Genomic DNA, 125,031 nt, shown 5'->3' on the forward strand with positions numbered 1-125,031 from the left:
AATGCCCGCAATACCCGCTGGTTGAGCGCCCTGTCCGGGTGGGGTAGGGCGATCATTGCTCTCCTCCTTGTGTGAGGAAGCATGCCCGCAGCATAGACCGACAACAATAGACGATTCGGATCCCTATTTCAGTCCCCCTTTCCATTAAATTGCTACCTATTTTATTACCAAAAAATATAACTACCTATTGAAAGTATTACATACAGTTACAATGATTACATATAATAACCAGTACTAACCACAACTCCCTTGTAACCCATTTACATGCAATAACTCCTAATAACTACAATCTACTACTTGCAACATATCTATTCCATAAGATTGCATCATTGAAACTTGTTCAAATTAGATCTTTTTGATTTCTATATATATCGAAGATATGCTTAAGAAGTTCATCCAACTTATTGATTTGACTTTTAGAATTGGTGTGATTACACTTTCATTAAAATAAAAAATTAAAAAAAAAAACTTATTGATTTGACACTAACCCTAGATCCTTACCCCTGAGAAATAAATCAGTACTTTCTGCTTGAACTCCATCATGTCCAATTGGCATGCAAGGCATCACGCAATAATTCCAAATGCCACATAGTCAATACTACGTGTCACCATAATTCTTATGGCCGACGATATCTACAACTTTGAGAATCGGATTTGGGAACTAAATTTGGTGATCCAAATATCTACTTTTGTTGATTTCTTCAACAACCATGTCCATTTTAGGATTCACAATTTTTGGTTTAGAATTCATTACTTTAGGTTTCATAGTTTATGATTGATTCATAGTTCGACTTATAAGGTTTCATGAAGTTTTTAATTTGGTGAACTTATCCGAGTTAATTTTCATATTTTAAGGCTCCATGGAGGGGAAAAAAGGTTGAAATGATTGATAGGAGTTAAGTTGTGTTTGGTAAGTATTCTTGGAATGCATTCTAGGTCGATTTTGCATTCTCATGTGATAAAAACAACTATTTTTATTATCCAAAAATATAAAATATACTTAGAATGCATTCCAAACGCTGCCTTAATACCCCCAAATCAAAGATATTAGTAAGATCCACAGTCCCACATAGAGATACGTTTCTAGTGTGCCATAATAAAAAAACTGCATAAATACACTGAATATATAAAAGTCATGATGGCTAGTCTCAATGTTTTAGCCTGTAAAATTCAAAGAGTGCTTCCTTCAAAAGTATATATTGAATCTTGAGAGAGGGTTAGGCATGTCCCCAGCTTTCAATAAGTTAGCGACATGCATCAATCACAGGACTTTATACAGGCGGCCAAGAGATCGAGTTTTCTCCAAAGAATAAGAGGAGATGATGACATGTGTTAGACATCCTGATCGCGTGCCCAACCTTTTTCCCTTAATTCTCACATCATTATTCAAATTTTATATTTGTTTGATTGGCTTATCTTGGACACGTCTTATCAGTTTCAACAAATCAGCTCCCAATTTCTTAATGACAATTAAGAGAGAGAGAATAAAAAAATATAAATAATTAAGAGAGTTGATAATGGAGACAAAGAAGAAGCCATATTTAATTAAAGTGTTGGACCTTACTTGATCCTTATGTCCACTTACTCCATATGCTACGTGTTCATATTTGTTCCAAGCGAGATATTAATTAATTAATTAAATAGAGTTAGTTCCCAATCCTTGCTATGATTCTTTCTATAATTCACCGAAAGATCACCCACTTGCCTATAAGGTACCACTGATTAATACTTGAAAAGGTTTTAAATGTTTCATTCCCTTTCTTTTTTCAACAATTTAGAACAACTTTATTGATAAAGAGAATGATAAAAAAGCAAACAATCCAGAAGGAAGAAACCCCCACTACAAAGAAGCCATTGTTATAAGACAGGATATTCTTCACGAATAGACACTCTTCTAGCAGCCTCCTTTGGCTACCTACTTGGCAAGTTCATGTGTGTTTCCATTCTAATGATGTCTTTGAAGCAAAGAAATTTTTTTTTTAAAATTTTTTGGAGCTCACCTAACTAGACATTCTATAACCCTTAAATTAGAGATAATACAATAAATCAACCTTATTTCAACTAAATGGGATCAGTTACATGGATTCTAGCCCTCCAATCTGTTTATTGAAGGTCATATTTGATAAAATACCTAAATTATGGACTTATGCGTACCCTTTCTCAACATTTCTTCTAAGGTTATTTTAGGTCTGCCTCTAGCTCTTTTAGTTTTTTCAATTGAATCAAATCACTCATTTGTACTCGAGCATCTAAAGGCCTCCAGTGAACATGGGTATGCCACCTCAAACGACTTTCTCGTAGCTTATCATGTATCGAAGCTACTCCCAGATCAACTTGTATATGATCATTTCTTACTTTATCCTATCATTTCTTACTTTATCCTTTCTCGCTTTACCACTCATCCATTTCAATATCGAGTCCGTCTCACCTCCTCGTATCCACTCAAATGGAATCCACTGAACCCACTTGATGACAGTGGATTCCATTTGAGTGGAGGTCAGCTCCCAAGGAGCGACCTTGTACGAGGAGCTGAGCTCAACTCTTCAACATCCTCATCTCCGTTACACTGAGTTTATTTATATGATGCTTCTTAACCACCCAACATTCCACATACTAGAAATAATATTGCCTTAAATAATATAATATCTCTATATAATTAATAAGGAAAATCCTCCCTTGATGGTACAGTCCAGATAAGCTATCTTGGCCCACCATTTGGATGGCTGGTGTTTGAGGAACAGACCATTGGGTGCCATTTTATTGTATTCCCATATGCTCAATCTTCATATTTTATCCCTGTATTACTTAAAGAGCACATTTTCAACCAATTTTCAAATCTTTATGTCTCCTACTGAGAAAACTGAATATATTAATTAGGATGAAACTCACTACACTAATGGATGATTATAATATCTTCCCCTCCCCCCCCCCCCCACCCAAAAAAAAAGAGGGAGAGCTGTATAGAAGGATTAGAAACCTAAATAGTCTTAAGATCTTAAGATTACAGGGTTTAATATGAAACTAATGAAGTCTGATGACATAGAGGACATCACCAGGTTCACCCAATCAAATTCATCCATAGCACCAAATTACTACTGCATTGGTCAGGCCTTTCACTGTTTGATATCTGGTCCAATATTGACAACTAGGGGAAGACTTGCATTGAAGGATCGAGATCTTGGTTTCGGACCTGGTTTTGGTTGTCGGATCTCGCTTTAGAGTTTCGATATTGGGCTTCGACCAGGGTCAAAATTTGGGTTTCAACCCTAGGTTTTATTTCTACAAGGCCCAACATCGAGACAACTTAAGGATTTCAGTCAATTTCAATCGAGAATTAGTTCCCTGCATGCATGCATTTAATTATGAGACTCTCTAAATGACACCTCTATATGTGTATTTAGAGCTGGACACTTTCTTTGATTGTTCCTTATCTTATTCTCCTGAGTTTTTTTTTTTTGATAAAGTTTTCAAAAATAATTTAAATTAACTTATCATTTTGACATTGTCTTACATATTTTCAATTAGACATGTGAAATGATAGGATATACTTTATTGAAAAAGAGTTTATTATTCCTAAAAGATAAAGAAAAAAAAAAAAAAAGGTTACAAATTATTTGGCACATTAGTAGGTGAGAATTAGAAAATTCCTTTAATAATCTGGGAAAAGAACTCCGTTTAAGAGCATGGTATATGCCCGTGCTCCCAAGTCCCATGTGTCTATGTCTCTCCTCTCCATGTAAAATTACATCTCTGCCCCTTGTTTGGGAGAGGACAGAGATAGACACGGGGAGTGCTAGCATAGGGTACGCTACCGGATAGAGAACCACTTCCCTTAATTATATTTCTTAGCTTGAAATTAACATGCGTAGAATACTTTAACCTTTTGGTCTGCAATCCGTAAGATGAAGAGTGGGTTTTCTTTCCTTTCCTACGCTGGAATATTATGGCAGTTGAAATAAATAATTAACAATATATACTGTTTTGTTAGTAAGTTCTTAATTAATTCTTCAAAAATTAATTAAATCTATGTTCTTATATTAAGTACGATCAAAACTATATTAATTAGTGATCACACTCACATAATTGAACCTAAAGAACCCGATCATGAACGTGCAGAAGCACTCAAAAGTACCGTATAATTTGGACGAATCTTGATTATATATTCTGTTACATGTGCATACTCCTCCTAAAACTTATTAAATTCCCTAAAAGTGATTATTGGAGGTTTCACTATGAGTATTGAAAGAATTGACAGACTTTATCAGGACCACGGATTGTACCTTTGGACTTGAATCTTTGATTCATTATCACATCATTGTAATTGTATTATGGGCAATTGTTCTCTGCCTGGGAGCGCAGGCTGCGTCCAGACAAATGGGGTGGTCATTTCGATCATTTAAGGGGGCGGAGTGGTCATTTTGACCACCCCCATGTGTCTAGGCACATCCTACACCCCCTGCACATAGAACATTCGGCGTTGTATTATTAGGTTATCTTCACATGTTGGGAGGCTTTTCACTCCATAACCCTACTTGAAGCATATGGACTAGGCTTCCCTCCACCCACTGTGAATGGGATCTCATTCACTAAGGCCATGTTTGTTTAGTAGGGTTTATGGGGTGGGTGAGTTGTGGGATTATTGACGGGTGGGTCCCATGTGCTTGGAAAAGTAAAGAGTTAATGGATTACCGTAGCATTCCATGAGAAAGTTACAAAATCCCACATATTTCGTGGGACTTTATAAAGCCAAGGGGAGGGAAAATTATGGGATTTGCAATGTCATGTCAATAGACAATGGTAAGGATTATGTTCCCTCCATTATCTCAACATTCACACCCATTTGCAAACAAATGGCCTACTGTGAGATTGTTGCAATGCCTTGTCAGGATTTTACCACAACTTTCTCACCCCTTGAAAACTATTCCGCTATACAACCGGAGCCTTATGGGTGGGGGAGGGAATGGGTATCGGGAGAGTATTTTGGAACATACTAGAACACTAGGAGGGATTTGTGAATCGTAGGCTGGTGGGTTTGTCCTATTCATAATATGCTTCCCTTAGTTTCTCAAAAAATGCCCTAAATTTGCTGGTCTTGAAACTTCATTGAGTTTGGGTCGGGAGACTTGGGAGTACATTAAGCTGTAGGATGAACCATAGACTAACCATTTTCGTGGGTATAATGGTCATTGTGATTTATACTTGGTTGGATATTTGTGTATCCATCAAACCCTAATTAAACATATTATTTGCATTATCATTTTATGTATGCCATGTCCATAATTAGGAACATTATCAGGGGATATTGTTCATGTTGTCTCATTGTATATTTCTCGGAATGTGATTCAAGAATATAACATCAACATTTATATTGTATGTGTGTTACATATGATATTATGAAAATATTAAATGGATCACCATCAATTGTTTATGCAATAAGGCTCTACGATAGTTGTTTTTATCCTCACACCTGAGAGTTCCTAACCGCTGCAAGCATAATTTGTGCGTCTTGTTGTGCCAATGGATTATGCATACACTAGGTATATGTTTTTTTTTTTGAGTAAAATACACTAGGTATATATCTTCTTTTTTTGGTAGAAAACAGGGACACTAGGTATATGTCAATAAGTAAAATTCATGACATGTATCTGTGAATGGAAGAGATATTAATCCACTTTCCGGTTAAGAAGAATATCCTGAGAGAATTAACTGATAGCGATTTGACAAAATTTCAAACTCCATGACAAATTTGTAAATTGTTTACAAATGTATTTAAATATTATTATTATTAAATAATTATATTTCCAAAATGATCTACAAATATTTTATGCTCAATCTACTTCAAAAAACCCATATGCAATGGTGTTAAATAAATGATCTAAAATGTAATATTTTCTTTTACTCAAGGATTTACATGTAATAACAAACTGTTACCGCACTTATTGTTAATTAATGTTATTTACTAAAAAAATAATACTACTTATTGTAAATGAGTTAAAGTCACCTTGTATAACTTCATTGGAAACACTCTTAAGTAGGACTGTAACCGGATCAGAATGGGCTCGGATAGTGCTATATCCGTATCCGCATCCGATTAGCTATCGGACGAATTCGGATAGTGCTAAATGAATACGAACACGAATACAAATCGGATATTTTATCCGTTTACATGTAAATATAACTTTTTTGTATCCGCATTCATTTAGCTTTCAACTGGATTCGGATAATGCTAAATGGATACGGACACGAATACAAAAACGGATTTCAACTTTCATTTACACCCCTATCTATAAGGTCACACTACTTGACCGATACACACTCAATAGGAGAGACAATTAGATTGCAATCTATAAATATGAAAATAGGGAGAAAAGAGAAACTATTGTACACATAGCCAATGATTTAGGGTTTGCAAAATCCCCAAAATAACATCTCTTTCTCTTCCTCTTCAAACACTAGAGAAGAACCCATTGTTTTAAATCTTGAAGTAATTAAACCCTAAACCCCATTTTATGTATTTGATGAAACTTGCATTACAAATCGTAGTGTGCAAGGACATTCCCCGTCACCATCAGACTCTTCATCATTGGAGAGGAAGGACATATAAGCTTTTCCGTTTCTTTTGTTTTTTCAATTTGAGATAAGTTGTTCCGTTTCTTTAAATGTATACAACTGCCCCCCAAAAGTATAGACAACACTAAACCAAAAAAAGGTGGAAGGGGGGGAGGGGGGAGGGGAGAGGGAAGTATATAGTTAGACAACACTAGAATGTCAGGATCAGAAGCTCCATCAAGGTTGGCCTTCAACCTAGCTACCCTTGGATTGGAATCATCTACCATACACACACACACACAAGTTTTTGTTTGCCTAATTGCCCCTTGATGTCCATATTACTTTTTAGTACAAATAAAAAATCAGTGAATGGGGGGTTGCCCCTTTAACCTAGAAATATTCTCACCGACCAAACTCACATGCACCAATAGTCCTTCAAGATTAAGATGAGCAACCCAATCATCTGTTTCCAGAAATAGACCAACAAACCTCCATGAAAGGTCGAGTATGAACATTCATGAAATTAAAGAAAAATTAAAAAAAAAAAATAGAGAAGGTAAGCCTTAGATAAACTATACTGCTTCCCTTGGTACAAGCATGGCCTTGCCTTGATATTAAGTAACAGAACTCTTTTACTACTTCAAACTCTAAGAATGAGGAAAAGAGTGAAGAACATACTAGAAATAGAAAACCCACGAAAAAGAAGTCAGAGAAACCCTTGTTTATTAATTAATAATCTACCTCATTCTCTTTGAGACCCAACATCAAACAGGGCTCCTGCAACTACACAAGCAATATAAAAAGTGGTAAAAAAAAAAAAAAAAAGAAGTAATATACTTACAGTGATTTGGGTTTGAGAGGGTTTGAGCTTGAGCCCCCAAAAAAGGGAAGGAGTGAAGCTGTCAAGCATGACCTAGCTAGGGTTGGATATATAGTTCAATTTTAGACCACTCATATCAACTAAAGCTAGATCATGCTGGCAGCTTCACTCGTTCCACTGAAAGGGTTTAAGAGAAAAAAGGGAGGAGGGAGGAGGGAGGAGGGAGGGGGGGGGGGAGGAAGGTAAGAGAGGGCAAGAGAACAAAAGAGTTTAGGTATATATAAAGCAAAACATGAAAAATTCTTGCAAATTATTCTGAGAATGGTAATGGAATCAAATAAGATGAGATAGAAAAGAGAGTCGGGAGTGTTTTGGACTGTAGGATGAGAGAAGAAAAAGACGAGAAGAATTGCAGATTAGTATCTGCTGCAACAGAGAGGAAACCCTACGGTCTTAAGGGAGAGAGAGAGAAGCACGTTAGAGATCTCCATATACAGCCCTTCTTGGGACAGTTGGAGTTGTATATATATAGATAAGACAGAGATGTAAACGAGAGAGAGAGAGAGAGAGAGAGAGAGAGAGAGAGAGAGAGAGATCTGGCACAGCGCCCCAGCGTCCAGTCATAGCACAATTGACTCGTGAGCGTGACTCGTGATGAGCGTGCGAAGAGAGAGAGAGAGAGAAGCATAGAGCATGTGCCCCTGTGGTTGCTTTTGAGAGAGAGATAGAGGGAGCAACAGCTACCTAAGACATAGGTAAGTAGGATGAGATGGGTTACGAAGATTTTTTTTTTTTTTTTTGTTTAAGTTATAAGAAAAAATTTGTAAGATCATACATTGGCAGTTTTTCTTTTGAGAGAAAGGATTTTGTTTGGAAGCGTGGTTCCTATACGATACGATCAAGATCATAACTGGACCAATAAGCTTATTAGATGCAAATCTGATACCCAAAATCGTTAATTAATATATGATCTGGTTTCAATTTTTAAACGGATCCAAATATTATTAAGTCCAAAACAAGGACAATGAGAGTTTCTGTAAGAAAATGGGAGTTTCATCATACATGAATATAGTCTTATAGAGACCCAAAATAAAGGTATTGATGCATATATAAATGAAGAGATTGTTTTAAAAGTTCATAATTTCAATTTCAAACTCAACTCATATACTAATGACTTGAAGAGCAATAAAAGAGTGTAAGTTAAAACTCCCAAACAATATAATACTATTAATAAGTTAAGGTTTAAAGCCTTTCAAGGTTTTAGATTTCTAATTTCTCATTCAATTATTTTACATATCATCAGGTTCTAACGGTTTCGATGTTACTGGGTCCTTAATGGACTATCAGTTCTAAAACCATTGGGAGACCCGGACTCTAACCAACTCGGACCAATAGTATATCACTAGGACCAGATCCGTTCCAATAAGCTATATATTGGGTGGTCCGGTTTCAGTTCCTATTAGTCCGAATCGATTCTATTTTTTTATTTTGGTCCTAAATTGATACCCCTATTTGAAGATGATTGATATCGATATGTGATCGATATTGTATTGATGAAACGGTATAGACAGAGTAAAATAGTCACCAAAAAAAAAAAAAAAAACTATTTTTTAAAGAAGAGTAGAGGTAAACTTGTCCAATACATTCAATTAATGTTGATACCATATCAACATCATATTGGTTTTGAAGGCAATCAATATCAAACTGATATTGTGCACTTAATGTTGGAATTTTATTCCTAATATAATTTCATGTGGATATAATTAAATCCCTAAATTAGGTTAATTAGAGTTTTGGTCTAATAAAATGGGATTATTAAATTGTATTAGAAGTCTAATGTGGACTGGCTTAGTGTGGGTCAGATAGATTCTTACTGGGACTATGATGAGAAATGTTCTTTAGGAATTACTATATAAAGAGAGTTAGGTCCTCCCTCTACCCATTACAACTTATTATTCCCAATTGTTATTGAGGAGTGCATTCTAGTCAGAAAGGAAGATATTCAGTGTTCATCGTCCCTATGCATTTGATATTCTCATCAGACCAGTTACTTAAGAAATAAAGAAAAAACTTCTAGATCTTATTCTTTATTTTTCACTACAATCATCATCATTATAAATGCAAAATAAGATTGATGATTCTATCCTAAACCATGCATGTATCATACATAACATGGGACAAAAAGATTGCCTCAACCCATGAATGGTAGAAATTATGCACTTGTTAATATCAAAACCGTATCGATTCTTCTTGGATTCAATTTTTAATATAATTTTAAACCATCAATTTCAGTTTCGATTCTACATTGATATCTTCACCTGTATTAATGTAGGGCCACACTCTCAGACAGCGAACGCATCCCATTTGGATGCAATTATTGGTTTGAAGGTCTTTGGAGGTCTTGGTGGATAACCTTATTTAGAGAGCGAGAGAGAGAGAGAGAGAGAGAGAGAGAGAGAGGGGTAGTGAAAGTTGAATGCTTGACTAATGAGACCCAAAACCGAGCCAGCTGTGTGCATGGCAACGCAGGTACTGATGGGCCTTGGCAGTCCTATCATCCCTCGTCCTTCCTTCGACAGATGGCCATCCCTCCTTCACTCACTGGACGCCAAGTCGCCAACCCACCCACCCACCGTCCACCACCACCACCACCACCACCACCGCCACCACCCCACTCTTGATTGGAAAGTATATATGGACGGCGGCTACGATTTGTAGCAAAGTGAAGAGAGAGAGAGAGACGCGGAAGGGAAATAAGGAAGCAAGAAAACAAAAAAATGGAAAAGAGTGGAGTTTAATTGCATCAGTACGAAGCCACCATGGACTACTGTTTACAATCCAATGCCTTTGGTCGCTTTGTTACGACAAAAAAATATTACGAAATTGTTAAATGAAAAGACGCATGAGACCCACTGTCTTTATTTGACAGCAATACCCTCTTTAACGCTATCCTCCATCTCCATGTCCTGTCAAGTGTCACCTGCTGTGCCCCCTCCCCACCCCCCAAAAAAAAAATAATAATAATAATAACAATATATGGGTAGAGGATCCAGTCTGCACCCTAGAGGAACCTACCAAGTGTAATGAGATATCATTTCATGTGTGAGGAAGGTTCAAAATTCAGTTATCGAACTCGGTATCGGGTCATGGACGAAATATCTTCGGATCAAGATTGGTCCAAAAAAACCCAAATTTGTTTTTTTTTTTAATGGTTCGGGTCATGTATCAGCCAGGGTTGACGGGTGTTGTGATCTTGGGATTGTATCAATCGATCGAATTGATCAGTCTAGAGAACAATCCAGTCAAATCTTGCCATATCGATCTAATCTCGAGATCAGGATCGGCCTCGATCGATACCGATCTGATCCAATCGACATCAGCCGATCCAATTTGAGATTACAAACAATGTGTGTGAAAGAAAAATAAAGAATTTTTTTGGATAGAAACAATTTTTTTAAAAAAAATTTGTTTCAGAGATGTTTTTGGAATAGAAAAAGAACCATTTGGCGTTTGGTAAAATCTTTTCCCAAACAATTTTATGAAATTATTACTAATTATTACTAAAATAACATTACCATAAAAAACAACCCAATTAAAACTATATCAATGTTTTTTTCATCCAAATTAATCTAACATAAAATTACAAACATACCTTAAAATTTCACTATCTTAAAATAATTGTAAAATATCACCACACAGGCCTAAGTGTCATTTACCCGAAATTCCACTATCTGAGTATGCCTTCAAGAACTTTTCCTGACACTGTAGGAAAACGAACTTTGTTCACATCTTATGCCCAAACACAGCATGGGGTGAAATGACCACCCCACCACCATGAAAGATGGAAATCCTATTCCTATTGATGTTTCTACGTACCTTCCCATTGACCTCAAGTTGGCGCGCACAGAGGTCACACAACGTGTTCCCAAACAATATATAGAGAAAAGGTTCTCTAAACCGTTGGTGTAGGGTACACAGGCATCCATGTGTCTATCTCTCTCCTTGTATATTTTGAAATGTGATTCTAAAATATAAATGTGAGTATTCATATTGTACAATGTATGTGTATGTATCACACTGGATCATCTTGAGAATCGTGTATGGACTTTGTGTGTATATCAGAGGTTGATGATGTCTATACTAGATATCGATGCGTTGGATTCACAATGTTCATCTGTGAATGGAAGAGACGCTCAATATGAAATCTCCTTCCTGAATAGGATGAATATCTTAAGAAAATTATTTGATTGTGATTGGACAAAATTTCGAATTTAAATTTATAAATTATTTGCAAATGTATTTAATTATTAGTGTTATTATTTAATAATTATTTGAATTTTTTTTTTTTGTCCTCTCTCTCTCTCTTCTTCTATCATTCTTCCATTGATGTGAGTTAAGGTTTTAAACCACAGAAAATTGTAGAGGGATCGTTTTGCTGGTGTTCTTCTCGTGCATTACTAGAGGAATACTCGTGTATTTTATGTGTGCATCTCAAGTTCAAGTATTGTATTCCTTTGAAAGTACTTCGCTTGTGGTTCGAAGAGGTAATAGGGGGGAGGGGGGGTCAGGTAATTAAGCTCTAGATCAAAAGAATTAAAGACATGATCTCTTAATTGAGAAATGTTTTTTTTTTTTTTTTTTGATGAGATCTTAATTGAGAAATGTTGATACTTGTCAACTGAGCTACCCTTTCAGGTTTTCTAAATGCTAACTTGTTAGAACTCAACTCCCAAATTCATAGTGTATATTTTAAATCACAACATAAGCAAGCCCAAGGCCCATGATAAGCTAATGACCGCCGAGAATGGATCCTCTGCACGTACATGTAGGTGCACGAACATGTGAGAGGTAAACCACCTATCTCTTTTGTTTGTATAAAATACCCTCTTCACCTTGTAAGCAATTACGGGACAACAGAATGGTATCATACGTTGGAAGGCACAAGGTGGCTTTGTTCCCCCCCCCCCCCCTCACCACTCGATCCCCACCTTTTGGAACACTTAAAAAACACAGTTTACACTAATTAGGAAGCATTTGGTCACTTTGATACCACCAGAAAGACAGAAAAGTATAGCAAGGGAGGGCTAGCAGAGTTGAGAACCAATTAAGATTAATTAATCGGAGTTAGGAACCAATGTATATGTTCATGTTCATGCATGACAAATAATGTATACTCACTCACTCACTGGAATGGGAGACTACGTCATGGATGACATATTTACTTTAATGAAATATTTTTATTTAACTTTTGGGGATTAATTACCTTTTAATGTGTAAGAAAGAATTAATCTATTAATAATCCATCATCAAAACTGAATCTTATTGGTGGGTTGGATCATGGATGATACACTTTTTCAGTTGAGGAAGGAACTCCAGTTGTTGTTGGATTAGTGAGTGGGATTTGGATTAATGGAAAGGGAAACAACACTCACTAACAAAGAGTTTAATGATGGTTTATCTCTAATTTCAAATTTAATTAAGAACCAACAAAGAAAGAATCTCCCCACGGCTAGCTTCTCTATCATTGTGGATATAAATATAAATTGGTGATGTTGTTTTGGAACTTGTGACTGGTTAATTAACAGATGCGGAACTTTTCAAAGTTAAAGTGCCTATTCCTTCCAACTTAAAGTTTGCAAGAGTACGACTCATCTCTATGGAGATCCCCCCCACCATCTCCTAACCCTCTTTTTCCTAAAGGTAGAAAATCCACTTTAATCATTAATTTTCAGATCACAAGTGATGAAGTCAGATTGGTTTGTTGGGTGGTTTGATGAATTAATCAAAAATGAATTGGAATCAAAAATAATTTCTGTGGATTTGGATCCTCTGTGCCCATCGTGCTGCGCTCAACTCCCAAGTCGTTATATCGGATTTCATATCGATCCATTGATTGATAAACGAGTTCAATTCAAAATTCAAAATGATTGGAGCTTATCTATCAACTATTGGATTGACATGGAATCCAATGTGACAATCTGAAAGTTGACTGCAACTCGATGGTCGTTCAAACCCAAGTCGCAAAGGATCCAAATCCTAAATTTGTTTGTAAGTATCAACCTAATTACAACACATTGATGTTACTGAATTTATTTGCCCATCTCACATTATTTGCCTTTTATGTTGGTATAATATTGATCTACCCATTTAATATAATAAAGGAACTTTTCAAATACCCAATTTTGACCAAACAAGATCAACAACTTTATTCCTAATGGACATTCCCCCCCCCCCCCCTCTTAGACATTAAAGGAGTGCCAAGATACATTGAACCATCGTCCTTTGGTGTTTTTGTTTGTCAAAGAAGTATCTTTACTAAAAAACACCCCATTCTTATCGAACTTAATTTGTTGATCTAACAAATTTTGGACAAGATTGAAGACAGCTTGAACAATCCAGGCATCATTCTTAGTGGTTCCAAAATATTAAGGTGTCATCGACAAAAAACAAATGAGAAATCTCGAGTGTCTTACCTCAACCTTTATACCCTTATAAAGATTAAGCTCACGGTAAACCTTGAGAAGTTTAGAGAGCCCCTCCATAACAAGAATGAATAAATAAGGGCTAAGAGGGCACCCTTGATGAATACCCCTTGACAGTTAAAAAAAAACTAAATTACTACCCTGTAACTTAGTAGAATGAGAACACATAGACACAAGAAAACTTATGATATCACACCAATGCTTACTATATCCTAAAAACTCAGAAGTAGCTTTAATATAAACCCATTCAAGCTTGTCATAGGTCTTAGACATGTCCAACTTAAAAGCAATCCATCCTCACTTACCTTTGTGACGCTTGAGGAAAAAAAAAAATCTCATGCTACATTGATATTATCATATATTTGTCAACCATTAACAAAAGTAGCCTGAAAAGAAGATATAATCCTATCTAAAACTTCTCAAGCTTATTGGTTAATAACTTAGAACAATTTTAGAAGCAACAATACATAAACTAATAGGCCTAAAATCAATCACATTTTCGGCATTCTCTGTCATAGGTATTAGAGAGAGAAGGTTATGGTTTGTACCAAAAGGGAGTTGAATATTAATAACAAAATTGTCCATAAAATCAATTACATCCTTTTTAACAACATCCCAACATTTTTTTTTAAAGAAAATAGCCGATTCCCCATCATGACCAGAAGCTTTAAGAGCACCAATACTAAACACAAAAGGCTTAATTTCCTATAAGGGAGAGCAATTACAAGTCTTTCATTACCACTTAGAAATGATAGGGTCAAAAAGATCCCCATAGAAGCAGGATCAAGAGGATTGAATGTAGTAGAAATAGAACCGAGATTGATGCAGGCCCAGCCCGAATCTTGAAGACCTCAATCCAACGTCACTATGTGGGTCAGCATCAATCCATTCAAGCTAATGAAGCCCAAAATAACTCTTGGTCCAACATGAATCAAAGATCAAGGCCAACAAAGTGGCCACTCAAAGTTGACCAATGAATAATCAAGAATTTTAAATTTGCACATGTCTTCACTTTAAGTGATATTTTGTATTATTTTCATTGGAAATTTAGAGAAATACAAAACATAAAAGTTGTAGATCTTTTAGTCTTCGTTCCAATGGCTTTGGAATGAGGTCAAAAAGATCTAAAATGCAGGAGTTATGCCTTTTACACTGAATATGTGCATTCTAACTCTTGAATGACCTTCATCTTCCTTTTCTCTCTTCATTTCCCCATAAAGCTCACATTCTCCCTTGAACTCTCTTGAGAAACAAAAAGAATATTATAAGATCTTCTCTGTTGGAATATCCACATCAACCTTGGAGTGTGCATCAAGGCACATTGGAACAACCCCTATGTCTTGGAATTAACTTTTAGTTATTTGTTTTTTAGAATTTTTATTTTCTTAGGAATTAAGCACGTAATCTCAACCCTTGAAAATCAATGGTTGAGTTATTGTGGGAGCTTTTAGGATTTATTTTGTTTTACCTATTAAATGCATATCTATCCTATTTTTAATAGAAACTAGAATTTGATTAATGAAAATTATTTTGTGCATTTTGTTAGAACCATGATGAGTTCTCTTTTTTAAACCTAGAAGAGTTTTACTCTTTTCTTAAAGAGTATGAGCTTTGTCACCCTCTTGCATCCTTGAAGAGATGTCAAGAAGGTGATGAGTATTACTCACATAACCTTGAAGAGTTGTACATATTCCCTCTTCTTACTACTGATTTTTGTGGTCATACTTGTTGGCATTTTTTACACTTTAAGAGTGTAATTTACTTCTCCCGGTCTCACACTTTCGCCGCTTGCATTATTTGGTATCAGAGCAACAATAGAAAAATAAAAAACCTTTTCATCATTCTCATCCAACACATACCTAATACTATATTTCCTTAAATTACTAGTAGCTTTTGCATGAAAGAATTTAGTATTCCTATCTCATTTATGTAAAAAAGAAATACGAGATTTTGTAACCAAAAAAAATCCTCAGTTTCCAAAACTCAAAAGATTTGACTAGAAATCTCAAAAAAATTGATGGATATTGGAGCCATATTTTCAAGAAAATGACATTTCTTAAACAAAAACAATTTTAGTTGAAAAATGCATTTTTTTTCTCAATATATATGATGCTAGTTTGCTCGTGGATGAGCCTATTTATAACCTTCTTTTTAATTAGCTTTTGACAAGTTTGTAAAGAATTCGTTTTAATGGACAAAATTAATAAATAAAAAAAAGGAGAGTTTTCTCTAATTTGGCAAGCTAACCCACATCACCTTACATCTTTAAAATATTAATAAAAAAAATATTTATTAGTCCATACTGTTTAGTGACACTTTTTATAAAAAAATAAAAAAATTTCAACCCTCAACAAAAAATAAAAAAGATTCGCTTGTCGTAGAAAATGTTGTCAAATGGATATATTCATTTAAGTTTATGGGAAAACTTCCCCACGCTACTAGAGTTCAATTTCCTTCTCACATAAATATTTTTATTATTTTCTCTCTCCTACTCTGAATATGTGAGTCTCATATAAAAGATATCTTTTCCTAGAGCTTCATTGGTGTCTCGTGCAGATTCCTTCTCATACTGTGTTTTACGAAACCCTTTTTCTTCTAGGAGGAGATCACCAAACTGCCAGTTTGGAATGAAATCTCTCATGCCGTTAACATGGTTTGTATGAAAGAGGGAGAACCACATGTCATGTAGGAGAGAGAATGTGCAAAAGGACCATGACACCCATGGCACGCTGTGAGTTGCCATCATTTCTCCTTTTTCTCTAAATAAACAATAAATAAATGGGGCCCATTAGCCATTGGGTGATGACCCTGCAAGAGTCCTATTCATTATCCCTGCAGGAACTTCATAGTGATTAAGCAATCAAAAGGGTTGCATCCTCCCTCCCCGGGGCTCTCCCAGTCTCTCTCCATGAATTTCCCTTCCCCATGTATGTTCCCACACATTTAATTTATTTATTTTTCCATTAAGAGTTAAAACTGAGAGATCAGAAAGAGAGAGAGAGACCTGATGGATACATTTACAATGAGAAAGATTTGACCTGACAGATGGGTTTTAATTCATTTGGATTTCCTCAGGTGGGGAAGAGTAAAGATGAAGAATCCTTAGCAATCACACAAAACCCTTTTAAGTAACTATTGAAAATCATTGAAGGAAGATTCAATACTCATCAGTGTTCATATGAACTCCTTAATGGAAAGAGAGCTATATAACTAGCATACACTGTAACAAAACAGGAAAGCTTTTCAACCTGAAAATTAATTATAGTCCTATAAGCCATGGAAGGGAAGGTCCAGTGGTCCTTGTTTTAACCATGGCTCTATAGGTTGGGGCACAAAAAGACTTTGAAATTGGAAACTCAATAAGGATAGCTATGTAGCTAGCCAGACTGTGTGTTACAGAATAGACTGTAGAGTGGTCCTATAGATCTCCCCCCACCCTCCCCCCTTCCCCATGCAAGAGCTATTAGATCACTAGAGTTGTAGAGTGGTCCTCTTCCTATTATGTTATTAAAAAGGCCTAGAAGAAGAAGAAGAAGAAGAAGAAGAACGCTCTTTCTTCTCTCTCTCTCTCTCTCTCTCTCTCTCTCTCTCTCTCTGATATGAGGTAAGGTAAGGAGAAACAAGGTAGAAAGACAAAATTAAATTTCAGAGAAGTGTACAATTTATTAGGGTATCTAGCTAATATACTTTTAAAATTGCCAACTCCTATGGAACAGTGAAAAAGAGAAGGATTTGAATAGATGGACTTAAAAAGAAAAAAAAGAAGATAATATCTTAACTGAAGAATGAAAGATTTGGTTTAATTGACTTATATGGTCGCATGCATTATGGATTGGTACACATGCACCCACCAAATCTCCCTCCCTCCCATGCGTACGCATGCTTCTGCTTTGCAAGGAATAAAATCAAATCTAATTCAAACCCTCGGACTCAGAGATAGTACTAGTGATGATATAAATTGACTAATGTACTGATGAGGAAAGCTTCAGGCACACTCTTTTTCTTCAATGATAATATTCTATGAATTAACTTTTAAAACAACATTAGATGTTTTGTTTAGGTTTTGTTGTTAATTAATTACTTAATTTCTAGTTTAAAACCATTTGATTACAAGGAAATTTCAGGTAAACTAATTACTAAAAATTAAGATTTTGCTTGAAATCTTGCCTTATGTGTGGTTTTTATATGGAACATATGGAGCCTTCATGAAATTTCGTACTTAAAAAATAATGGAGAAAGAAAGCTATATGATTGCCTAATGCCTCTCTTGCGAGGGAGAAAAAACGTTTTTAGGCTGCGTAGTGTATGCTAGTGCTTCCCTGTAATCTATCTCTCTCCTCCCTCCTATGAAATGACATAGCTGCCCTCAATTGTGTATGGTTAGAATAAATAATAAACAACTATAACCTTATAACACATTTTCATAAATTGCAATTTCTCACAACAAGTATGGAGCGAAATTCTATCCTTGTTCAAAGAGAGATGGAGTAGATTCCCTTCCATGGAGCTGTTCTTCTCATGGTGGTGCAGGAAAGCGAAAGTAGTTACACTTCCAAATATATGGAGAGTCTTTATAACAGTCACATGTCGATAAATCTGGTTAAAAAGAAATAAGAGAAGGTATGATGGCTTAATTAACTCCCCTAAGCATATTGTTACGAAATGCTTAAGAGAAGTATCAGAAGGCACCCGAATTAGTGGCATACCTGTGAAGTCGGTTCAAGACCTGGTTTTGGCACGGGCAATGCATGCTACAATTGCTATACCTCAACCCAAAAGAATTATTGAAGTGAAGTGGAAAGAGCCTCCAGCGGGTTGGTGTAAATTAAATATAGATGGATCATCCCTGGGAAACCCAGGATCTTCAGGGTCGGGAGGGATTTTTAGAAACCATCAAGGTGCAGTGATCAAATGTTTTGCCTCTTTTCAAGGAATTGGTACAAATTATTATGCTGAAATGGAGGCCTTCTTTATTGGCATCAAAGAGGGTAAGAAGCTTGAGATTAGGAACTTATGGGTGGAAAGTGATTCAGCATCTGTAGTATCAGCTATTCTCAGTTCTAAGCAGCCAGGGAAGTTCCTTCAGGCTTGGTGGGCTGCAAAAGATTATCTAAACACCATACAATGGCGAGTGACCCATTGTTTCAGAGAAGGAAATGGGCCTGCAGATGCACCAGCAACTAAAGCAGCAATCTCCAAATCATCATGGACCTGGAGCACAATGCCAAACTTCATTTCATATATGGTCACTTGGGAAGGAATGGGACGTCTACATTACAGATTCTTGTAATCCCTGTGTAGCTATTTATTTCAGTACTCTACTGTAAACATTACCATTATTTTACCTTACTATCAATCAATACATTGCTGATCTTTAACAAAAAAATTATAAGTATTAAAAAAACATATAAATAGCTATAACCTTACAATTATAATAATTCAATTCTATGCTATGTTTACATATATTTCAATATAATAAAAATTTTTTTTACCAAAATCCTAACAAAATTATATAAACCGAAACCATTTAAATAAATGAATTAGGTTTCGTTTTGAAAACTGTTAGTTTAAATGGTTTGATTTAGGTACTACCCTTAAGTATACTAAATCGAACCAAACCGTTTAATCAAAACCAAACCATTTAGAAACCTTACGTAGAAGAAAACAAAGTTGGTGATGTGGCAGTAATGCTAGTTAGGTCTAATAACTGCCACGTGGCACCTCGCCATGACATTTTAAAGTAAACTGATCGAGCTTGCTATATTGCAGAATACTATACTTTAACATCCATATACGTATACTATTTGAGCTGTACGTCCCCATGCCCTTTATAATTCTCACGGTATGGGAGGCCAAAGATGACGGGGAGGAATTAGGAAGCATGGCTCTGTGGCTCAGTGTATAAACAAACATGGTTTCCCATCTTGCCAAGTGGCCAAACCCTAAAATCATCTATCATCCATTATAAATAGGTTTAGGGGTTTCAACACTCATCTGTTGGATTCCAACTGAAGTATGTTTTCGGACATAAAGAATTTAGTCTCATGAATATGAAATTTGGTGAATATATTGTCCACATTATTTTAATAATTAATTTATTATTTTTTTCATTTATTTAAAGAAAAAAACTACTACACTGTCTCTGTATAGATTCTTTTATCTTTCCTCACATAATAAATAGTGAGTCCAACGCTGATATTTGCCTTTCCTATTTTAATCATGTGAGTCCATGAATACTATGAATGATACCATTTTCTAACCCCTCATTGATTATAGTGTGAAGATTCCTTTTTATAATGCCCTTGTAGGCATTTAATACTAACCTGCAATGCAAACTAAGGTGGAGAAAGTTGTTCATACAGAATCATATCATCCAGTTTTATATTTAAAAAAATCATTTCACAACATGAATTTTTATCCTCTCAAATGTGGTGCACTGTCCAGTTGAGAAGATAAAAAGAAGATATAAAGATGCCATTGCCCATGTTTTTAGGGTTGGATTCTCAAATGTGGTGCACTGAGCAATGCACCGCCCTTGAGAAGATAAAAATCCTTCAGAACATGGTCCTGAAAATACATCATACACAACCTGAAACCAAACTGTCTTCCTATACAAGCATGCGACTCCAGCATATGAAAAGCCAAAATTCTATTGGCTGAAGTTACATTGCAAAAAGCATATGGACTAATGCAGTCTCCTTGAACAAAATTTTCATTTCTAACTATAAAGTGGTTATTAAAAAAATATAAAAAAGAAAAGAAAGAAAAAAGGTTCCCATGATGCAAATGTGGGAAAAAATCTACACACCACACCAATGTCTGCTCCTAAAAAACACACGAAATCCAGATTTAGAGAAAGAAGGGGATAAAACGTGTTAAGGTTGGGGAAGCATACATGCGCCATGTCCCTGAGCCCACACGCCGGCCTGCTGCACCCCAATCCACAACCACCCGACCCTTCCCCCCCACCCACCCCCCCTCCTCTTCCTCTCCCTCTTCCTCTTCGTGCCACTGCACCCGTCCCTACCCCCTGCAGAGACGAACTTTCCCAACCCCTGCCTTCCCACTCCTACCCCCCTCCAGCAACGAACTTTCCCATCCGGCAAAACAGCCTGACTGTAATCAACTGCTCCTTTAGGAGTTAGCCGGATGGTTTTCCACAGACAATCACCAAGCTAGGTCATGTAAATGGCAAACCAGCGAGTGAGTGCAATCCATCAGTGAAACATACAAACACTTCCAATTGGAAAGCATTTCAAGCCACGACGGAAATGAATCATGAATAAACTGAGATCCCACGGTACGAATACTGGAATACATAGCTAGAGCCCAGATGCTTCAGTATGGTTACATAACCAATTGATACAAGACACCACAATTGTTCTGCAATTCAGAAAAAAAAAAAAAAAAAAAAAATTCACAATCGCGCTGTACAGTAAAATCATGAACATGGGAAGATTCGTAAATCAAACCCCCCCCCCAACTTAAATGATAGACTACAACAAATGACTACCTGCAATAAGTTTTTAGAAGAACATAGAACTAAAAAAAAAAACCTAAGAAATACTCCTACAGATTGCCACTATGCTGGGATGCATTAGAGCAAAGCTTGAATTGCATGAAGAACATGGCTGAAAAACAATACACTGTAGGTGTTAGGAGCTACAAAATTGTGGGCAATGACAATGTGAATAGATTACTATATAGGTCAACTCTAAAGCCAAATTCCTACTGACTTCCTAGCTTTTTGAACTCAAGAAGGAATTCGCACGGGCCTGCAGCATGTCATAGAGTTGCTCTGCTGTTGGTCGGTCGGCAGGATTCCCTTTGGTACATCGACAGAATAAATCAACCAGGAATGTCATTATTTCTGCTTCAGCCTCTGCATCCACTCCCTCTGTGCTTGATCTAGTCCTTGCAGGCTCCTCTGAAAATCTCAATATTTCTAGTTCATCCGTTAACGATGGCCGCTCACCCGTCTGTGTCAAAGAAAGATTATTAATTCCTTGTCTTCAGCTCCCAAAATTTGTTTTTTACATTAATGAATAAAAAAAATAACTATTTACGAAAAATAAAAAAATAAATAACATTTGGCTTTCTTCCTGTATCATAACGGTGCTAGCAAGCTGAACACAGAATCCAAATGTCCTATAAACAGCAAGAAGGAACCGGTCTCAAAAGCAGAGACTAGTAAGATCATGATTTGAAGGCAAAGCAAGTATTCAGGGAAATGTTTCAGGCAGATCACAATATCATTTCGTAAAGATTCAAAAATCAAAGAATGAAACCCCAGATTTTGTTTGAAAAGTGACAACTTTAATTTGTCTCTATAAACTTTCCCAGCATCACCCACCACAGCCTGTGTCAACCTTGATGGTAAAAGCATCTCTAAGTTGTTCTTTATATAAGAAGGTCTTCGAGAATCAGTGCAGGTTTACCAAACATATTACCAAAAGACCATCACAATAGCTTCTCAGCCAACATAGCTGCACTACCAAAGCAAATTGAGAGGCACACACAAAGAACCAATGCCTCCCAATGCAACTGTGCAAGACACAAGGCAAGGTGAGCACTTTCCTGAAGGAGGTCCATTTTTAACTTGGCACGAAGGAGGTAAGGTGTTTTTGCCATTGGGTTGGGTGGGGTGGGGTGGGGTGGGGGGGGGGGGGGGGCGTGGGGGGTAGGAGAGGGGGGATGGGGGAACAAATTAACAAACCTGAAGTAATCGATGAATTTCTGATTCTGGCAATCCAGCATAAGGGACTTGCAGCGTCAACAATTCCAAGAGTAGGCACCCATAAGACCAGATATCCACCTCCTGCAACCAAATAAAAAAGAGTGATAATGATTTTGAAAACCTTTTGCAACCATCTGTTTAAGGAAAAAGAATAGCTCAAAATCTCCAACAAGCCAGGGATATTTCATACTTCAGACATTAAGTACAAAACACATCATGAAACTAGCTGGAGAACACCCAAAATTTTCAGACTTTCAAAATTTCAACACCAGATTTTTTGGTTCAGCTTTGAACTGGTAGCCAAAACAGATTTGATCAAATCCCAAAATTTTAATTTCCTTAAACCCATTGACTTGCATACCACATGTTCGACCTGGGCAATTGAGCAATTAAACCGGTATGGAAGAGTTTTTAATTTGTTCTTCCAAGGATTGACCCTGATTACAAGACCACAATTTGATGACACAATGATCAGAACAGCTTTAGTTCCACTGAAAGTGATTCTATTTAGTATGTATCCAATATTTCTGTAGCTGTTGTTTCTGAAGCAAAAACCCTTCAACCGAGTGGTCTACCCATTGGGGCTGACCCAGTGACAGCCACCTGGTTTTCTCAAACCAGGTTGCAGAACAGGCAGAGTTTAAGAACATAGGTTTCCTATAACAATCAAGAACGTTTGATTACGGCCACATCAACTGTCCCAGATAAAGTAAGAAAAACTTGCCACCAAAGCAGAATTTCCTGCAACTTACAAAATTAGTTGGTAAGTGGTGATCAGATGGAACCCCTCTGACCACCAACAAAACTTCTGCAATAAACACTCGCACAAAGATTTCTGAGCTTACCTTAGCCCATCCCTATAGTGAGCAAGCCTTGGCGCAACAGCCAAGTTGTGTTATTGCAACTTGTTGGTTCCGGGTTCAAAACTTGGAAACAGCCTCTCCTGCAAAGTAGGGGGTAAGTTTTTGTACATTTGCCTCTCCTAGACTCTTCAGTAGCAGGAGCCTCGTGCACTGAGTTGCCCTTTTTTTTTACCCATAGCCCATCCCTAACCACCATATAAAGGCAGGCCTACAGCCTCTCCTGCAAAGCAGGGGGTAAGGTTTTGTATATTTGCCTCTCCCAGACCCTGTAGTAGTAGGAGCTTCGTGCACTGGGTTGCCCTTTTTTTTAACCCATCTCTCTCTCTCTCATCAGTAAGTTTATTAATAAACAGAGAAAAATAAGAGTGCACACAACAGGGGTAGTACAATAAAACAAAGTGTAATACCCATACTAAAGAAATAGTCGACTATTTCTTTAGTATGGACTGTATCTCTGAAGCATTACTGGGAGCAATTTCAAAATATGAGATCAACTTGATAAGTTACTGGGGAATAAACTTACCAACCCATACTTCTTCTGATAATGCATTGTCTGAAGTACCTCTGGAGCCATCCAGCGAGGTGTTCCCACACATATATTAGGACCAGGTATTCCAAAATGGGCAATACAGCATGTGTGTAAGAATGAACGAAGAGGAACTGCTCTGTCAAAATCGCAGAGCTTGACAGTTGGAGTGCCATCAGCTCGCTTCTTATCCAAATCAATCAAAATATTTTCACTTTTTATGTCTCGGTGAATAATGTGTTTAATATGCAACTCTGCTAATGCACAGGCAACATCTCTAGCAATAAACAATGCCAAGTCTGCAGGGACATGCTTCTGACCATCTAGGGTCAGACTTTCTAGATAACTCTGTTAAAGACACCAACAGAACAACTATTAAGATATCAAATAAACATAAAAAAAGCAATACACAAGGAAGAGGTAAGTTGAGTAACTAAATTACCTTCAAGGAACCCCCCTGTATGTACTCCATTACAATTGTCGATTGCAATAAACGACCTTCCTTATTTCCCTCCAATGGAGAAACCCACTTAGAAGAGATCTGATGTCCATAAAATTCTACAATGCAGGAGTGTTTCTTCAAAGCTCCTAACATTCTTACTTCACCTAGACAAGAGTACTCAAACTTCTTCATTTCCTCCACTGAATCAACAAACTTAAATCGCACCTGTAGCATCATTACAGAACCATAGAGGCATAGACTCAGAGACATAATTTAAACTAATGCACAGAAAAAAACAATAGTGACCTTACCAAGTTAGCAAATAACTAGACAGTGCTTACATTCAAGCACATGGAGATGCATGCAAAATTAAACAACATCCAAGGCCTGAAGAAATGATACTGATGCAAACAAATCACATAAATTGGTTTATTTTATTGGAAATAAGCCTTGGGTTGGGTTATGTATATGTTGAGCCTTTGATCCCATGTGTTTTCACTGTAATGGACAACTTTAATGGGCCTAAAATATGGGTAGAAGGTAGAAAAACGGGATTTAATTCATTAGTTTAGTTAGTCTTTTAATTTAAGTTGCTTTTAAGTTGTTTAGTAAGCTTTGAACACTCTCACCTGTGTGTGGAATGTTTCCTTTTAGAATTATGGTTCCTTTTTAAGGCCAGATTTGGTATGATTTCTATTTCAATTTCAGATTGATTTCATGAAATACTCAACAAATAGATTTACGCTCAAGAAATTGAAATTTGGTTTAGTTGCATCAATCTGAAATATTTTACGAATAAGAAATCTGTTTGGTAGTTCAAATTTTTTAGAATAAATTCTATATATTTCTTTGGGAGAGGGTGGTGGTAGCACAAGGCGGAGGTGAGGGTGAGGGCAGGGCAGGGCCGAGAAGGGGTGGTGATGCTGGCATGGTGCTGTTGATGGCGGTAGTAGCAAGGAGGTGGTGGTAGTGGTGATGGTATGGTGGTGGGGTGGTGGTGGCTGTGGTCATGGGATGGTGGTGATGGCATGGTGGCATGGTGGTCACCATGGTATAAAATCTCGCGATATATCGGCGATATATCGCCATATTTCGTAAATCTCGACATGTCCGAGATACGAAACACTTCCGAAACAAAAAAATACAATATCTCGTCGATATATCATGGATCTCACGATATATCGCGAGATCTCACGATATATTGCAAGATATTGAAAAAGTGACAAATTGTGTCACACTAAGGCCCCTTTTATACGATATTTCGCAGCTCTTGGTCGATATTTCGACCGAGAGCTGCTGAAAATCAATTTTTCTCTCTTCTTCCTCATTTTTTGCTTTTCTTCCTCCCTTCCAAGCCTCATCCAAGCATTGTTGAAGCTCTTTGTCGCCGGGAAGACGTCGGAGGGTCATCTAAGCTCATCATCCAAGCCTATTTTCATTATTTAAGGTAAATTCTATTTCTCTAAAACTATTTTTTTTTTTTAAACTTTGTACAAATGTTGTTGGATGTTGATATTAATATATGTTAGACACTGGAGGCCGATCTACAGCCTCACGGTGTCGAAATTTTTTTCCCATATGTATTTTTTTAATTTTTTTTCTGGTTTTAAAAATTCATTTTCCTACAACTAAAATAGGAAATAATTAGGGGTAATATGACTTAGATGGTAATGAATTAAATATATGTTAGACACCAATGGCCGATCTACGGCTTCACAGTGTTGGATTTATTTTTCTGCTCTTAAATAATTCTTTTAATTTTCGAAAATTAAGAAAAATATATTAAAAATTAAAAAAACAGAAATAAATAAGGAAAAATATGAGTTTTAAGTTTCAAAAATAATGAAAAAATATGAAAGTTATTTCTATATGTTTTGAGATGCATTACATGTATATTATGTTTACTAATTTTTGGTTTTGTTGTGTTAGGTCAATACTTATATTAACATTATATATAAAAAATTGATTTTAATTATGTGAAAGCCCAAAACACCAATTTGAATTCACATTTTTACAATTTTATGGTTTAAATGTGTTTATTAAGCTTAAATAAGGTTGCCCATGAAGTTTCAGGCCTAGATATGGCCAAATACCCCCCGAGATGGACCCCCGAAATATTGCAGAAAAAATGCAATATTTCGGTCATATTTCGCGATATCTCGGATATCTTGGTAAGCCCGAGATACCGATATATCGCGAGATATAGTACTATGGTGGTCACAGGGTTGTGGTGATGGCATGGTGGTGGTGAGACCATTAGGAGAAGAAGGGTGGTGTCCCTTATTTATACCAAATATCATTTAAGTAAATGTTTTTGGTATTTCATTTACTTAAGATATTATTCATAAATAAGCAAATACCCCCTATTTGAATCCAATAAAAATAGTTAAAAAATAAAATTCCAAAAGGATAAAAAATCAACCCCCAAGTTCAAGAACAAAAACTGGATTTTCGACAGTAGGTAAAATTTTCAACTTTCTAATGCTGGGGTTTTTCTCAAATCTAAAAATTCTATAAATCTTAATATGATAAAACATTTCTAAAAACCAAAAGTGCGGTAATATTCATTTGTTTTGATATCTAAAAAAATATTTTCATTCAGAGCAATTTTGACCGCACACATAACAAATAAGGTTTGACTGGAACATAACTCCTTCAATATAAATCAGATTTAAGCAATTTTGGATTTGTTGGAAAGCTGGTTTTGTGCTCTACTTAATACTAAAAGTTTCATGTAAAAATAAAATCATCTAACTAGTCAAACTTCTTAAAGAACAAGAACATTTCTCTAAATCGAGAACAATTTAATTACTTATAGATAAGATCATATTTTCTAAGAACAGTATAACCAAATATGAGACTAGTATAAACCAAATGTATGTTTGATTGTTTCAAACTTACAATAGCTTGCTTCTTCAGTTCCATTGTCTTCTAGTTCTATGTTGATTTTTGATGACTTGATGTGGCTTAATATTGATTTTTGATGACTTGATGTAACTTAATGTGGCTTAATGTTGATTTTTTATGACTTGAGGAGGCTTAATGTTGATTTTTGATGATATAAAATATATATTGTAGCACACTAAATATGTTAGGAAAGGGAGAAATAAAAAATACACTTGGGGGCGCCTTGTCGCCTAAGCGCTTAGACACCCCTCCAGCGCCTTGGGTCGCTTTGCTGCCTTGACAACTATGTTTTTATCATGAAATTACTACTTTGCCCATCACATTAACCATGTGTTCATTAAAGAGCAAAAGTGAAATCAATTTCAATTTTAAAATTGAAACCAACTCCTCAGCTATTTCTTATTCCATCTGATTTCTATTTCACTGGAATAAGGTGCAAAAATCAAACAAAACAATTTCCGAAATAGAAATCACCCCATGAAATTGAAATAGAAATCATATCAAACGATCAAATCAGGCCTAAGATGGGTTTGCTACAAAGCAATAGGATTTTGCTTTCCTAGTCAGATTAGGATTATTATTCAGTTCTCTATAAATAACTTGTAATGGCCATTGGCTAGATACGATTTGGTGCTTAATAGAATTGAGCTTTGCTTCAATGGAGTGCTGTGCGATTCAGTAGGGGGTGAGACATCCTTGTTCTTGGTGGGAAGCCATAGTTATCTATCTTCTTTTTTCTTTTCTTCTTTCTTTTGCAACTAAGGTACTGTTTAAATCCCCTATTAATTGATACTGCTGTGGCTTTGATTTATTCTCTGCTTTGAGTTAATCATCATTCATCAATCTACTGTTTTCCTTGTTTTAGAGCTATTTTCTATCTGGTTTGAATCTGCACCTGAGATAGATCTGTCCATCAAGGGGAGGTTTTTGGGGTATTCAAGGCCTTCAACCAGGGTGGTATCTCGTGGTTCTGTCTTATTAGAGTTCAGATTGTTGAATTACTTAAAATCTAACCATTGAATCTGATATTTTGGGAATTGATTAGGACAGCCTAGAAGATTGACACTCAATCAGAATCTTAGGCTCATCTGAGCCTCTGATTTCATGCAATTAAATTTCTCCTATTTACTGAATTTTTGTTTCAAGATTTGACTACTCTTTAATTAGATCACTGCTGTATTCTGGGGATCATCTATTCTAATTGTTTGTGAGTGATTGTTAAAGTTTGACCTTCATCTGAGAAGGTCGACTTTTGTTGACCTTTTGGTTTGGGTTTACTCGGGATCTTGTAAGAGGAGTGTTTAGCATGAACCTATGGTTCATCCTACCTAACCCCCATCAGATACCTATACCAGACTATTGATAAAAGTGAGCTGATGCATTAAAAAGAAAAGGAAAGAACTAACTGCCGTACGAGTGAACAAATGCTCTCAAGATTATCTGGTCAAATTTCTAGGCAGTGAAAAAGAAATTGCACCTTTGCTGCAGCCTCAACTGACCCAAATTTGCACCGGACCAGAGAACTTGATGCTGCCTTTTCAATTTCATCACATAATGAAAGCGACGGATAAGAGTAAACCGAGCTAGCCATGTTTTCAGTCTTCACGGGAACAAGAATCCGGCTCAAAGGAATATACCTGAAATAACAACCTCAATCATCAGAGAAGTACTAGCAATGAGGACTATGTTCATTGAGGCAGAGAAATATATCAGAAAAAGAAAGTGTTTCCATACATGCCAGATTAACAAGTCTTCAGAATGAAATTTCAAGCAAACATTGCAAAATGAACAATCTAAAGCATGCCCGTGTCTAAGCAGCACTAATAAACTGTCTGATCAATTGGTGGTGGATTTAATTTCAGGGAACTTTAATATCAAAGGCTTGTAGGGTTTTTCTTTTATTTCCTTACAAGAAATTCAGAAAACCTGACTTATAAATGAAGTTAAATGCTTGAAACTAAAATGCTTAAAAAGATATTGGCAATAAATATGAGGTGTAAAATGAAATTTACAACTAAGTTAAAAAAAATTAAATATATAAAAAAGAAAATAAAAAAATGCTTGTAGGGTTTTTCTTTTATTTCCTTACAAGAAATAAAGAAAACCTGACTTATAAATGAAATTAAATGCTTGAAACTAAAATGCTTAAAAAGATATTGGCAATAAATATGAGGTGTAAAATGAAATTTACAACTACGTTAAAAATTTTAAATATATAAAAAAGAAAACAAAAAAATCAACACCAAACCTTTTTTTTTCAGTCATGAGACTCGAGAACCCCCCCCTCTTTTTTAGGTAAGACAATAATGCACTTTCAACATACACAAGAACATACCACAGCTCCATCCTGAAATGTAGTAGGCTCCATTTGGTTGCAAGCGAAGTAATGTAGTCCTAGGTAGGAGTAGTCCCACTAGGAACCAGGGTAATAGGATCACCAAATAAGGCTGGCCGATTGGGACAGCTTAGGCTAATTAGGGCAGAATGCCAGAATTAGGGTTAGGGTTAGGGTTTCGAGTTAGGGTTTTATTTGGTAATGATGTGCAGGTTTTTAGGAGTCTGATTTGGATGAAATTGGAAATCTAGGGTTTCGGGTTAGAGGCCTTGTAAAAATGGTGTGTTTTCAGGATCTAGGGTTTAGGGGTGGATTTTGGGAAAGGGGTTTATAGGGTATTAATGGGCAGGTCTAGGGGATTATTTTGGTATAAAGAAATTAGGGTTTGGATGAGTTACGAAATTCTGCAATTTAAGGCAGAATTAGGTTTAGGGTTTTGATGGACAGATTGGGCTGCAACTGAGATCGAGTGGAGGGATAAGGCTGGACAGATTTTAGAGTGAGGCTAGGGTTATGGGAATCGATTAGGGTTAAGTGGAGGATTAAGAAGAGGAATGAAATTGCAGAATTATAAAACTACTTGAATTAACACTGATCTCCAACAGTAGCAGATTGAAGAAAAGCTAAGAGAGGACCTCCCGATCTACAAGATGCAAGGAGTCACTGGGGATTCCAGTCCTTCAACCTTGATATTACTCACAAGGGGGGGTCTTGATATGACACACAAGATAGTCTCTGAAGAGAGAAGCAGCAGCAGCAGCAGCAAAGACAGCAGCAAAACAATATTTTTTATTAATCAAATTCGTGTTCAAGGCTTTGCCCCCTTACAACCTTATATAAAAGACTCAAAAATAGACTTCTACTCTAAAAAGGAAAGGTCTAACCCAATCCTTAACCTATTAGGTAACTTAAACTGACTAGGAAACTAAAATACTAAAAGAAATAGACTCAAAACCTGACTGGATTTATAGAATCCTAATCCAGCCCAACTTACATCACATGATCACTTAAGTTGTCACATGACCACTTAAACAAGTCACATGATCACTTAAGTGATCACATGACCACTAATTACATAAAAATCAAAACTAAGGAATTAAAACAACTAATCCCGTATGCAACCTAATTACCCATATTTTAGGCCCATAAAAGTGGCCTATTACATAGAAAACCCATGGGATCAAAGGCCCAACATACATATAACCCAACCCTAGACTTATTTCTAAAGAAATAAGCCCATTTTGGAGATGAATCTGCATCAACTCAACCCTAGACTTATTTCTAAAGAAATAAGCCCATTTCGGTGATGAATCTGCATCACGAAGGAAAAAGAAAATTTTCAGACCTAAAAAAGAAACTTCTGTAATCATTACCCAACATGATCATATAAATTACTTAAATTTCTTACCATTAGATAATGATACTTTTCACATGAAATATTTATTTTACTTTTCTAATCCAAGCATGGTTTAAAGTAGCGGTACGTATCATATCGTATCGGCCGATAAGTATCGGTATCGGTTGATACCGATACGTCTCTTTTTTTTTAATGACCTGTCTCGGATTGTATCGAAATATATCGACCGATACGGGACGATACAATATGATACGACCGATACATATCGATACATATCGATACGTCCAGTAAAGGGTTCTGTAGGTGGTTTAATACGTATCGATATGTATCGAGCCGTATACTGATACATTCCATAAAAAAAATAAAAAAATTGGGCGAATTAAAAAAAAAAACATTTTCACTCATAGACTCAATACAACTCCTATTCTAACAAAACAAATGAAGGAAAACTCTTAATCAAGAGATTAAAATCTTACATTTAATCTTGGTTTTTCACACTTCTAGACTAAAAAATGAATCAAGGAGTGCTACAACATCATCTTTTGCATCATCCAATATTCTTCATGGTTATAGACGATTACAACATGTAAGAAATCTCATCTTTTATAACAATTTCAAAGTGCCGCACTTGTTTGGTTATACATTATTCACAATTCTTAGTGTATATCCATGATATATGATATATATTGCTTGTTTATATTGTTTTTTGTGTCCAAAAATGTATTTCCATGTGTATTTTGATAATTTTCATGCGTTTCTGCACCGATCAATACGTATCTCCGATACGTTACGATACGTCTCTTAAAATCACCCAACCAATACGATACCCGATACCGATACTTTAAACCTTGAATCCAAGGGATTTGGATGCAAAGTAAAGTGAAATTTAATAAACAAATGATTTGGAGTCGGTGACAGAATCATGTGGGGTAATGATTACAAAATTTTCTGCTTTAGGTTTGAAAATTTTCAATTCCCTTCCATTATATTTCCCTTGCAACCAAAAGAAGCCTGAGGGGAAAAAAAAAAGAGAAGCGGGAAAACAAAGGAATGAACCTGCAAGAAAATTCTTGATCTGTCTCTTCTCTTATATCAGTTGGATGACATGCATCAACAACCATCCGTACGTATGAATCACCCCTCCTAACAAGAATGATGTTCCAGGCATGTGGCATGAAATCCAGAAAGCCTCTCACAAGCTCGCAAGGAATTGGAGGTTCCATCCTATCACATAAATACTGCACATTTCACAATTGATTAGCACAGTGGTCAAAAGTTACCAATTGCATAAACTTCAAGAATACAGACCCAGTGAAAGAATCACCTTCATAAGCACTGCTCTATGTCTACAGACACCAAACCGAAGAGTGCCTATTGGGACAATATTGGAACTGCGTGCTTCCTTTATAGCCCTTAGGGATTTCTCACACAAACCAATGAAATCAGATTCACTGCCCAAAATTTCTTTAGTGGACTTCTCATCACCATCATCATGGTTCCCAGTTCTGCAGGTACATACAAAAGGCTTCTGATAATTTGATCCAGCCACCGCTTTCCGTGCCTTCTCAACTATAGCATCTCTATCACTGCCACCAAAACAACTTGAAACATATAAGGCAAGCACTGATGCAACCTGCAGATTACAGATGGCAAATTGTTCCCTTTCTTGTACTGAACCACTCAACTGCTTCAAGCCAGATACCAATGCCTGAGCAGACAATGCAATTGCATCTAACTCCTCATCTCTTTCTCTGGACAGAAAATGATCCAAGTTAACAAGAACATTATAACATGCCTGAAGTTCTAATCAAGCACACACAAGTGAATGTACACAAACCTACCTGTCCACAAGGATTACTTCACGTGAGTCACGACACAAACTCTCATAACATTGAAGTGACATGAAAGGGCGACTCCGTCCTGCATCATAAAAACCATCTGGTAGATGGTCATTAATGCTACAGAATGATTCAGTGCTATATTTGCAGGATAAATTAGAGGTATCATTGATTGGTCTCCTAGATTTGCTTGGCTTCGGATTGTCAAGGTCCCTATCTGAATGCCTTTTTGGCTTTAGGTAAGATGCTTCTGATGATGAGTCCTCTTCCTGCTCATCAATTCCATCTAGAGTAACAACTGAAGATGTGTTTTCCTCCTGATTTTCTTGGTTGCATTCCTCACAAATATCAACAGGGTCAAAGGAAATGCATGTGCAGCTTTCAATACTTTGCACTTTACTTGAGCCTTCATCAACATGATTAAGCAAAATGAGAGTGTTAGCTTGTTCAGAAAACCTATCAATGTTATCGTCATCAATCTCCTTAACAGCACTAGTCTGGACAAGAGATTCAGAGACAAGTGGTGCACATCTTGTGGACATGTTCAAAGTCATTATGTCATCATGATCCTTAGTTCCCCCCTTCCTACTGTTATTTAAACGTTCTTGACGAGCTTTTTGCTGCAAATGATCACGTCTCTTCCACCCCTTTCTCATTCTCCATGCTGTGGAACATCTAGTGACCGATGAAGCATCACCCAATACACTCAACGATGTATTAGAAGAACCTAGTATCAAAAATCATAATCATCTAATGTGAGTTCCATAGGCATAAAACCTAAAGAAATACCAGTATAAATCAGCAGAGAGTTTTCTGACTCACTGTTGGAAGGAAGATCATCGACCTTCTGAACAGAAACATCTAAAACATCCACCTCAACTGAAGAACTGATGAATTCATCATTGGATGTGTCTTTGCCATTTCCTTCCAGATTGCAGCACATCCATGATGGAATTTGACAACAGTTGAGAAGCTTATTGTACTAAAGACATAACAAAGAATGAAGTACACCAATAGATATGTTAGGTTCAGAGGATTTGCTTATGGGTGCCAAAACAGTGTAAAGAGTCAAAAATGAACAACAGAATTATCAATGTTTAGGTGAAAAATCTCTCTGCCCCCCTCCATCCTCTTAAAGAAGCAAGCACTCCCTCCTCAGGAAGAGAGAGATTTCTTCTAGATAATTCAACCTAATAATGGTCCCTTTTTTTTGTGTTTCAAAGTTGAGGTCTGAAAATAAATTGATGAGAATGATTAGATTCCACTTTTTGAGAGTTTGGTTGAAATCAGTGAGAATCAAGGGAGAAGATGCTTACCTAAATTTAACTAATGTCACCTAATAAGCGAGACATAAGTACCTACATACCATTACCCAATGTTGTTCCCGCTTATGCAGGGTCCTGGGAGGGAGAGTTCAGAGTCAGTCCTAACCTTTGGCATTTTGCGCAAAGTGGTCTTCCTCAGGAATAGAACCCGGGCATTTTCCCTAGCAGCCCTCAAGACAAAGTGAGAAGAATAAATGATGAGAAGCCTGGGACAAATATATAAAAAACCTTTGACAGAAATCTAATAGAATATTATAGATCCCTCCACAAATCGAGTTTTATCTACCCAATCTTTTTAGGGCAGTAGTGAATCCCGAACAGCATATCATTGCTGGGAATCAAATTGAAAAAATCAGTTCAGATTTCACAGTAAATACTTTATACCGATAATTTGATTATAAATTTTGGGGCTGTGGATCGGTAAGATGTAGCCTAAGGGTGGTGAATTGGAATTGCTTAGTTAGTGCCCGATAATATGGAGAGTTCAGTGCGAGCAGAAGATAAGAAAACAAACAAGAGAAAGCATTAGAAGACACCAGAGTTTAAAGAGGTTCAGCAAATGCCTATATCTACTACCCGGACAGTTCTAGATTTTCTACTAAGGTGTAGCTTTTCCCGGTACTAACCAAATTGTTAAATTCCTACTTTTTTCACCGAGTGGGGAAGCACTAGTTGTTTTTCCAAGCTCACAACTTGGGGGTGCAAATTTGGCCCTGTGAATCTGAGCCCAACCTGAGCCCAGACAGGTCCTGGGCTGTGCTTTTCAACCAGCAGGGCAGGCCTGGGTTGGGATTTTCAGGCCCAAGGCCGGGCCAGCCCGGCCCAGCCCAAACCTAACTTTATACAACATTAATTATTACATATTACATTTAACGCTTTAAGTCTTTAGGATTATTTTTAAGAATGATTGATGCTGATGATGTCTCATTTTTCCCCCCTTTTTTTTAGTGCATATAAGGATACAAATGGCAAAAAGGGCCAGCCCGGCCGTGGCAAAAATCAGGGTCAATCAGGGCCAGGCTAGGCTGGGCTGAATGGCCTGGGTTGAGATATCTCAGCCCGACCTCAGGGCCGGATTGGGCTTGGGCTGAGCTAAGAGGACTCGGGGTTGGGCTGGGGTTTTAAAAAACCCAGTCCAATCCGGCTCTGTTTCATCCCTACTCACAACAAACCCAATTGTCTTGCTAGGTAACAACCAAACCCAGGTGTTTCCAAGGATCACACATTCACACCTAACCTAGTAGTTTTGCGGCTCACCACCCAACCCAGTAGTATTACTCTGGTAACTACCAAACCTCAGTGAATCTAGGTGCACACCTAACCTTTCAACTCACGTAGGAGTCCTTGAATTTTGTAACTCAAGGAATACATGCCTCTTGCATAGGCAGATATGAAAGATAAAAGTACAGCTAAAATGCCTCTTGATAGGCAAATATACAAGATCTACCTCAACCTATGGACCTTGTTAGGTACTGAAATAAATTTTGCAATCAATGCAACCAAAGGACTTGTGAGAGGAGTAATGAGGCCCATGAGCAAATTCATAATGGTCAAAAAACTAGCCATTTCTAACAGTTGGACCTCAGACGATCGGCTGTCAACTTGGTCTAGTTGATCGTTTGACAGTCGTTACATAGCAGTTGTTTTCCAATGGCTCTATTTAGTCTAACGGCTAAATTTTCCGGTTGTCCATATGCGCAAACGGTCGACCCCCACAATTCTTGCCCAAGCCTCTTGCTCTCGGGAAGATTTTTCTAACAAAGCAAGGTGTTGCCTAGTCGTCCGTCCAGCAAGGTGAGTCCGGATGGATCGTCAGATGCAAGGGACTGTCTGGCTAGTCTTCTTCCCATTATCCTAATCCTAACCCTAACATTGACCTACAACCTCAATTCTGCCCCCCATCGAACCAGCAGCTTAATAGATCCTGGTTGTTTGGCTCCTAGTAGGTCTCCTACCTATCTAGGACTACATTAAATGGGCTCAAAATTTCCTCCATTTCACAAGTCCACTCAAATGGTCATTATTGGAGGCCAAAAACCTCAATTTTGCTCCGAAACTTCTTGTAGTACCTATTTAAGCATGTTTACACATATTTGAATCATTAGATTGAAGGGGGGGGGAACAAAGTGATAGTAATGTACACCAATCACAAGTGATGAACAGTCCACAAGAGGATCGCAAGCTTCAGGTCCAACAACAGTAAATACTTCGATCAGTTCTCAGATTTGTAGGAACTTTCAGAACAATAAAATAAAAATAAGAAATCGAAGAAGGGAAGAAGATAGGGTAGTTTGGCTTTGGACCCTAGGTTGCTAGTACTTTATCCTTTCCCTTGTATAGCTTATTCTACACCTAATTTAGTCCTATAACAAAAGAAAAGAAAAAAAAAATTGCAGTAGAAATAAAGAACCATAAAATTGGAAAGCATTTGTGCATTACACAATTTTGACTTTCAACCATTTCCGTCATTTTGCTGAAATTTCGACCAAAACCTTATAAACCTGTCAAGTAGCTGGTGGTTTAGTTTTGACCAATGTTGAAACCGAGATAAACCATCAAAATTGAAGTATTTCGCCCAAATTCAAAGTATGACATGCAACCAATCTTAAAAACTGGATCAGAACTGCTAGTTGGACCAGGTTCAGTGACCCAGACTGATTGGAGGGGAAAATTGAATCCAAGCTGGTTTTCAAGGTTCTCTAGCAGCCGTGTTGAACTTTTTCCCTAGTTTTTTATTTTTTATATTTTTTTTTTTTTTGGGGGGGGGGGGGGGAGAGGGAACGTAATTTTCTAGGCGCAGCATTAATTGCTCTTCCTTGTATCTTTCCCTTCCAAAACTCACTTCTTTCTCTATTCATTTCCTCCCTCCTATAGTCTGTCTTCTGTCTCACTACATATTTTTAAACCTTGTAAATTTCCTCTTTCTCTTTTAATTAAAATGGTAAAATATCTACTCTTTCTTATTAAACTAAATTAAGAAAGAAAAAAAGCCTTTACTAGTCCTGGTAAGATAATACCTAGTCTACATGAGAAGAATGGTTCATGCATTTCTTTTCAAGAGATTTCTTGGTGAGGGAAAGTTGGGCCAATCTTTGGTCTAGAATATACATTGGATGGGGCCCACAAATTGAATATAATGGACTAATTAGGTATACACATCTTGTATAGCATGTACTGGTATGACCAGAAGTCGCTAGAGGATTACCCAAGGTCAAGATCAGTTTTGTATGACATGTCAGACCCTGGCAATACTGATTACAATGCTATTATACTAAACAATCCTAAGTCCAAACAGTATTGAAAAATCCAGGACGAAAACGCTATCAAACACAGTGATTTGGTCACAAAGGATCAAAAAATCCAGGAACAAAACCTATTAAACATATTGGTTTGACATGCATTAGCATCACATAGACTTTTTAATCTAGCATACGTAGTGGATCAGTCCATGCTATTTATCAAAAATATATATATATATATCTCCAGTGTCATCCTACGATTAAATCTATGAAATTTTATATAATTAGAGGTTAGGTTTGATGGTGTAACAGAACATGTGAAGGTTGCTATTTTGAAATGATTCTCACACATGAAAAGTGAGTTGTAGCACAATAAGTCTCAATTCATCCCTTCCCATGCAGCATTTTGACCCTATAATCCTATGCCACAATGAAATAGTAGGCTATGTTTAAAAGCCTTGCTACAATTCAAAGGGTTCAAGAAATAATAAGTGCAATACAAGGTTGACCATGAGGTTAATGTCATCAAGAGAAACGTATGTTCACTAATCCAGGGGATACCCATCATTTGGGCAATCTTAATCAGCCATGTCTGGCCTTTATGTGGCAGAAAAAACCCTGCTAATGCAGGAATCGCATCATAACATAAAACCTTTGGTCTAAATTGAACCAAGGCACAAAGGAAAACATAGATATTAAAATAAAGGTATAGCACGTTTTAAAACAATAGAAATTCATAATGGATGGGGTTAATATGATCCGCAGAAGACATACACAGTACAAGGGGGAAAAGTCCATAGAGAAACACTTCATATAACAGTTTGACCCATGCAAATCAAAGAAGCAAAGGCATAATTTCACTTTCCAGCATAGGAAATTACCTGAAGATTTAATTTATGGAGGGTATGCATCACCGCAAGGTTGAGAGTCCCCAATGAATTGAGCCGATTATATGACAAATCCAAACTTTCTAGGCTTTGCAGAGAGGACAGAGTGGAAGATATTTCATCCAATTTATTATGGGCAACCTTCAATGACTTCAAGGAATTCAATGAAGTAATCTCATTAGGCAATTTTTTCAGCTTATTGAATGAAAGGTCTAAAAACTCTAGTTTAACAAGGCAGCCAATTTCTGGAGGAAGGTATCTGTGGAAAGGAATATACAAATGTATTAGTATTATAGATATTTCCAATAAGCACCTAAATAAAGGACGGAGTATGACACCTATAAAGGTCTCAAGAAAACTATTACATGAATTAGAATTTCTATAACCAACTGACCAGGAATACCCACAACATCAAAAGGACTGGATCAAGCATGATTACGGTTGAACTATGGGCAAGTGAGATATATGCCAAGACCAAGATAAAACTTGATCAAATCAAGAAGCATGTAGTAAATTGAACAATTGGAATCAGAGCCTCGTTATACGAGTAAAAGTAGGGAGCTCAAAGAAAAAAGAAATAACATAATTACATCTATCATGAATCAATCCATTGGATCTTTGAGAACAAAGCAACATTAAGACTTAATTAATGAAAGTTATCAGACTGCAGCCTATTGCTTGTCTCATGTAACAGAAAAAAATTTATCTGATGAATCACTTGACCATTCTGGCCATGTATTCAACTCACACACAGATAAACAGCCACAATAACAAAAATGTTATCCCCTGAGCAAGAATTCATCACAAGATCGAATCAACAGATTGCATATGATTATTCATTATAGGAGGGCCTTGGATTACGAGCTTCTTCTTCCCATAGTTTCAACTTTCAATACTCAACCAATTAAGCAACTCGGTGAGTCAACTACAAGCCTTATTCAACTACTTGGCTTGGCCACATGAATCCTAATGGTGATGCCACTGCTGCAGTCAACTCATAAACATTCACATTTTACCTTTGTCCTCACCCTTTCCCTTTGGACATTGGACACACCTCCAATTTGCATCATCTCTCTCCTCACTGGTGCCTTTGCTGGTTTACATGCATCGACAAAGCCATCTGAACCGACTTCCCATTGTGTAAACTATTGGTGCTAGGCCTAGATTCCCCCCAAAATAAATACTTCTAACTCTGTCCTGCCACTCATGTGATACGATCACACACTGAGGGGCCCAACCAACCAGCCATGTGTTGGGGTAATAGAATGTATAAAGGCCATGCGCCTGTCCCCGAGCGTGTTAATCCTTGTGCTTATAACAGAATGGGCTGGCTTTCTCAGATGGTAGCTTTAGGAAAGCCTTGTAATAGGTATGAGTATTGGTTAGGGTCTTAGTTAGTAAATTCACATATCATACGCGTAAAATACGCGTTTTTTTTTTTAAAAAAAATTACCCAAAAGATTAGAATTTAGGGAAACGATTTCACTTTCCCTTTCGTCCCTTTCGATTTGCGTTGAACATCCAACCGTAGCAGGCAACAGTAGCCGCCCTCCATCTCCGTTCAACAAAGCGGCACTTAAGTCTTGTACTCTCCTCTTGTTTCTCTGGTCTTTGAACTTTGATGGTGGTAGTGAAGCAAATGAATCTGGTGTGATATTGGCGAGAACGGCTCAATCTCTATTCTATTTTATTCTTGTTTTTCTCTCTCTTGTAGCTAATGTGTATAGTGGAGATCCATATCTGGAACTCTCCCTCTTGTCTTGTGTTGGTTAATTAGTGGGAACTCATCCCCCTTCACAAGAACACATCTGGTTAAAAATATATGGTTATCTCATTGTAGATAGAAAGAAATGTAATGTTGGAAGAATGATTTAATGATAAGGTAATCAACTAGCTCATGTCATTTTCAGACAATCTACATTCATTTCTTATAGATTATTGATATTTTGGTATGTTAAATGATAATCTTAGAGATGTTATATAGCATATTATATTATTGTGTTTATTTTAGTTAATAAAATCATGATATTATTTTGTTTATTAGGTGGTGAATGTATGTTATATAATGAATATATGTCCGTTTTTTTAAAAGTATTATTGCCGTCTATGCCGTATTAAACGCGTACCGTATTATTACCGTATGCGTTTTATGAAGCTGGATTTTTGAAAAGTATTATTACCGTCTAATCCGTTTAATTGCCGTACGTATCCGTTCCCGTTCAATTGCCGTTCCCAAACTTACTAACTAAGGTTAGGGTTGCTAGAGGATGAGAGGGTAATGCTAGTCTATAAATGTAATGGGTAAGGTACTGTAGAGGCAACAAAGAATTAATGAAACTTCTCTTCTCTATCTCCCATTTCTAGGAGGCCGCTTCCCTCGAAGAAGCAATTTCCCCATCCCCTGCAAATAGTTCGTAACATTTGGTGCTTTCATTGAACCCTCCCCCTACCATTTCATTGCCCTTCCTCTTTCATTCCCTTAATCCCAATGGGTCTGTTCTCTCATTACAACAGCTTGGTCCGTAGTTTTCATTACTGGGAACAACACGATCCGACATCTCCACTCCTCAAATGTCTTGAGGCTGCAATCGCCACCGAGCTCGAGCGGATCTACTATCTTGACACAGACACAGTGGAAGGTGCAGCCCCAGCTCCCAACATCGTGAATGATGACCACCCTCATACCGTTAGCGTCAACCACAATCAGCAGGCGATGAACCACCTGATTCCCAGGGAGCCAGCATCGCTTCCTTCTTCGATCCCTGCCTGATGGACCAGATTCCAAATCAGCAAGAATCTGGGATTGATGTCGTCGTTGATCATGGAGACCAGACCTTCAACGATGCAGCCATGGAGCAGAATCTGGTTGCTTCAACGATCGTGGCAGCAGCGCTCGTCCCTTCCTTCATCGATCAGAATCCAACCGGAACAGAGCTCTTTCCTGCCATTGTATCTTCCGGCATGCACCAAGCTGATCTGGAACTCACCGCCAACGCAGCTCTGCCTCATCGTTTCACGGCGACGGAAAGGAGGCTCCAATCTATTCATCACAACCCCCCCCTCTGTTTCCTTTGAGGATTGTCTCCTCACCATCTCAAGTCCTGGTTGTGTTTATGGCCTCGCTGGTCTATCCAGAATCTTACTCAGAAGCATTGAGAGGCCTTTGCTTGTGTGCGACAAAGGTGCCGCTGATGCGCGGGCTGCGGATGCCATGAAGATGTTCGTCGATACGAAAGGAATAGGGAGAGCTGTGGGCTAGGACCCTCTGCTACCACCGGAGCCGCCACCATATTTGCGTATCTTCTTCTTACCTCTTTCAGATTCAGAAATAAAAGACTCTGATCTAAGCTTCTTAATGCTTCAATTCAACCACCAGTTCAGCATAAAGAAGATGGGGAGAGCGGCGGAGGCTTCGGCAAGAACCACTGGCACACTTGGTTTTTCTCCAGATCTTGATCTTGTGCGTGGATCGTGGGATCCTAGCGACCGAGACCTTAAGAACCAGCAACGTCGGCCGCCATCGAAGCCACCACCACCTCTGCCCACATACACCGTTCTCTCTCTGCTCCTGTTAATCGTTATCGCAATCCGACCAGGTCGCCTACCGTTTGTTTCAGACGAAGGTCTTGAGCAGCTCCATCGTTTTCTATTTGTTGTTGGGATCACTCATGTGTTGCTGGTTGAGGGACAATTGCAAGCCACGAGGAACAAGGTTATGAGGCGGCTGGAATCTGTAACAACTTTCCTATGCGAAATCTGTTTTGAACCCAGCAGGAATTTTGAGTCATTTGCCATACTTGACTACAACCATATGTTCTGTTGTGAGTCCCTTAGCAGTTATGTGATATCCAAGTTAGAAGAGAAGATTGTTCTTGTGCGTCCATTAGCAGATTGTTCTGCCTTGATGTTGAATGGTGGGCTAGGGGTAATTAGGGAATCAGAGTGCCCCATTTGCAGGAGATTATTCTGTGCACAATATAAGGTTCCATGGCATTCAGTGATTGATTGTAGAGAGTTTCTGATACGAGTTTCTGCCCATTTGGTGTTTGATAAAATTGCGATCGTAATCGAGCAAGACCTCCAACTGTTCGACGGTTTTGCTGTGAAAAAAATAATTAGGGTGTTGTTGCTGTTCTCTGGAGGCGCTGACCTATTTTGTTTTGAAGATTTGACAATTGCATTTCCGTTGGAGTTTATTGGACCCTTTGATCCTGGAGGGGAAAAGGTCACAGAGGAAAGCCCAAATAATGGGGCTGGAAACGGCATGTCGAGTGGGTTTATAGGCACAGCTTGGCAGATTTGCAGTGTCGATCATCACAGCCGTGAGGGTGTCGTCACCCAGTTGGGCCTACAGTATGCAAGCTTCAAACACTTCACAGACACGAGGTCCCTTGCTGCTCTGTTTCACCTGGAAGTTTATCCAATCTCCATCCAACCACCTGTTTGTGCTAATGCCGAGTCGACCACGTTCCTTAAGCCTTTTGATCCAAGCGGATACCACAACCCCATGAATGCCATCACTCAGCTGCCAGTTATGATGATGGTTAGGTCATTCTTGGTCGTCACAAACGGGAACCAATCTGCAAACCAGAATTCAGGTTTCCAAATGGTTGCTCTGACGCTCTTACCTCCAACAGGGTTCTTTTTGTCGATTACAGTTTTGATCCTAAGCATACTTTGGTGGAGAAAGCTGAATAAAATAATTCATGTTGGTGTTCAAAGGAGGAAGGAACTCCTTGCAGAGATTGCAGGGTTTGGTAACATTCACCATATTAACTTGGTTAAGCTAAACGGCTTCTGTACCCGAAGGCAAGAACAGCTTATGATCTATGAGTACATGAATAGGGGGCCTGTGTTAGAATGGCAAGAGAGGTTTGAGATTCCATTAGGTACAGCCAGAGGGCTTTCATACATGCACAGTGGGTGTGAGCACAAGATGATAAATTGTGATGTTAAACCTGAGAACATTCTCTTACATGAACAATTCCTAGTAAAGCTCTCAGATTTTGGACTATCAAAGCTTCTCAGCCCCGAGCAATCTACCCATTTCACAATCATGAAGGAATCTCACGGGTATATAGCACTGGAATGGATCACGAGTTCATCGATTTCAGATAAGACTGATATGTTCAGTTATGGCATGGTACCACTTGGGCTTATTAGAAAAAGGAAGAACTCTTCTCTGCAAACTCCAACAACTAGCAATGAAAATGGAAAGAGTGGTGGTTCATCAACTGTGTCATCTATGATGGGCCCTGTTTATTTTCCAGTGTTTGCACTAGAGATGCATGAACAAGGGAGTTATTTGGAGCTTGCTGACCCAAGGCTTGAGGGAAGAGTGACAAGTGAAGATGGGAAGAAGCTTGTGGTGTGCAAAGTTGAATGAACGATTATGGTACGTTTGATTTTTGACCCCGGTGGATGTCCATTCTCAGTAAGAACCTTGAGGACTAGGTTCTGTCCGAAGGGGATGGTAATGATACGATCACACGCTGAGGGGCCCAACCAACCAGCCATGTGTTGGGGTAATAGAATGTATAAAGGCCATGCGCCTGTCCCCGAGCGTGTTAAGCCATGTGCTTATAACAGAATGGGCTGGCTTTCTCAGATGGTAGCTTTAGGAAAGCCTTGTAATAGGTATGAGTATTGATTAGGGTTGCTAGAGGATGAGAGGGTAATGCTAGTCTATAAATGTAATGGGTAAGGTACTGTAGAGGCAACAAAGAATTAATGAAACTTCTCTTCTCTATCTCCCATTTCTTGGAGGCCGCGTCCCTCGAAGAAGCAATTTCCCCATCCCCTGCAAATAGTTCGTAACATTGCCTCTCAACATCCTCATTTCAGCTACCCTGACTTTAAGCAGGTTAATACCTGCCCACATTTTCTAGCCCTAGTATCTTAGCCATGCAGTTTCAGTATTACCAGAGAATAAAAAGCTTTTCTTGAATACTGATTAACAGAAGAAGAAACGTACCGGAGAGAGAAGTAACAAACAGAGAGTTTAGTCAGGGACGTGAGGCTCGCTATATCACTCAATGTAGGAAAAGCTGAAGGCCTTGGGGGAATTTTACATAGTTCAAGCTCTTTCAACGCTTTCAACTTGTGCAGAGACAAACTTGACAAGCTGGGAGATGATACCTTCACCTGCAAGCATTCCAGCTCAACCAAATTCCCAGTCTCCGACGGAAACAAATTTATCTCATTCGCGAAAAATTTTAGGGTCTTTAAGCGCTTGAGCTCCCCCAAGGACTGAGGAATTAAAGTGAACACGTTCCTGTACAAGTATAACCCCTTGAATGGATCCTTGGAATAATCCAACCGAGAAAGTTCCCATGCTTTCCCCGAAACGTCAAGAACTGGCACATCATCCGAATTAACCCCGTCTAGTTCTCCCTCTGAACATTTCTCTGCTTCTCCGTCTTCATGTGACGGCTCTCCGTAACCGGCAACAATTTGCTTAGAGTCAGAATCTTGCATTGCATTAATTTAATTGAAAGAAAACCTGAGACCACATGGGACCCGATAAGTGTAAAAATTCAGGAAAACGAGAACCCAGGAGCATAAGTGAGGCAGTAAGAAGGGGCAGAGAACGCACCTCTCTTCTTCTAAATTAGGGTTTAAGCTTAGGGTTTCCAGAGGAATGAATTATTAAAGCAAGCAAACAAGGGTTAGGACTTAAAAATCACAAAGACAATTAATAGAAAGAACTAGAACGAGGGAGCGAAGAAAAGAAAAGTGAAAGAGTTGCAGAACGGAAGAAGAACAAAGCCCGCCATTTGAAATTGGTAAGCAAGAGAGAGAGAAACCTAGAGCAGAGAAAGAAGAATAACAAGGCAGCGAAAGAAGAGTCTTTAATAATGATGATCAACCACCAAGGTTCTCCCCTTCTATCACTTCTCGTGGACTTCTGAAATTTTTCAAGCTGCGAAGTGAGCTAGTGGGGGGGTGGGGGAAGGAAATTTATGCAACCAAACGAAGTAGTTGCAAGGAAACAGGAGCTTTTGGTTGCGGTAGAGTGGAAATCGAAATTGTGATCCGCGGGCCCACATCAGCACTTCTATCCTTGATCATCCGATTGAAATATTTTATGAAGATAAAACTAGCTCATCGCGCTTTCTCATGTATGCACGGCTGCGATCCCTCCTTTCATAGTACCTGGCCCCACTGACCCAGTGCAAGGCTGAGATCCGGACCGTGAATAACATTGTGCACGCGTGAATGGAACCCTACGCCATCGGATTGGATGATAGCGGGCAAAACCAATTAACTTTGTCATCGGATTGTGCTTAATGGATACTTGGCCAGTTGAACTAATAATGCATGGTAGGGACTAGGGTGCCCAGCGCCAAGGCTCAGGGAGTGCCCAGGGGTATCCAAGGGTTGGGCTGTACCGCATCCGGTGCACGTCCAATAAACCATCAGAATGTGTGCGGTACAGCCCAACAGTAGGATGCCCTCACTGGGCGCTGGACTCCCTAGAGAGGACCTCAATCTTTGGATTTACTGATTTATATTTTGGGAGACAGTTGAGCATGCTGTCAATTTTTGAAAAGTTGACAACATACATCAATCATATGGCTGGACACAAGAGGACAAGGATGTATTTACCTGTTGCGTATGAAAACCTCCGGTGCTTGGTTCGTCAGCGGATGAGCCTGCAAAATCCAAGCAATGAGCACAAAAGGGCCAGTGTGGCTCCGGCCTAGGACTCTCCGATGCTCAAGTCAGGTTTCCAATGCAACAGCGTAACTGCTAGTAAAAGTGAGATGATGAATAGTGCTCCATACCTGGGTATTTATAGAGTGAGGAGGAGATGAGACGGTTGGAAGAGTCCTAGTATGGTAGGAGTCCTTCTTTCGGAAGGTTCTCTGGCATAGAGCGGAGTGGAGAGTTATTTTCGGGGTCGGACTCTTATTAAGGTAAGAGTCCATGTAGAGTGCGATTCCGTGTTGTGCTGGGATCGTGGCTCGATCCTTATCCCGTGATTCTCGGGATGTGCCAACGTGGCCTGGAGATCCCCGGCGGGGTGCTATGGCAGCTTCAGTGGAGGAGGGCTCGGCCTCGGAGGTCAGCCCAAGGGGTCGGCCGAGGAGGTCGGCCCGAGAGGTTATTCTCGGCCGCAAGCTCGGCTAGGAGTCTGGCTGACCTGTATGAGCTCGGCCTCAACCACCGGCCAGCTCGCTCGAGTCTGGCTCTGTCAGATGACTTATCGAAGATGGGGTCGACCCATTCTCCTGCTCGGCTCAACTCGGTTCTCGGACTGAGGTCGGATAGCCACGTGGCAACCTCTGATAGGTAGGGTGTTTTATGCCTCATCACAGGCCCCCCCACTCATCAGGAGTCGGCTCGGCACTGATGAGTGAGGTTCCCAGGTCGGCTTGTCTGGAAGATTTTGCGCGGTCGAGCCAGGCTTATTTTTTGTGGCGGATTTGACGTTGCACGGTCTGACGGTTGGGTGTCCGTGCTACGTCAGCAGAGTCATTATGGCAGGCTCGGGAATTCGAAACGTCCTTTGATCTGGGCCGTTGAATTATGCTAAGCTCTGGTCGGCCATTGGATCAATAAGACCCAAGGATTATAAATAGGCAACTCCTAACTATTCATTCCTCACTGCTCTAAGTTATTGACTTCTCAGCAAGCTTGGATTCTTCAGCTCGGCAGCGCTCGGTGTTTACTTGTTCATGATCAGCTCGGCCTTTGCTTCGTTCGCGCTCAGCTCTTCTTCAACCAGTAAGTCTTCTCCGCCCAGTATGTCAGTTGGTAGTAGTCCCATGGGCGAGCTGTTCGCCAGGGCGGCAGAGGGCGCGAGTCCGAGCCGAGAGCTCCCCGCTCGTTCTCCCACCATAGACCTATTGGGCTCGACCTCAGATGAGCCCGATGTAGTGGAGCTTCGTCAGGCCGAGGTGGCCGAGCCTCCATTACTCTTGGAGTTTGACCACGCGGCCCAATCCATCACCGCAGACCGAGCCGAGAACTCCGGGTCGTCCTCATCCGATGAGGAAACAAGTGAGGGAGATTCGTCCGAGGTGGGGGTTGGCTCGGTCAGCTCATCTGCTGGCGCCCCTGAGCCCGAGGAAGGCAGTGTCGGCACCGTTCCGAGCACGATCATGGAGGCCGACCTCGACTATCTGAGGGTGACCTATGCCATCCCCGAGGACATTCAGCTCTGAGTTCCTAACCTCGGGGAGATGGCCTGCTTCATCAGGCCCGGCGAGGTGGCTTTGTACGAGACGCCCTTCAAGTATGCGTTCAGGCTCCCCGTTCTCGGCCTGGTGGACCAGATCTTGGACCACTTCCACCTGTCTCCTGGTCAGCTGGTGCCGAACTCTTGGCTGGCCGTGTACAGCTTCCACACCTTATTCTGCGAGATGGGCCGAGGTGCGAGCGTGGCGCTTTTCTCTCGGCTCTTCTTCTTGAAGAAGTCCCCCGAGAAGAGGTGGTACTATTTCTGCCGCCGATTGGGGAAGAGTGCGGCACTGGGCGGCCACAAATTTCTGGTCGCCACGCCGACCTTCAATAAGTATTGGAAGCCTCATTTTTTCTTTGCTTACATTCCCAACAGCCCTCTCCGAACCGAGTGGAAGGAGATGAACTTGAACTATGTCAATAAGGTATTACCCCTGACCGAGAACGAGATGACCTCGTTGGACCTGATCCTCCAGCGTCCGCCCTTCGATGTCCTCCAGCTTCAGGACGAGGGGTTTCTTCAGAGGTGGCATATGACTCCTGGTAGGAGCCCGAGCCGAGATCGTCTCTGTGGTCCGAGCTGACCCCTTTACTTAGTCTTCTTTTCTGTTTCTACTTATTTTTGATGTTGTTGGTTTCTCTTGCAGTGGTTGGCCACATTCCTCCTATGGATACAGCTCGGCTAAGGGCCGAGACCCTTGCAGACCGGAGGAAGAAAAACTTGGACAAGAAGTCCCGGGGCGAATCTTCCAAGGCCCCCAAGGGCAAGGCCGTGATGCAGGGCCCGTCGGATGCTGTGGTCGGCCTTGAGGCCGAGAAGAATACGGGCCCAGCGGGGTCTCCGAGAAAGGGGAAAGGCCAAAAAGGCGAGAGGAGCCAGTCGAGAGATAGCAAGCGTCAGAAGCTCTCGGTTAATCTGACGAATGGTGGTCTTCCGCCCGTGGCTTCGCCCGCCAACATCTCCCGATACGTCTTGGGGAGGGCCTCGGCCAGCAACGTTCCTGTGAGGCCGACCTGGCGCCTCTTCCCCGGGGACTCAGCGTTGACGTTGGCCGCGCACGCCAAAGAATGGCTGGATGCAGGTCAGCTTCCAACCGACAAGGAGAAGCTCGAGGCGCTGTCTGACCCCGAGCTCCTCTCCACTCTATTCCAGGATTTCAACATGGTAAGTTTCCTGGTCGGCTCTTGTGATTAGATATGATCTGTGTAGTCTGTCTTGATTTTTGTTCTCGGGCCTTTTTGTAGGGCTTCGCCAAGGCAGTGGAGACCATGCTCCACTTTGAGCGGCTCCTGACCGAGAACCATTCCTTTGGCGTCCAGTACAAGAAGGCCTACCAGGATGCCCAGGATGCCGTTCAGAGGCGTCGAGAGACCCAAGAGAAGCTCACTGCCGCCCAGGCCGAGGTGGAGTGTTCTCAGGCCGAGGTGGTCAGGCAGAGAGAAATGGTCCGGGCTCTGCAGGCTCAGCTTGCCGAGGTGAAGGAGAAGGTCAAGGAAGACCTAGCTGCGACTCGGAGCGAGGTGGTCAGCGACTATCTTCAATCGGAGGAGTACACTGATGTCTGCCATGAGATCCAGGAGGCCTCCATACGCCGAAGGTTTCGAGGCAGGCCAAGCTGAACTTTTGGCCGAGATCAAGGCAGCGTACCCGGATCTCAACCTCTCCTGTTTTGATGATGATGCGACTACCTTTGCCGGGGAGTTAGGAGATGAGGAGGGGGCCGAAGTCACCCAGGCTCTGCCCCTTGAGGAACCTACTCTGGCCGACGTCGTCCCTCCAGAAGCTGGACCACAAGACCCTCCTGCCGAGCCTACTGCCGCGGACACTTTCGAGGTCGTTTCCAAGTCCAACCCCTAGGAGACCGAGATGTAAAAATTTTTTTTTTTTTTTTTTTTTTTTGGGGGGGCCGGACTGCCCTTTTGTAATCGTGCCAATCTGTCGGCTTATAATGAATGAAAAAATTTATTTTTGCCATAATTTGTCTAAGTGTTTTAGCTTGGCGCTCTCCACCTTCTTTTCCTTGTGTACTCTGTTCTATTTATGGCCGAACTGCCGAGTCATTTTGCTAGCCGAGCTTAGGAACTTGTCTCTTTTTTGCCCATCCCTCACGTGGTCAGCGGCTCGGCCATGCCATGCCCGAGGTCAATGTGATCCTCGCCTTAGTTGGTTAATTCATCGTTCCCTTTGGTCCTATTGGACAGGCTATCATATAAACGGATGCGTGGCCGAGCATCCTTCCTGGCCGAGCTTAATGCCTTAGCTTAGTTTTGAACTTTGTTAGGCTCGGCCAAAAGGGGAATGTTTGCTCTTGAGAAGTCGGCCAGGTATATGAGGACCGATCTTAAGACTTGGCTACCGACCTATGAGGGTCGGTCTTTAAGGTCGGTCAGGTTTATGAGAACCGGTCTTACGACTTAGCTACCGACTTATGAGGGTCGATCTTTGAGGTCGGCCAGGTCTATGAGGACCGGTCTTACGACTTGGCTGCCGACCTATGAGGGTCGGTCTTTGAGGTTAGCCTGGTCTATGAGGACCGGTCTTATGACTTAGCTGCCGACCTATGAGGGTCGGTCTTTGAGGTCGGCCAGGTCTATGAGGACCGGTCTTATGACTTGGCTGCCAACCTATGAGGGTCGGTCTTTGAGGTCGGCCAAGTCTATGAGGACCGGTCTTATGACTTGGCTGCCGACCTATGAGGGTTGGTCTTTGTGGTCGGCCAGGTCTATGAGGATCGATCTTACGACTTGGCTGCCGAGCTATAACGGTCGGTCTTTGAGGTCCGTCAGGTCTATGAGGACCGATCTTACGACTTTGATTTAGGAGCTTGCCAATACGTTAAGTGGTGGAGAAAGACTTTATTGAATCAAATGTCGGAGCTGAAGCCGAATACAAGCGTTCTCAGTTATTGAAAAAACTTCTTCAAATTTTTCGAGTTCCAAGGTCTCGGTACCTTCTTGCCCCCCAGAGTCTGCAAGCGATATGTGCCCGGGCGAATTTGCTTGGAGACTATGTACGGGCCCTCCCAATTTGGTGCTAACTTACCTTGCTGCCTCGGCTGGGATGCGCTAAGCTTTCTAAGAACAAGGTCCCCTTGAAGGAAGTGCCGCTCCTTTACTCTTGAGTCATAGTACTTTGCCGTCCTCTGTTGGTATGTTGCATTCCGGAGTAGGGCATTTTCTCGAACTTCATCGAGGAAGTCAAGGTTGGCTCTCAGTCCATCTTGATAGGTCTTCTCATCGAAGTTGAGCACTTGGTACGACGAGGCCATAATTTCAACCGGGGCGAGGGCTTCAGTCCCATAAGCGAGGCGAAAAGGACTCTCCCCGGTTGGAGTTCTTACTATCATCCGATATGCCCATAGGACATTTGGGAGTTCTTTTACCCATCTCCCCTTGGCCTCATCTAGCCTTCTCTTAATGCCGGCGAGTAATGTTCGGTTGGATACTTCTACTTGTCCATTTGCTTGCGAATGAGCTACTGAGATGGGTCGAAAGTCAATGTAGAAGTGTTCGCAGAACTCTCGAAAGGTCGGGTTGTTGAATTGGGTGCTGTTATCAGTGATGAGCACTTTCGGTAGTCCGAACCGGTAGATGACCTTGTCTTGGAAGAATTTCTCCATGTTCTTCTCGGTGATGGTGGCGAGGGGCTCAGCCTCGACCCACTTGGTGAAGTAATCGATCGCGACTACCACATAGTTTCTGTTCCCCGATGCCAGGGTAAAATCTCCGAGAATGTCCATTCCCCACATAGCGAATGGGATTGGACTCAGCATTGAAGTCAACTTTGTTGCTGGTCGTCTTGGGATTGGTGCGAACAGTTGACACTTCTCGTGTCACGCCCCCATCCCAACAAGGGATAAAATACATTATAAGGGGTGACTAGAGAAGGCGTCCACCCCCAAAACCCCCAGAAAAACAAGCGCCCCCAACCAACAAAACCCAAAAAAAAAAAAAAAAAAAAAAAAAAAAAAAGGAAAAGGAAAAAAAAAAATCCAAAATAAAACTAGCGGAAAATAAAAAAAAAAAAAAATTAAGAAAAAAAAGGAAAAAAAAGAGGAAAAAGAAAAAAAAAATTAAATTTATACAAACTAAAAAACAAAAAAAAAAAAAAAAAAAAAAAAAAAAAAAAAAAAAAGAAAACACATAAAAAAAAAAAAAAGCTCCTCCCCCAAAAGGAAAACAAAAAATCCCCACAACAAAAAAAAAAAAAAAAAAAAAAAAAAAAAAAAACCCAAACAAAAAAAATGGTAAAAAAAAAAAAAAAAAAAAAATAAAAAAAAAAAAAAAAAAAACAAAATCCCCCACCCCCCCCCAAAAAAACAAAAAAAAAAACAAATGGCCCCCCCCCCCCCCCCAAAGGAACAAGTCCCTAGAATTCTCACGCCCGTAGGCACAATTGTCACAAGGACACCCGTTGCCATGTTCCTCTAACACACTTGGCTCCTCCGTGCACCGCATCATAATCTAAAAATTGTGTACACGAGGGGGTTAGCTCTCCACCGAGCGGTGAGGGGATGGGGATGCACAAACACACAATTCACATAGTCCAATGATGCATGCATATGTTAAGTAAATTTTCCACCTAACTTCACAACTAAGTCAATGGCATATGCTTTGTGACAACTCTGGGAGACACTGTGGGTCACTTAACTTATCGCCACAATGAAACCTCAATTGTCACCTGGGACCTACGCCGATCGAAGCCTCCAAGACCACTCGGTGCAGCGGACCCACGATAACCAATACTACCATGATCGGCTCTCTCCCACCTCCACGGAATCCGTTGATCGATTACCCAACACCTAAACCCCTGTTGGTAAGGGTCGTAGCATAAGGGTGTAAAATCCTAGCCACGACTACATGCAAGTCCTATCGTCCCGAGAGGTAATCCGGGCGCATCAACTTTCATCCGGTTTAGTGCCGGCACAAGACGGCACGGCAGCGCATCTGATTCAACATGACATTCAACATAATTTCTTCATAAATATATATATTATCCAGGGGTTTAAGACCGACACCGAGACCCATCAAAGTAAAAGCATCTCCAATTAATATCATAACATTCATATATAAAAGTATGCAATATGCTAAGCATGCTTAATAATTTATAATGATGACATAATATACAATGCAATAATAATATCAAGCCCAAACAACCAAACCCACTCACAATATGTGTTATGCCCCGATGTTATGAGTTGTCGCGAAATCAAGTAACACGTCACAAGATGAAAACTTTAAACCTAAATAAAGAGTGAAAATAGGGTTAATTAAGTAAAGGGACGGATCCCCAAAAGGTCTCCCATAAATCATTTAAGTATAAGGTTTTGAAGTAGAGTGGTTGCAGGGGTGGTTTCATGCCCAAGTCCTGCAACCACATGTAAATCCTAGGAAACCAGGGGCTCAGACGATTTCGGTCAAGGTTTGCAGATGTGGTTTGAAAACTGAAACCGAAAGTGTAAATCCGACCTTCACAGGGGCTCGGGATAATTTTAGTCAAGGTCGGATGCGGATGTGGTTTCAGAAAACTAAACCGAGTGTAAATCCGACCTTCACAGGGCCTTCTCGGGAAGGTAATTTGAGGTGGTTTCTTGCTAGGGATTCATTTTCCAAGGGGTTTAAAGGTAGGGAGGCTTCAAGAAAGCTTCCTCCTAGGTCCATTAGGGTTCTAAGACTTCATTAGGTCCATGTAATCCCATGGATTTAAGAGGAAAAACAAAGAGACCTAAATTAGGACATAATAGGGTAGAAACCTTAAATTTTTTAAATGGAAAGAGATTACTTAGGCTTAGGGCTTGTAATGGAGTGAAATAACTCCACCATAGTCTAGGTTTAGAGGTTCCATCGATTCCTTGGGTTCCAAGAGAACCTTAGGTCGAATCTCTCCCATTTCTCAAACCTCAAAACTCAAAATAGATGAAGATGTGGGTTTCAATGGCTTACCTTCCCCAATGTAGAAAAGCTCCATGTAGAGGGCTCCACAAGGTGAGGTTCCAAGCCTTCAACCAAGCTTTTCCATTCCTCCTTCTCCTTTTCTCCTTCCTTCTTTCTTCTTTCTTCTTTCTCCTTTCTCTCCTCTTTCTCTCCTCCACGATTTAGGTTAGATGGGAGAAGAAATGAAAATGAATGCTTCTCCCCCCCCTTTGTCTTATTTATAGAAAATGGGCTTGGGTCCTTTAAGTTAAATGGGTCAAGTAGTTAAATGGGTAGATCCAAGATAAATGAGTCATTAGGCCAAATGGGTAGTTTAAGTTAAATGGGTCAAGAGGGCTTAATGGGTTGACCCATGGTCTTATTTAGGGTACAGGAATGGGTTAACCCATCTTTGGGTCAAATAGAGTCAAATGGGCCCTCAAGTTGAATGGGCCTCTTAACTAAATGGGCCTGCCCATAGGTTTCAAATAGAAAAGAACCCACTTGGGGATGGGTCCATCCACCATGGGATTATAAGCCCATCACACGCTCCCTTAAATAAGGGGGACCCACAAATAGAATATTCCCAACTCAACTAAAATAGCCCGGGCGGTCTAAATCTTGACCTGCACTTCGAGGGCATCGAGAAAAAAGATAAATAAATAAGCCAAGGGCTAAAACTTACTTCTCCATTGCCATGGTGTGTCAATGGTAAGCCCGTATCATGGTCAATAATTTGTAACTGGGTTTGACCACCAGTGAGAACAGCTCACCAGCACGTGGCAGTGATAACCACACGTCACGGGGAAGAAATAATAATTAATTATGATCCGGGGTGCGGGTATAACATCTCGCACGTCTTCACATACCTCATGGCCTCTTCTTGCATTCTTGGCCAATAGAATCCTTGCCGAAGTATCTTGTATGCAAGAGCTTGGCCACCCATGTGACTCCCGCATATTCCCTCATGCACCTCGACCAATGCATACTCGGCCCCCTTTGGTCCAAGGCATCAGAGAAGAGGGGCCGAGATTGCTTTTTTGTAGAGCACTCCGTCGATCATGGCGTACTTGGCAGCTCGGATCTTGACCTTTCTTACTTCGTCTCGGTTCTCCGAGAGCAGGTTATTCTCCAAGTAGTTGACAATGGGGTCCAACCAGGTCGGCCCGTCCTCTTCAATGTGCTTCACGCTTTCTTCTTGTAAGGAGGGCTTCTCCAAGATTTCTATGTATACTGACCGGCTCAGATATTGGAGGTCAGCCTCGGCCAACTTGGACAGGGAGTCAGCCGCGGCATTTTTTGTTCTCGATATTTGAGTCATCTCAAAGTGCTCGAGTTCGGAAATCAGATCTTGGGCTCGGCTCAGGTAAGCTATCATCCTTTCGTCTTTCACTTCATAGTCTCCGTTGACCTGGTTGACCACGAGTTGGGAGTCTCCTCGCACCTTCAACCGCTTTATGCCCATTGCTTTGCCGACTCAAGTCCGCCTAGAAGGGCTTCATACTCAGCCTCGTTGTTCGAGGCGGGAAACTTGAACCTCGGGGGCATATTGGATCGAAACCCTTCGAGGCTTACCAAGATCGTGTCGGGCCCCGCTTCCTTCGGAGTTGCTTAAGCCATCGACATTCATGGTCCATGTCGGGTCGGCCGTAGCCCCTGAGCTCTTCTCTTTGTCTTTTCCTCCTCGACCTCAAGGTCGGGTCTCCATGCGATCGCGATGAAGTTCCGCAAGGGCTTGTCCTTTTATCGCCGTCCTCTGATGATAGCTTATATCGTATTCACTTAGCTCAACCGCCTGTAATCACCGTCCCGAAATGTCGGGTTTGTGCAATATCTTCTTGAGTGGCCGGTCTCACGCATCGCGATCGAATGAGCTTGGAAGTACGGCCTTAGTTTCTTGCACCAGTAACAAGAGCGAATGCTACTTTCTCGAACCCGGGAGTACCTTGTCTCAAGATCGACAAGAACGTGGCTGATGTAGTATATTGGCCTTTGAGTCCGACTATCTTCTCTCGATCAACACGACCGACCGCTACAGGGGTAGCGGCTAAGTAGATGAAGCTCCTCTTTTGGTTCGGAATTCGGCTAAGAAGAGGCGGGTTCTCCAAATATTTCTTCAGCTCTTCAAAAGCTTCCTGGCATTCGTCCGACCAGATAAAGTCTTTTGGGTTCCGGATATTCTTGAGGGCTTTAAAGAACGGTAGGCACTTGTCTCCCGATCTCGACATGAATCGTGCCAACGCCGCCACACGCCCGTTTAGCCTCTGTACTTCTCGGATCGTCCTTGGAGGACTCATCTCTTGGATGGCTCTGATTTTTGCCGGATTGGCTTCAATGCCTCTCACAGAGACCATGAAGCCAAGGAACTTTCCCGAGGTCATGCCGAATGCACACTTGGCGGGATTCAGCTTCATTTGGTTTTTTCTTAATACACCGAAGGCTTCTTCCAGGTCGGCCAAGTGGTGTTCGGCCTTCAAACTTTTCACCAACATGTCATCCACGTAGACTTCCATGTTCCTTCCGATCTGCCCGCGGAATATATAGTTCACAAGGCGCTGGTATGTTGCTCCGGCGTTCTTCAATCCGAACCGCATGACCTTGTAGCAGAAATTTTCTTGGTCAGTTTGAAATGCCGTGTATGACTCGTCCTCCTCATGCATCATGATTTGGTTGTAGCCGGAGTACGCGTCCATGAAACTCAGCATCTCGTGACCTGCCGTGGCGTCGATCAAGAGGTCGATCCGAGGTAGCGGGTACTCATCTTTTGGACAAGCCTTGTTGAGATCAGTGTAGTCGGCACACATTCTCCACTTCCCGTTTGGTTTAGGGACCATGACAACGTTAGCCAACCAGGTCGGGAATTTTTCTTCTCGGACGAACCCTGATCGGCGAAGCTTTTCCACCTCTTCTTTGATCGCGGTTTATCGATCAAGTGCGTAGTTCCTTCTCTTCTGCCGGATTAGTTTTTGACCCGGATCTACGTGGAGTCGGTGCTCAGCTATATGCCTGGGTATGCCCGACATGTCGGCGGCCGACCAGGCAAAGACATCGGCGTTCGCCTTTAAGAAAACTCTGAGCTGATTCCTTTGATTTTCATTTAATAATGATCCGAGCTGGACCACCTTTGTTGGGTCATCTTCGCTGAGATGAAATGGGGTCAGGTCTTCTACGGGTTGTCCTCTCCTCTCGATAAGCTCATCCCGCTGATCCTCGGGGAGATGCTCGACGCCCATTGACATTCCTCGAACATTACCCTTGTATTGCTTGACGAAAGTAGCGTAGCACTCCCGTGCCTTCTTCTAGTCGCCTCGGACCTCATCGACACCGTTCTCGGTGGGGAACTTCATCTTCAAGTGTGTCAGGGAGATGATGGCTTGGAGGGCGGTCAATGAAGGACGGTCGAGTATGGCGTTGAAAGCCACTACGGACCGTACCACCATGAATTTGACTTGAATCGTCGCTTGGCATGGAGCTTGCCCCATCGTGACCAGCAGGTCGATTGAGCCTTTGATGGTCGCGGCAGCACCCGAGAACCCGTGGAGTGAGGTGCCTTCTGGCTTGAGTGCTTCGTCGCCAAGCCAAATTGTCTGCGACGCTCTAGTGACATAAGGTCCACGGATGCGCTGCAGGTATCAACCAATACACGGTGGACTCGTGTCCTGCGTAATTTCTACCGCACCACTAAAGCATCATCATGAGGTAAACTTATACCTTCAAGTCGGCCGGTGAAGGAGATCGTCGCCGCTGGCTTGAGTTTCTTGGCGGGCATCTCGGCCACTCCGATGAATCGCACGTTTGCCTTAGCCTTTCGAGTAGTCTCTTGCCCGGGCCCTCCGAGGATAGTGTATATGGGAGCTCCCTTGTCAATGCTCGGCCCGGATCCGTCCTCTTTCTTCTCGGCTCGGACTTTATCATCGTCTCGTTCAACTCGCCTGTTTTTGGCCCTAGGCTCGACTCTTCTTTGATCTCGGTCTTCAGGCCGCCGACCTCCACGATCTTCTCGGCCTCCTTTGACATATCCCTTCAAGTGGCCCGCTTTTATCAGCTCTTCAATTTCTCTTTTCAGCTGATACCAATCCTCGGTGTCGTGATCGGTGTCCTTGTGGAACTGACAGTATTTGTTGGGATTTCGAGATGACCCCGCTTGCATTGGTCGGGGTCGGCGGATGTACTCTCCGTCTTGTATTTGCATCAAGATCTCCTTGCGCGAGGTATTCAGTGGAGTGTAGTCGGGGCTCCGAGCTCGATCCGACCTGTCGGCTCGGTGATCCATCCTGGGCCTTTTGTCTTCCCTACGGTCGTCTGTTGTCGGCCTTCGTTTCCCTTCCTAGCCTGGAGGACCTCGGCCATATTTATGAACTTGTTGCACCTCTCCAAGAGCTCGGCCAGGTTTTTTTTCGGCTTCCTGGCCAGGTCCTTGATGAGGTCCATGTCGGCGAGCCCATTGCTCATAGCCATATGGGTCGTGGCCTCATCCAAATCCTTGATGTCTAAGGATTCCTTGTTGAAGCGGGAGACGAATGCTCGGATTGACTCGTCGAGCCTTTGCTTCACGCTGAGTAGGTTGACCGTTGTCTTCTTGTGTTTCATACTACTCTGGAAGCGCGTGACGAAGGCTCGGCAGAGTTGAGCGAAGCTTTTTATGGAGTTCGGCGGCAACCAGGAGAACCATAAGGTCGTCGCGCCCTTGAGGGACGCAGGGAAGGCTCGACAAGAAACAATCTCGGTACCTCCGTACATGGTCATCATCGCATTAAAGTAGTTGATGTGATCCGTCGGGTCGGTCGTCCCGTCGTATCGATCGAATGGGGGAGGTTTGAACCCGTTTGGTAGCAGCGCGGTCATGATCTCGAGAGGATATGGGTGTCGCCCGACCAACGAATAGGCGTCCGAGGTCGCTTGTTTCTTCAACCCCTCCACTTGCTCCGCCAAGTCTCGTAGCTGCCTCTCCAACTCGGTTTCGGGTGCTAGGCCAACTGGCTCCTCGGCCCGTGGTCGATACGGTCGGCCATCCCGTTGTGGTCGGCCATTCTGGTCAGCTCGGTCCTGGCCATCCTTTCTTGTTCTTCTTTCCTCCTGGAAGTTGGACCCACGGGGGCTCCCCTGCTGTTCTTCTCGGGCGGGCGAGCCTTGACGCCGGGGGTTATGACGAGATCCTTCTCCTTGTCTCGCGGTGCGTCGTTCATTCGGTTATTTCCCTTGTTCTCGGACTCTTCTCCGCTATTCGTCCTCTCCGAGCCGCCCAGAAAATACCGACCTCCTTGCTACCGAGCCGGCTGGTTCAATTTCCTGCCCTGTTCGTGGACTTGGGCGATGCTCTTGCTCATCCCGCCGAGCGACTCTGCTAGGGCGTGGAGGTGGAGTCTTCTGACGAGACGGGTGTGAGGATGCGGCTCAGCTTGGCTAGGCCCTATGCCGGCCACCATTTTGCTGCAAGTTCCTCTATGCACGGACCGGAGCTGGAGGGGGCGCGGCCAGCGGTTGGCCCATCAGCCCACCTCGGGCCATCTGGTTCATGAAGGTGAGCAGCATCTCGTTGGTGTGGAGCATCTGCAACTGCAAGTCCATAACCTGTCGATTATTTGCCGGGGCTTTGGGGTCCAACCTCTTCGGCAAGGGTGGCGGCGCTGGTAGGCCCATCCCATCCAAGGTTGCCTCGGCCTGTATCCGGCCAGCTGCGGTCGTGGTTAGCGCCGCTCCCCCATTCCCTCCATCCGGTGGGGGAATGGTGCCCGTGATGGGCTGCGCACCCCCTGCCCGAGGGGGTCTTCTGTTTATCCCCTGCCGAGAGGCTTCGGGGGGCGGGGATCGCCTCGTCTGCCCAACGGGCTGCGGCTCGTCCGTCCGGGAAGTCGAGCCATGCTGCCCTGACCTCGTGTGCACCATTATTACTGCTCTTGGAATTGGTAGAAACGACGATGCTTGCCGATGTCGTTCCCACAGACGGCGCCAAATCTGTTGCGTATGAAAACCTCCGGTGCTTGGTTCGCCCGCGGATGAGCCTGTAAAACCCAAGCAATGAGCACAAGAGGGCCGGTGTGGCTCCGGCCTAGGACTCTCCGATGCTCAAGTCAGGTCTCCAATGCAACAGCGTAACTGCTAGTAAAAGTGAGATGATGAATAGTGCTCCATACCTGGGTATTTATAGAGTGAGGAGGAGATGAGACTGTTGGAAGAGTCCTAGTATGGTAGGAGTCCTTCTTTCGGAAGGTTCTCTCGTATAGAGCCGTGAGTTGCAGAAGAGGGGAGAATACGGACAAGAGATAAAGGGAATGAGGATGGCAAAATTCCATCAGACATGAAATTCTTACTATTTGGCCAGAGGTAAGAGGGGATTGGGCGGAGCCGCGAGTTGCAGTGAGTGAGGAGAAAGTATTTGAAAAAGGAAAGGAAGTTGTTTCGTTTTTTTTTTTTTTAAATTATGTTGATAAATACAAAAGTCTTTTACATGTATTTGAAAAAGTAATTAAAAGGTAACCGTATAGGAGAAGTATCTACCATTACTTTATCCTTGGATGATTCAGATTAAAATACTTTAATCTGACAGTTACTAAAAATCAGTAAAAACAATTCCTCTTATACATGACCGTGCATGAAACCTTTCCCCAATTTTTTTTGTTCTTTAAATTTATAAGATTTTGTGAGAATTCTTTTCCCCTTTTCTTCTTCATTCATTTCTTGCCAAGCAAACACCGCTCAAAAGGGTCATGAATCTACGTATCAACGACCGTGCATGAAACCTTTTCTCAAATTTTTTGTTTCTTTAAATTTATAAGATTTTGTGAGAAGTCTTTTTCCTTTTTCTTCTTCATTCATTTCTTGCCAAGCAAACACCGCTCAAAAGGATCATGATCTACATATCAACGAGCTGCTGGCGCCAAACGAGAGAAGAAATTCAAATTGAAACCTCCTGATCGGACACAGTTAAAACTCTGTGGCTTCAGAGTTGAGGTTCTATAAGTAGCAATCAATTTCAGACTCCGCTTACAAATCTGTTGCGAAAATTTCTAAACCTTAAGAAAACTCTCTCCGATTGGAAGTAACATTCGATTTCAGACTCCGCGTGCAAATCTGTTGCGAAAGTTTCCAAACCTGAAGAACACTCTTTCGGTCTTTCTTCTCTCCAACTAGAACGAAAATGATCGAGTTAAAGTGAGTAATAGTTTGATTCGCTTCCTGTTTCGTCTCTGTTCGGCAATGTTGTATCGGACAATATAATTGATCTTTGTTTTTTTTTTTGGATTTCTTCGTCTGATGGAGCTCAGATCCGAAGAACAGAACCAACTACAGCTCGTTGAAAGAGAAGAGTTTGATGACGAGGAGGAGTTGTTTGAAGCGATCGATAAACGTAAATAATTAGCTTGCTTTCACTTTTTTTTTTTTTCAGTTTAGAATCCTAGATTTTCAGTTCCTGATAGTTTTCAGCGTTTTTCCTCATTCGCAATTGTCCTTCAAAAGATTAACTTAATTTGACTTAGTTTTCATGGAGAACAAAGCTCTACTGATCTTCGTCTTGATCCTTTCGACCTTTCACATATACAAGAGATATGAAGCCAGAAATCGTTTTATTTTTATAACATCGGTGATTTTCGCTTACAAACATTTAATTCCTCCGTAATTTAATGGACTAGTTAAGATTTTATGCATTTTTTGTTTTATCTGGATTTATGGAACCAAAATCGGATTTATATCTATTCTGATCCTCAGATGTAGGTTTATCAGTGTCACCACACACTTATCCTGACAATCTAGGCGTTCAATTCTCCCCTGAATTCCTTTGTTTTTCTTTGGTTCTCAATATTTTCCACCATGCGTGCTTTTATTGCAGTAATTTCTCAAGGAATCAATGCTGGAGACATTAAAAAGCTTCAGGATGCCGGAATCTACACCTGCAATGGCTTGATGATGCATACGAAAAAGGTGAAGTGTCTATCTGAATTTAAATCCGGGGATCTATGATGTTGTCTCGTGCTCTTTTTATATTCTTCTCTGTATCGCAGAGCTTGACAGGGATAAAAGGATTATCTGAGGCGAAAGTTGATAAGATCTGTGAAGCTGCTGAAAAGATGGTGGTAAGAGCCTCGATCTTCTTGAAACCAAGTTTGATTCCATATATATGCGGTTTTTTTTATAGGTACTTTTGTAACAACATTATATCTGCGCTTTGTTCTCATTACAATTCCTTTTCTTATATATTTCTTTTCAGAATATTGGTTACATGACTGGAAGTGATGTTCTGCTCAGAGTAAGATCACAATTTCTGTAGTTTTTTGGATTAAAGTTTATCATACACGTTCGAATGCAATTTGTTCGTGAAATTTTTGGGGACTGTTCACCATGATATTGGACTCTGGAGATCCCGCTCCACTGGATACGGTCAAGACTCGAGTGCGGGAAAGTGGAAACGCCTGTTAGAGAACATTTCCAAAATTGTCAAAATCTTTGATCCTTAAGAAGCCTAATGCTAAATTATTGGTTGCTTGTAGAGGAAGTCTGTGGTTCGGATCACGACGGGAAGCCAGGCCCTAGATGATCTGTTAGGCGGTATAATACATACTAGTTGTTTGCTTCTGGGTGGTTGAATGATTGATTTATTTCATCTTTTGTACGTTCATCAATTCTGAATGCTCTTTTAATCTTTGAAGGTGGAATCGAAACTCTACAAATAACAGAAGCTTTTGGAGAATTCCGGTGAGAAACATTCCGATTTAAATTTCCCTCAACTTTCAATCCACATGCGATTAATTAATGCCTTCCAAGAAGAGTACATTGTTGACCTTTTTGCTGATCCTGCTATAATTAACGTGATAGGTCCGGGAAAACTCAGCTTGCACATACCCTATGCGTCTCCACACAGGTTCCTTTATTTCCTTTGCTCTTGCCGACTTGTACAGTTGTAAATGAAACGTAAATCTCCTTGAAATTGTCTGCTTAAATTAAAATTAAAAGGTATGCACGTTACGACATGCAAATTGTAAGCAGTCACCATTCGCTGGCTTGAGGCTCTGTTCAAGCCGTTGGATTAATATGCATGTGTTGGCATCTCTACTGCAGATTCCTATCTCAACGGTTCTAATAGTGGTCTTGTTTGAGGAGGTTCAATGGACTCACCAAATTGAAAACACCTGACATATATGATTTTTACCTTTATTCTGTGTTTGTTTTACCCCTCCCATTTGAAATCATTTTGCAGCTTCCTCTTAACATGCGCGGTGGGAACGGGAAGGTTGCTTACATCGACACCGAAGGAACTTTGTATCCTTTTGTCATAACTTTGACATGCATCTTAGGAGCAATTTTCACAAATTGAGAAACAAAAGGAGAAAATGAAAAGGAAAGAAACAAGTAAAATAGTTCGGAGTCTGTCTAGTTTTATGAATGGATGACAAGTTTTTGTGAGTTTTCCTTCTCAATTTATTCTGCTTACAGTCGACCAGATCGGATTGTGCCAATAGCTGAAAGGTTCGGCATGGATGCAGGAGCAGTCCTTGACAATGTAAGGCTTTATTTTTCACTTATCTTAGCAGTTAGCAGTTAGCAGTGCACTGTGAAAAGTTAATGCTTTCTCTTCAAATGGCTATTAGACTGCATATCTTAGGTAAAATGAGCAAAATCAGTCCACTAGATGACCTCATTTAAAAAGAAAAATGGAAGTAGAACACACTTTGAAGCTTCCACCAATATTTTCGAGTGATTCTAAAATACCTACTCATGTTTGGTTAAGTAAAAATGATGAATAATTTTGCCATACTCTTAACATCAATACATGAACTGGAATTTGGATCCTTTGACCTCAGAAATCTGAATATGACAGCAAGTTACATAAATATTGATTCATAAATCTGAAAGGTGGGTTGGTTCCATCTATCTTGTTTTCCATGCTTGGAGTCTTGTCCCTGATAAATATAAACAGACAGTTGATAATTTTTTTGTTGGTTGCACACAAAGATTATATATGCACGTGCTTACACATATGAGCATCAGTACAACCTTCTTCTTGGTCTCGCATCCAAAATGGCTGAAGAACCATTCAGACTTCTGGTGAGTTGATACTATGCTATTATGGTAAGATATGAAGACATTATGCTGGACTTGTTTTTTTTAAAGTATTACTATGATATTTTCAGATAGTCGATTCGATTATTGCTCTGTTTCGAGTAGATTTCACAGGAAGAGGTGAGCTGGCAGAGCGCCAGGTGAGCTAAACACACCCTCAGATTTATCCACTTAATTGAACACTTACAAGTTTCCCTTGCCCGTTTCTTAGTTTTTGACATCAGTGTCACCATATTACAACTTTTGGTTGGCATTGGCAGCAAAAACTTGCACAGATGCTCTCCCGTTTGACAAAGATAGCTGAGGAGTTCAATGTTGCAGTATACATGACCAACCAAGGTACCATATTCCTATATTCATCATAACTGATTAGGGTCTACACCGTGTAAGAATGGACTATCATCAGTGCTCAAAAGTGTTTTGTAACCCATCCAGAATAAAAACCAAGAATTAGCTTAATTGAAAATTGCAACCAAAGATTGCATATCATGGCAAAGTGGGTTGCAATGCAAGTCCATTGGTATTGTCTGTATTATATTTATCACTGTGTTAATGGCTGCAGTTATTGCTGATCCGGGTGGAGGAGTTTTCATATCAGACCCAAAGAAACCAGCAGGAGGGCACGTCCTTGCCCATGCTGCCACAGTTAGATTGATGTTTAGGAAGGGCAAAGGGGAACAGCGAGTCTGCAAGGTCTATGATGCCCCTAATCTGCCCGAGGCTGAAGCCATATCCTTTTGAATTTTAGTTCTTACTGACATTTGCACAACTCAATTACTAGATAGCACCCTGCTTCATTAACCATTTGATTATAACTATTAGTGATCGAAGCTGGACACGATTTCACCATCACCTAATGAATGTTAATAGTTGGAGGATCCGCTGGAGTGCCATCCAAACCAAATTGAACACACAAAAGCACAAAATGAGCTATGGGCTTTTCTTGACTGAGAACACGTTTTTCAGATAACTCCAGGAGGCATTGCAGATGCAAAGGACTGAAGCTTGAGTTTCTCACTTTTCTTTTGTTCTGTCGTACAGGTAGAATAGGCAACATTAGTGTAGGAATTGTTTCCATTCTAGAGTTTACTGGATTTCCTTGGTATACTATATTTTACTGGAATTAATGTGTTGAAGTTGTATAGGCTTCGATTACAGCCGCTTTGGCAACAAACAGGTTGATACTGGGTGGAATTTGGTGTTTTTTAACAGCTCATGCTTTGACCTACCAAAAGTACAAAACGCGTATTTCTGATGACACCTAAGAGCTTATACTGCAATTCCACCAATTTGAGCTACAAAAGAAGTCTCTATCCTTGGCCGAGTCAAATACTTCAAAAGGGAACTAATGATCTTAGCCATGTATGGGGAAAAACTGCAGTTAGAGTGATAGACTTGAAGCCATTAAGTTTCTCATAAATACTATCAGCTAATGGGAAAATCACATATCATTAACTATTGCCCCAAACATACAAAATCTATAGAATGTAACCGTATACTACCAAACTAGTTGCACATTGTGTATTGGGTCAGCCAGCCAATTGGTATTGCCTATACTTTGTCCTGGCAAAAATGACCAAAATATGTGCCGACTTCTAGTGTTCTTTTAACACCCAAAAGAAAAAATCTTTGTGATGCAACAGAAGGCCATAGTTTTGGTTTCATTCTTACAATCATGACATAAGAATATTATCATTCCTACAACTGTGATATTACAATATCTATCACAGGTGCTGTGTAAGCTGCAGTAGGCAATCTAATATTCTAATTACAATAATGCCCCGGACTATAGTTTAAAAGGCATTCTACAAACATAAGACCCCAGTACCAATAAACAGGAAAGGGATCCATATTATGGAAGATGAGTAATGTTGGAATTGACACAAAAGGAAGGCGAAATAGTAACAAATGCCTTCCAAAAGGACACGATGAAGTCAGTAGTGGGCAGACCAGTTTGCAGCACTCCCAACTCTTGGCATGTTAGATTCTTTCTTGGTCTCCACATCAACATTGAATGTTGCACCACAAACCTGGCCTGAACTGTCAATCCTGGGCATTGCTTTCAGCTCATTCATAGGGTGCTCGTAACTCCTCAAGCCTCCAGAAGTTGTGAAGAAACACCCTGAAGGTATACAGAAGATAAGAGAACATACAATAAAACTACGTTGAGCTTGTAATGTATGTCTTACTCATTTTATTATACGATCATATACCTTTAGGGAATGGTGCAAAAGATTTTCCACAAGCTTTCTTTACAATCTCCTTATCATCTGACAGAACAAGATGACCTTCAGAATCATTTCCCCAGAAGAAGGGCACACTCCCATCAGCATCCTGTGTCCAGATATTAAATTTTCCCACCAACACAGTTACCAAAGGTCAGTAACAGTAACTCACCAATTTACTAAACACAATACAGTAAATAGAGCTCAGAATGTGATCATAGCAATACAAATAAAACTGAAAAAACAAAACCACTGATATGTGAAAGTTACTTACAGCAGCAATGAAGGTGGTTTTTGAAGAGCTATCATACAGGACAAAAACAAACTTCCCACCAAGATCTCTCACAACCTGGTTTGCAGGATAAGGCCCTCTGTCTCTTAGAGTTCTATATGCTTCTATTACAATACTGACTTCGTTTGCAGCCTTGTTCAATCCATATTGTTGCTTCAGGAGAGCAATGTTCTCAATGTGCCCTTGGAATAGGCAGAATATGTCATCTACAACAGCGAATAACCTTGCAGAGAAAAAAATGGAGATCAAACTTGATGCTAATTACTAACTAATAGAGAAACAAATAAAGAAATGAAAACAACAAGGTAACGCAATTGTTAGACAGAGGCAGTTAAATTGGAGCAAAAATTCACAACAAAATGAAACAAAATGACATTCTCCTTCAGATCTGGGTTTCTTTACATTGGTTCAGATTGGTTCTATAAACAAAAAAATGGTTAACTCTGGATTTGGGTTTTATCCACCTTGCCAGAGGACTGTACAGATCCTTTCGGTGCTATTTAGGGACTCCAAACCCCACCCCCCAAAACCCCGAAAAACAAAATCTAGAAAACCGATCAGAAGACAACGAGATCTGTAAAAATTGACAATATCATAACAACGAATCGAACAGGGGTTCTCTAATCCCATTCGTCCGAAGTCCGAATTCTGAAGCAGTCCGAAAAGATTAAACTTTTAAACCATGGCCCGAAAAGTACACCGTCACTCCCAGAAGAAGAGGACAAAAGATTATCTGGATCGATCGTATGTATATAGACATTTAAGATTAATAGATCATAAAAACAGACAAAAGCACACAAAGAAATTGAAAAAGAAGAAGAAAATCCTGATCTATATAAATTTTTATACCTTGGAAGGAGAGGGTTCTGTTTATCAGTAGTAAAGGCCATGACACCAGCAGAACCAAGATTGATGGTGACGGAAGCCGGATGAACGGATGAGAAATGCTGAGCCAAAAACCCATCTTTGAAAGCAGAAACCGATTCGGAATCAGGGCTCTGCAAGCCTTCAGGACTCTTTGCGATGGATTTGTCAAACACAGCAAGCATTTTTTCGTTTCTAAATTCTAACTTCTCTTACAACTGCAACAAGTAAGAACAGATTTCGATTCACAGCAAAGAACCAAGAGAGATGATGAACAAATGGGCAGCTTCCACGGAGACGCGTCAGAATAGTAAGTGCTAATTGGATGGTTTTGGATAAGTATAGATGCGTAAGTCGTATTAAGTATTTATAAATGGAAAGCTAACCTTGGTGTCTTCTTCATGTCTTGGTGAGGCACACGTTTAGGATCCGCATTTGTTTATGCAATGAGATAAGATTGATAACTGGGCTATGAGTCACGACAAATGGTCTCAAAACCATAGATTTGTAGACCCTTGCAGGACCGTTGATAGCTCGTAACGTGTAGGTGGATGTCGGTTAAGATCCATTTATAAAAATCCATGGGTGGGGTCCATCACATGCTGCTGACAACTCATTGAGTGTACGGTAAATACTATTTTGCTTTTCGTGTCGGTTCTTGTGCTTGTGAGGAGGGGAGCATCCATCTAATGTAATGCTTATCCGAATCTGATTCTGATCTGACGTGTAAAACCTCACCCCGTTATGTTGTTGAGGTTTACCGTTTGAAGGAGATAAAAAGGTTATCCCGTTACTGGAAGTTTCTAAGAAAAGTTTCTAAGAAAGTTACCCAGTGTTTACCCGGCAATTTTGTTGCTGTTGTTGTCACGTTCTGATTGGTGCGACGGAATACAAATTCCGCGGCGACACTAAACGGCTCATTTGGAAAAAGGAGTCTCGTCTTGACTATTGACCCATCAACTTATGAACAGGAGACGCGTGTCCTACTAATTTTATCTGTTTTTTAGTGCGGGGTTTCTTCATTAGATACTAATCAAAATAAATAAATAAATAATTTTCCAGACCGGTACAGGCTGATATTGGACCAATTCAGACCGATATTATCTGATACCGATTCTTAGCTGATAAAGGGCCTATCCGGTGTCCGATCCTAAGAAGTGTCATTTTCAAGTTTTACAATCGATTTGGACTGATAATTGGCAAGAGACATCCATAATTGATATGAGAACGGTGTTGGAACCATAGTTACATGTAGTTACATAAAGGATGTATAGGTATATGGGCTTAGAGTTATAAGACTTACCTCTTTCTTTTATAGTTGAGAAGCTTTTCTGTATTTAATTTTTTTTTTATGGGAAAATAAAAAATATAATATTAAACATTAAAGAAATATACAATGTTCATTGCCTGGGCAAACTTAGCCAAATTCATAGCTATAGCCAAACATAAAGCATCTCCTTGAGTGTGGAAATATATATCTTGTGATATATCAGATATAAAAGCAAGATCCTTTATATGAGACCAAGGCCAAGGGAGTTTGGTTGGAGATGGAAGAACATCAGTGATCAGGTTGTTTGAACACCACGCTTCTTTAATCTTCAACCCCATACTGGCAGCTTTCCTTCATTTTACCTCCAAGATAAATCAATCAATCACAGAATCTTAGTCTCAATGCATATAGACTTCAATTATTAGGGAGAGTAAGGCTAGGCTCACTAGATAGGTTTTAGAAGAAATGTTTTAATTCAATTGAGCATTTGAGTAGGGTTTAGTTCTATTTGACATGATCTTATTGGTCATTTTATGCCTTATGTTACATTTTCTTACGGTAGGGCTGCCCTTTAAGTCCTTATAGTTTCATTACGGCCATGGAGGTTCTGTCTAGGTTATTGTAGGTGTATAGGGATCTTAAGATGCTTCGAGGAGTTAAAATAGCCAAATGAGCCCTTGAAATTATCCATTTTTGCTTTGCTGATGATACAATTTTGTTTTGAAGAGCTAATGTTGAGGATGCTCTGTCTATTAAGTCTATTTTGGATTTTGTTTTCTGCCAAATAAATTTGGACAATTATGGTGTCTTTTTCAGTCAAAATGTACCCTTGGCGGATAAGCAAGCCCTAGTGAGGTTGTTAGAAGTGAAAGAGATTTCTAGAGATGCTATTTATTTAGGGACTAATTTATTTCATCCTCTTTCGAAAATAGTAGGGTTGAGTTGGTTGGTTCTTTGGGTCAAAAAACATCTTTCTGTTTGGAAGGCAATCAATAGACTTATGCCGATTCAGTATTAGGCCTTAGATTTGCTTAGTGTCACAACTTCGCTCTATTAACAAAATTAGCCTGGAGATTATTATTAGATTCTACTAGTCCTTGGGCCTTGGTGTTATGAGTTTTCTTTCCATCGAGTAGGTTGTTAGATGATGATGTATCGCGTAGGAAAGGATCATGAGTTTGGAATAATATTGTGAATGTTCTCCCTGTTTTGAAACAACTTGTTTGTCTAAGGATTGGGGATGGACATTACTAAATTCTGGCTTGATCCTTAGATTCCTTCATTGAATTCTTTTACCATTTTGGGTTCTTGTTTAAGGGTTGATGGGTTTAATTTTGTTTCGGATTTAATGAGTGGGAGTCAATGGAATGCTAGTTTTTTTTTTTTTTGGTAATGCTAGTTTAATTTCTAATCTATTTCCTAGGAACATTGTTGAACATATTTTTCCTTTAAGAAATGGGGGTAGTTCTGATGTTTATTTTTCACTAAATTAGAAACAATCTATTACCCCAAAAAAAAAAAAAATTTTAGGAACTTTAGAAAGATGGTCAAATATTTTTTAAAAGTTAAACTTGCACCCAAAGTTCAAAATTTTTGTCTTCTCTTTCATAGGTTTCCAACAAAAGCTAGACTTTATAAATGGTCATCGGGAATCTAAAGTGTTACTTTTGTAAACATGCCCTAGAAACTGAGTGACATCTCTTTGTATCATGTGAATTTATTATTATCTTGTACTTTATGAATTTTTATCCTCTCCTGTTACTGCACGGTGCAGTACTGCATCATGCAACACTACAGAGACCATGTAACACAACAGGCCTCACATGATGCACATGACATCTGCAACCGCCACACGATACATTACTGCAACGGGAGAGGATAACGATTCGTACTTTATCTAGGACAACCATATCAGGTAGCATTTCAGAAGTCTAAGCCAAATCTTTTTTATTGTTTTAAAGAATACTTTTAATTGGATTGTTAGATCTTAATCTCTATGAACTGGTGTGTCCTATGATTCCAATTGTGAATCTCCCTACCCATATACTAATTGATTCATCACTGATATGGTTGTCCCCTCCAGATCCTTCTCTGTCTGAGGATCATGCTTTGTTAATGATTGATGGAGTTTTTCACCAAAATGTGGCTGAAGCCGGTTGGGCATCGATTATAGTATTTCATAATTGTTTTGCTTTCATGGGAATCAATTTTGATGGTGTAGGAGCAGATTGTGTACAAGGCTATGGGACTTCTCCAAGGGCTCGAAGGAGTAAGGATATTGGGGCATCAATCAATAGAGATACAAACAAACTCCAGGGAGCTGATGCAGTTTTTTTGATAAAAGAATCCTTGTTTATGGCCGTGGAAGACATTTCACATATTGTATAAGATAGATACGTTATTCACACATTTCACAGCTGAAAACTTTTATTTTTACCTTCACCATAGCACATCAAGAAGCAAACCAGCCATTCATTGAAAAGAAGAGAGAAGGAAGCACACCAGCCAACTGGAAGAGGGTTCAGTGTCTCGGGCTTGATCTTCTCAATTGATTATAGGTATAACCAGCTAAATTGAAAGAGACTCAGTTAAGGAAAAAGATTGAAGACATCACTTCATTAAATAAATTAAAAAAGATAAAAGATATATTTATCTAATTCTCTTGAAGAAAAACACCTTCAGAAACAGAGTCATTAAATAGACAGATACAAGTACATTGCTTGGGTGGTTTATCTCAAAGCCGGTTGTATGCAACTGATTTGCTAAACAAACGGTGGATGTACACCACAAGTAAATCACTCAGGTGGTTTATATCAAACCCGGTTGTATGCGACTGATTTGCTAAACAAACGGCGGATGTACACCACTTGGAATGTGCTTGCGCAAGCCAGCAGAAGGTATTCTGCAAGGGTGTAGAAAATAACCCTCTTTCGGGTGCTCTCATTTGCTGCAGTGAGGACAAAGAAAGATTCCATAAGCAACAAATAATAAACATCGTAGCTGCTCAGTTCAAAAGTATCATGAAGTCCTTCGGGGATATCTTCTCATTGATGGAAATCTAAGATCTTCCAAACGAACAAAAGAAAAAGTTAACAGGTGGTGCACATAAGGGGGTCAGTCCATATCCAATGGATCCCACTCATTAAATCAACAACCTATAGGATGATGACATTAGATCTACTCCTTTTGAATGATATGTAAAAGATAGAATCCATCCACCCCCCAACACCAACCCCCCCCCCCCCCCCCAAAAAAAAAAAAAAAAAGAAAAAAAAACCCCCATGTGCTATGCCCTAACTGGAGATCATTTATATGCTATAAAAGAATAGCATGCAGACAGTTATTGTCAACACAGCAAGTACAGGCTAATTCTTTTCAAGATGTAGATTTCATCTACCATTGAAAAAGTGGCATCACTTGAGCATCCCCAATATAGAGAAAGTTAGGATTTAACATTATTTCCAGATGATCATTAGCCCTTTCAAGGCAAGAGAGAACAGCTTACTATGACGATGTCGTGCCTCCCGCGCTTTCAGGTACTTTTGCTCAGCTGTAACAGACTCCAAGGCCTCCCTCAGTTCTGCAATTTTGACATTAATGGGGTCCAGATGTTCTGCAACAAATACCCAAAACATTATCATGTTGCTTAAGTTACACAGAGAGGAGAATCATGAGAAGCACCAGCAAGACAATCTTTGCCGCATTGATATAGGATTGAACCAAGTCTGCCAATGCTTTTTGCATTGCTGGTCCCAAACCCAGATAAAGAGGATGGTTGGGATACCACCATTTGAAAACATTAAGATAAGAATGCATCCTGAAAAAAAGTTGAAGAGGATTGAACTAACCATCTTTAGCAAGATTATGTTCATTGGGGATATGGCCAACATGTATGTAGAAAGATACAGTCTCAGGTGTTGAATAAGGATTATGGAAACAAAATTTGTACATTCCACTTCGTGGAGCCTTGAAATCAAACTTGTCCCCTGATTTACCCTTCGAAGTATGCACTGTATTACCACCGGGAGATGTCACCTGTATGAAACCACAGGGTAGCAACGTATTAAACTAATAACCTTGAGATAACACTAATGCACACACACTTTAATGTTAGCTTGTACAATTCACAGAAAAAGCTAGCTTGTGCAAACGCACAACATTTTAATGTGGTAAAAAAAAAAAGACATTTTAATGTGGTAAATATTGCATATATATATTGGAAACCACACACAAAGACATACATTTAATTGCACATGAACCAATAACAAATTATGAAGCAGGTTTAACACTATGTATCTGGTTTCAACCATTTGACACAAAGATGATAAGCAATGCAGGTATTCGATTTGTTATCTATGGTTTTAGGATTCCCACGGAGAAGAAAATAAAGTATGTTGAAAAACATTACCTTTGTCTCCACGTAGAATACTTTGACACCAGTGTTACAAAGTATCTCTTGAGTATCTTTTGCAATTCAGTGATAAAGAAAATAGGATACATATGAGGGCCTATCATTATCAGAAACCAAATTACTGGTCTCATAATTCAAATTGATTCAACAAGAAAATTACTGGTCTCATAATTCAAATTGATTCAACAAGAAAATTACTGGTATCATAATTCAAATTGATTCAACAAGAAAAAAGCTCTGCATTGAATAACCATTGTTCATTTTGATGGATTCAAACTGTAGGCGAAGCCATAAACAAAAGTAGTACAAATAGAAAATGTAATACTGGAACTCGAGAGGATAGAATTTCTAATAAGATAAACAACAAGGGCAAAAGTGACATCAAATGGACATCGAGAGTAGCTTTTATACATGACCCGCATTTTGAGCCATGTTAAATGTAGGATGAGACCCAAATTTTGTGGACAGTTAGATCCCAATGTCCCCTACTCCCATATCATGCTTCAGCCAAAAAGAAATTAGCCAAGTGGAAGAATAAGGTTCTGAAATTCAGGACTACCAAGAAATGCACAGCAAGATCGGTACTAGGGGTCTACAGAGAGGGTTCATGATGCATACTAATACATGGTAGGATATATGATTGAAATTTGAATCTAAAAATTGACATGTGGTCAATACAAACCATGCCGTATCAATCTGGCTGTGAGAATTTCAACATCATCTGCCACATGGTAGACTAGGTGGACCAAGTAGAGAAAACTTCTCTACACTGGACTGTGTAGAAGACATTATGCCAAACAATTATCTTCCTTAATGTCGTAGGAATGATTGAAGAGATATATATATATATATGGGGGCCAAAATCTGAATCCATGGCTTTCTCCCTCTCCTTCCTTTTGTTTCTTTTAACTAAGAACTTTGGTAGTTTCGGAATGTCTGCTTTGGAGCTCACCCTCCTCCCTTGCTCTACTCTTATGGAAGTCTGCTCAAGAAAGACTATTACAGTGGAAGGCTCAAAAGTTAATCTGCAACAACATTGCACTGCACACCATAAAATCTCATCCAAGAGCTTAAGTCCTTGCCTGATAAGGCAGGAGACTGTTTCCACCATGCCAGTTATGACCAATAACAATACAAGTGCAGCTTCATCACAGGTCGGTTACCCCCTAATTTCATCTTCTTAGTCTGTATTTTATGAAATAATCGCTCCAAACTGAAGTAAAATTGGTCCCAGATATCATCGCAAGATAAGGATCATTTCTTAATGACCTTTTTCTAATTGATCCACCCACATGTAGTTCCATTGCATTCAAGAATAGGCAACTAAAATGTTCAATAAATGTGCTATAGCGCAAGCAATGCAAGTCAGTTTATGGAACTAAAAGACTGATCCACTAATTAAACAAATATGATAATCGACTATAAGATTGGACAAATAACAATAACCTACAAAACAAAGGGGACCCAACTTGGACTCAAACATTTTAATGGACGTGCGATGTTTCTTCAGATTTAGATATGGTATATAATGCATTAGCTGATCTAAAACAATCATTTTATTCTCAAGCACTACTGCGGTCCCAAGATGATTAGCAAGTGATGTCCAGGGTAGCAATACTAGACTACCATTTTAAGACTAATAGAAGATGATAAAAATCGAGTGTTCTACCATATGTAATCTTAAAATGATAAAAAAAAATTTGTAAATATCACCAAGAAACAATTTCCTCCTAATCTCAATGCTAACATAAGGCAGTGTAGCAACCCCATTAAATTGTCAAGCTTAGTACAAAGGCCTCTGTATCCCAAAAGTCAGACACCATGGTAAGGTTCCTGTAGCTACAGTCAGAGGCTTCAGAGACACTACACCATGATAAATAAAGTGAGCCACAGCTGAGACACACGCATCCAGTGAAGGCATACAAAATGAGAGGTGGGTTTAATATGACCGCCAAAGGTGTAATTATCCAGCCAGAATAATGCCAAGAGAAAGAAAGAAAAAAGCTTCACATCCAGGAGATCAATTAATCAAAAGGTACGTGAAGTTAGAAAATGCATGCGGCTAAAGAAAAAAGTTCCAATACTAAAAGTTCAAATAAGTTTGCGATAAAATTTGAGGTCTATAACCATGCAGACACTACAATAGGAGCAGGTGTTCACAAAGTACCAAGCCCAGGTATTAACGTCTCATTCTTGCATTATAAGAGCAAAATCCCCTCCCAGAACTTTGGAAATATTTTTGCAGCCTGCTTCCAATGGGCCTGCTCATTGATCACATACTAATTCTTCAACCTTCTTAAATTTCATTTCAGCATCAATCAAGAGTACCGAAAAGGACTTACGATCCTAAGACCTAACCAAGTGCTCAAAGCTCCCTGAGACTGAGCTGAAAGAAAAAAATTCATAATTATCTCCATAGAAAGTTTGCGGGTTATTGAGCCATATTGAGTTGTACTTTGAATAGGTTTCTTGTTGCCTTGATTAAGCTAAATTAGGTTTCCACGCTGCCTTATCTTATCTGTAATTCTCTTGGCCAACAAGGCAGTGTACGTGTATATATAAAGCCTTCTACAGTTATAGGAAAAGAGCTAATTAAAATCACCTTCTTCCATTCTTAGATTTTATATATTTGACATGGTATCAGAGCCAATAACTCCACCGAGCTACTGATCCATCACTCCCTTTTCCTTTTTCTTTTTATTATTATTTTCAAGCAAGCCAATTGAGATCGCTACACTATCTGCACTGAAGCTCGCACTACATGCCGTGACCAACGATTTTGCAAATCCACACCATCATATTCTGCAACTCTCCCGCCCACCACACCAGCTCGCATCCCCGTTGCCTCCCATACTTTGAAACTCTCCCGCAACACCTCACCATCACGCATCCATCCGTCAAACCCTGCACCGCCATCCGCACCATCCATTATCTCCATATCATCAAACCTCATCATCATTGCACCCACCTTCTTCTAACATCCCCCTACCTATACTCACTGGAATTCCAATCTCATACCTGCCATCCTACTGCTGCTACTGCTGCATCAAGCACCTTACCCCAAAATCCCATACACCTATTCTGCCATCCCACAATGCCCACCCAAGCACCTGTATTTTGGGTGCTTGACATCAACTGCATCACCTCCATACACCTATTCTGCCATCAAGCCTCATGCTCACTGACCTCATCAACCGGCAACCTACCTTGCTCCACCGAGTTGCCATCGCAATACACCATACTTCCCACCCCATCCAGTCCGTACCATTCACTGCAATCACCCATCCCACAATCCATACAATACCACCCAACGAACGTACCATCCCTTTGTTTAATCCTAAACCAGTACCTCCTTTTCTTTTTGGCCAACATTGAATCCTCCACTGCCGATTCCCCCACCATGACCGGTGGCAGCATTTCCTTCTTACCCCCTCTATCTCAAGCCCATCACTATATCTCGCTTAAACTCATCTCCAAGAACTCCCTTTTTGGAAAACCCACGTCTTACCCTTCCTTCATCCATGGTCAGAACTTGGCAGGCTTCATTGACGACACCTCCGTCTGTCCCCACTCCAGATTACAGTTCTGCCCAACACTCAACCACAAGAAAATCTTGCCGCCATATTATGGAAGCAACAAGAATCCAACCTGATGAGTTTCCTTACCACCTCCCTCACAGAGGAGGTCACGCCGCTTGTAGTTGGCAAGGTGTCAAGCAAACAGATCTGGTACGCCCTTGCAGATGCATTCGCCTCTACATCGACTACCTGCATCCTCTCCCTGTATCTCTCTCTTCAAGAATTGAAGCACAACCCGGATGAACCTGTCACTAAGTTTCTTCAGAAGACTAAGTTAAAGCCGATGAGTTAGCAACTTCAAGCAAACCTTTGCCAATTGATGACTTCAATATCTACATATTCAGAGCCCTCCGACCAGAGTTTGAGAGTCTCATTCCTACCCTCACTGCATGCTCGGATCCGTTGTTATATTCAGAGTTACATGGCCTTCTGCTCAGCCATGAATTTCTGAATGGCTCCTCCCTCTCCAACCTTTCAGTTGGCAACACAATAGGTAGTCTGGAGACTGCCTCGATCAACCTAGTTCTTCACACCAGTGGGAGCTGATTCATCTTCTCAACAGCACGGACCATGTTTTAATGTCAGTGGTCATGGAACCTTTCGTGGCTGGCCGTGGATGTGGTGCTCGTTTCTTTCAACATGGGTCTCGCCTATGGTGCATCACATTTAACCGCACTAATCACTCAACCGTCTAACGCTACTTCTGCCAAACCCCTACCACTCCATCACCATATCATTACCCCTCCCCTAGGTCCACCTCCATCGCACATCTCACCACCCCTTACCCCACGCCATATCTCTACCCATCACCCCCACCCACCTATACCTGGTTCCCAGACACCGGTGCTACCCATTATGTGACACCAGATTTCCGGTCCTTGTCTCAGTATGCAGACTACATTGGTATTGATCAAGTGCATGTAGGCAATGGTCCTATCTCACACATTGGTTCTTCATTTATTCAGTTACCTACTAGGTTATTTAATTTGTCCAATATTTTACATATTCCATTATCTTCACTTTCTGTTAAAAAAATTTCCAGTGATAATGGAATCTATTTGAATTTCACCCCACTTTCTTATCAAGAATAAGGTAGCTCATAATACTTTGTTTTTCAGTCCGAGTAGGTGTGGCCTTTACGGCATGCCCACCCATCCTCCATCTTCCTCACCCGTTGTCAATCTTGATGAGCGTACCACTTCCGACGGTTGGCATTATCGTCTAGGTCATCCACATGAACGTGTCCTTTGTCAAATCTTGAGTCAAAATAAGTTGCCTTATTCGTCCACAAGGCTTAGTAGTGTTTGCTCTTCTTACCAACTGGGCAAGGTAAGTAGGCTTTCTTTAAAAGTTACTCCGCCATGTAGTTCATCACCTTTAAATTTAATTTTCAGCGCTGTTTGGGATCCACACCAAGCATGTGGAGATCGATTTTCACTTTGTATGTGAGAAAGTGGTGCGATGTGAGCTAACAATCAATTTTATTTCCACTACAGATCAAATTGCAGATATCATGACTAAGGGCTTATCGTTGACATGGTTTCAATCAACATGACAAGTTAAAGGTCCATCTCAGAGGAACTTCAAATTGAGGGGAAGTCTTGAGCTATATTGAGTTGTACTTTGAATAGGTTTCTTGTTTGCTTGATTAAGTTAAATTAGGTTTCCTCGCTGCCTTATCTTATTTGTAATTCTCTTGGCCAGCAAGGTACTGTATGTGTATTAGGAGAAGAGCTAGTGAAAACCTTCTTCTTCCTTTCTTAGATTTTATAGATTGGACAAGGGTAAATGTTTTTCTATTCGAAATATACCAACCTAACAAAAACAGAAATTTCCCACCCTAACAAAAACACGGAAACTAGAGAACTGAAACCCTAAGAGTAAAGTTAATATAGGTATCAAATAAAAATCAATTCAATAGCCCACCAAACAATTCATTCTATTTTAAAAGGAGGAGAAAAAAAAAAGAATAATAATAAGAGCGACCAGAAACAAAAACCTAGGGAGGCAACAGGTATAATGAGATCAGGGGAACACAAAACTCTTACAATTAAATCGATGCCTGGGTGATCTGAACTCCAGAAGATGTCGTGATCGACAACAACAAAGTTTCCAGAAACAGTATCGCCTTCATAGAGTACATACTCGTACACGCATTCCATTTCGTTTACAGTAATCGAAAGAGCGGATAGATGACGAACGAAGCTGAGGAGAAGGCTTAGAAATATACAGATCTTTGCATATCCCAATCTCCTACCTCTCTCCATTGATTCCACCTTCAATCTCGTTTTACGCTATTCTTCTTCTTCTTCTTCTTCGGAGTATCCTAAGCTCCTGAGCGAAGTAAAAATGGAAAAAGGCCAGAATCAGATACTGCAATATGTTACCTACCGATCGCGTCTTCGGTATTCCTTGCGATCAATTTACAGTGTTCCAATCTCCAAGTCTAACCAGACCGGTTCGACCATCTTCGAATCAAATTGAGGCCCTCGATTCATAAGTTGCTACTCGCCTAGTCCGCGACTCCGCGTGACGCCGTGACCTTTCGAGGGTTGGACCTGGCTAGTATTACAACGGTTTGATTTGAATCGGTTCCACACCAAACAAACCAATCTGAACCTGGCCAGAGGTTTTGAGGCCAATAAGAATTAGTTTGGGATCCTCCATGATATGTATACGGTTGGATTCTCAAATGTGGTGTACTGGGTAGTGCACCGCACTTGAGAGGATAAGAATCCATACCTACTGAGGATCGGACTCCTCTCCTGCAAACCCGGTGTCAAGGAGTGCCCAGTGAGACATCCAATGGCCTTGGCATGCATCTCGGCATGCCCAGCAATAGCCCAGTGCCATTGGATGCCTCACTGGGCTCACAAGAGAGGAGCCAAAAAATGGTTCTACAAAAAAATATATATTAATGGTTTATGTATACTAAGGGTATCAAATGGAACAGGTGTGTTATGGTATCAATATCAAAATGTCAATCCCAAAACTATCCCATTTAGTTAACAGGACCACTAAATGGGACCAAACCTAAGCCCGGATCTTAATTATGATAAATGGTATGAGATGGTATCGGTTTCTAAACATTTTTATTCTAAGCACGATAAAAAAGTGAGAAGAACATTAATGGTTACTAACGAGATGGTTCATTATTGGTGTTGTAGATCTTTTCATTATTATGAGATCTAAGGCATTCCTTGTTTTAGAAAACAATTTAGACTACGAAACCATGATGAATTTCATGGTTTATTTTATTTTATTTTATTTTATTTTGTAAACTCATGGTTTACTTCTTCAAACTTGCTAAGACCACATGTAAGCTTCTCAAAATGACGACTAAATATTAGTGAAGATGAAATACACAAGTCCATATATAGTTTTAGTGCAATCACTAAACAAATTTGTAGAAACAAAACGAAAGGTCTATCAACTTAAACAGTTAAACTTCTATAAGAGAAAATATCACAAAAATACATCAAATTACAGCCATAAAAAACATGGGAAATTTTCACGTACTTCTCCTGAGATATCACGTAATTACAAAACACCCATTAGTCTTGGGAAATTCCGCATACTTGTCGAAGCAAGGCAGCCCTGTTCCATTCTTCAAGGCGTCTCAGCCCCAATCCTCCCTCCGGTTCTGACAAGCAAACAGTTCTCCAGACCACCTTATAAGAGCTTTTGTTTGAGTTACCCCATTAAAGGAATTTAGCTTAGCCATTACAAAGGTGTTTAACCAATAGGAAATGCAACCCAAGATTTTCGGGCAAGGTGTCCGGGCAGGGGGTAAGGCAGTACATTTAGCTTCGCTTGTGTGTGGGGGCACACACGGCAGTAGGGGCAGGCGGTCATACGTAGCGTCACCGGGCGGTCCCAAGATTCTGGTCTGGATAACATATGGAGTTAAAATCGCCGAGAAGAATCCATGGATTGTCATTGGAGCCGCTAAGTTGCCGCAAATTATCGGTGGTGATCGAACGTGTTCCTCTAATCCCTCTTCCTTAATCCCTTCCTTAAACCTCCTACGCATATTAAGCATTAATCTTAAACAAGATCTACTTCTCAACTCCCGATCTATGTCTTCGTGCTCAGTTGGTCTCTTCGATTTCAAACTGAGCTGTGCTCTCATTCCAGAAGCATTAATGGAGGAGAAAAGGTCCCAACTTCCGATCGCAAGAGTAAAACTGGGAACCCAGGGATTGGAGGTGAGCATCTAATCATCTCTTTTCCTTTCTTACATGAGCATAAATTTGATTTTCCTCTAAACTTTTTGATTAAGATTATTAGTTTAGCAGAATAGGATTCGTTAGGATTCAGTTAATTAGAACTCAGTAAAACTCACTCAGTAACAGAAGGAAAAAAAGGGATCTGACTCGTTTTCGGCTTCTCCCGTAGATGAGATTTTTTTTTGAAGAGGGGGGGTGGGGGGGATGGATAGGTAAGAGGGACCTTTATTCAAAAAGAGAAGAGAGGACAGTAGACCAGACAAATTCAAACCAAGACAGAGAAAGGAAAAAAACATCTCAAGGGACTGAGAAAGGGACCTCGCTTTTCATTTATGATTTTGCAGTTTTCTTGTCTTTAAGAACTCTGCTTCTTTTCGAAAAATCTAGGGTTTCTTCGTTGTACATATAATGGGTCAATATCGATAATATATAAAATGAGGGTAGGGATCAACCTTGCAAAAGGAAACAAGGATCTCCTTTCCCATTAAAAGATAGGGAAGTAGTTATCAGTCTTTGAGTGCGGACTATGCCACAACTCCCATGTGTCTATTTCTCTCCTTAAAACAAGGGGGGTCAGAGATGTCTTTTCATATTGGGAGGAAAGAGATAGACTCATGGGAGTGCTGGTGTAGGCCACACTCCCGGACTGAGTTCTTTTTTCCTAAAAGATATGAGAATGAGGCCCACACATATACACAAGATGCATACTAATTAAGGTGTGCCAAGTAAAGCCCAATATCCAATATGTGATCACTTTCCACTATTGGTCTTAACAAAATAACCCCAACAATAGTCAACACTAATCACTAATCTGCTTTTAGAAATTAAACAAGGACTTCGCTAGTTCACCAAAAAAGGAAACCTTACAGTGAGTCCAAAATTGGCGGGTTTATACGACCATGCAATTTGCGTACTCCATATGAGTGCCATTCACTCCAGAAGACCAGGATAAAATCCTTTTGAGTCTCAGATCCTGACTGCTGAGTTCTACTTGAACGAGAGTAACTTTTAAATTGAGAACTAAAGGAAATGTTGCGTAAGTTCCACGTGCAAGGACCATGGGATCTTGGCATGCTCGTGCAGGGGGTGTTGATATATACATTTACGCTGCCCTTCCCTAATAGTTTGAGCTTTTAGGTGAAAAGGTAGCGAACCTGGAATTAGAGCAGGGAGGTCAAGTGTTCGACCCCTAGGAAGTGCATCGAAAGAGTTTTCCCGACGTTTCTTCTCCCTCGGTGCTGCGCGAAGGAAATGCTGTGTAAGTTCCACGTGCAAGGACCATGGGATCTTGGCATGCATGTGCAAGGACATGGTATTAGAGCAAGGAGGTCTAGTGTTCGACTCCTAAGACGTGCATTGGAAGTGTTTTCCCGACATTTCTTCTCCCTCGGTGCCACGCGAAGGAATGCCACGTAAGCTCCATGTGCAAGGACCATGGGATCTTGGCTTGCACATGTGGGGGGAGTGTTGATGTATACATTTACGCTGCCCTTCCCTAACAGTTTGAGCTTTTAGGTGAAACGTTAGCGAACAAATACCAAGAAAGAAACAAATCAATTATATGTTTTAAGCTTGTTCTTTGCCATCAAGCTTAGTCCAGTGAAATGAATGGTTTTTTTGATATATAAACAAAGTGAACTAATTTCTGTTCTATGATAATCAAAGCAATCTGATGAAGGCCATTCAGCAGTCAGCCAAGTATTTGAAAATTTGCCTGTTCTTATATAAGTGATGATTAAGGTGTTCCAGATCACGGCACCATTGACTTGGTGATATACACCATTAATCAATGGATGTGCTCTACCATTTCTCCTAAGAGATCATAAATGATGAGAAGAATTGATTTTTTTTGTGTTTGACAATTTCAACTTGCAAACTCCATTGCTTCTTCAAACTAGCTATGACCATGGAATTCCTCTATTTATAATTTCCTGACAATAATTCTTTTTTCTCTTCTGCCTACAGGTTTCTAGTCTGGGCTTTGGCTGTGTGGGACTCTCTGGACTATACAATGCTCCTCTCTCCCATGAGGCTGGATGTTCAGTAATCATTGATGCTTTTCATAAGGGAATCACATTTTTTGATACATCAGACTTGTATGGAGCTAAGCATGACAATGAGATCATGGTGGGGAAGGTAATCTTTAATACAGTATTGAACACAAAAGTGTGAAAGACTAATTAGACAGGAAATAAGAGGACTAATGGTTTATAAATCAAAGAAAGGAATGGGACAGCAAGCAAATTGACTATTTGGAATGCTTTACAGTAAAGCATAAGATTGAGAACCAAATTGAGTACAATAATACACTTTGCTTATTTTGTTCATGTTAAATCAGATGGAGGAGCTAGTTTTCCTTCTATAAGAACTAAAGATATTTACGAAGATATGTTTATCTTGCAGGAAGGCACCGACGGATAATAAATCTATTTCATTGTTTGCAGGCCTTGAAACAGCTTCCCCGAGAAAATGTTCAATTAGCAACCAAGTTTGGAGTAAGAATGCAAGAAGATGGTGAAAAAGCAGTTAATGGTTCACCTGAATATGTACGGAAATGCTGTGAAGCTAGCCTTAAGCGCCTTGATTTGGACTATGTTGATCTATACTATCAGCACCGAGTTGATACAACAATTCCTATAGAAGACACTGTAACCATTTTAAACAGTTCTCTGTTTATTTACTCATTTCCTTTATAGTTACTGTTTAATTTTTATGGTTGTGAATAAACTAGAGTCTAACAGGGAATTGGATTTGAACTATGTCTGGGAAGGTAGATGGGGGAGCTTAAGATGCTAGTGGAAGAGGGAAAGATTAAGTACATTGGGTTATGTGAAGCTAGTCCTGACACAATAAGGAGAGCCCATGCAGTTCACCCTATCACTGCTTTGCAGATGGAGTATTCCCTGTGGTCTCGTGATATTGAAGAAGAGATAATTCCACTTTGCCGGTTTGTTGATCTCTTTCTCTTCTCTTCCTCCTATTGGTCATGTTCTTGATTTAAATTTTGTGGAATACATTCTGTTAGAAGTTTCTCAAAGAAATGAAGATTGCTTATTAGGTGTCTGACTTGAGTGTAAAACAGAATCATATCAGAACCAAGATGACTGAAAGGCTTTATTCTGAATTATATTATTAAATTTCATATTCTTCCAATTTCCAATAATCACTCACCAGATGCTGCTTCTCAACTCACAGAGAGCTTGGTATTGGGATAATAGCATATAGCCCTCTTGGTCGTGGTTTCTTTGGTGGAAAGGCAGTTGTGGAAAGCCTACCTACAGATAGCATATTGGTATTATGCTATTCTTGGCCTTACACCTTTGCTACTACTTTCCCTGCAGCTGCTAAATTCAAAATGAACTTAATATTTCGTGTTACCGTTATAATCAAGATTCTTAACCAAAACCTGCTGTTGTTTCTGTTTATAGGTTCACCATCCAAGATTCACAGGAGATAACTTAGAGAAGAACAAACTTCTCTATACTTGTATTGCGAATTTGGCAACAAAGTATGGTTGCACCCTTCCTCAACTTGCACTTGCTTGGGTTCTTCATCAAGGGAATGATGTGGTTCCAATCCCAGGTGAATTTTGCCTTGAGTTTTTTAGGAATTTTGGTTTGGTGGGTGGATTGACAATTGTGGCAAAATCTTATTTCTTTTTCTTGTTTTTGGTTCTTTCAACATATATAGGAACAACTAAGATCAAGCACTTGGATGATAACATTGGCTCTTTGGCTTTGAAGCTTACACAAGAAGATTTGAAAGAAATTTCTGATGCAGTGCCAATTAATGAGGTGAGCGGTCATAGAGGTTATGGTGTTGTCTCCATGTTTTTCGATTGGAAGTCTGCGAATACTCCAGCAAAAATTAATTGAGTCCGGACACCAAAATTGAAAAGCAAAAGGTAAGCTTGTTGGGTGCAACTTTTTGGAGCTGCCCATGCATTGAAGAATGAAGACCACGTCAAGTGATTAATTTTTCTGATACTAAATTTAAGCAGTTTTTAGATTTTAACAGTGTCAAAGGATATATGTTGTTGTTATGCTGCACTTCTCGGCATAATCTTTCATTTGGGATCGAGCTGAGCTGACCCAATTCAAAAGCTGTAGTTATATAACTGTACTCATTGATTGACAAGTGACTTGTTTGGTTGGTAACAGAAACCAAATTTCATTAAGCTGTTAGGAAATTAGTGTGTGTGTGTGTTAGCTTGAACCTGGACCATGACCAGACCGACTAGGCTTATGGTTGGAGCTTTGACCTGAAATAACTCAGAGTCCTTATCTAAGGATGAATTTGTACCACCACCAGGGGTGAGGAAAGTGGGCTCAACTGAAAACCAACCCAATTCTGTGTTGGGGTTGGCCTTTTTTTCTGCTAATAAACATTTTAGCTTCTGGTTGCCATTGCTGAATCCAACAGATATTCTATAGCTCCATTTATGTCTATGGGGGTGCTTAATAGAGTCATAGTTTGCAGGTTTTATTCTCTGGTACTTCCCCCCCCCCCCCCTGTGATGAGTAAAAGGATTAGTTGCTGAATGGGAAGGAGACGACACAAAAAGAGAACAACTTCACTCTGTATTCTATGGAACTATATGGAAATTGCTGTAACACAATGTGCAGCTGAGCAAGTATGAAGAACAAACAGAGCCCATCTAATATCAGTATTGGAACTGCTCATGTCCTGGAATTCACTGCTCAAGGAAACTCTAAACAGATTAGCAGCTCGTTTACTGTCTTGGTAACCGAAATTTCGGTTCAGTTGTTTAGGCTTTAGTTTTCAGATATTCAATCTTAATTCCATTTATTCCCGAAAAACCAACTTGTTGCAGAGGTGTAACAGATCCTAAGTGTTTGATTTTGAGCCACAATGAGGGACAATGTGCCATTGAACGTTGGTAAATATGTTTTACCGAAAAAAAAGCGTTGGTAAATATGGTGGTGCTTACCCCCCGAATTTAGCTCGTCTCCAAGGAGATGTGCGCCCAGGGTGCTGCCAGGGGGCATCCAGCGGTTGAGTTGTGCCGCACACATTTAGGCGCATGCCTAGGGATGTGTGTGGCACAGCCCAACGGCTGGCAGCGCCCTGGGCATTCCTTGCTCCCTGGAGATGATCCTGATCCTTCCCCCCTCCCTCCCCCATCAGCCCCCCCAACGGCCCAACCGAACCACAACAAAAGAAAAAGAAAAAAGAAGATTGATTAACATGATAGTTTGGCACAAATGGATAAACACAAGGAAGAAACTATGGCTGTGCTTGGTATGCATTATTGGAATGCATAATAGGTCAACTTTCTTTCTCATATGATAAAAACAACTATTATTATCACTCGAGAATGCGAAATCATCATAGAATGCATACCAAACACAGCTTAAATATACAATCAAACCTGAATACAAGGATTTATTTACTCAAAAAAATAAAAGTAGGGTCGATGTTCTTTGTGCTGCAGCACAAGCTGTGCCCAGACACATGGGGGTGGCATTTCCACCATTCAGGGGGTGGGACAGTCATTTTGCCCACCCCCATTTGTCTAGGCACAGCCTACTCCTCCAACACAGAGAACGTTTTCCCAAAAAATTAATACAAGGATTTGATTTATGGGAAAGGAAAACGCTGGGTATGCTAGTAGTATACCATATACTAGCACCCAATGTGTGTGTCTCTCTCTCTTCTTCGCTTTGAGATGGATAAGGGAGTCATTTCAAAGGAGGTAATAGAGAGATAGACAAAGGGTTCTAGCATACATATCCCTCTCCCTTGATTTATTTACCCAACAAAAAAAATAGTACAAGGATTTAATGTGAATGTTTACATGTACCTGAGAGAGTTGGAATTTTTCATAAAGCTACAAAAATACTCCACACCATCCTCCACTTCACTATGTGATCTCTCTTGCTTGTATCTAGTGTTTTCTCTACTTAGACAAGGTATAGAAATCTTAAAAACCCTGATTACCATACAATTATAATTTTATCCATGTATATATAATGGATTCAAAATCCTACTGTGACTCAGTGAGAACAAACACCGAACAATTCTAGTCTCAATGAAATAGAATTGCGACTTAGATTAGGATCAAGGATCTACACATAAAAAATTATTGACTCCACTCACTGATCAAAGGTTAAGCTCATGTTAAGTTGTGGTCCGAAAAGGTGTTAGGCACCTCGATCCACCCGATTAAACTGTATTCAATCATGGGTATGTTAAGTATGCCAAACCATATGCATCATGATACAAATTAAGAATAATATTCAGAAGGAAAAGTGGAAAAGATATGACACACATCTATCCAATTGTGTTACAATGAAAGGGTTAGTATGCTTAAAGTAAGTTAATAAAATTGATGCAAAACCTAATTTTAACTATTGTTTATACCCTAAAATAGTGCAAAAAGAAGATAAAAAAAAAGGTTAATAAACGTGTTGGAAAGTTACAAAAATGTCACTTCCTAAGTAGATGTGATATATCATCATCATGAAAAAGACAATATGTGAAATAAACTGAGGCAACAATCTAATGATACCCATATGACAAATAGAGAATAACATTAAAAATAATAGAATAAAATTTGTGTACATATTAAATTACCAAAATTCCCTTATATACAAAACTAACCTATGATACAAAGAGACATGAAAACAAATAAATAAAAAATAAATTTCACAAAAAATAATCCTGATGAAGAAGGTGATAAAACATGGTTCCAAACACTGTAACTATAGCCACTGATCCTCAAAAACTTTGGGAAACATAGTACATCAAAGCCTTAAATAAATAGAACATAAAAAATATAAAATCATAAGTACACAAAACGTAAAAATTTAAGAAAAATAGCAAAAACCAATGGAAAAATCTGGAAAAAAGATCACAAATAAAAGCTAATGAAACTTATTAACTTAATATACAAAAAGCCCTATCAAGAACTATCCAGACATCCCTCAATTTATGGCATGTTGCCCACAATGGAGCAACGACGTACCTACAATGTTTGGAGGATTCCCCAAAGCACACTAGATAAAATTAAATGGAAAAGGAAAAAGAAAAGAAAGAAGACTCACCTAGCTTTAAAATGGTGAACATGGTAGGGATGTTGGACAGGGATAGACTCAGGTTTGAAAGAGCTCAAGTATGCGTAGCAACAAGGGCCAGAAGAAACAAAGGCTCTCTCCTCAAAAAACTTAATTGAAAAGTAGGGGTGTGAGATCCGGATGTTTTTTTGGACTTCTGTACTTTCTATATAGAAAAAATTGATATACTTATATACCTTCTTCCCTCTCCTTGCACATTAGCCATTGTACCGATCTCGACACATAGCATACAACAATCTATTGAACGTCACTCATCACTTTTTGGGACGAATTTACAAACATGAAAAAGAAATCAAACAAATAATTTCACATGAACACAAAAATTTATTGTAGTTTGGCATGAATGCCTACATCCATCCTGAAGAACCAAAGAATTTTTTACTAAGCCGGAAAAACACTCTACCCCACTCCCCACCTCATTGTGTGATCTCTTGATTGTATCTAAGATTTTCCCATACAAATAAATATAGAATGGAACCAAAACTCGACCTCCACATATACTATCCCAATAGTAATTTTGTAGGGGTCACTATAGAATACAAGACACAAAACCTAACAATATCAAACTCGATGGCCTAATTCAATTATATGGTTAATCATGTATTAAGAATTTCTATTGTATTTTAAACTAATTATATTTGATGTTGATTGTGAATTACTTTTCAAAGACTTGTTTTACAACGTGGCAAAATTTATTTAGGGCCCAACTTCTCTCCATCCCTGGTGAAGAGAGAATCTCTTCATAAACCCGATCTGACCAATGACCATTGATTGGACCAGAGAAGGGTACTTTGGACCATGAATAATAGGGGTATGGTTTAAGTAATAGCTTTGGCAACGGCAACGGCATGCGGCACGCAGACGGTCGAACGTGTGAGAATCGACAGGTACAACATAGATTGATGCACAGAGACCTTAAGTTGTGGAGGCTCTGTTCCTTCTTGACTTGAAAGACTTATCTGATCGAACTCAGAGGATTGTTGGTTTGGAATAGAAAAATGTCCAAGGTTCCCCAAATTCAAATTCCAAGAGTGAAATTGGGAAATGAAGGATTAGAGGTATAAAACTTCGATTCTTCTCTAAATACCCATGCCGACAAAATTTTGAAATGAAGTAATTTGTATGTGGTGACAGTTATTTGAAATGAAAATTATTCCTTCTTGTTGACAAGGTTTCCAAGTTAGGTTTTGGATGTTGGGGTCTTACTGGAGCTTACAATGATCCTCTCCCTGAGGAAGTTGGAATTTCAGTCATTAAGGAAGCTTTTAATAGGGGAATTACCTTTTTTGATACTGCTGATTCATACGGACCTAACAACACTAACGAAATTCTGGTCGGAAAGGTATTCTTGACTTCACTCTTTTTTTTCCCCACTTCCCCATCTTCTTTCCGTCTTAGTTTTATTTTAATGAGTTTTTCCTCATGAACATGATTTTTCTGGAAGTTTTTACAATTCTATAGAGAAACCCATGTTGACATTCTTGAAGATTTTCCTTTTCTTTCTTCTTGTTGAGTCTTTGATCATTCATTGGTTCGAGAGAATTAAGCTTAAGTAGACATCTCCTTTATCAAGGAATCTGTAGTTAGATTTTTAGTTCAGTTATGGGATTCCCCATTTTAAGTAGATTTGGAATTTTCAGGCCTTGAAGCAGTTGCCCAGAGACAAAATCCAGCTTGCTACCAAATTCGGTATTGCTGAAGTTGCTGTCACTGGTTTAAACGTTAATGGTTCCCCTGAATATGTAAGGAAGTGTTGTGAAGCTAGTCTTAAGCGTCTTGATGTGGACTACATTGATCTGTATTATCAGCACCGAGTGGACAAATCGGTACCAATAGAGGACACTGTAGGTGAATTCACTTTGTTTTCTTAAATCATGAATTATGTTCACAGATGTTGGTTTTTGAGAAAATTAGGATGGTAGAGATATGCTGAAGCTGAACCTAAATGTTTAATCTTTTTTTTTTTTTTTTTTAAAGTCCAATCCTTCCGGTAGACATTGCTGCTATCACTGATATATTTATGGTTGAGTGGGTCTGAATAGTTTTCTTTTGGGAAGGTAGATGGGGGAACTTATGAAGTTAATGGAAGAGGGAAAGATTAAGTATATTGGCTTATCTGAAGCAAGTCCAGATACAATAAGAAGGGCACACGCGGTTCATCCAATCACAGCAGTACAAATGGAATGGTCTTTGTGGACTCGCGATATCGAAGAAGAGATAGTCCCACTTTGCAGGTCAGTCAAAATAATATCTTAGTTGGCTTTTGCAGCGGCCATGGTCAGTTCTGCTGGATCTATAATGAACAACCCGTGCAAATGTACTTCGGAGTGTAGATAAAACAAGGAAGTTGTGTCATTCTGTTCTACTTCTCAGGTATTGTGGTTGATCCCTTTTTAATAAACTTTTGTCCTTGGATTATGCAGGGAACTTGGCATTGCAATAGTAGCGTACAGCCCTCTTGGTCGTGGTTGTTTTGGTGGCAAAGCTGTTACAGAAAGCATTCCTGCAAATAGTTTCTTGGTATTTCAAGTTTTGGTTGTTGAGATGATATATTTGTTTCTCACGATCTAACCTACCTACCAAGTTTTGTGAATTGTTCTAATTACCTATTGCCCTTTTTATGCGGTTAGATTAGACATCCAAGGTTCACTGGTGAGAATTTAGAGAAGAACAAAGTGCTATACAAGCGAGTTACTAACTTGGCTGCTAAGCATGGCTGCACTCCAGCTCAACTAGCTTTGTCTTGGGTTCTCCATCAAGGGGATGATGTGGTTCCAATCCCAGGCAAGTGTTTTTTTATGGATTTTAATTGTCTTTTGGATCAATCTTCTAAGATTTCATAATTAAAATTTTCTTTTCTCATGAAACAGACCTTTCCTCTTGAGATTAAATAGAAAAATAACTAATACAAATTAGCTAAAATTCGAGATTTATTATTGCTAATATTCAAATGGTGCTCAACTTATGGATTTGCATTTTCAATGCTATGTTGTTAAAGAAGTGAGTTGAAATAAGGTCGTTATTTTCTGAGCATGTAGGTTATGCCAGTTTTCTTGGCTTCTTTCAGAAAGATTACAGTGATTGATAGATTTAGGTGGCAAGTGTGCTTCTATTAAGTTTTAAAGAAGTAATGCTACTGAATCGGTTGAACACATCTTAAGCCTTTTCTTTTTAGCTCAAATTCTTGTGTGTGTAGTCCTCACTTCACTAGCTTCTATGGTCTTATCTTTACAGGGACAACCAAGCTTAACAATCTAGATGAAAATATTGGCTCCTTGGCAGTGAAGCTGAAGGCAGAGGATGTCAAAGAGATTTCTGATGCTGTGTCTATTGATGAAGTATCAGGTGCTAGAATCTTTGACAAGATATACTTGCACTCATGGAAGTTTGCAATTACACCTGCTAAAAATAGCAACCTCCTGGCATAGGATGTGATTGGCGCCAATCACAACTATCCTTGGCCTTATTAAGAGATTTTAAATCCTTGATTATATATGTTCTACATATAATTTATTGCCACTTGAGTAGCACACTTTTTTATCGCACCATCAACCATGTAAAACAGGCACAATATAGAAGAATTTTATCAACTTTGATGAGATACATGTTCCAAAAAGACTGTTTGAAAGGTATAAGTGTATAATAGACATGACAGTTATTGACTGTACCAGCCACAAGCTACTGGTTATGTTTGTATTTGTGTTAGTTCGGGCTTGGACATTATAAAATGGACTACAAACTATTTCAAAAGAAATCCTAACCTGCACCCAATTCGTTTCAATGGTGGATATAGGCAATGATTGGTTTATCGGCTAGTTGAATTGGTCTTGTTTGTTTGGTTTGCCATTGCATCTAAATAATATGTTCTTCAGTATGGCAACTCTCAGCCTGCCCAAACCCAGGGCTATTATTTGAGCAGGTTACTGGGTACTACAACTCAATAAGGCTAATGGTTGGGTTTCAGGCATGGGTTAGGATCTGGTGATGAAGTGTATAGTATAATTTTTGCTCAGGCTTTCAAAGGTCCTAGAATCATTCAACCATGAATGGCTTTAACAACTTTTGTTCACTTGATTTTGACATCTCAGTAGGATTGGTTGTGCAAAAATTGAATCGTCTGCAGAAGAAGGTGGGTCCTACCTCCAAATGAAATTTGAGCCCCAATCAACTTGCCACGTGGTTAGAAAATTAGAAATTTTGGTTTGGTGGGAGGATTAACAGTGTGGCAAAATCTTTTATCTGTATTTCAAGCACTTGGATGATAATTTTGGCTCTTTGTCTCTTAAGTTTTTCAATTCTTTAAGCTGTAGTTTTGTAATTGTAATCAACTAATCATATTGCTACCAGAGACCAAAATTCATTAAGCTATTTGGACATTGGAATATGTGTGTAAACTTGAATCTGGACCAGGACCAGAGAAACTAAGCTTATGGTTGGATCTTAGAGCTGAAAAAAAAATCACCAACAGGGGTGGCGTGGCGAAGGTTGGCTCGACTGAAAACCAACCCAATTATCTGTGTAGGGGTTGGCTGTTTATGCTGATAAGTTGGACTAGTTGGGATTTCTCAATCGAATTATAAACAGGTTAGCTTCAGGTTACCATTGCTGCTGGACCCAAACAGATATTTCAAAGGTGCAGTTATGTCTTTGGGGTGCAGAATCGTATTTTGCAGGTTTTATTTGTAACTTTTGGTCTTAAGCAGGTTTTGTTTTCTGAAATTTTCTTTTATATAATTTTTTTCCTTGTGACAAGTACAAGGATTTTATATCCCGAATGAGGAGAAAATACCAAAAGAGAACAAATTCACTTTATAAGCTATAATAGAGCTGTATGAAAAATGCTCTTAACACAGTGCACTTGAGCAGGTATAAAGAACAAACAGAGCCCATCTATTCTCAGTGTTGGAACTTCTCAAGTACTTAGGTTGAGGAAAAACTCTCAAAACAGATTAGCAGCTCCCCTACTGTCTTGGCAACTGAAATTTCGATTCAGTGGCTTCTGATCAGTTCTCAAATATTCTCATATTCCATTCATTCCTGAAAAACCAATTCACTGCATAGGTCTAACAGATCGAAATGCCATTCTTCAATTAAAAAAAAATCCACTTTTTGACCGATAGAACCGATCTGTATCACTACGCGGTATCACTAGCTGCCTTTTTATTAATAGACCGGTTCGGCCGAACTGGGTTGGGCGGGAACAGGAAGGAGTTCAGGACTGTATAAGAAGTGAAGAAGCTATAGTTTTCGCAACTACTTGCGCCGAGCAGACTGTAGAGTTGATAAGGTCGGACGTATGAGAATCGACATGAACACACTACAGACTGATCCACACAGATCATAACAAGTTTTAGAATCTGGGTTCCATTTTTGACTTGAAAGACGTATCTGATCGAACTCAGCCGATTGTTAATCTGGAAAAGAAGAATGTCTAAAGAGCCCAAAATTCAGATTCCAAGAGTTAAATTGGGAAATCAAGGATTAGAGGTATAAAACTTCGATCTTTATCAAATACCCCGGTCGACAAATTTTGAAAATTGAAGTAATTTGTGTATGTTGACTGTTATTTGAAATGAAGATTATTCCTTCTTGTTGCAAGGTTTCCAAGTTAGGGTTTGGATGTTGCGGCCTTAGTGGAACTTACAATGATCCTCTCCCAGAGGAAGTTGGAATTTCAGTCATTATGGAAGCTTTTAATAGGGGAATTACCTTTTTTGATACATCTAATGCATACGGACCCAAGACTAATGAAATTCTGATCGGAAAGGTATTCGATTTATTCTTTTTTTAACCGTTCCCCTAATATTCCAGCCGTCCTCCGTTTATTTTAATGGGGTTTCCCTCATGAACATGATTTGCCGGGAAGTTTTACAATTCCGTACACGGTACCTTCATAATTGATTAAATTTGAGAGAAACCCATGTTGAAATTCGTGAAGATCTTCTTTTCTTTCTTCGTGCAGAGTCCTTGATCATTCATTGGTTCGAGATAATTAAGCTTAAGTAGACATCTCTCTATCAAGGAATCTGTAGATGAATTTTTTGTTCATTTATGTGATTCCCCATTTTAAGTAAATTTGGAATTTTCAGGCCTTGAAGCAATTGCCCAGAGATGAAATCCAGCTTGCTACCAAATTTGGTATTGTTAACGTTGCTGCCAGTGGTTTTCAAGTTAATGGCTCCCCTGAATATGTAAGGAAGTGTTGTGAAGCTAGTCTTAAGCGTCTTGATGTGGACTACATTGATCTGTATTATCAGCACCGAGTGGACAAATCCGTACCAATAGAGGACACTGTAGGTGCATTCACTTTGTTCTTTTAAATCATGAATTATGTTCACAGATGTTGGTTTTGAGAAAACTAGGGTGGTAAAGATCTGCTGAACTGAACTGCGTAATCTTTTAAAATCAAATCCTTCTTTTTGTAGACCTTACTGATACCACTGATATAAATATATATATGGTTGGGTGGGTCTGAAAAATTTTCTTTTGGGAAGGTAGATGGGGGAACTTATGAAGTTAGTGGAAGAGGGAAAGATAAAGTATATTGGATTATCTGAAGCTAGTCCGGATACAATAAGAAGGGCACATGCTGTTCATCCAATCACAGCAGTACAAATGGAATGGTCTTTGTGGACTCGTGATATCAAAGAAGAGATAGTCCCACTTTGCAGGTCAGTCATAATAAGAAATCTTAATTTGCATTTGCAGTAGCCAGCCATGGTCAGTTTTGCTGGAGATATATTGGACAACCCATGCAAATGTACTTATTAGGTATTGTTGTTGATCCCTCTTTAATAAAATTTGTCCTTGGATTATGCAGGGAACTTGGCATTGCAATAGTAGCTTACAGCCCTCTTGGTCGTGGTTTTTTTGGTGGCAAGGCTGTTACAGAAAGCATTCCTGCAAATAGTTTCTTGGTATTTCAAGTTTTGGTTTTTAAAGAAACCTTCCCGCAAAACAGGAATGAAGTATTTTGGGATGATTTATTAGTTCTCAGGATCCAAACTACTTACTGAGTTTTGTGAATTGTTCTAATTTCCTACTGCCCCTTTTTTTTTTGGGTTAGACTGGACATCCAAGGTTCACTGGTGAGAATTTAGAGAAGAACAGAGTGCTTTACAAGAGAGTTGCTAACTTGGCTTCTAAGCATGGCTGCACTCCAGCTCAATTAGCTTTGTCTTGGGTTCTCCATCAAGGGGATGATGTGGTTCCAATCCCAGGCAAGTGTTTTTTTTGTGGATTTTAATTTTCTGTAGGATCAAACTTCTAACATTTCGTTGTTATAAATAACTTTTTAAATTGAACAAGTTCCTTTCATTTTGAAATGGTACTGAACTTACAGATTTGAATTATCAATTCTCGTGTTGTAAAGAAGTTTCTGAAACAAAATTTTCTATTTATATGCAAACAATTCTCTTGGTTTCTGTCAGAGATTTTTTTTTTTTTGGGGGGGGGGGAGGGGGGGGGGTTAATAGATTAAGGTGGCAAGTTGAACATCTCTTAAGCCTTCGCGTTTTAGCTTAATTATTGTACTGGTGTATGGTACTCACTTCACTAGCTTCTGTTGTCTTAATCTCTACAGGGACAACAAAGCTTAAGAATCTAGATGAAAATATTGGCTCCTTGGCAGTGAAGCTGACGGGAGACGATGTCGAAGAGATTACTGATGCTGTGCCTATTGATGAAGTATCAGGTGCTAGAATCTATGAGAAAATAAACTTACACTCATGGCAGTTTGCAAATACACCTGCTAAACATAGCAACATTGTGGCATAGGATGTGACTGAGCCAATCACAACTGTCTTTAGCCATATTAAGAGATTTTAAATCCTTAATTGTATATGTTCTACTTATAATTTACTCCTCCTTCAGTAGGATATAGAAGCATTTATCAACTTTGATGAGATGCATGTTATAAAAAGAGATGGGTGTTAGAAAGGTATAATAGATGTGGCAATTACTCACTGTACCAGCCATAAGCAACTTGTTATGTTTATATTTGGGTTAAATGTGGCAATTACTGACTGTACCAGCCGTAAGCAAAGGTACTTTTTGGTGAAGATTACCTACAAAGGAAGGTTTGTCTGGTTCTTTTTGTTTGGCAAGGAGTAATCGTTATCTAACATGAGGGAGAAAAACGCAGCTTGGTCGTGCCCCTATGCCCTCTCACATGGGTATACGAAAAGACCATCCCGCCTTTGCTGGTCAATGCCTATGTGTATGCTGTCATTGGCCAATTGGTGGATTGCCCACACAATCAAGTAGCGTTCTTTTTTCCTTATTTTATTTTGCATTCAAATCCTTGGATCAGGATCGTCTACAGGGAGCCGAGCGCCCAGGGTTCTGTCAAGGGGCATCCAGTGGCTGAGTTGTGCCGCACACATCTTGGCACATGTCTAGGGATGTGTGTGGTACAGCCCAACGACTCTCAGCACCCTGGGCATGCTGGGCTCCTTGGAGACGAGCTAAATTCCAAATCCCTTTGACTTGAAAAGGAGATTAAATATTACACAGAAAAGTATAATTATTGAATATTTTAAATTTAATCATATCATGATGGCAAACTTGCTATATTTGTTTTTACATGAAGTAGGTTACATAATCATGAGCGTAAGTAAAAAAAAAAAATCAAAATTTTTTTTCCCCTTCCCTTCTCTTCCCTTGGTCATATTCAGAAATGTACCATCGTATTCATAAAAATCCAAAATTTTCTTTAAATTAGAGTAAAAGTAATTTTCAAATTTATTAAATTTTTTTTATTTATTATAATGTCGTTTGAGGTGGTATGGTCATGTTCAACGGGGGAGGCCTATGGATGCCCCAGTAAAGAGAAGTGATATGATCCCGATTGAAAGAGATAAAAGAACTTTGGACAAACCCAAAATAACCATAGGAGAAATTGTGAAAAAGAACATGCATAGTCTAAGTTTTGTACCAAATATGACTTCGATTAAGGCCTATTGGCAGGCTAGGATATATCCATATAGTAAATCCCATTTAGTTGAGATTCACCTAATTTGTTGGGGGTGTGTCTCTTCCCTGAGGTTTGTACTAAATACAGAGAGACCCCTTTTATTTTTAAATTATACAGTCACACCCCCTGAATTCCTATTCCGTCAATTAGATGTTACGATCTTGATGAAGTTTGCTTTCAAATGACTAATATACCCTTTTCAGGGTTTCTGTCATAGATTGTAAACCCTAGGCAGAAAAAACCGACGGTTAGATATGACTCATGACTTTCACCAATCCAATCCTAACCTAACCCTAGTTACCCATCCTCTCTCCTCCCTCTCTCTCACTCAAGTGCAACTCCTCTCGGAGACGACGGCCTATTTCTCTCTCCTCTGCACAAAAAAAAAAAGGATGAAACAAATCCAGGACCGGCCTGAGTACGAAGGACCCTTCGAAGCCATCGGAAAACATCCACAAACGCCGGCGCTGTCTGAGGCAGAGGGTGAGGACGAGGAGGAGATGTTGTTGGCTGGGGTTTCCTCGCCTTCTGGTTCATGAAGCGATCCGCCGCCGAGCTGCTTCGAACATGCGACGCACGTTAGCATTTTCTCTCACACTCCTTTTGAACCTGATTTCTGTCTGGAATCGATTACGCAACCGAGATAAAGATCCAAGCCACTGACAAAAAAGGGGAAAAATGAATTATAATTTACTCACACCGGCAAATCGGCTTTACATTTGTTAACCAGGGAAACGTAACATACAGTCTCTATTCCTCTAATCTTAGTTTTCTCCATCATCTTCCTCTTCTACGATATTCTAAGTTTTATCTCTCCTAGTTCGCACCATCTTTGAAGATCCCTGTCTCTCACTTTCTTCTGTTTGTCTCCGCATCAAAATGGATAGACATTCATCTCCCTAATCTCCTCTTTTGATTTTTTTTCATCCCCAATTTTATCACATTTCAGAACCTCAACTCCAAACCAAATACTCGAAATCGTCCCAAATTCATTTCTAGATTTTGAAAGACCAGTTATAAGATGCTTTAAAAATTCTTTTTTTCATCACGGTGTCTAGTGAGTTACTCTAATCTAATGACTTTCTGAGTAGAGCATTTTTTTTTCTGGGTTCAAACAAATTTCAGATCGGATAGGGTAGATATCAAGGTACTTACATATCAAGTTTCAATCCAAATGAAAATTTCCATAAAAAAAATATAGTTTGCCCAAATGAAAAATAAACCAAGCAATTGACAGCGTAATACTAAGCACTAGCAGTGACCATTTTGTGTATTACTCGTAACCCACCTACTGGACATGGATATTGGTTCCTGGCCGTGACTTGTCTTCTCTATTTTTGCAGGAAATACGGTAGAATTGGTATCCAAATTAGCATTGCAGGTTTTCCGATGGGTTCAAAGGGTCCTTCATACTCAGGCCGTTCTCTTTTTTTTTTTTTGTGCACAGAAGAAGAGAGAAATAGGTCGCCGTCTCCGAGACGAGTTGCAGTAGAGAGTGAGAGGGAGGAGAGAGGATGGGAAACTAGGGTTAGGTTAGGGTTGGATGGGTGGAAATCATGACTTAAATCTGACCGTCGGATTTTTCTACTATGTGTCGACAATTTAAGGGAAAATGGATAAAAACCCTGAGAGGGATATAATAGTTATTTGAAGGCAAACTTAACCAAAGCCGTAATTTCTAACTGACGGAATGAGGGGGTGACTATATAATTTAAAAATACAGGAATCGTTCTGTATTTAATATAAATCTTAGGGAACGATAGTGTAATTTACCCTTTTTCTTATTATTTTCCATCTTTCATTTGTCATTGATAAACCAAAATATCTCACCAATCAAAAAACAGATAAGCAGCTAGAAGCGTGCTCAACCCACTCAACCCAACCAATTCGACAATGTAGAGCCGCCATATCAGATAACTTGATGGCACAACCGGCCGGACCTCCCAAGTGAGGTCAGGGTGCATGCTTATAAAGATCATCACATGGCAATACCAACCCAGACTAAGTAAGGGTGCGGTCATCAACATGGTCTCCAACATCACCAAAGAAAGCCCAGACAACTCAAGTTCGACATAGATGCTGCGGAGCCCGACCCGACCTTATAGGTCGGCCACCAGACCAATTGCAATCCGCCATAGGCAACCCATGGGGTCGATCTCCAAGATCGCACAAGGCACAAGGATGAAGACGTCGGGTCGCCTTACAAGGTTGCCTCCCTAATATTTGATTGACCCTTACAGGTCGGGTACGAAACCAACTAGGCCGACCTGGTAACCGATCCAACCGCTACGTGATCTCATGTCGGGATATTCAGAACGTCAACCCCACAAGCCTAACCACTTGACTGACAAATCAGTGGCCAATGTCGTGTTCTAATGGAGGAAAGACTCTTTCCAAAGAGGAAGCATGCTTCCAAGAGGAATCTATATGGGATCTCCTACCATGGGTAGAACACTTGCCAAACCGGGATTCTCCATAACCGCTTCTCATTCAGCTCTTCGGCTATAAATAGTCAGGTACTCAGGTACACCCAGGTAAGGGGGATGATTCATTAATTCTCAAGCACTTCATCGGTTGCCATTTGAGAGTCCCCTGTCGGTCAAAGCCGGCTCTCGCTTGTGTGTTCTTTTCTGCAGGTCTTGCCTTGGAGAGCTGTCAAACAATTTCAAGGTGCAACAGTCATTTTCCTACTTTTCATTTGTCATCTCTTCTCATCCTCCTTTCTCCTATCTCTTCATTCATTTTTTTTTGTTTAAATCTCAGTGTTTGTTTACTTTATTTTGTTTGGATCCATATAACCGACCTGATTAAATTGGGATAATGCTATTTGTTGTTGTTGTCATCGTCGTCGTGTTGTATTCTTTTCATTTATACATATATGAAATGACGTATTTTATTTTAAAAAAACTATAAAGGTATTTTAATTTTCCACTTAAAGGGTTGTGAAAAAGAAAATCTCAATTTTGAATAAATAAATATCACAAAGCTCCATGAGTATCAGGAATCATGATTTTCATTTTGGCCTGAATATGAAATTCATTTTCATGTTAAAGTGACGAACAATATTAGGAACCCTTCTAAGGTATTGATTGATAAATTTATGTCCGATTTACTCTTCGAAACTCAACTCTTCAGTCTCCGCGGAGCTGTCTGCTCACTTTGCTGAAAGTTTAATACTTGGAGTTAATTCAGCAACAGAAATCGAAGCAACTACAGATTCTCCAATGGCGGAAGGAATCGTAATTCCATAGGTTTCCGTCATCCTACACAATAGCACCAACTCAACACTCCGGAGATGAGTGAGATCTTCTTCGGCAAGAGAAATAGCGTTCTTAACGTGCGATCATCGTCTGTATGAGAAGTTTTTTCACTACGTCTCGTTTTTTGGTTCACCAGATACCATAAGGATTACGCCGATACGTCCACATTCCTCTACTTCCTGCGATTTCTCTATTTGTTCAAGGTATAGTCTGAACTATGAACTTAGAAAAGCAAAGTTTCGTCTTTCTCGCCATCATTTACTCTGAACTTTATACGCTTCCCGTGAGCAAATAACAATCACAATCATTTCTGGTAGGGCAGATTTATTTATTTTCATCTTAAGTGTTCCTCACTTAAACCAGCAAATTTCTAGTCTGCAGAGAAATGTCTGAAGAGCATGAAATTAATTGTCCAAGAGTGAAATTGGGAAAGCAGGGATTAGAGGTAACGCAGCTTTGAATTTTTCTCCACATACCCATCTCGTGAAACTTCAAGTTATAATTTTCCCCCTCCCCTAGCCCTCCCTCGTATTTCCCCCCTTTTTTTGGGTAACGAAAATTAGCCATTTTGGTTGACCAGGTTTCCAAGTTGGGATTTGGTTGTGCCGGCCTAACTGGAGGTTACCATGATCCTCTCCCAGAAGAAGTTGTAATTCAAGTCATTAAGGATGCTTTCAGGAAGGGAATTACATTCTTTGATACAGCAGATGTATATGGAGCCAATGCTAATGAAATTCTTGTTGGGAAGGTCTTTCTCCTCTGCCTTCAGCATTTCAATCTTAGAATAAATGCGTAGCCTTATGGGTTTTCCTTATGCAAGTGAAAATTTTACAGCTTTTATAATTTCGTGTTTTAGAATAAATGCCTAGTCTTATGGGTTTTCCTTAAACAAGTGAAAATTTTACAGTTTTTCTAATTTCGTGTAAAAAAATAGTTTCTTTTATCTGATAAAAATTTTTTTTATTCAAAATCATGAAGATCCTTTCTGTTCCTCTTTACTGTTAAAGCTTTTTGATCATTCATTGAGATGAAATTATTGAGCTATGTTAAAAGACCAACTCCTCAAATAAGAGGTCATGAGTTCAAACCACCCTGGGGCCTTTCCCTATCCCCTATCCCCCCCCCCCCCGCCACCCAATTAAAGCTCTCCAATTCCAAAAAAAAAATAGGAAAAAAAAATTATTGAGCTACAGTGTACTCCTCTGTTGAGGAACCTGTAGATAGATTTTGTATTCTTTCTGTTATTCTCGATTCTAAGTAGATTTTGGAACTTTCAGGCCTTGAAGCAGTTGCCAAGAGACAAAGTCCAACTAGCAACCAAATTTGGGCTTGTCAGTGCGACACCCTCTCGTATGCAAATTAATGGCACCCCTGAATACATAAGGAAGTGTTGTGAAGCTAGCCTTAAGCGTCTTGATGTGGATTACATTGATCTGTATTATCAGCACCGAGTTGACAAATCAGTTCCAATAGAGGACACTGTAGGTTTTTCATTCACATTGTTCTCAAGTCATAATTTTCATTTGAACTTAGCTGCTTATAATCAATTCTGGATAAGTTCTTGTCCAGTTTGATTTGTTGTTGCTCTGCTTGCAAGAGTTGCATAAGTTGTGTGGAGCTAATTGGGTTTTGAAATTCATTTTTTGGGAAGGTAGATGGAAGAACTTATGAAGTTAGTAGCAGAGGGAAAAATAAAGTACATAGGATTATCTGAAGCAAGTCCGGATATCATAAGAAGGGCACATGCTGTTCATCCCATTACAGCAGTACAAATGGAATGGTCTTTGTGGACTCGGGACATCGAAGAAGAGATAGTCCCACTCTGCAGGTTAGTTCTAAATACAAAATTCAAATTATTTTAGTAGCTGCTATGTTTAATCTGGCTGCACATATGGTTGATAAGCCATACAATTATCCTCCCTATGGAAAAAAAAGCACTGTAGTATTAACCTGTGCCTATGAAGTCATTCTGGCCATTGATAACCTTCTCGTTATATAATGAAGGGATCTTGGCATTGGAATAGTGACATACAGCCCTCTTGGTCGTGGATTTTTTGCTGGGAGAGCAGTTCTTCCTGCAAATGGTTATTTGGTATGAACTACTAACAGCATATGACAGATCATTTTCTCCAAATTGTCATTTATTCTTATGGTTTATTCAACTTGCATAGTGGTGAGTTTAATAAATTGTTCTGATCAAGGCCCGCACAATTTTTTCATCTTTTATTGGTTTAGGCTGGACATCCCAGGTTTACAGGAGATAATTTAGAAAAGAACAAACTCCTGTACACCAGAGTTGAAAACTTGGCTGCTAAGCATGGTTGCACTCCACCCCAACTGGCTTTGTCATGGGTTCTTTATCAGGGCAATGATGTGGTCCCTATCCCAGGTATATGGTTCCCGCAAGTTTTTATTGACCTGGTCAATTGTAAGATTTCAGTTTTACATACCATTTCTGAAATTTAATTGCAGCATATTCTGTTCTTCAGATTAACAACAACAACAGCAACATCAACAACAATTTTAGCTAGAGTTTGCTGTTAACAGCTTATATATTGAAATTCGGAAATGCTAGTTTAAGCTTAATATTTTAAAAATTGATGTTATGATAGATCTAATATAAAGATATGTTAAAAGGATGTGAAATTTAAAGATGTTGGTGGTCATGAGACTCATGACTCCCACTAAGATTTGAAAATATTAGTACATACCACTAAATAAGTTGATTATCTACTAGACTTTAAAAAAAAGGGCGTATCCAGTGCACGAGGCTCCCGCCACTGCAGGTCTGGGCAAGGTCATAATGTACGCAGCCTTACCCTTTGCTTTCGCAGAGAGGCTGTTTTCAGACTCGAATCCATGACCACTTGGTCACAATGGAGCAACCTTACCGTTGATTATCTGCTAGACTTTGATTTATTAAAAAAAATGGTAAATTCGAGCTAAGGTACCCATGTTTCAGAAAACTACGTTTGGGATACCTCATGTTTGAAATATTATGTTTGGGGTTCCTTATTAAGTTATTAGCTAGTTGTGTTTAGGACCAGAAGTATTTTAAACTTTGCCCATAACCAATTCTCTCATCCCCACCTCCGCCCTCTGCCCCCACCCTCGAACCCCCCCCCCCCCCAAAAAAAAACCCTGCAAGTCCCTGCCCCCATCCCTGAGGGCCCAAATGCCAATGCTGCATCGAAACCCATTAAAAAGTGTGTCAAAATAGGAAACATGAATGGTAGCCCATGAAAAACCCAAACCTTTTGATCCTCTTCAGAGCTTGAGGACTGATCTCCTCATTGGTTTCGGGTCCTATCCTTTTCTTTAGAATTTCATTCCCCTACTTCGAGTTATCAACCGTAACATCACTGCACCAGAGAGTCCCCTTATTACCTACCCAGAACCAGCCTCTATCGCCTTGGTGATACTCCCATTGTAATCCTCTACATTGGGAGCCAACACCGTCAATTAAGCTGTAGACCTCTCCTGCATCATCTCTTTTTTATTCTCTGATTTCAACTCAGATGGAGTGATCCCCTTCTCCACTGACCCATCCAATACCTGTTACTGGGCTTTACTAGACACCTTCAAAAGGATCCTTAAGCAAGCTCTCCAGCCCCTTGGAGGCGATTGTCGGACAATAATTCAACAGATTCTCTGATTCATGTTCCCATGCCTTTCATCCTCTCCTGAATCTATCTGATCCATCTCATGTTAGAACGCGAAGAGAGAAGTAGTGTGAGTTGTCAACTTGACGGCAGCCTCATCATTGGCTAGAGGCTTCTTGATCTCATCACCAATGGGCAAGAACAGCCATGACAGTCTCGCCTCGCCAAAGGCGAAGATTATGAGCTCACCGTTTTATCGAGTTCGATGTTGTAGTGCTTGTTGACGAGATGGACAATGGCACCTGGATCCTTGATGAGCACCTCTTCTATCTGTTCGACTGAGGCTGAAGCTTGAGAATTGGGGTTCTGAACAGCTTCCTAGTTGTCTGGGAAGAGATTTTTTATGAGTTCTCTGATGTCCAGCAAGGGATATAGGGAACGGGGGGGGGGGAGTTGCAGAGGGAGTGGCAGAGGACAGGCATGGGGCTGGAGGTGGTGGCGGAAGTGAGGGAAGAGGGCGGAGATGGGGGTGTAACAATTGGCTATGAGTAAAGTCTTAAAACAAAACTGATTAATAAGGAACCCCAAAAATAATATTTCAAACATAAGGTATTGTAAACGTAGTTTTCTCAAACATTGAATACCTCAGCTGTAATTTACCCAAAAGTAAGAAAAGAAAACCTTCTTTTACTGTAGTTCACAAGCTTCTCCATTCTAAATTACTACAGGGACAACAAAGCTTAAAAATCTATATGAAAATATTGGCTCCTTAGAAGTGAAGCTCACAGAAGACGACATAAAAGAGATTTCTGCTGCGGTGCCTATGGATGAAGTTGCAGGCTGTAGAATTCATGAAAGCATATACTCAGATTACGCGTGGAACTTTGCAAATACGCCTACAAAGGATAGTGACACAGTCATGGGAAAACATGCCATTGATTGATTATCTTCCAGTTGTCAAGTTTAAATTTACTTCTTTGATTTACATTAATGGATGGATTGCTTTCTTCAATTTATATGTGTCCTCTTTCTGGTTTTGTACAATGAATTTTGGTTAATCTCTGATCTCAACATTGTATTAAGAATTTTAAAACATTGGTATCCATGATGATTGTGAGCTGCTGCTAATTGTGACTCTTTAGACTAATTAACTAAGAGAAGAGACCCATCGATCCTGGCCACCAAAAGAGATGGTAAGTAGACTGGACTGTACTGTACTGTAGGGACCATTGGGTAGAAGTTAGGTGCGAAAGAAAGCGAAAAGTGCAGAACCCAGAATGATCCTGTCCTCTGCTTTCTGGAATCATCTTTAGTTCCATTTCTTTGTCTAACTGGTTCCTATGGAACCCACGTCTCCCACTATAAACTTGTGACCACAAATGCTTCCATGTGACACTACGGAACCCAAGTGGAAGAATTGCAGTGGGAGATATTTAACAGAGTAACGTGGACTTCATAACAGCCACCACTCCTGCTCTCTGAAATCCCTATATATCTCGCTCCCTTCCTTACACATTCTTTCATCCAGAACTACTTCGGCTTTTTTCTTGACTAGCTAGAAGAGGTAATCCATTTTACACGCTAAAGCACTTCAAACCCAGATCAAATGGCGACCTCCGCATCAGCAATACAATCCATCTTCTTGGCTAACCGTAGCCCTGTGACTCAACTGGGTCACAAAACTCGATCAGACTCTCTTTCAATTTCTTCAACCTACTTGCAACGTCAGCAAGGGAAAGCTAACTTCCATGTAAGATGTTTAGCCGAGGAAAGCAAGCGAGAGCAATCGCCAGTATCATCAACTCCTTCTGTTCCTCCCTCTAATCCCACACCATCTCCTCCTCCTCCTAAGCCAAAGGTGAGTCATCAGTCATCACTAGCTTGTGTTGTTGAGCTTCAATATTTCATTTTCTAAGAAAGACTTAATTGTATGTAATTCGATGTTAATTTGCAGGTTAGCACCAAGTTTGAAGACGTGTTGGCATTCAGTGGACCTGCACCGGAGAGAATCAATGGCAGGCTAGCGATGGTCGGGTTCGTGGCGGCGTTGGGAGCAGAACTTGCGAGAGGAGACGATGTGATTGGGCAACTGATGAACGGTGGGATACCCTGGTTCTTGGGGACTACCGTGGTGTTATCCCTCGCTTCTTTGATTCCACTTTTTAAGGGCGTTACTGTACAGTCGAAATCGGAAGGGATAATGACTTCCGATGCCGAATTGTTGAACGGAAGGCTTGCGATGTTGGGACTGGTGGCGTTGGTCTTCACTGAGTATGTCAAGGGCGGGGCACTCGTGTAAGAGATATAGGAATAGCAAAAACCATGTAATTTTACACAGTTAATGTGTTTATTCTTATTATAAACATGCCAGGCTTTTGCTTTTGTTTGTTTCTTCTTCTTCATCTACTCTCCTTCCCGGAATGTTGCCCAGGAGAGTTGGAACTTTAAAACTTTCCGACCAACAGAAAACGAAAAGGATATACACAGTTGCGTAAGAGACAAGGAAGTAGTGAACAGTTTCCTAACGCTGGACCTAATCTTGTCTTTTCAAAATCATGAACGATAGCTACTGACATTGAGGGTAGAAAACATCCCACTTGATTGACGGAGGATGTGATGTTGGAAGATTTATATGAGGAAATGACGTGACGGCACTAAATTGTAGAGGACGAGAACTTGATTGATGTAGCAAAGTATGAGGCACAGAATCAAATCCCATTTGTTTTTTTCTTTTAGAAAACCAAAATAATTAAGATGAACGTGGAAAACACCAATGTTGATTAGGTAAAGTAGGTCTGCAATAAAGTCGGGTTGAGTTGGGTTTTCTAAAACCCCAATCCAATTCATACTCCCTTTAATTGGTCCCAGACCTGATCCTGACCTCCCCTCAGAGTTGGGCTAGGTTGATCTTAATTGGCCAAAACAATGGGATGTGAAGGGGGAAGGGAAATGTTGGGGTTGGGCTCGGCCAGGGGTGGGGAGGGGGAATGGTGATGTAGGGGTTGGGTTAGGCTGGGATAGACCGAGCACAGTCCGAGGCTTCAACCCAGATCTAACTTAGGACCAGTAATCTCTAACTCTGACCCGCTCTTAGGGCCAAGGTATGTCAGTGTAGGCCCTGTTTGAGATTAGGGCAGACTCAGGTTGTTAGGGGCAAACTTACACCCCTAGGTACAAGTGTTGCTAGATTTTATCAATTTGGAATTAGTCCATACATTGACGAATGGGAAGGGTATAGTGGTCATTTTTGTAAGGAGTGGGAGAATAGAAAGAAACAGGCTGGGGATAGTGTTGGTGTGTCAAACTTTTTGACATTGATCAGATGATCCATTCAATTCTAAGAACATAGATAATCAAATATTTGGTAATGTTCCAACGATGTAAGAAGGAAGCTCTTTAAAATTTATCTCTAATATCAGATGAACCATTCAATTCCGAGAACAATTCCAACATTCTACTTCTAAGTTCTAACCATCATTCTCACCAAGAAAAATTAGTACCAAAGACTTCTTGTTCAAAAATTGCAAAACATGGATCACAGGCCACATAGATAACAAAATATTTGTAGGTGTTGCAAGTTGCAACGATGTAAGTGGTGAGCTCCTTAAAGTCTATCTTCACTATTTGATGTTTCATGCAATTCCGAGAGCACCTCCAACATTCAACTTCTAACCGTCATTGCTTCACCTAGAAGAATAGTACCTAAGACCGTTGGTTCAGAGTTTACAAAACACTGATAAGATCCCTAGTGGCCCTACACATGCGTGTGGGCCAATGGAAGTGCTGGCAGAGGCATCAACATGAACGGCATTTCAACCTTTTATTGGGTGCAGGCGGTCATTGTGCCCCCCCCCCCTCTGTGCCTGGGCACAGGCACCACTCTCCCCCAAAGAGGGTAGGGCTAGACCACGCTCAATTTAAGGCCTCAGCCCAGGCCCAATCTGCTCCAACCCCAAACTTGAAAATCCCAACTCTAGCCCAGCCCAGGAGCTGAAAAAAAGCCAGGGCTTGGAAATTTTTGGGTGGATTCAGATGTCACTCGTCAGGCCAGCCAAACTTACACAAACACAAACTTAAAGCTGTCTTTGTCCTAGGACTTGGAGTGGAAAAATAGGGAAGGATTTGGAAGAAGGGGGAAAGGAAATGGAACCACATAGTCTAAAAATGACGCTTGGAATTATGATTCTAGTGCAGAAATTTGGAAAAGAGGCTTGGAATTATGGCTCCAGTGCAGGAAATTTGGAAAAGAAAAAAAATAGCTCTTTTCAACTCTATATATATAGGGTTGGAGTTCACCAGCGGTAGGGAGAAGAAAGGTATGAGGTAGACTAGAATGTCAAATAAGTTCTCTTTATGTCGTTGATTATTGTATTCTATATTGGACGGAGTTTTCCTCCACCCCCACCCCCTCCAACACCCCAAATAGCCGAAGGTTCTTTAGTGTTAAGCTATTGTTAAATGCTTGGGGAGGAGTGGATCGTTCCCTGGATTTCCATAAACTCGGTCGGATCGTCTGAATTTTGGAATTGGATTGGTCATTAAGATTTTAAAATGGTTTGTAATCTCTGGATTAGATCGATCTGGATCGGTTGATTCACCTTGATTGGATCGGTATTGGATGTGATTCTTTCGATTTAATTTTATTTTTTCATAATTTTTTTATATTTTCTGATCAAAACTGGCCACTACAAGAACCGATTGAGCAAAATCCGATTTTTAGGTCATTTTTTTAAATCAATATAGATCGATTTTGACTGATCCAGATCGGTATCGGTCCTGATCGATCCCAAGATCAATCCCGGACTTAGGAACTATGGGAGGAGGACACAAACGGCAGCTACTAAAATCAGAATAAAGCCATTAGCTTTCAAAAAACGTTTGGTTTGATTTGATATATTTTTTTTCCCACTTGGTTGTGCTAGACACGTCGTCCTTGCGCCCAAACATAAGGGTGCGCAAAATGACCGTCACCCTAGTCATTTGGGGGTTTCAGGGGATACGGTGGTCATTTTGCATGTTCCTATGTCAAAGTGTAGGGCAGCGTGTGCTGCATGACCGGGTGGCGTTTTCTTTCCCAAATTTTATTTTGTAATTCATCTATATGTTCTACCAAAAAAAAAATAATCATCTATATGTTGTCTCTTTGTACTAGTATCTTTCGTACACACCCAAACTATCTAATAGGCAGTGATTTTACCAGAAAAAGATAAAAAAAACTAGGGAAGCAATTTTCTGTAGGGGAGTGTGGCCTACACCAGGACTCCCATGTGTCTATCTCTCTTCTTCTTAAAACAAGGGGGTAAAAGTGTCTTTTCACATGGGGAAGAGAGAGATAGACTCATGGGAGTGCTGGCGTAGGCCACACTCCTGGACAGAGAACTTTTTCCCAAAAAACTATTAGGCAATGAGAGGATATATTTAATGAAGAGAAAGAAGAGACCCACATATTTAACAAGAGAGGAGATGGAAGAGAGAGAATGTGAGAGGAAAATACACACTACCTAATATTTTTATTGGGAAGAATAACGTTGCATGGTCGCGTAGCCTCCCAGCCATGCATCAGCATGGAAGCCAATGAGGGTGAGCACAAGGGCATCCAACAAGAGAGGTCGGTCATTTTGCACTCCTTTGTGTGTGGGGCAAGGGAATGCGAACAAGCAACTTTCTTGTTTTGCCTCCCTATTCTTCTTGTTTATTTATCTTCTCTATTCTGCATCAATACACTCTGATACCAATCCAACGGGTTGAAACTCAAAACAATACTCATATCACAAGAATATCTACGTACGGACCTATGGAATATATTTTTTGGCCTTTGGGAAGGTGGGCCGGTTAGATTGAGTTGTATTATTGGGTCAAATATAATACATAGAAGCACCAGACTAGATTGTGAGACCATTGAGGCATCAACATTATTTGTTTTTATCAGAATGCGAAATCGACTTAGAATGCATATCAAACACTTGTTAGAAAAACAATGCCTAGAATGGTGATTTTGTAAAAAAAAGAAAGAAAAAAAAAAAAAAAACCTGAAGAGAAAGAAAAGAACAAGCACAAGACAAGATTTACATGGTTTACCCTCAAGAAGGAAGGCTACATTTACGGCTGAGCGATAAAACGATTCCACTACTTCTGTGAAGCAAAAATGCAAATCATCGATCTCACATCTCTCAAAGAAATAACAAAGTAATATATAGGAAAACCCTAACCCAGAAAGTATAAAATTATTCCTAGAGACCAACCCGGTCTAGTTCAGACCTGAACCAACATATATTGAACGAAAAAAAAATTCTATTCGGGAGTGTGGCCTACACCAACACTCCCATGAATCTATCTCTCTCCTCTCCATATGAAAAGATAGCCCTGCCCCCTTGTTTTAAGGAGGAGAGAGATAGACACATGGGAGTGCTGGCGTAGGCCAGACTCTCGAACAGAATACTGTTACCCTATATTGAAATACATATCAAATCGAAGATTTGGATGAATCCACCAAAGAATCACCACGGTACTTTCTGGGCCGAGATCGGGCTTCACCAATAACAACACTTTTTTTTTTTTTTGGTAAAACCAATAACAACACTGCCTAAATTGGAAATGTTATATTGTATTTGTTTAGTGGGTTGATATGGTTTAATTGAAAATGCCACCACTAGAAAGTGAATTGGACCGGAGGCAAAAGAGAACGATGAATTGGCTGGCCGGTCGCAATCGATCGGTTGGATCGAGGATTGTCTGCCTGTACCTGGGATAGAGTGAGTGGAATCTTAAAAGGAAGTGAGGATGAGAAGGGTTGTATAGGGATTTGCAGCTGATGAGAAAAGAAAAAAGAGAAAAAAAAAAAGCATGGGAAAGCAAGAGGCCGGTCTGGTAATTATTAAGTTTTGGAAGAAAGAAAGAGAAGAGGTAGTAGTAGTTGTAGTAGTAGAAGAAAAGGAAGGAAAAGGGGTGATGACGAGTATGACTAGAGATGAGATTCCCTTTAATAAACGATGTCATCTAAAACTACTTTGGTGAGACAAAGGAGACTACAAAAACTGAATAAGTGGAAGAAGAGAAGATAGAGAAAAAGAAAGAAGAGAAAGAAGCTTTTGGTTTGTCTGTTTGTGTATCTGATGGGATTAAAAAGAAAAGCAAGTCTCTTTTTTAGAAGGCAAATGGCATGTATTGTACCTTAACCCTGCCACACTTACACTTATACTACTACTTTCTAAAAGCTTGAATATCCCATTCCATTCTCTCTCTCTCTCTCTCTGAATCTGCAGAAATTGGTTCTTTTGTCTTTCCATTTCTAGGTTTTGAAGATGACTTCTTGTGTTATTAAGGTCTCCCTTCCTTCCATTAAACATTTTAGTAGTATGAATTATCAACAATGGTAATCTTTAAATCTCATTTTCTGGTTAATATCACATATGGGCTTTCTTCACCTCCTAGGTGCCAAGATGCCTAAACATTTAAACTAGGAAAGATCACATCAGTTCAATTCAACTACTGCAAATTCTTTTGCATTCCTTGACACATTACTTTTTGCAGTTTCTCTTAGGTTAATGAGGTAGTGTATTGATAAGACAGTTTTTCAGGTTCTTAGATGGTCCATCACAAGCACCAAAACAAGCATCTTTGATGTCTCCCCTCTCTCCTCTCCCTTTTGGTTCAAAGGTCCAAAGAACTAGCACAGGCTTCTTCTTTTTTACCTCATCTTGATAGAGCTATTTTTGCTCTTGGGAAGTGTTAACCTACAATGGCTAAAACCCATCAATTCTAGTGAACCAATCATGGGTCACATCTCTGGTAGACCATTAAGATTGTTGGAGTTTCATGCAAAAATAATTATCCCATATCAGATGTGAGTAACCCGATGTGAATGATTAGCTTTTAAGAATGAATTCTTTAAGTGATAGCGAGGTAACTCTGGTGTGCCTAGAAAAATAAAGAAAATCTTTTAAGAATAGAGCTATTTTTTTTTTCTTGGAATGTGTTAAGCTACAATGGCTAAAACCCATCAATTCTAGTGATCCGAGTGAGTCGTGGGTCACATCTCTGGTAGACCGTTAAGACTATTGGAGTTTCATCAAAAAAAATTATCCCACATCAGATGTGAGTAGCCCGATGGATTAGTTTTTAAAGATGAATTCTACAAGTGATATCAGAGCTAAGGCGTGATAACTCTAGTGTGCCTGAAGAAAAACATGGGTTTAATAGGCTGAAGGCATGCACGGAATTTTAGAAAGCACACCACCAAGAAGAAAAAAGAAAAAAGAGTGGGGATAGTATTCAAAGTTGTGCTGAGCATCTTTCTCTAAGCCGTTGACATTTTCTTCTTCTTCTTCTTCTTCTTAATCTTCTCTCTTCCTCTTCTTTTCATTGCTGCTGATTAGTGATCACCTTCCCTTTTCTTTGCTTTTCCTTTCTTTTCTCCACTCTCTTTCTTTCCTTTTCTCATATCGACCACTACACTTGTGTCAAGGACCACCAACGTATACACAAACAAGATGAACACCATTGACTTAGCTACCTTTCACCCACGCTTACACTAGGTTTTTACAGTCTAGCTAGCTATATCCCTCTTTAGAAAAGTTTTAAATTTCCTTCATTAAACTGTCCTCACCTTTTCTTTGATAATTAGAGGAAAGAAATTATTTTATTTTTCACTGAATATTCTCACTGCAATAACTATATGGTTTTGCAGAAATTAAGAGAAAAAGAGATTTTTATGGATTCTTTTCTAATTTATAATAAATAGAAATCAATATTATAAGTAATACCAAACACCTGTAAAAATAGAAATTAATCAGATAAATACAAATACAAATCATACCAAAGAGACCGTAAATGTTTCCTATTTGTTTTGTAGTAAACATTGTAGCTTTTCTAGCTAGTACTACAATACCACTTCTTTAATATGAGAAAACAATGTTGACTGGTTTGTGTGGAGCTTGTGCTAGGACACAAGTTGGTGCGGTAATTAATTCCATCCATGTTGATGCCTTTGTGTGCTCTCTAATTGATCTCCGTTGCAAGTTCTACTATTATAGATGGATGCTATGTATGTCTGCTCACCACGTACTTCTATTAGGGTCATTTTAGGTTTGTCTTTGGTTCTTTTAGTGCGTTCAATCTAAAACAATTCATTTTTTCATATTGAAGCATCAAAAGACTTGCGTTGAACATGATCATTACATCTCAAACAACTTCTCAGAACTTATCATACATCAGAAGTACTCTCAAATCAACTCTAATGTCTCAAACAACTTTTTTTGAATGCCCTCATTTCAACAAAATTTCTCTCTAATTCTGTGAAAAACAAAACCAAGGAGAAGGCCAGATCTGTATCTCCAGTAATCTTCAATATTCTCCACTCAAAACTCTGAAGGGGAATATATTGCACAGTGGCACCAACACAGATCAAAGCAATCACTGTCTGACCTGACGAGATGGGCTCTCTTCACTCTTTGGTGGAGTAGAGACCGCCAACATGCTTAATAATCAGTAATCTACTACCTGTACGTGAGTTTATTCTCTCTCTCTCTCTCTCTCTCTCTCTCTCTTCCTCTCTTCCTCTCTGTCCACTCCACTGTCCATTCCTTGGGCCTCAGCTTTATTGGGTGTATTCTCTTGTCATTTCCTTGTCAACGCAAAGGGCATCTTAGCACTTATCGATTGTCCTACATTTCATGATGTATCATGGCAATGCAACAACCCATTCATGGGCCCACACGTGTGTTGTTTATTTATTTAACCCCAACTCGGCCTCCAAGGAAGGTGTGCTTCCTTCCATCCCAATATCCCATGCATGAATGCATGCCTCTCCAACTCTAACACCCCACATCATACCATACCATACCATGACATATTAACATGAACCATTTAGTGCCATGCATGGACCCCACGTAACACCACTCCCCCATGCAATGACACTATATACTACACATTTGAACTACTTCTACCATGCAATGCAAACCCCCTGCAATTGGAAATGAAATTACGTTCCTGTCCCAATAATACTTCTTTATCTTTTTGACAAATCAACTAATTAATTAAGGAAATAAAATTATCTATCTATCTATATATATATATTCATATACTTAGTTTTTTGGGGCCTCTAATTTGGCCTAATTATATACTTACACCTCATCCGAAATTACAACAATGCCCCCCACCATATACTACTCTACATGAGAAAAAGTAATTAAACAGAAGCCCAAAAAAAAAAAAAAAAAAAAAAAAAAAACACAAGAAAATAAGAAAATGGAATCAAAATAAGATTAAAAAGGGTAAAAAGTACTACTGCAAATTCTTCAACAAAAAAAAAATGAAAAATATTAAGCAAACAAAGAACCTAAAATAGCGGTGGCATTTTGGTAATTTTACTGACACTGACATTACTAACAAGGATGCTTCAACATTAATCTCCCCACGCTTCCGAGGAATTCTCAGCAAACCCAAAACCAGGTGGGTACTCAACACCCCCACTGAACGATAAAAGATTATCTCTAACGTTAACATCCATGCTTTCATCGCCGGCGCCACCACCTTCTCCACCACCACCACTACCGCACTCTCCAGCCAGACCAAGAAAGTCTCTAGTCAGACGGTCAGTTTTCTGCCACGTTGCAAGATTTCCTGACGAAAATCCCACATATTCCGGCGAGATTCCGGCTGTACCCATGTGATGACCACCAACTGTTGAACCGAAGTCGTTCATCTTCATCAACCGATAATTGGTGGTGTTGTTGTTGTTGGTGGTGGTGATGGTGGACGTCCCTATCCCCATGTGACCCACTGATTGAGCTTGTGCAGCGCCTGTAATGGCCGCTGCACCAACATTTGCAGCCTTTTGAAGGAGTGCAGTGGCTGACATATGAGCAGTATTGTTAGTAGTATGGGTGTGGGTATGGGTATGGGTATGGGTATGGGTGGGGCTCACACTCAGCTGCTGAAAGGGTGACGTGACCATCAACGGTTTGTGGGCTGCTGCTGGTGCCTGTAGTGGTTCTTCTTGTAAGAAAGGAGAAACTGAGATGCTTGGGATCTGATGATGATGGTGATTGGGGTGATGGTATTCATACTTGATTTGATGAGGTGGGTCCCATGAAGTGAGGGAGATGCTTGTGGGAGGAGGATGATTGGTCAGCTGCTGCTGCTGCTGCTGCTGATGACTATGCCTTTGTTGGGTTGAGGTTGAGAAGGGAATGAAGAGAGGAGGAGGGTTTGTAGTTGTAGTAGGGTTTTGAGGGTGGAGATGAAGAGTAGAGTGGTCCCTGACCCTAGGGTCTGTTGTTTCAGTCAAAGGATTGGTAGACAGTCTTGCACTCTCTTCAGCCAAGGCATCACAGAAGGCTCTGTGAGTAATGAAACTGTCCTTCCTGTACGTTTCACATTGCAACATTTCGTAAATTTCAACAACAAAATAACAAAAGCAGAATAATCCAGACTTATACAGTTATAGGCAAACGATAAAGACAAACCTGGGAACCCTCTCTCTCTCTCTCTCTCTCTGGAACTATGGAACATGAAATAATGCAAAGGAGATTGCTAAAATCTCTATTTGCAGTAGATCTGTCCTATAATATATGAATCACTTTCAAAAACCAAAAAAAAAAACACTTTTTGATGGTTGGGTCTGTTTAGGCTTTTTACTTAATGTTTATAGTAAACAAAGAGGAGGACAGAAGTTGGACATGGTTTCCTTAACTTGTAATGGAAATAATTGAAAGGAAAAAAGAGAGTAATATAACTTTAATATGGATTAAGGAATCATGTAAGGTAGGCTATGAAACATGATTCCAAGCTAAATATAATGAGGAAGAAGGTGTTTCATCCAATAATTTCTTGATTGTGGGAGAAGAAAGAGAGAAGAAATCAGCTCCCATTGAGATATTTCTTCAGATTTATAAGTTATTATTATTATTATTATTATTTCTTAGTTCAGAATCTCAAAATTCAGAGAGGTTCTGAAAGAAAATAATGGCATTGTATCATGAAAAGAAATCACGGATTTTATCAGTCAAGACACTCCAAAAGGAATGGGGCCATTTTAAAATAGATTAGAATAACTTACTTTTTCCTTGGACAACAGCAGTTGTTTCATTATTTCTCTTAAGATTGCAAACACTCCATTACCTATGTACCAGAAAGGCAAAACAAGAAAAGGCAAAGAAAGCCTTCCATGGAAATGACTGTGAACTTAAAATTTTATCACCCAAAAGGGTTGTAAAGATTGTGTTTTTCTTGGACATGAGAAAAATACTTTTGGGTTTATGTTTTCATTTTGAACCCAGAAACCAAGAAGACAACAAGAACTCATGCATCAAGTCAAGAGCTAGAACAGGATAAAGACTCATCTTCTTGTCTTTTGTTTATCTCTTACCCTCTTTTATTTTTTCTTGGGTTAAAACAGGTTTTTTCCCCCAATTTCTTTTGTCAATAATAGACACTTGTTTTTAATAATGGTGTCCACTTCCATGCAACCTGTCAATGCATTTAAGTTTCAGATTCATTCCATGCAAACCTTACCACTCTTGTGTAAGAACAAACCCAAAACTAAAGTCATCTGAACCAGAAGAAAAAACTCTCTTAAAGACATGAGACTTCCCATTTATATCAGAAGGACATCAGAGGTCCATTAGAGTCCAAAGAGATGAAGAACCAAGAGACAGAAGAGCTGATATAATAAGGAAGGAAGGAAGGAACGATTATTGGAACCTTAAAAAGACAAACCTTAAGAGACAAACAGAAAGACACACACACCCAAAAAAACATATTTTTAATTAATAAGGGGGAAAAAAATATATTACCTGGAGAAAATTGTTCCACAGTCACACCTATATTCTCTTGTTCCACAGGTTTTCGAATGAGCCTTCCAATCTGATTGAACTGCATATCTCTTTGAGCACTTCTCACACTTCCATTTCTTCTCCCCATGCTTTCTACAGAAGTGCTTTTTGATTCCTGTAAGATCACCAAGAGCCCTTGAAGGGTGGTGATGAACACATGATGATTCTGGGCAGACATAAACTCTCTTTCTAATTATCTCTTTACTGTTTCTCTGTCGCAGCTTCCATGGAAGGTTATGACCTCTTCTGTGAAGCTGAAGGTTTTGATCCCTTTGGAAACCCTTATTGCAGATCTCACATACAAATCTGTTGGTGGCCATTAGAGTCTTTGGGGATAAGGCAATAACTTCAGCATCTGGGTCTGAAGCCATCAAATAAACAGAGACACCACAGAGATTAAGATCCAAAGGGAACCTAGCTAAAACATTAATCTAGGATAAATTTGAGGAGATTTAATTAATCATAACCTTCCATCCTTACCTGGGTTACCAGGAAGATTTCTCTTCTTCTTGATCTTCTGTTGCTGCTGAGGAGAAACCGCTGAGAACATGGGATTCAAACTACTCAATTCCTGAAATCTAGTACCAGAAGAAACACTGGCTTCCTCAGACAAAGAAGTCGAATTTGACATGGTTGAAGAGAACATGCTTGTTAGTTTAGTAAAGAGAATCTGAAACAAAAACCCAATACTCTAATTTCTGAGTTTGATTGATAATCTCTACCACTTTGCCCTTTCTTTGCTATAGCTCTGAACCCAAGAGATGAAGAACGACTCAGATAGGCATCATTTGATATGTGGCAAGATATGTGGGAAAAGTAAAATCTCGTGAAGGGATGATCATGATGATGATGGGTATTTCTCAGGGATTGCTATCTACTCTTTGATTGCTTGTCTGAGTAGTTCTGCAACACAAATAAGAAATATGGCTCCACCATCTATCGAACCCATCATCAAGGCCACCATGCAATCAAACATGGAAAAATTAGACAATCAGATCGATTTCTACCCAAATCTTTTCTACCCATTCATGACCCTTTCAATTGTTCTATTTATGTAAATAAAGAGGGAACAGAGAACTGAGTGAATTCCAGTCACTTGGGGTATTGCAATGCAGAGAGAGTGTATTTTTTTTCTAGAGGAAAAATGAGAAGTGATGATTACAGTGGCAGACTAAGAAGGAAGTGTGTCCAATTAGAAAAGATAATAATAAAAGAAGCTCAGAGAAGAGAACACCCACAAAAAGTTTTAGGGATTCTGCAAAGTAGCAAGGCAAGGCAAGGCAAGGCAAGGCAAGACTCAATAGAGAGAGAAAGAAAGATGAGGCCGACCCAAAGCAAAGACCAGGAATCCCTAGCTCCTCAGTCCCCACCGCTTACACTTGATTCAGTGAATTTTCTAAATTGTTATTATCTTATTATTCTTGGAGTATGACGTTGGCACTTTCTGTCGTTTCCTTTGTTCCTGTTATAAAACACCCAAACCCTAAAAGGACCTTGATTTCAATGGAGAATGATATATTAAAAGGAGGGGTTGGGTTACTAGCAAAGCTTAGCCGCTTAGGAGAAGCTTAAAAAGCTTGGTTTGTAAAGGCCAGAAGAAGAGAGAGAGAAAGAGAGAAGATGCACTCACACCGGAATACAACTCACTAGTCGCAAGTCACAAGTCACACCTTTTTAAAACCTTCCAGCAGACATGATTGATTCATTGATGGACTCTAAGCTTAGGCAGCCTGTTTAATAGTGAACTCTCACCATCCTTTCAAATCTTGCTCCTCTAAGCTGAATTCAGTTTCTCTCTCTTATTTTTTCTTTTTAAAAAATATTTATGAAGGGTAACTTGGATAATTAAAATGTGGAGGGAGAGACAAGGAAGATTTTGGTTTGGTTGCTCCCACGTAGAGAGGGAGATTATTAACACCACATCTCTCGATGTGAAGATTTATAGGTACTTGGGCATCCTTTCCTCCTCTCCTTAACATTAATTAAGTATTTGAAACCTAGAACCAACCAAATTGATTGATTTCTATGACATCACAATGAGCTTTTTCTTTCTTTCTTCTTCTTCTTTTTACTTCTCCTTTGAATAGTTTTTGCTTCTTTGCTTTCTTCAAACTAATTGCCAAGCAGATTCTAATGGATGTCTTTCTTTTACACTAATTACTTATTTCCTTACAGAATTTTTTTCCCTCCCTTTTCTGTTCTCTTCTTCTTCATCTTCATCTGTTGTTATTCTCCTCATCCATCCTAGTGCATTGTGAAAGTGCTCAACCATAACCCCACCATAGGAATTTTGAAGGTCTCATCTTTTATCTTTTTAACTTTTCAATATTCCAAACCCAAATCTAAAGCCAAATAGATGGAATTGATCGATCATGTGGACTATTTTACCCTTATTATTGTGAGAAACTTATGAATTAAAACACAATGGGAGATTGGGAACTTACTAATTGGGAAGGATGTGTTTGTCATTTCATCTTTCCTTAGGAATACCTTTTCTTTTCAAGAGAGCATGCGTTCCTAAACGTGGCAGCCCTTTAGTCCCAACGGCCGCTAAGCCCTGAGGCAGGCAGCCATGCAACCAAATCCATATGGGCTCCACCTGTAATAGATGGGCCCAACTAAATGTATACACTTATTTAATGAGAGCCCAACTAATTTACTTTAATTAATAAAAAAACCCATGGAATCCTAAGTGAGTTGTTCTATCCACATTTGAGATAATCAGATAAGAACCTCAGCAAGGCCATAGTTACACAGTGTAGAAGAAATGAAAGTTCAAAATTTAATGGGAATACAAAATGTAACTTCAGTTTGAGTCTTATGACTTTCAATTTGGATCTTCAACTGCCGCCTTGCCTGCCTGTCCTTTCTCACATAGTTAGGAGCGCAACCATCGCCCTATCCACTGCCCGAGCAGGGTAGATCCTATGACTTTTGGTCAAAAAGGATAAATTGTTCTTTGAACACTGAAGAGTAATGGCTGTTCCCCTCTTCTTTTTTTTCTCTCTTTCTTATCTCTTAATATTTTCTCTATTCTCTCCTCCCGTTATTGGTTAATTTCAGATAAGGATTGGGGTTTTAATTATGGCAACCATTTAATCCTATTAAGGGTTAATTGACCGAAAAAAAAAAAGAGTAAATTTCTTGGACACTCTTGTGCTATGGCCATTTTGCTTAGTCTTCCCAACATCTTAAACAATTATTTGAACACCCCCTATAGTTTAACATTTCTTTCAAGTAGCCCGGTCCATTAGTCAATCACCGTTACCATAGGTTAAATATTTTTTAAATATCTAAATTACCCTTAAGGTGTTGTGAAGTGACATATTTACCCCCTTCTCCTCCTCCTCCTTCTTCTCCTTCCTGCAACCAAACAAAAAAAAAAAAAAAAAAAAAAAAACCGTTTCAAAATCCATTAAGGGCATCCTCGAAGATTAAGCCCAAAAGATCAAATCGGAATCAAAGTGAACAAAAGCATAATCCTAAACAACAACAGATTAACCAGCAGCCATGGCTGTGCGCGAAGAAAAAAAAACGGCAGCCAGAAAGGTCGAATCGCACTCTATTGATTATTTCAATAGAGTCCTCTGTGTAGTCCCCTCTCTTCTTTGCGTTAGGAGTTGGGAATTCCGGTGGATGGTCAATATCGATCCTGGAAGGCTGGAATTTTGGCTTGTTCGTCGAAAGCCCACACTTTGGTAGAAGGCTTGAAAAGGTCCAGTTTTGAAACCATATATTTAGCTTTCAAACTTTGATTACTGAATGAATTTCGTTTTTATTGAATTGGAAAGGTGCTCTAAGGATGGGGGGTGAGAAATTCGTTCGAGAAATTGAAAACATTTCATTAACAGCTGAGACTGAAAAAACGAGGGATCCTTAGAAATTTCTTATTTTTGGTTCTTTTTGGACTGGATTTAGGGTTCTTGAGCACCAATTTCTATTCTGTCTCTGAATTTAAAATGAGATGGAATCAATCCCCAAGAACCCTAGAACCGGCCTTTGTATCTAGAAATATGGAATTCAGAGGGCTATTTCAAATTTTTTTTTTCCCATTCCCCAGGCACTGAACAGTCTTGTTGCAGATGCAATGCAGTAGGGGGTAGGGGCGGTGGTGTTGCCGGAGGAGGAAGAAGAAGAAGAAGAAGTAGCAGTAAGGGGTATGGGCGATGATGTTGCTGGAGGAGGAAGAAGAAGAAGAAGAAGCAATAGGGGGTAGGGGTGGTGGTGTTGCCGGAGGAGGAAGAAGAAGCAGTAGGGGGTAGGGGCGGTGGTGTTGCCGGAGGAAGAAGAAGAAGAAGAAGCAATAGGGGTAGGGGCGGTGGTGTTGCCGAAGGAGGAAGAAGAAGGAGGAAGAGGAGGGTAAGGGGGTAAATCTGTCAATTTCATTTTTTTTTATTGAATATGTGATAAGGGTAAAATGGATTTTTCCATTCAACCTATTTCACTGTTTATCTATTGAATATGTTATAAGGGTAAAATGGATATTTTCAATTAAACATTAAATGTAGACTAACACTGTGAGGTTTCAGGGGGTGTCAAGTAATTGTTTCAAACGTTGGTAATCATAAGCAAAATGGTCATAGTATAGAGGGTGTCCAAGTAATTTACTAAAAAAAAAAAATTCCTCTTAAGGGTTATAGCCGTTTGTTGAAGCCATGTAATGGAAATTCCAAGTGTACTATGGAGAGAGAGAGAGAGAGAGAGAGAGAGAGAGGGGGGGGGGGGCAGATACTGTGGGCAAGTGTTGAGCGTGGGGAACGTTTTTGGATTGGATAGATCTCGCAGCACACGGTCGCTTCTGTGCACAGACACGGGATGTAAGAAATGGCTGTCGCACCTATGGTCATTTCCATCTTTCTAAGAGATATAGTGGTCATTACGCACACTCATGTATCTGGATGCAGGGGCGGCATGCTAACAGGTGGCACTGTTTCACCCATATCTTTATAATTAAAAAGATATATGGATAGATAAACTCCTTGATTCAAAACAGCCAATCTCCCATTATGGCGTGTGGTGGTTTATTAATATAGCATTTGCCTTTGTTTTCTTCTGCAGAGATATTTTTAAATTATAACAAAGAGAGACAAGTTGATTGATCAGATTTTTCATGGGAAAATAAAAGAAAAGAAATTCATGATGGGCCACAACTCAACTCACGGGTTTTTCTATTCTCGGATTCTTATCTACAACTCACTCTCTCTCCAGCATGAATTCAAATTCAGTATTATCATTCTCCAACTGCATTATTCTGTTTTTGTCTTAATTTGATCGATCCTCTACTTACTGGGGCTGAGAGGTCTAAGGCTGCAGGACCCAGTTAGCCAATCCAAAGCACTTAGTATTCATTCCATGAGGAATTTCTGAATCTAAGGTACGTGAGATGGGGGGTTATGGTGTTACTGTTACTAGGGTTTTCCCTCCTCAGTTAATGTAAAAGTAGTGTAACTGTGGAAGACGGTGAGTCTCTCTCTCTCTCTCTCATTTGAATTTTACAAAAAAATGGTGTTCTGTAGTGTAGGTGTGTGGGAACTGTTAAAAACAGACACAGAGAGGACAGAGAGGAGGGATCATAGCTCACTCACGAGAAAGATAAGGAAGAGGCTGACAAGACACGAGGTGCTGACTAGGATGACTTGTAACCTGTTATACACGTGTCTGAATCACGTGTCTCCTGTACCTCAGATTGCCGGCGTTAAATATGAGACTGACATGGCAACGCTCCTTCACTACCAGGCAGGATTAACAGCTGTCTCTCTCTCTCTCTCTCTCTCTCTCTCTCTCTCTCTCTCTCTCTCTCTCTCTCGCGTAGTAGTAGCTAGTCTACTTCCATTGATGGATGGGAACCAAGCTAAGCTAAGAAGTAGGGATTGAGGAAGAAGAAGATGTGAGGGAGGGGACCACAACATGTGTGTGTGGCAAATTAGCAATGATGGCGACAATGATTACACACACACACAAGATGGAAGGTCACAAGCATAGCCTTGTTGTCTCCTTTGGATTATTGATGATTTGCTTCAATATTCATTCCCTGGAATGATGGCACCTGTTGAATGAATGATACTCGTTTCCTTGGCTGGCTGTCCCTTCCACACTCCATTATTATTGGAATTTCATGGCCATCAACAAGCCTAGCCCGACTTTAGGGCCAATGTTGACCAAGAGAGAGAACTAGTACATTCTCAACCCTGATCAAAGGAGGCCGAACTGGGTTAATATTAGGTATTTGATCGATACGTCAAAAACTTCGAAGCTGATAGAATACGTTAAATCAAATCTTTTAACTTATCCTATATTAGATTGGTCCAATCTAACACTCATACACTAGAATGAGTCCCATTAGACACATAGCAGTTAAGTAGATAGAGAAAACCCGATCAAATAATGTACACACAATTAAGTCATTTTGAACTTTAGTATTCAAGACCCGATCAGACCTTGTAAATCTTGATCACCTACCAGCACTTTGGAATTTGGATAGCCTTAAAATTTTTAGTGCTTTATTTTTCCAAAAGGATAACTCATAAAATGAAACTAACATGTTAATGAGAGTACTTCTGATTTACTTATCTACAAAATTTAAGTCTTATCCAATATGCACATGATGTTATTTGAGGTGCTACTGTAGAGATACCCTTTATGCCTATAGGTGTCCATCCCACCGGGTATGATTCATTTGGTGAAGCTCTAAACGGGAAAACCTTAGCGCCGCTCTGAACTTCATCTTTCATATCACCGACGCCCTTTCATGGTCTCTCCATTATGTAGCTGCTTGTCCGCCCCTGTGGTGTGATTGTCTCCGCCCCAGTGGTGTGCCTATCTCCGCCCCAGTGGTGTGAAGTTTGTTTGTTTTCTTTTTTTCCTTTCTTTTCCTCTTTCCCCTTATCTATTCCTTACCTTTCCACTGTCGTCGCTCCGGTCTTCTTCCAGCCCTCTTCCACACTTATGGCTACCGTCAAGATCTGCAGCTGCCTTTTCCAGAAGTTGATGTGCTTGCTCAGCCATCTAAGTCTCCCCTACGGCGACACCCACTCTCAAGCACCCCAGTTCCGCCGCCTTCCAAACACCCTCCATCATCCCCGACTGGATCCACCACCTCCACACCCTTAACCTTCTCATTGATGCTACCGATTTCTAGACCCTTTCCCCTCCCCTGAAGCCCCCCGCTATGTGGTTGTTGGGGCTTTCTGCCATTGTCGGCAAACAACCCCCAATTAAGGGAGTTTTTTCGTTTCTCTTTTTTTTTTGGTGTTTACAGGTGATGCCGACTCTGACTCGGATGTTCCAACAGCCATTCAATTTGCACCAACCCTTTCCGGTGGTCGGACAATGCTCCACTCGTCGATCCAAAAGACCCTTGTAGATCTGTTCGAAAGTAGGTTGTGGTAGCGATTCTGGTGATCTTCTTGCCGTCAATCGAAGCTCCACTTGTCGATCCATCAGACCATTGCTTATCCGGTAAGTTTGTTTGAAAGTAGGTTGTGGGAGATTGTTGGCACGCATGGACAGTGTAGCATTGTACTCTTCGGCACGAATGGGGACCCTTTTATTGGCACGTAAGTTCATGCACTTAAACTAAGCTGTGTTTACAGCTTGTTTCCTAGGGTAGTAGTTGTGAATCAACACCTAGCATTGTACTCTTCGGCACGTATGGGGACCCTTTTATTCGCACGTATGTGCATGTGCTTAAACTAAGCTGTGTTTACAGCCTGTTTCCTAGGGTAGTAGTTGTGAATCAACACCTAATCTGGATGACCCAGTCAATGGCATGTGAGACCGGGTCAATTTCCACTCCTTGGTTTTGGATACTGTATATCCATACCTCGCGATTATCATGTTATCTATCAGTGTTATGTATTTTGTTCTCCTTTGTTTGGCGTTGGGCGCGCATGAATGAATAGCATGCTTTCTACCCCCAAAAAAAAAAAAAAATTTCTCCCTTCACCGCCATGGTTTGAGGAGCCAATATTAGATCAGCCAATTCCTAACCAATCCCATATTGATGGATCAGTATGGACCAAGGGTAAAAATGTAAAAAAAAAATCTGATTTTTAAAAAAAATAGAGTTATATCTATCCAATGAAGAGCAATACCGATACCAATTCCAATCACTAAAACCCTGTCCACTACTAGTGAAGGAAACTCTATCCAAATCAGAAAGAATTTTCAAAAGTGCTTTTCAAGATTATGACAAAAGTCCATTAAATATTTTAACAAGATGAACCGCAGTACTAAAGATTACAGCATTTTAAATTAGAACTGAGCAGTGAATTAAAGTATCTCCCTTGTCATACTTTTCCTTGAAAATCTCACCAATTTAGCCGAAGAATCTTGTTTCCATATTAAGGTTTTCAGCTCAACAATTAGCTCGATTACAATTGGAAATTATTCATTTTTGTTTTGTTTTAACCTACACCCAGCCAGTCGAGCCAAAAAAAAAATTTCAGACTGAGAAATTGGACACTACATAGATAATGCCGGGTTTTTTGTTTTTTTTTTTTTTTGGTTGGAAAATTCTGGAACATATTCTTTATTCTATCATCTCCCAATGAACAGTAGTACTCTACCATAGTTTCTGAAAGGATCCATTTCGATACGTTCGGTTTCACATTTTGTTCTTATCCTATGATCCTCCCCTCGATCCAAAGAGAATAGGTTCACGAGGACGAATAGCGCCCATTTGGTCAGCCCATGCCATATGCATACACGAATGATGACATCAAAAAATCCCAAAAAATGAGAACATAAAAGGGTAAAACAATGGGGCCGCAGACCTAGAAACCATGAATTTGTATTATCTTTCACTAGATTAGATTAGCCCTGGAAACCAATTCCCTGCGATAAGTAACTGCCGGCGGGTCTCCCTGCTTGGTCCCAGGATAAGGCAAGAGCTGAACAGCTTCAAAGCATTTTATACCTTCCAATCTCTTTAGT

At 39.9% G+C, this 125,031-nt stretch overlaps 9 protein-coding genes across 15 annotated transcripts; 5 read left to right on the plus strand and 4 right to left on the minus strand.

Annotated features, from left to right (window-relative positions):
* Positions 1-21,460: 21,460 nt before the first annotated feature.
* Positions 21,461-44,985, minus strand: LOC122642764. The gene is made up of 11 exons (XM_043836343.1): positions 44,282-44,985; positions 38,302-38,566; positions 33,679-33,838; positions 32,860-33,583; positions 32,343-32,769; positions 32,075-32,256; positions 28,804-28,963; positions 24,420-24,644; positions 23,975-24,325; positions 22,568-22,669; positions 21,461-21,830 (listed from the first exon to the last, which is right to left on the minus strand). Exons 1-11 carry the CDS (start codon positions 44,782-44,784, stop codon positions 21,591-21,593), a joined length of 3,339 nt encoding a protein of 1,112 aa, XP_043692278.1. The 5' UTR covers positions 44,785-44,985; the 3' UTR covers positions 21,461-21,590.
* Positions 44,986-60,438: 15,453 nt separating this feature from the next.
* LOC122642803 (meiotic recombination protein DMC1 homolog) lies at positions 60,439-64,580 on the plus strand. Its single transcript, XM_043836404.1, has 15 exons — positions 60,439-60,558; positions 60,672-60,754; positions 61,235-61,326; positions 61,407-61,478; positions 61,613-61,651; positions 61,893-61,950; positions 62,052-62,097; positions 62,218-62,263; positions 62,600-62,661; positions 62,836-62,902; positions 63,355-63,447; positions 63,534-63,602; positions 63,723-63,801; positions 64,025-64,191; positions 64,420-64,580. Exons 1-15 carry the CDS (start codon positions 60,545-60,547, stop codon positions 64,462-64,464), a joined length of 1,032 nt encoding a protein of 343 aa, XP_043692339.1. The 5' UTR covers positions 60,439-60,544; the 3' UTR covers positions 64,465-64,580.
* A 516-nt stretch (positions 64,581-65,096) lies between these two features.
* LOC122641471 (stem-specific protein TSJT1) lies at positions 65,097-86,361 on the minus strand. The gene is made up of 8 exons (XM_043834718.1): positions 86,349-86,361; positions 80,695-80,698; positions 78,964-78,971; positions 73,900-73,910; positions 66,829-67,058; positions 65,962-66,202; positions 65,676-65,796; positions 65,097-65,584 (listed from the first exon to the last, which is right to left on the minus strand). Exons 5-8 carry the CDS (start codon positions 67,026-67,028, stop codon positions 65,397-65,399), a joined length of 750 nt encoding a protein of 249 aa, XP_043690653.1. The 5' UTR covers positions 67,029-67,058; positions 73,900-73,910; positions 78,964-78,971; positions 80,695-80,698; positions 86,349-86,361; the 3' UTR covers positions 65,097-65,396.
* Positions 70,921-78,443, minus strand: LOC122641473 (transmembrane emp24 domain-containing protein p24beta3-like). The gene is made up of 4 exons (XM_043834720.1): positions 78,151-78,443; positions 71,962-72,148; positions 71,619-71,726; positions 70,921-71,060 (listed from the first exon to the last, which is right to left on the minus strand). Exons 1-4 carry the CDS (start codon positions 78,367-78,369, stop codon positions 70,927-70,929), a joined length of 648 nt encoding a protein of 215 aa, XP_043690655.1. The 5' UTR covers positions 78,370-78,443; the 3' UTR covers positions 70,921-70,926.
* Positions 80,164-104,222, plus strand: LOC122641469 (perakine reductase-like). 5 transcript variants are annotated; one of them, XM_043834715.1, is made up of 11 exons: positions 80,164-80,310; positions 82,297-82,467; positions 82,776-82,979; positions 83,106-83,278; positions 83,527-83,623; positions 83,760-83,913; positions 84,022-84,205; positions 89,513-89,662; positions 89,852-89,948; positions 90,059-90,212; positions 90,663-91,054. In XM_043834715.1, exons 1-11 carry the CDS (start codon positions 80,182-80,184, stop codon positions 90,854-90,856), a joined length of 1,707 nt encoding a protein of 568 aa, XP_043690650.1. In that variant the 5' UTR covers positions 80,164-80,181; the 3' UTR covers positions 90,857-91,054. The 5 variants fall into 5 exon arrangements, 4 of the variants coding, with proteins under 4 accessions (XP_043690650.1, XP_043690646.1, XP_043690648.1 ...); XM_043834711.1 differs by lacking the exons at positions 83,760-83,913; positions 84,022-84,205; positions 89,513-89,662; ... (1 more) ...; positions 90,059-90,212; positions 90,663-91,054 and adding exons at positions 101,898-102,051; positions 103,993-104,222; XM_043834713.1 differs by lacking the exons at positions 84,022-84,205; positions 89,513-89,662; positions 89,852-89,948; positions 90,059-90,212.
* On the plus strand, positions 92,760-95,297 carry LOC122641470 (perakine reductase-like). 2 transcript variants are annotated; one of them, XM_043834716.1, is made up of 7 exons: positions 92,760-92,915; positions 93,028-93,195; positions 93,518-93,721; positions 93,927-94,099; positions 94,249-94,396; positions 94,495-94,648; positions 95,011-95,297. In XM_043834716.1, exons 1-7 carry the CDS (start codon positions 92,856-92,858, stop codon positions 95,202-95,204), a joined length of 1,101 nt encoding a protein of 366 aa, XP_043690651.1. In that variant the 5' UTR covers positions 92,760-92,855; the 3' UTR covers positions 95,205-95,297. The 2 variants fall into 2 exon arrangements, with proteins under 2 accessions (XP_043690651.1, XP_043690652.1); XM_043834717.1 differs by having other exon boundaries at positions 92,778-92,915; positions 94,249-94,345.
* Positions 99,583-101,866, plus strand: LOC122641472 (probable aldo-keto reductase 1). Its single transcript, XM_043834719.1, has 7 exons — positions 99,583-99,814; positions 99,856-99,865; positions 100,037-100,107; positions 100,243-100,410; positions 100,940-101,143; positions 101,318-101,490; positions 101,667-101,866. Exons 3-7 carry the CDS (start codon positions 100,048-100,050, stop codon positions 101,758-101,760), a joined length of 699 nt encoding a protein of 232 aa, XP_043690654.1. The 5' UTR covers positions 99,583-99,814; positions 99,856-99,865; positions 100,037-100,047; the 3' UTR covers positions 101,761-101,866.
* A 616-nt stretch (positions 104,223-104,838) lies between the features above and the next one.
* LOC122642502 (early light-induced protein 1, chloroplastic) lies at positions 104,839-105,570 on the plus strand. 2 transcript variants are annotated; one of them, XM_043835999.1, is made up of 2 exons: positions 104,839-105,122; positions 105,219-105,570. In XM_043835999.1, exons 1-2 carry the CDS (start codon positions 104,871-104,873, stop codon positions 105,561-105,563), a joined length of 597 nt encoding a protein of 198 aa, XP_043691934.1. In that variant the 5' UTR covers positions 104,839-104,870; the 3' UTR covers positions 105,564-105,570. The 2 variants fall into 2 exon arrangements, with proteins under 2 accessions (XP_043691934.1, XP_043691935.1); XM_043836000.1 differs by having other exon boundaries at positions 104,839-105,116.
* Positions 105,571-113,776: 8,206 nt separating this feature from the next.
* On the minus strand, positions 113,777-116,819 carry LOC122643113 (protein indeterminate-domain 12-like). Its single transcript, XM_043836756.1, has 5 exons — positions 116,578-116,819; positions 116,059-116,458; positions 114,172-114,627; positions 114,026-114,141; positions 113,777-113,987 (listed from the first exon to the last, which is right to left on the minus strand). Exons 1-5 carry the CDS (start codon positions 116,741-116,743, stop codon positions 113,857-113,859), a joined length of 1,269 nt encoding a protein of 422 aa, XP_043692691.1. The 5' UTR covers positions 116,744-116,819; the 3' UTR covers positions 113,777-113,856.
* Between the last annotated feature and the right edge of the window lie 8,212 nt (positions 116,820-125,031).

The sequence above is a fragment of the Telopea speciosissima genome, chromosome 10 (genome assembly GCF_018873765.1).
Source record: "Telopea speciosissima isolate NSW1024214 ecotype Mountain lineage chromosome 10, Tspe_v1, whole genome shotgun sequence".
Classification (NCBI taxonomy): domain Eukaryota; kingdom Viridiplantae; phylum Streptophyta; class Magnoliopsida; order Proteales; family Proteaceae; genus Telopea; species Telopea speciosissima.

Bases quoted from the DNA above. Each gene is read 5' to 3' on its own strand.
- LOC122641473 (XM_043834720.1), bottom strand. From the start codon at position 78,369: ATGGAGAGAGGTAGGAGATTGGGATATGCAAAGATCTGTATATTTCTA. The intron at 71,727-71,961 runs GTTAGTTCAATC...TATTTGTTGCAG, and splicing joins ACATAATCTTGCTAAAGATG to AACATCTGGACCCCATTAAT. The intron at 71,061-71,618 runs GTAAGCTGTTCT...TCCTCACTGCAG, and splicing joins GGAGGCACGACATCGTCATA to CAAATGAGAGCACCCGAAAG.
- LOC122642764 (XM_043836343.1), bottom strand. From the start codon at position 44,784: ATGCAAGATTCTGACTCTAAGCAAATTGTTGCCGGTTACGGAGAGCCG. The intron at 33,839-38,301 runs GTAATTTCCTAT...TTATGTCTTTAG, and splicing joins TCCATAAATTAAATCTTCAG to TACAATAAGCTTCTCAACTG. The intron at 24,326-24,419 runs GTAATTTAGTTA...TGTCTTTAACAG, and splicing joins TACAGGGGGGTTCCTTGAAG to AGTTATCTAGAAAGTCTGAC.
- LOC122641470 (XM_043834716.1), top strand. From the start codon at position 92,856: ATGTCTAAAGAGCCCAAAATTCAGATTCCAAGAGTTAAATTGGGAAAT. The intron at 93,196-93,517 runs GTATTCGATTTA...TGGAATTTTCAG, and splicing joins ATGAAATTCTGATCGGAAAG to GCCTTGAAGCAATTGCCCAG. The intron at 93,722-93,926 runs GTAGGTGCATTC...TTGGGAAGGTAG, and splicing joins CCGTACCAATAGAGGACACT to ATGGGGGAACTTATGAAGTT.
- LOC122643113 (XM_043836756.1), bottom strand. From the start codon at position 116,743: ATGTTCTCTTCAACCATGTCAAATTCGACTTCTTTGTCTGAGGAAGCC. The intron at 116,459-116,577 runs GTAAGGATGGAA...TGATGGCTTCAG, and splicing joins AAATCTTCCTGGTAACCCAG to ACCCAGATGCTGAAGTTATT. The intron at 114,142-114,171 runs CCATACCCATAC...CCACACCCATAC, and splicing joins AGTGTGAGCCCCACCCATAC to TACTAACAATACTGCTCATA.
- LOC122641469 (XM_043834715.1), top strand. From the start codon at position 80,182: ATGTCTTCGTGCTCAGTTGGTCTCTTCGATTTCAAACTGAGCTGTGCT. The intron at 82,980-83,105 runs GTAACCATTTTA...CTGGGAAGGTAG, and splicing joins CAATTCCTATAGAAGACACT to ATGGGGGAGCTTAAGATGCT. The intron at 90,213-90,662 runs GCAAGTGTTTTT...TTATCTTTACAG, and splicing joins TGATGTGGTTCCAATCCCAG to GGACAACCAAGCTTAACAAT.
- LOC122642502 (XM_043835999.1), top strand. From the start codon at position 104,871: ATGGCGACCTCCGCATCAGCAATACAATCCATCTTCTTGGCTAACCGT. The intron at 105,123-105,218 runs GTGAGTCATCAG...GTTAATTTGCAG, and splicing joins CTCCTCCTCCTAAGCCAAAG to GTTAGCACCAAGTTTGAAGA.
- LOC122641471 (XM_043834718.1), bottom strand. From the start codon at position 67,028: ATGCTTGCTGTGTTTGACAAATCCATCGCAAAGAGTCCTGAAGGCTTG. The intron at 65,797-65,961 runs GTAAGTAACTTT...ATCTGGACACAG, and splicing joins AAACCACCTTCATTGCTGCT to GATGCTGATGGGAGTGTGCC. The intron at 65,585-65,675 runs GTATATGATCGT...GTATACCTTCAG, and splicing joins TTTTGCACCATTCCCTAAAG to GGTGTTTCTTCACAACTTCT.
- LOC122641472 (XM_043834719.1), top strand. From the start codon at position 100,048: ATGTCTGAAGAGCATGAAATTAATTGTCCAAGAGTGAAATTGGGAAAG. The intron at 100,108-100,242 runs GTAACGCAGCTT...TTGGTTGACCAG, and splicing joins TGGGAAAGCAGGGATTAGAG to GTTTCCAAGTTGGGATTTGG. The intron at 101,491-101,666 runs GTTAGTTCTAAA...TATATAATGAAG, and splicing joins GAGATAGTCCCACTCTGCAG to GGATCTTGGCATTGGAATAG.
- LOC122642803 (XM_043836404.1), top strand. The intron at 62,662-62,835 runs GTATCCTTTTGT...TTCTGCTTACAG, and splicing joins ATCGACACCGAAGGAACTTT to TCGACCAGATCGGATTGTGC. The intron at 62,903-63,354 runs GTAAGGCTTTAT...TTGCACACAAAG, and splicing joins CAGGAGCAGTCCTTGACAAT to ATTATATATGCACGTGCTTA.